Source organism: Artemia sp. Qi Xiang Cuo, chromosome 4, assembly GCF_049724085.1.
Source record: "Artemia sp. Qi Xiang Cuo chromosome 4, ASM4972408v1, whole genome shotgun sequence".
NCBI classification, from domain to species: Eukaryota; Metazoa; Arthropoda; class Branchiopoda; order Anostraca; family Artemiidae; genus Artemia; species Artemia sp. Qi Xiang Cuo.
This window is the reverse complement of record NC_142797.1, coordinates 64,734,589-64,876,576: the sequence shown is the minus strand read 5'-3', so window position 1 is coordinate 64,876,576 and position 141,988 is coordinate 64,734,589. Positions and strand designations below refer to the sequence as shown.

Here is a 141,988-nt window from a genome sequence, read left to right as displayed (position 1 = left end):
CCTCTTAATTGTTTTTGGCAGCTTGCGCATTCTTTTTGCTAGTAAGTGTTTTCAGAGCCTGTTTGATTACGATAGAACAAAGAGCTATTTTCTATTATAGTAAATACTCCTCCTCGTCCTTTTTTCAGTTTGCTGATTCTTTTTGCCATAAGGAATTTTAAGATTCTTTTCATTTTTGTTAGATGTTAGATCAATTTTCTATTCTTGTATAGTCTCCTACGCGTTATATTCGGGATATCATACATACTGTTAGATGATATTAGTTTTCTGATTCTATTTTTTTTCGCTATAAGTTATATCCATTTTGGATTCTTGAATAGTCTCCTCCTCATCCTTTTCGGCGACTGGTACATTCTATCTGCTAGGATGAGGTTTCAGCTCCTTTGTATTTTCTCTATAAGTTAGATCCATGTATGATTCTTGTAGAGGCTCCTCATTTTCGTTTACGTAAGCAGGAAATTTCTGTTTGCCAGTGGGAGTTTTCAGCTTCTTTTTAGTTTAAATTATATTTAGATCCATTTTCTATTATTGAACAGTCTCATCCCAGAAACTTCTGGACGATAGCAAAGTCATTGACCTAGTATGAGGTTTCATATCGTATTTAGTTTCTCTAGAATTTAGATCCATTTTTTATTCTTTAATAATCTCCTCCTCGTTCTTTTAAGCAGCTGTTACATTCCTTTAGCTAGGATGGGTTTTCAGCTCATATTTATTTTCACTAAAATTTGGATCCATTTTGGATTGTTGAATAGTCTCCTCTTCGATCTTTTCGGATGCAGGCACATTCTTTTTGCTATGATCAGATCTTAACTAATACTTATTTTCGCTAGAATTTAGATCAGGTTCGAGTTCTTGAATAATCTTCTCGTTACTTTGTATAGCTGGTTCATTATTTTATCGAGGATAAAATTTAAGCACCTGAGAATTTTAGATTGTAGTTAGATCCATTTTGGATTCTATAACAGTCTACTAGTCGGTGTCTTTGTCACATTTTAAATTAATTGCGTTTGATTGTATTTACTTAGTCATTTTTTGTTTGCTACATTTGATTCCAATATTGGATTCTATATTTGTCTCCTCCTCGGTCCGTATTTCCTCGGTCTCTTTACTTGCTTTCTTATATGGAAACCGATCATTTTCGGTGTTGATAGTATATCTTGCACTTATGTTTAAAAGTCTATTTTCCACCTCGTTCTTGATGTCATAAGGTCCATTCTTTTTGTCATGATTAGTTTTCATATCCTGTTTATATTCGCTAATAGTTAGATTCATTATGGATTTTCGAATGGTCTCCTCATCTTTATATAAGGCAGCAGATAAGTTATTTTATCTAGGAATAGTATTTAGCTTCTTCTTATTTGAGCTATAAGTTATATCACGTTTTGATTATTTAATATACTCCTCCTAATTCCTTTAGGAAGCTGTCAAATTCTTTTGTACAGGCTGAGTTTTCAGCTCTTGTTTGTATATTATAGTAGTTAGATCTATTTTGGATTCTTGAAGACTCTCCTCCTCATTCTTTTTTGCAGCTGTTACAGTCTTTTTGCTAGGATGAGTTTTCAGCTCATATTTATTTTCTCTAGAAGTTAGATCCATTTTGGATTCTTGAATATTCTCATCCTCGTTCTTTTTTGCAGCTGTTACAGTCTTTTATCTAGTATGAGGTTTCAGCTCCTTTTTCTTATCGCTAGGAATTAGATCCATTATGGATTCTTGAATAGTCTCCGCCTCATTCTGTTGTGTAGCTGATACATTCTTTTTGTAAGTACGAGATTTCAGGTCCTTTGTATTGTTTCAAGGGGTTAGATACATTTTTGATTGTTGAATAGTCTCCTCCTAGTTCGTTTCTAAAGATTGTATTTTATGTTCGCTTTGATTAGTTTTACGCTCCTCTTTATATTCTGGATGATTTCTATCCTTCTATTATTCTTTTAAATTATCCTCCTAGTTTTTTTTCGGCTGGTGGTACGTTCCTTGCGCTATAATGAGATTTAAGCTCCGCTATATTTTCTATAGTATTTATATCCATTTTGTATAGTTGGATAGTCTCCTACTCTGTCTTTTCTGCATCTGGTACATTCTTTTAGCTAGGATGAAATTTCAGCTCCTCTTTATTTTCGCTAGAAGTTAGATTCATTTTGGATTCTTGAAAAGTCTGCTGTTCATTCTTTTAGGCAGCTGGCACAGTCTTTTCCCTGGGATCAAATTTACGCTCCTTTTTATCTTCTCTAGAAATTAGATCCATTTTAGATTCTTGTATATTCTCCTCATCGTTTTATTTGGCACCTGGTAACGTCTGTTTGTTAGGATCAAGTATCAGCTTATCTGTACATTCCCACGTAGTTAGAAACATTTTGGATTCTTGATTAGTCTCCTCTTCGAGCTTTTTTGAAGCTGGAAAATTCTTTTCGCTGGGATGACATTTCAGCTCATGTTTAGTTTCGCTAGAAGTTAGATCAATTTTGGATTCTTGAATAGTCTTCTCTTCGTCTTTTGTGTCAGCTGGTTCATTTTTTTTTGCTATTATTATTTTTAATCTCATCTTTAAGGACGCTAGTAGTGATTTCAATTTTGTACGCTCTAATTATCTTCTACTCGTACTCTTCTGTAGCTGAGACGTTATGTTCTCTAGTAACATTTTTCAGCTCTTTTTTATATTAGCTAGAATTTAGATCCATTTTGGACTCTTTAATAGTCTCATCCTCTTCCTGTTTGTAAGCTGGTAAATTATTTTCGCTAGGATGAGATTTCCGCTCCGCTATATTTTCGCTAGGAGTGCGATCCATCTCGGATTCTTGAATTGTTTCCTCCTCGTTCTTTTCGGCAGCACATGCATTCTTTTTGCTATTTTGTTTTTTCTGCTTCAGTGTGATGTCTAGAATAGTTAGATCAAATTGTGAGGCTTTACGAGTATAATCCTAGGTCTTGTAGGCGGATGATATCTTCTTTTAGCTCTTATGAGTTATCAGATCAATTGTGATTTCGCAACAACTTAGATCAAGTATGTAGTCCCCAATAGTCTACTCTTTATCGTATTAGGCAGCTGGTACATTCCTTGTGCTAGGATGAGTTTTCTGCTACTTTGTATTTTCGCAAGTAATTAGATCCATTTTGGATTGTTGAATAGTCTCCTCCTCGTTCGTTTTGGCAGCTGGTACATTCATTTTGTTAGGTTGAGGTTTCAGCTTCTTTTTATTATCGATAATATTTAGATTCATTTTGGATTTTTGAACAGTTTCCTCTACGTCCGTGTATTCAGGTGGTGCGTTCTTTTTGCTAGTATAATTTTTCAGATCCATTTTTTTTTTTATAGAAGTTAGATTACTTTTTGAGTCTTGAATATTCTCTAGCTCGTTCTTTTTTTCAGGTGGTGCATTCTTTTTGAGAGAAAGATTTTTCAGATACTTTTTTATTTCTAGAGAATATATATTATTTATTTATTGTTGAACCGTCTCCTCCTAGTTCTTTTTGTCAGCTTACTAGTACATTTGTCTAGGTTGAGTTTTATTCTCTTTCTTATTGTAGCTAGTATTTATATCCCTATCTTTCTCTTTAATATTCGTAGTTGCATTGTTTTTTGAATCAGGCAGATTTCTTTTTGCCATGAATAATTATCATCTCCATTTCATTTTCGCTAGAATATATATTAATTTTGTATTCTTCATTAGTCTCCTCCTTGTTCTTTTTGGCAGCTGGTACATTCTTTTTGCTAGGATGAGATTTCAGCTCCTCTTGTATTTTCGCTAGTATTTAGATCCATTTTGGATTTTTTAATAGTCTCCTCTTAGTTAGTTTTGTAAGGTGATGCATTATTTTTGATAGGATTATTTTTGAGCTCCTTTTTTTTTTATTTATAAATTATATCCATTTTTGATTCTTGAACATTCTCCTGTTCGTTGCTTTTTGAACCTGGCACATTCTTTTTGCTAGTATAAGATTTCAGATCTTATATATTTTCACTAGAATTTAGATGCATTTTACATTTTTGTATAGTCTCCTCCACTTTATTTTAGTTATCTGGCGAAATTTTTGTGAGATGATGTTTTTTCATATCCTTTTTATGTTATAAAGAACTTAGATTAATTATTGTTTATTGAATAGTCTCCTCCTTCGCGCTTGTTGCATCTAGTACATTCTTTTTGCCCTGATGAGTTTTCATATCTATTTTGATGGCGCTAGTTGTTTAGATCAACTGGGGAGTCTTTACTGACCTCATCCTCTGCTTTTTATGCGGTTGATAGAGTATGTTTTATACTATGATTTTTCATATCAGTTGTAATTTAGATTGAACTTAGATCAAATTTGGAGTCCCGACATTTATACTCCTCTTCGTATTTTGCAGCATGTACCTTACTTTCTCTAGATTGATTTTTAAGATCTGATTTTTATTCGCTAGATGTTAGATCTATATTGGATTTTTGACGATACTTCTCCCTATTCTTTTATTCAGCTGGTACATTCTTTTTGTTATGGTGATGTTTCATCTTCATTTCTGTTTCGCTTGTATTTAGATCCTATTTGTACTTTTGAATAGTCTCCTATTCGTCGCATTTTTCCGGTGGTACGTAATGGATTCTAGTTTATTTTTTCATATCCTTTTTAATATCTCTAGAAGTTATATCAATATTGTAGTCTTGAATAGTCTACTCCTTGTCCCTTTTGTAAGCTGGTAAATTCTTTTTGCAATTATGAGTTTTCAGCTCCTATTTAATTAATATAGTAGTTAGATCAATTTTGGATTCTTGAAAAGTCTCATCCTCATTATTTTATGCAGCTTGTTCGTTCTTTTGGCTAGGATGAGTTTTCAGCTCTTTTTTCTTTTATCTAGCAGTTATATTCATTTTTGACTCTTTTACAGTCTCCTCCTAGGTCTTTTTGTAAGCAGGTACTGTATTAGTTATATTATGAGATTTAAGATCAGCTATATAATCACTTTTATTTATAATTATTTAGGATTCTTGATTAGTTTACTACTCTTTCTTTTAGGAAGAAGGTTAAGTATTTTCTCTCTGATGAGTTTTCAGATTCTTTTCATAGTCTATAATCGTTTTATCCTTTGGGTAGTCTTTGCTGATCTACTCAAAGTTCATTAAAGCAGCACATGTCTTCTGGTTGCGAGTCTTAGTTTTCATATCAGTTGAGAAGGAGAGTCTACTGATATCAAGTTTTGAGACCCGAAAAGTCTACACCACGTCGCGTTTTTCAGCTGGTAAAGTCTTTATTCTAGTATTAGTTTTATGCTCCTTTTTATTTTTTAAAGTAATTATATCAATTTTGGATTCTTAAATCGTCTTATCCTCGTTCGTTTTGGTTTCTGTTACATTCTTTTTGTTAGTATGAGATTTCAGCTCCTCTTTATTTTCAGTAGAAGTTAGATCCATTTTGGATTCTTGAATAGTCTCATCATCATTCTTTTGTGAAGATGGCACATTCATAGCGCGAGGATGAGTATTAATCTCATGTTTATTTTAGCTACTAATGAGATACAGTGTGGATTCTTGATTAGTCTTTTCCTAGGTTGTTTTGGTGGCTAGGACATTCTTTTTGTTAGTATAAGGTTTCAGTTTATCTTTATTGTTACTAGGAGTTAGATCCATTTTGGATTCTTTTACAGTAACCACCTCATACGTTTATGCACCTGGCTCATTATTTTAGCTAGTATGAGGTTTCAGCTCCATTTTATTTTATCGCGTAGTTAGATACATTTTGGATTGTTGAATATTCTCCTACTCTTTCTGTGAGGCAGCTGGGACTGTAATTCGGCTTGGTAGAGGTTTCAGCTCCATTGTATTTTATGTAGAAGTGAGCCCCAGATTTGAGTATAGTCGAGTCTCATCCCCGTTCTTTTTTTTAGCTTGCTCATTCTTGGTGTTTTTTGGTGTCGTTTTAATCTTCGTTTTTGTCAGAGAATATATACCAATTTTGGATTACTTACAATTCTCATCCAAATTCCGATTTTCAGCATTCTCATTTCTTTTTGCCAGTATGTGGTATCTTATCATTGTTTTTGTCGCTAGTAATTATATCCATTTTTGTTTCTTACTGAGTATTCTCCTAGTTCGTTTTGGAAGATGTTACAGTTTGTTTGTTAGTATATGGTTTAAGCGTCTTTTTATATGTAGTTGAAGTTAGATCCAAATTGTATTCTTGTATAGTATACTACTCATACTTTTAGGTAGCTGGCAAAGTATTTCAGCCAGTATGAGGTGTCTGATCCTTTGTATTTTAGAAAGTAATTAGATCCATTTTGGATTGTTGAATAGTCTCCTGCTCAATCTTTTCGGAAGCATTCACATTCTTGTCGTTATTATGAGTTTTCAGCTCCTCTTTTTTGGTGCGTGAAGTGAGTTCCATATTGGAGAGTTGTATAGTCTCCTCCTCGGCGCGTTTGTCGTCTGGCATATTCTTTTTGCCAGTATCAGGATTCTTCACCTTTTTATTTTCGCAAGGAGCTAGATCCAATTTGTATGGTTGAATAGGTTCCAGCTCGTTTGTTCTGGTAGCAGATGTATGCTTTATGTAAGTATGGTGTTAACGCTTCGTTATGTATTCGCAGGGAGCTGCATCCAATATCAAGACTCGAATAGGCTCTACCTCGTTCTTTTCGGCAGCTGGTACATTCTTTTTGCTAGGATGAGGTTTCTGCTCTTGTGTATTTTAGCTAGTATTTAGATCCATTTTGGATTCTTGTGTAGTCTTATGCGAGTTCTTTTAGGCAGCTGGTACATTATTTTCGCTAGGATGAGATTTTAACTCCTATTTATTTTCGCAAGAAGTTAGATCCATCTCGGATTTACTTAGCTTTTTAAAAGCCCACCAAACTGATAGTTCAGCACTTAAAATTGGAATCACTGCTTTTGTCTCTTTGAATATTTCACCAGACATCCCAGTAATACGGACATCGCCTCCCAGTAATACTGACAGATTCCTGGACAGATAATACGGACAGATTCCCTTAACAAATCTAAATTTAATTAAATACTTTTAGGCAGTATGCGTCATCTATAAAACGTAACAGAGACCTCTTAAAGTATCTGCAGCTGTGTTTCAAAATTGTTTGCAAAAAGACTGTATTAACAATTAAAAACTTATTAATTACTCAACTATTAAGAACGAATTGCAAAAAAAAATAGCTTTCATTCCAGCCTTAAGAACGGCAGCAATACTTTTTAAAGTTTTATTTGAAAAAACATCATATTCACTCTTAATGTCTAGCGAAAATTGAATTAGAGATGCATTCTGAAAATTTTGTTTTAAAGAAGTCTCACAAGATAATTCAATTATGTTTTCTTTCTTTTTAGTTGTTAATTCAAATTTATCATTAATCATAAAACTATTTCAAGAAATGAATTAAAAAAGTATCCAAGCGTTTAACAAATGAATTTTGTTTGCTTCTATGATCATGAACGCACAAATTTAAAGTGAGAAGATATCAATTTTTTCAAAATTTGTCTTTCATAGCTCCAAATTTTGAACCAATAGATGCATATGTGGCCCTTACATTAATTTCTTCAAAATACTTAATTTTCCTAAAATTTGCACCATACACGTCAGTTTAATAAACGAAGTACCCTCCCTAAACATATTTCCGTCCTCATTTTGATTTTCTTCGATAAAAATTACAATTTCCACTTTGACTTCATGTACACTCTGAATCACTTTGGCACAAGATAGCCATCGTACTTCAATACATCGTGCATCGTACAAAAGAGAGACGTGTAAGTAGCCCCCATACTATTTTTTTTTTTTTTTTTTTTTGGAGAAAAAAAGGTTTCATTAAAGAAAAAAAACAAAACACATTAACAACAAAACCCTGCACACACAATTACTACCAGCCATCCTTAGCTCCCCCCTTCCCCCCAAAAAGGGCAAAAAATAATAATAATAAAATAAATAAATAAAAATAAACGAAATAAATTAATTTCTAAAAATTTCACGACCTAATTGGATACCGATGACACAAAACTAAAATTCATTCTACTATTCTACCTCCTCGTCGCCTTCCCAAAAAGTTTCACAATCACTTGAGAGAAAATTCGCCCAGCAAGGATTAAAACTCATATGTAGACAAACACTGTCCTTTTAATTTATTGCGAAATTCATATAGCTCATCAATTGTTGAAATTGCCTGAGGTAATGGTTCCCACACCCGAGGGCCAACATGTCTTATGGAAAAAAGGGATCGCTTTGTAATAGCCTGAGGTCGCCGAACTAGTGTTGATGCTCTAGTCGAGTAGTTATGAAAATTAACGCCACTTGTAAACATTTCCCTAAAACACTCAGGTAATAACGCTTGTGCATATTTAAACATAAAAAGAGCATTATAAAAACGGAATAATCCAGCCATCGGTAATATATTTACTTGATTATATCTATGTCTAACAGACATATTATGATTGTCTCCAGTTAAAACACGTAGAGCATTATTTTGTAAACTTCTAAGGGGACGAAGGTGAATTAAAAACGTACTTGACCACACAAGACAACCATATAGAAGGTATGGGTGAACAAAAGAAAAATAAAGCAATCTCATAATATCTTTCGGAAAAAAGTGCCTCAGTTTCCTCATCATCCCAACATTTCTTGCAACCTTGCCACTAACACATGAAATATGCTCTTTGAACTTAAGGCACTCATCAACAACCACCCCTAGATACTTTGTCGAAACTTCCCGAGGCAGAATATTTTCACCGAACTGTATTTTGTCAATCCAAGGGTAGTAATTGCTACTTCTCCCATACATTAGAAAATGGGATTTTGCATTGTTTAGCTGAAGTCTGTTAACCCTCATCCATTTTTCAATGTTTAACATGCCAGTCTGAAGATTCTGTATAAGTATTTCCCCGGTTTTTGCAGCAACAGTTAGATGCGCGTCATCAGCAAAATAAGGCAAAATAGATTTTGATGCTCCAGTATCACTACATTTTAAATCAAAAGACAGTCCATTGATAGGATTTCGCAGGTCATCAATATATATAAGAAACAGTAGTGGTCCCAAAACAGACCCTTGAGGGACACCGAATTCAGCACTTTTAACTTGCGATTTGATTTCACCAGCACTGACAAACTGCTTTCGATCTTGGAGAAAAGATTCCAATAGACTATAAAATATACCTCGAAAACCACAATTCCTCAGCTTCACCAGAAGAATGCCATGGTCCACTGCATCAAAGGCTTTCACAATGTCCGAAAAAAACAGATGCAACTTCCCACCCTTGGTCCAGAGCATCGTTCACAAAAGTCGTGAGAAAAAGAAGAGCTTGAACTGTCGACATTGCTTTACGGAATCCAAACAGAGTTTTACTAAAATACTTTTTTATTCTCAAGAAAATCAATCATCCTGCCACTAATCAATTTATCAAAAACTCTCGATAAAACTGGCAGCAATGAAATAGGCCTATAATCATTCGGCAAATTGTTTTTCTCCGCCCTTAAAAAGCGGAACCACTCTAGCAATTTTCATAAAATCGGGGAAAAAAACGAATTTTAGGCACATATTAAATAGAACACAAACCTGGTCGCATATTTCCGAGAAAACATACTTAAATACACGCAATGAAAGGAAGTCAGCACCCGAAGCATTATTTCTCATGTTCCACAATGTGGTACGTAGTTCACTAGCAGTTACTGGTTTAAGATATGCAGATACATCACTTTCCTCGGGTAAAAATTGATGGTATGTTCCATCCTCAGAAAATTTTGTTGTGGAGTTCGCTATCCGTTTACCAACAATAGAAAAATGGTCACACATATTATGTACAATCGAAGCATCAGTGTTGAAATTTTCAGGTAAAATTAAACATTTGGAATGGCTGATAACAGACTGAATTACTCTCCACGTCTGCCTGGGATTACCTGCACTTTTTTTACACTCATTTCTATAATAATTTATTCTCGCTGTTCGTAATAGGTTACTGAGTTCACAATTATATTTCTTATATCGCATTTTCGCCTCAAAAGACTTCAGAATATTTATGTAGCAGTCTTCGATTTGATATGGCCTTCATCAGTCCTCTAGTAACCCAGGGTTTTCTAGGGGTAACATGAAAAGCCGGCTTTTGAATTACTCTAAAACTTTTTTTTTTAGTAATTTGGTTATTTCTAAATACCACAATGAAAACTTTACCTTCACTTGTAGATTACTACTTTCTAAAAAGTCAAATTGAGTGTTCTTTAATTTTCTTCTGAATATGTTAACAGCCTCAGCATCCATTTTCAATGCAGAAATTTGTGGTGGTATATTCATAGCTGTAGGAACACCAAACTCTCTAATAACAACAAGAACACCAAAATGATCAGAAACATCACTCAAAATAACATCAGCAAAATCATACTTCAGATTAACAAATATATTGTCCAAAAGTGATTCCGAGCGCAAAGTCACTCGACTACAAATATTAACTGTCGGTCTTAAACCGTAATCCAACATAACATTTAAAAAATCACGAACTCTTGGGTTTACATTTACTGAAAATAGATCAAGATTAAAGTCTCCACAAACAAAGCATGGGCGATTTGAACCTGACAATTTATCTATTTACCGATCCAGCAAATCACTAAATTCCTGCACATTTCCAGATGGAGGTCGATAAACAACCACCACGAAGAAAAATTTTCTGACTTACAAAGTTCAACCACCATTGATTCAAAACCATCTCTTTATTCACACGTAGATCATTCCGTATTTTCATTATAATATTCTTCCTGCAATATAAAGCCAATCAACCAATGTATTCGTGATTCCCTATTCTGCGTCACACAGTCATAACTATCAATTTCAAGTAGACTCATTGTATGATTACGAAGCCACGTTTCAGTATCCATTCGAGTTCAATAAATCGAATCCAGTTTATGCTCGTGGGTGGTAATTGAAAATTTAATAGGGCTACACAAAGTGCACAATATCACAGTAACCTGTCTTTCACTTGCCGAAGTTTACTTAATACTAAGCAAAAAATAAAAAATTTAAAAGAAAACATATATACAACGCCTAACTATGACATAGGTTTGACCTAATTGCTTCTATAAGACACTAAAATGTAGTTACCTTTTCTCGACTAATCTGTCAATCAAGGCGGGTGACAGCACAGAAATTCCCAAAGCGGCAAGATCAGTCAAATTATAATTCCTTTGAATTGATTTTCTTTATTTTTCGAGTAGGTAGACTAAAATATTTTTAGGGACTGACCTTTCCTATACTTAAATTAGACAGTTTTGGTCCGATTAATAGAAAAATCAGAATTCATACTTACTGATGATGTAAGTCTCATCAAAACTAAATATCTCTATATCAGGCCCAAATTGAATGAAATCAAATGGTTTTTCTAAGATATCTGGGAAATTCGGTGTGGGCTTTTAGCTTTCTCTCGTTTATTTAAATCTATTATCTATGTTTTACAAGTTATATTAAGGCCGCCAACTTAATTCTAAATAATTTGACCACACAAACTAAAACATTTATAATGGACGAGACAGGGCAAGTCTTTTTCGTACCACATCCCTTTAATGCAACAATTTTGGCATCATTGGATACCTGAGATTCATTTTAATCGTCAACCGGATTCGTTGGTTATATTTAGTCAAATTTATATTATTTTTTTTAGATTTAATACATTAAATTATTTTGGAAATCTGTAATCTAAGGAAAGAATTTTTATATTTTAAGCAAGTTTAACTTATTCTCTACGGAAAGGTTAAATAATATCATAACTCTAGCTCGATGAATCGATAGATTAAAGAGTATAGGTAACTTATAAGAACGGAAATCGGCGCCAGTGTAGAAAAAGAAAAACTCCCAACGCCATCTAGCATTTGGCTTCCCTTGGTATTTTTTCAAGCTCTGAAGTCATTTTTTTTAGTAACTAAAATCAAACACTTGCTACTACCCAAATTTTACCAATTATACTAATCAAATTAATTATTCTCATTATTACCCTGAAAAAAATGCCAAGTGTCGCCAAACGCTAGATGACATCTATAGTTTTATGATGCCTTTAGCGCCAGTTCCCACTGTAATAAGTTAACGTTAGTATTTGGGATCGATCTGAAACTAATAAATTCAATGATAACCAAATAATGCTCTTTCTGTGTAGATGTCAGAAAATCGCATAATCAAAGGGAATGTAACACTTAGTGAATGATGCAAAGAAAATGTGTAACATATAAGAGTGGAAACTGGCGCTCGTGTCTACACGAACAACAACACCATCTTTCACTTTGTGTCTCCTTCTACTTTTTTTATGCTTTGTAATCGTTTCTTATCAGAAAGTTAGATCAGACATTTATTACGACGCCAATTACATCAATTAAAAATTTTTTTTTCTTATTATTACACTGTAAAAATTGTAAAGAAACGCTAAACGCTTGATGGAGTTAATGTATTTTTGGCCGATACTATTGGCAGTTCCCACCGTTATAAGTTACCTACACTCTTTGGAATGGAGATTAAATGGAGCAATACCTTTAATGAATTGCTCCATTTGCTTCAATTGCTCCAACCAACTATAAGAATAGTTAATTCTTAGTGAATTAACTTAAAAAAGATGCAGTAAAATTTGATCCGAATAAGAGGGCTGAAGCCATGAATGCATAATACAGTTTTTAAATAATTCTAGTTTATTTACTGTGGAAAGAAATGTCAGTTACTGTGTCCTTAAAGGTAAAAATAAAAAAAACAAGTTTTTTAAACTGAAAGTAAGGAGCGACATTAAAACTTAAAACGAACAGAAATTATTCCGTATATGAAAGGGGCTGTCCCCTCCTCAACGCTTCACTCTTTACGCTAAAGTTTTTTATTGTTTTAAAAAATAAAGTTATGAGACAAAGTCAAACTTTAGCGTAGTTAGGCGTTGAGGAGGGGACAGCCCCTTTCATATACGGAATAATTTCTGTTCGTTTTAAGTTTTAATGTCGCTTCTTACTTTCAGTTTAAAAAATTTATTTTTTTTATTTTTACCTTTAAGGACACAGTAACTGACATTTCTTTCCACAGTAAATAAACTAGAATTATTTAAAAACTGTATTATGCATTCATGGCTTCAGCCCTCTTATTCGGATCAAATTTTACTGCATCTTTTTTAAGTTAATTCACTAAGAATTAACTATTCTTATAGTTGGATGGAGCAATTGAAGCAAATGAAGCAATTCTTTAAAGGTATTGCTCCATTTAATCTCCATTCCAAAGAGTGTAGGTAACTTATAACGGTGGGAACTGCCAATAGTATCGGCCAAAAATACATTAACTCCATCAAGCGTTTAGCGTTTCTTTACAATTTTTCCAGTGTAATAATAAGAAAAAAACATTTTTAATTGATGTAATTGGCGTCGTAATAAATGTCTGATCTAACTTTCTGATAAGAAACGATTACAAAGCATGAAAAATGTAGAAGGAGACACAAAGTGAAAGATGGTGTTGTTGTTCTTGTAGACACTAGCGCCAGTTTCCACTCTTATATGTTACACATTTTCTTTGCCTCATTCACTAAGTGTTACATTCCCTTTGATTATGCGATTTTGTGACATCTACACAGAAAGAGCATTATTTGGTTATCATTGAATTTATTAGTTTCAGATCTATCCCAAAGACTAACGTTAACTTATTAGAGTGGGAACTGGCGCTAATGTCAACATAAAACTATAGACGTCATCTAGCGTTTGGCGACACTTGGCATTTTTTTCAGGGTAATAATGAGAATAATTAATTTGATTAGTATAATTGGTAAAATTTGGGTAGTAGCAAGTGTTTGATTTTAGTTCCTAAAAAAATGACTTTTTTTTAAATAAAAAAAAACAAGTTTTTTAAACTGAAAGTAAGGAGCGACATTAAAACTTAAAACGAACAGAAATTATTCCTTATATGGAAGGGGCTTTCCCCTCCTCAACGCCTCGCTCTTTACGCTAAAGTTTTTTTGTTTTAAAAAATAAAGTTTTGAGACAGAGTCAAACTTTAGCGTAAAGAGTGAGGCGTTGAGGAGGGGAAAGCCCCTTCCATATACGGAATAATTTCTGTTCGTTTTAAGTTTTAATGTCGCTCCTTACTTTCAGTTTAAAAAACTTGTTTTTTTATTTAATTTTTGAACGTTTTTGAATAAATGCAGGTTTTGATCTTGGCTCACCGTACATGAATAATTAAAACAAAATTTGCATATTAATTTAATTTTATTTGGTTTAATGGCTTTCTCGAAACTTGTTTAATTTTATTTACGAACGTTTTTATTAGTAATAAATATACGTAACTTACGAAATAACTTAACGAACTATATAACGAACGAAATAAGTAACGAACTTCTATATTCATATATTTTTAATACGTATATTAAGGGGTTCGCCCCCTAATCAACACCTTGCTCTTAGTAGAAAGGGGGGCGCTACTCCGAACATGACCACGTGGTTTATGGTTTTCTCACTGAGAATGAAAAAACAGAATTTTTCTCACTTGAAAAAACAGGAATTTTCTCACATTTATGGTTGTTTCTTATCAATTTATGTCGGTTTTATGGTTTTTGTCAGTGAGAATGGAAAAACAGATCAATTTATGTCTGTTTTATGGTTTTTGTCAGTGAGAATCGAAAAATAGTATTTTTCTCACTTTGATGGATGTTTTCTGGATTATTGAGTCTAACGAGGACAGAGTCAATGACACTTCTTTCAAGATCTTGTTTTTTCGTCGTTGTTATGTTATGTTATGTTATGTTTTGTTTTGTTATGTTATGTGTCAACAGTAACTTATGTCTTTTTTATGGTTTTTGTCAGTGAGAATGGAAAAACAGGAATTTTCTCACTTTGATGGATGTTGTCTGGATTATTGAGTGTAACGGGTACAGAGTCAATGACCTCTTCATTGAATTTCTTGTTTTGTTGTTGTTGTAATGGTTTTTGTCAGTGCGAATGAAAAAACAGACATAAATTTATGTTTACATCAGTGAAAAGCATCAAAAAAAATTTCGAAGAGAATTGTTTACAGGGCAAAGTTTATTAATATCTTTGGAGTTCGACCAGTAGAATTGTTTCCGGGGCGAAGTTTTTTAATGTCTGACAGATGATGTCATGGTTGATTGATTTGTCAAGAAAGGGGAATTAATTTGTTGTTTCTAAGGGGAATTATTGATTCACAAAAGGGTTTCTTAGTAATTTGAAATGTGACAGCGCAGGGATGCCAAAAACAAAAGGAACACGCAGAAATTACGTTTAGGGATTATTTGGATGAAACCGTTTTATTCATTTTGGGGAATTACTTCGGCGAAACATTTAAAGATATTTGAAAAGATGATTTTAGAAGAGTTTTTAGAAAAGAATTTGAGGCTGAAAGTCTTTGGTTGCTATAATACACAAGTTTTATTTGAACAGTGTCGTGAGGTCCTCTACCCCAACCCCCCAGGGTTCCGCTCCCCCCACCCCACCCCCAACGAAGCCCCCCGTCCGCAAAAGTCCCCAGGCACCCCAAAGGGCCCCCGGAGCCACCAATTTTTAATACTTTTTTAAGGCTTTATTATATCTTTTCAGAACAAGTTATTTTAATAATGTCCTTCCTAAACCCATTTTACAAGTTGAAGTTCCCATCCTTGTCACCCACAACTTTACTTTACAGCTTTTTGAATGCCCCAACACCCGGCAATACTTTTCAAAAGGCATTTCAGAACAAGTTCTTTTCATAATATCCATCCTTAACCCATTTTACAAATTGAAGTACCCATCCTATTCACGCACAACTTTACTTTACAGCTTTTTGAATGCGCCAACACCAAGCAATACTTTTCAAGAGCATTTCAGAACAAGTTCTTTTCTTAATATCCATCCTAAGCCCATTTTTCAAATTGAAGTACCCATCCTTTACACCCACAACTTTACTTTGCAGCTTTTTGAATGTTCCAACACCAAGCAATACTTTTCAAAGGCATTTCAGAACAAGTTCTTTTCTAGTGACAGCCCTAAACCCATTTTACAAATTGAAGTACCCATCCTTTTCACCCACAACTTTACTATACTGCTTTTTAGAATGCTCCAACACCAAGCAATACTTTTCAAAGGCATTTCAGAACCAGTTCTTTTCTTAGTGACCGTCCTAAACCCATTTTACAAGTTGAAGTACCCATCCTTTTCACCAACAACTTTACTATACTGCTTTTTTGAATGCTCCAACATCAAGCAATACTTTTCAAAGGGTATTTCAGACCAATTTATTATCTTAATGTCACTTCTACACCAATATTACAAGTTGAAGTAACAACCCATTACACCCAAAACTTTAATTTACAGATTTTTGAATGCTCCAACATCAAGCAGTACTTTTCAAAAAGAATTTACACCAATATATTTTATTAATTTCTATCCTAAACCCATTTTACAAGTTGAAGTACCCATCCTTTTCACACACAACTTTACTTTACAGCTTTTTGAATGCCCAACACCAAGCAGTACTTTTCAAAAGACATTTCAGAACAAGTTATTTTCTTAATGTCCCTCCTACACCCATTTTAAAAATTGAAGTACCCATCCTTTTCACCCACAACTTTACTATACTGCCTTTTTTAATGCTCCAACACCAAGCAATACGTTTCAAAAGGTATTTCAGAACAAGTTCTTTTCTTAATGTCCCTCCTAAACCCATTTTACAAATTGAAGTATCCATCCATTTCACCCACCGCTTTACTTTACAGCTTGTTGAATGCACAACACTAAGAAATACTTTTCAAAGGGCATTTGAAGTAGCCATCCTTTTCACCCGCAACTTTACTCTATATCTTTTTTGAATGCTGCTCCAACACCAAGCAATACTTTTCAAAGGACATTCCAGAACCAGTTCTTTTCATAATGTCCATCCTAAACCCATTTTACAAGTTGAAGTACCCATCCTTTACACCCACAACTTTACTTTACAGCTTTTTGAATGCTACAACACCAAGCAATACTTTTCAAAGGGCATTTGAAGTAGCCATCCTTTTCACCCACAACTTCACTATACTGCTTTTCTGAATGCTCCAACACCAAGCAATACTTTTCAAAGGGCATTTCAGAACCAGTTCTTTTCATAATGTCCATCCTAAACCCATTTTACAAATTGAAGTACCCATCCTTTACACCCGAAACTTTACTTTACAGATTTTTGAATGATCAAACACCCAGAAATACTTTTCAAAGGGCATTTGAAGTAGCCATCATTTTCACCCACAACTTTACTATACTGCTTTTTTGAATGCTCCAACACCAAGCAATACTTTTCAAAGGCATTTCAGAACCAGTTCTTTGCTTAATGTCCCTCCTAAACCCATTTTACAAATTGAAGTACCCATCCTTTTTACACACAACTTTACTTTACAACTATTTAAATGCGCCAACACCAAGTAATTCTTTTCAAAAGGCATTTCAGAACAAGTTCTTTTCTTAATGTCCCTCCTAAACCCATTTTACAAATTGAAGTACCCATCTTTTACACCCACAACTTAACTTTACAGCTTTTTGAATGCTCCAACACCAAGTTATATTTTTCAAAAGGCATTTCAGAACAAGTTCTTTTCTTAATGTCCTTCCTAAACCCATTTTACAAGTTAAAGTACCCATCCTTTTCACCCACAACTTTACTATACTGCTTTTTTGAATGCTCCAACACCAAGCAATACTTTTCAAAGGGTATTTCAGAACCAGTTCTTTTCATAATGTCCATCCTAAACCCATTTTATAAGTTGAAGTACCCATCCTTTACACCCACAACTTTACTTTACAGCTTTTTGAATGCTCCAACACCAAGCAATACTTTTCAAAGGGCATTTCAGAACAAGTTCTTTTCATAATGTCCTTCCTAAACCCATTTTAAAAGTTGAAGTTCCCAACCTTTTCATCCAAAACTTTACTTTATAGCTTTTTGAATGCCTAAAACCAAGGAATACATTTCAAAAGACATTTCAGAACAAGTTATTTTCTTAATGTCCCTCCTATACCCATTTTACAAATTGAAGTACCCATCCTTTTCACCCACAACTTTACTTTACAGCTTTTTGAATGCACAACACCAAGCAATACTTTTCAAAACGTATTTCAGAACAAGTTCTTTTCTTAGTGACCGTCCTAAACCCATTTTACAAATTGAAGTACCAATCCTTTTCACCCACAACTTTACTTTACAGCTTTTTGAAAGCACAACACCAAGCAATACTTTTCAAAAGGCATTTCAGAACAATTTCTTTTCTTAATGTCCTTCCTAAACCCATTTTACAAAATTAAAGTACCCATCCTTTTCACCCACAACTTTACTATACTGCCTTTTTGAATGCTCCAAAACCAAGCAATACTTTTCAAAAGGTACTTCAAAACATGTTCTTTTCTTAATATCCTTTTTGACCCTATTTTAAAATTCTAATTGTTCGTCCTGTTTCTTCACAACTTTACTTTATAACTATCGGAGGATTATTGGAGAAATAAATTAAAATTTTGTCTTCTCTTTGAGAAAGGTTGGCACTACATTTAATAACATGTAGCATTAAAGTCAAACTTTTTATTTTCACAGAAAATAATCAAAATCATAGCTTAACGTTTCCTATCTTCTAAGGAAAAATTTTGAACTGAACTTTATATTTTTTATGTCTTGGTGAACTTAAAACTGAAGTGGAAGCTTCCTATTTTCTCAGGTGAAATTAGAATTGAATTGTGTTCTTTGGTAAAATTCAGAAGAGAACTTGAACTTTTCTATCTTCTATAAAAAATTTGGAACAGTATTTAAAAAATTTTCATCTCTTTGAGAAAAATCTGAAATGAAGTGGAAACTTTTTATATTATTTTGGGAACATAGAATTGATCAATAATTTATTTCATTTTCATTGAGAAAATTCAGAATTGAAGTTGAACTTTTCTTCTTCCGGGAAAATATTTGGAACAGAACTTTAAATTTTTTCATCTCTTTGAGAAAGGTCGGAATTGAATTTAAGAAAATTTAGAATTAAAGTGAAACTTTTTATCTCCATAAAAAATAATCGAAATCATAGTAAAACTTCTCATATCTTCTATGGAAAAACTTAGAAGTGAACTTTAAATTTTTTTATGTCTTGGTGAATTTAAAACTGATGTGGAAGCTTTTTTTTTCTCTGGAGAAATTAGAATTGAATTCTGTTCTTTTTTAAAATTTAGAAGAGAACTTGAACTTTTCTATCTTCTAACAAAAATTTGGAACAATATTTTAAAATATTTAATATCTGAGAAAAATTTGAATTGAAGTGGGAAATCTCATTTTATTTTTGGAAAATAGAATTGATCTTTTACTTAGTTCATTTTTCTTGAGAAAATTCAAAATTGAAGTTGAACGTTTCTTCTTCCGGGGAAATATTTGGAACAGAACTTTAAATTTTTTCATCTCTTTGAGAAAGGTCGGAACTGAATTTAAGAAAATTTAGAATTAAAGTTAAACTTTTTATCTTCATAGAAAATAATCGCAATCATAGTATAACTTATCTGTTTGAGAAAAATCTGAACCGAAGTGAAAATTTTTATATTATTTTGGGAAAATAGAAATGATCAATAACTTATTTCATTTTCATTGAGAAAATTCAGAATCGAAGTTGAACTTTTCTTCTTCCGGGAAAATATTTCGAACAGTACTTTAAATTTAAATCTTTCTGAAAGCCCGGAATCGAATTTAAGAAAATTTAGAATTAGGGTGAAACTTTTTATCTTCATTGAAAATAATCACAATCTGTGTATGACTTTTCTTATCTTTTATGATACAATTTAGATGTGAACTTTAGGTTTTTCATGTATTGGTGAACTTAAAACTGACTCGGAAGCTTTTTATTTTATCTGGTGAAATTAGAAATGAATCGAGTTCTTTGGTAAAATTCAGAAGAGATCTTGAACTTTTCTATCTTCTATGAAAAATTGAGCCTGCTAGTAGTATCTTTATCTCTAAAAATTCTTTTTCTTACATCTCTGACCTTTTTAATAGATATTCTGAACGTTTGACGTCTTAGCTTACCCTAAAAATAATGAACACTTAACAAAATAATGCATAAGATATTTTTAATGACATAACGACATGTAGAATATTAATATAAAAATTCGTTAAATACATTATCATACATTATTAGTACACTTGCGCTTCACTTTCCGTCAATTCATCTTTATATTCATTGATGATATTGTCTGCTATTGTCCTTTTTATTCTGCCTGCGATTTCACTGTCAATTGTCACATTATTTTTACATAGATAGCAGTTTTGGCATATTGACAAGATATGATTAATGACTTTATTGCAGGAGTAAGCTTGTCTTCTTCTTTTTCTCTTTACAATGCTAATACCGGAAATATGATGATAGGATGTATCAACAGGTAATGTGTTACCAGCAACAGTAGCAAGGAGTTGTCCCCGATCATCGACAATTATTTTTAAGTTCGCATTCTCTTTGAGCACTAATTTCTCGGGTAATATTACCCTCGCATATCCACCGTCTACAAGATTGAAATTCTTGGGTATTCCAAAGAAATCTAACTTCTCGCTGTCATGACAACGCATGCATACATTTCCAATAGTGTTACCACTTGCACTCGTTTCATAGTTCAGGTATTTCTCCTTGTCAGCATTCAACACGACGATGATTTTTTCATGTGCACATACTTTCATCGAATAATTCATCTTCACTTTTTTTACAGATATGAATTGTGTGTTTATCCTACCACTGCGTAAAAAATACTGATTTAATGCAGGCAATAAACTAGGTAGTGTCGATAACCTACCATAGTGTAACAGTAGGACAGCCGCGTCGTGTCTATGAACAAGCTCATAGTGCAATTGTTAGAACCGTAAGCATATTTCATGTCATTTTAAGATACATATAAAAGCTTAAAAAATACCATGTTAAAAAATTCAAAATTATTTTAAAAAATGGGAGAAGGGGTCCGGGTGGTCTTTGGGGGCTCGTGGGGCTTTAGGGGGACCGGGGGCCTGGGGGTTTGGGGTTGGGGACCTCACGACACTGTTCAAATGGAGCTTGTGTGTGAATATTCTTCATGAAGATATGGAGCTCCACTTTAATTCTGAGTTTTCTCGAAGAAGTGCAAAATGTACAAGTTCTCTATTGAATTTTCTTAGAGAAGAGAAAAAAAAGTTACCTCAATTTTGAAATTTACCAATGAAATAGAAAAATCTTTCATTTCAGTTCCTAATTTCTCAAAGACATAAAAAATTTAAAGTTCAATTCTAAATTTTTCCATAGAAGATAGGAATGGCTATGCTATGATTGTGTCTATTTACCATGAAGATAAAAAGTTTCACTCTATTTCTAATTTTTCTTGAATTCAGTTCATTCATCTAACAATCAAAAAAACAATAGGTTAGGTATAAATAAATATTAATAAATAATTAGAAACATTTCTCCATGTTTAAGTTAGGTTAGGTTAACTTATCATGAGCGCTCATGATAAGCTAAGCTAACCTAACATAAACATGATAAAAAGATTAAATTAGGTTAGGTTAGGCTAGATTAAATTAGGTTAGGTTAGATTAAGTCCTATTGTTTTTGGTCTTCCGCTAAGGAGAGGCTATTTTAAATATTGTAAATTCCTACTATATTTGCCAAGGTGGGACAGAAATCACAAGATTATGTCGCATTTTGGACTTATCGACCCTCTTGTGCTTCTTGACAACATCGCTAAGGATCTGAGGACCAATACTGCCAGGAAGATGTGTGCCAGTGACCCCCTCACTTATCTTTTTCCAGATTCACAAATAAACTTACTTACTTACTATATTACCGTGGAATAACTCTGCTGTCAGTTCCCTGAAAACTTTTCTCAATGGTCCTGCTTGATATATGTCGGGATGTTATTCGTAGCATTCGGCGACCGGATCAAGCCGCTTTTATTTCGGGCCGTTCAACCATCGAACAGATTTTCATGATTCGACAGATAATAGAAATAGCTACGGAGTTCCTACATAAAGCTTTACTTGCCTTCGTCGACTTCCCTCCTGCGATTTACTCAGTGAATCGAAAAGTTCTTTGGAAGATTCTAGAATCGACTGGCCTCCCTGAGAAATATCACAGACTCTTCAAAGCTCTATATCATGGTACAGAGAGCTGTGTTCAAGTCAACGGCCGGTGCAGCTCGTTCTTCCAATTCACAACGAACAGAAATTACAATAAATAACCGAGTCAAACTCAAAACAAGCGGAAATTAACATAAGTTGGGCTCAAAACCCCTATGCCTTCCCAAGGCCCGAACATAATTCGCATTTTACTGAAAACAATATAAATGTTTTTACTTTTATAACTTTAATAAATCAAATAATATTAACATCCTGATTACTAAATATCAGTATATTTTTATTAAACTGACAATTTACATTCATTTGTTTTTTTTTCAGCAAAGTGCAAATTATGTTCTGGCCTTGGGAACTGGGAAGGCATCGGGGTTTTGAGCCCAACTTATGTTAATTTCTGCTCGTTTTGAGTTTGACTCGGTTATTTATTGTAATTTCTGATCGTTTTGGGTTTTATTTATTCATCGATGCTGATTTCAGGTAGTTTCACGTTTGGTCGATTATTTGATTTTATTTTTGATCATTTTTTGTTAATGGAGCTCTTTACTTTTCTTTGAAAAACTTATTTTGTGAAAAAGTTTTTTTAATTAATCTCTGTTCGTTTTATATTGACATAGTCTGTTCAGGGAAAAACAAAATAATACATTAAATCTTTTCTTTTCTTTTTAAGACTTTATAGTTTGGCCTGCTATTTGTATGCTGGAGAAACATTTTCAGCAATTTTTAACAACATACACCCTTTTAAAAACCTGGACACAAACAGTAGTATTTAATTTAGTTTCATACCCCCTCTAGTTGACCTGAAATGGAAAACTTGATACCATTCGCAAAAAAATCTGTTTACTTTCTTTGATAGCTTGGATACACTTGCGCTATTTTGATTTGGTTAAATTTTAAGAGCGGGAGTAGCCCCGAAAGTTTGAACATAATACCCTCAGTCGTTCTTAGGATACTGCTGAGATGAATTATTGGGAATTAGCATTAACACAGTGTATTTTGATTTAATATTAAGGCAACATTTACTTTTTATACATAAAGGCAAATAGGAGGGTGGGCGTGGGAGGGAGATCAATTGCCCTCCAATCACTTTCGACTATTAAAAAGGGTACCAGCCCTTTCTATTTTCAATCGATTGAGCCCTTTTCGAAGTTCCTACAACAACTCCTTCGATACAAAGTGCCCTGGTCTAAACAACAACAACAACAACGAAAAAATAATAAATTATACCCACATTGATCTTCACTATAAAAAATGTCAAGCCTTCCAATATCTTTCGACTATTAAAAAGGGCACAATGCCTTTCGATTCCCAATCGAATGATCCCTTTTTGAGTTTCTACGAAAACGCTTTCTATAAACATCTTATATACCCCCCAGGACATAAATTACAACATTTACCCTAAGGGCTGTGAGGGTTGTTGTCATCCTCTAAGACCTAATTTCCAGAACTTTCAACTATATTAAAGAAAATGGCAATCTAAAAATTTTGATTGGATGTGTCTGGGAAAATTGTGGGCGTGAGAGGGGTATTAGTCACTCTCCCATCATTTGTAACTATTAAAAAAGGCACTAGTCCTTTCAATTTCCGATCAAATGAGTCCCCTTTGAGTTACTACGACAACACTTTCAATAAAAACCTTATATACCCCTAGGGCATAACTTAAAACCCTTGCCCTGAGGGCTGGAGGGTGTCATCCTCAAAGACCTAATTTCCAGAACTTTCTGCAACGTTGAACAAAATAGTTATCTGGAAATTTTGATTAGATTTGGTTGGGGATATGGTGGGCATGAGAGGGGGGTTAGTTACCCTCAAACAACTTTCAACTATTAAAAAGGGCACTAGCCCTCTCAATTTCCAATTGAATGAACCCCTTTTGAAGTTTTTACGACAACTCTATCTATAAAAACCTTATATGCCCCCAGGGCATAACTTACATCCTTTGCCCTGGGGGTTTCTGGGGGGTTTGTCATCTCTAAATATATAATTTCCAGAACTTTCAACTGCGTTGAACAAAGTGGCTTTCTCTAAGCCTTGATTGAACGTTTTTGGGGATATGGTGGGCGTAAGAGGGGGGTTGATTACTCTTCACTCACTCTCGAGTATTAAAAAGGGCAATTTCAATTTCCATATCAAATGAGCCCTTTTGAAATTTCTACAACAAACTTCTATATAAACCTTATATGCCCCCAAGGCATAACTTAAAACCGTTGCACTGAGGGCTCTGAGGGGGTTATCATCCTAAAAGACCTAATTTCCAGAACTTTCGACTACGTTGAAAAAAATGAATATCAAAAAACTTTGATTGGCTACATTTGGGGAAATGGTGGGCGTGAGAGGGGGGTTAGTTGCCCTTCAATCACTCTCGGCTATTAAAAGGGTACTAGCCCTTTCAATTTCCAATAGAATGAGCACTTTTTGAAGTTTCTACAACATTACTTTCTATAAAAACTTTATATACCCCAGGGCATAACTTACGACTTTTGACCTGGGGACTGTGGGGGTGGAGGTGTTGTCATCCTTAAATACCTAATTTCCAAAATTTTCAATTGGGTTGAACAAAATGGGTATCTAAAAATTTTGATTGGATGTGTTTGGGAAAAGGTGGGCGAGAGATGGGGGTTAGTGGCCCTCAAATCACTTTCGAGACTATTAAAAAGGGCACTAGCCCTTTGAATTCCTAATCTAATGAGCCCTTCTTCAAGTTTCTACGTCAAAGATTTCAATAAAATTTATATGCCTCCAGGGCATAACTTATAACCCTTGCCCTGAAGATTGTGGGGGGAGTGTTCCAATACACGATATAAGTTCCTGAACTTTAAGCTGCGTGGAAAAAGATGGCTATCTCAAAATTTCGACTGGATATTTTTGGGAAAATGGTGGGTGCGGAAGGGGTGTTAGTTGCCTTCCAATCACTTTAGAATATTAAAAAGCGCACTAGCCATTTCAATTTCCAATCGATTGAGCCCTTTTTGAAGTTCCTACGACAACGCGTTCTATAGAAACCTTATGTGCCCCAAGGGCATAACTTACTACCCTTGCTTTGAGGGCTGTGGGGGGGGGGTGTAATACTCCAAGACCTAATTTCCAGAACATTCAAATACGTGGAACAAAATGGCTATCTTCTGCAACCTGCAGAACTTACAATTCAGCTGTACAAGCAATTGGTCGGCTGTCAATTTCAAAATCCAACTGAAGGCTGAAGCTGTATAGTAGTGAATGCGTTCTATAATTCTATTTAACTTGAAAATAAAATTCTTGATTGGATGTGTTTGGGGAAAAGGTGGGCGTGAGAGGGGGGTCAGTTGCCCTGCAATCACTTTCGACTATTAAAAAGTGCACTAGCCATTTCAATTTCCAATCGATTGGGCCCTTTTTGAAGTTTCTACGACAACGCGTTCTATAGAAACCTTATATGCCCCCAGGGCATAACTTACAACCCTTGCCCTGAGGGCTGTGGGGGAGTGACCTCCTCAAAATTATATTTTCTATCTAGAAATCAACTACGCTGTCAACCACAAAGACCTACTTTTAAGAACTTTTAACTACTTTGAACAAAATGGCTATCTCAAAATTCTGATTGGATGAGTTTCGAAAAAAGGTGGGCGTGAGAGGGGGGTTAGTTGCCGTCCAATCACTTTCAACTATTGAAAAGGGCACTAGCCCTTTGAATTTCCAATCGAATGAGGTTTTTTGAAGTTTCTACGACAACGCCTTCTATAAAAACCGAATATGCCCCCAGAGCATAACTTACAACCCTTGCCCTGAGGGCTGTAGGGGAGTGCCCTCCTAAAAAAAATATTTTCTATGTGGAAATCAACTACACTGAACAAAATGGCTATTTCAAAATTTTAATTGGATGTGTTTCGGGAAATAGTGGGTGTGAAAGGGGTGTTAGTTGCCTTCCAATCACTTACAACTATTAAAAAGGGCACAAGCTACTCCTATTTTCTATTGAATGAGCCCTTTTCGAAGTTTCTACGACAACTTCTTCTATACGAAGTGCCCTGGTCTAAAGGAAAAAAAAAAAATAATATATTTTGCCAACATCGTTCTTATATGCCCCCAGGGAATAACTTACAACCCTTTCCCTGAGGGTTGTGGGGGAGTGACCTCCTCAAAAACTTATTTTCAATCTGGAAATCAACTACACCTAACAAAATGGCTATATCAAAATTTTGATTGGATGTGTTTGGGAGAGTGATGGGCGGGGGAGGGCTAGAGTGCCCGCCAATCACTTTCGACTATAAAAAAGGGTACTAGCCAGTCCATTTTCCATTCGAATGAGCCCTTTTCGAAGTTTCTACGACAACTTCTTCAATACGAAGTGACCTGGTCTAAGACCAAGAAAAAAATAAACAATACATTGTGCCAGCATCATTCTTTACTTAGGCAGCGCTATTGCGCTGCCAATGATTTACATTCATTTCAAGTTCAAATCATTATATGCCTTTATTCTGCTCTTTTTAGTCCCTCCTTGGTCCAATGAATTCCAGACATATGCGTCAAGCCAATCAAGAAGCATGTTTTTCAGCCCTTTTTTTAGGGGACCTGTGCCCTGTTCTATTTTCTTGTAGATCCTGATCCTCTTGGCCCACGAACTTACAGTATTTGGGATTTGAGTGATTCAAAAAGAAAATGTTTCGAGGCTCTTTTTTGGGAACCAAAATTAACGTTTTATACGGTTTCCTGAGCATTGGGTTTTCTTGGGACAAAGACTTAAAGATATAAGTTTTGACCTTATCGGAATTAAAAAAATTGCTCTCGTATGGGAAGAATCCTCTAAACTAATTATTTTAGACTAGGTGTCTCATGGTCTGGGGACCTGGCCCCCAAACTATTTTTTTTCTCATATGTTAGGTTTCTCTTGGTCCAGGAACTTGCAGCTGCAAATTTCGATCTGATCAGGGACTGCAAGCTTTTTGGCCCATTTCCAAGTCTCTTAATACCACCTCCCAAAAAAGATGTTGTTCATTTAGCTTCGGCTACAAAACTTAGTAGGGCTATATCGCCAAATTTCAAACTGATCAGATACACCATATTTTTAGCCCAATCTCTAGGACCTTTGCAGCCTTCTCCCTCCCAAACCAAAAATTTGCTTTCCCTGTCCGGAGAATAATTTGCTATGGGTTAAGGAGGAAACTACCCTTACCCCACATCCCAGTTATCCCCCAGTTGGAATTTAGCGTCTTCAAAAATCTAGTCAGAAATAACATAGACTTACATAATTCAAGAATCCACAGATACAGATCAGTTTTCTTAAGTATGCCTTTGCTTTTATGGTACTACATAGCTCATTTTCACTTGACTTGGGAAAATCTGCTCCAACGTTGCTCCTGCCCCCCAGGATTTTGATGAAATTGCACCCTTGTTCCCTGACCCAAGCAATAATTCTTAAAAACATTACGCCAATCGGGGAAAATAGGTTTATTGGAGCACTCGGAGTAACTAACTTTTTTTTTAATTTTTTCGCTTCAATGGGGGGGGGGGGGGAGGTATTGTTAAAAAAAAATTTTTAATAGGATTTTACCGATTTTTTTGGCGCATTTGGGTTTCTATGGGTCAGGGAATCTATTATGAAAATTTCAAACCGAACGGTATATATTTTTTTTTTTTTTTTTTTTTGGTGCCCATGCCCACAAACAGAAACTTTTTAGTACATTAGTACCCCCTTGGGCAGCCTCCTTCTCCCAACAAAATGCGGTGTTCCTCTTCATTTAAGGAGTGATTCCTGAATGACTCGAACAGATGGGACACCCAAGACCACAGACAATTTTGAAGTGTTCTCTTTCAAACGAAAAAAAAAAAAAAAACGGAGCTAAAATTAGACGTATCAAGAAATATTTCAAATGAAAACATATATTTAATTACAGTCAAGAAAAAGATACACATGAATTATATTAAAATGGACGGATAAATTCCTTATTGAGGCACTAAGAATGTATCGACAAAAACATTATATTTATGAATTAGTCAACACCAAAAGTATACACACAATATTCAAATGGACTGATCAAATTTCTTATTTTGGACACGTATCAAGAATTATTTTGTATTTATGAATTGGTCAACACTGAAAGATTGCATTGGGTATATACTCAATAGTATCAAGATAACATAAATTAAAGAACACATATTGGCTAGTTTGCCTAGTTCATCTTAACACACCTTTCAGGTTATTGTCTAATTTGTGCATAATTTAAATTAATGACAAATGAAATAATTCTATTCACTGAATTTCCCTAAAATGGCACCCCTTCCTCCCAATTCAACTCTCCCTTAGGGATGACCTTGAGAGCACAAATACAAAAGAACTGGAGGGATTAGTATATTAATCCATTCAGATGCAAGTTATTAATGGATATATTCGAATACGAAAAATGAGAAAAGAAAAGACAAGAACTAGGAAAAAAGAAGGAAATTAGACCCAGAAAAGAGAATAACAGGAAAAAAATTATTTGAGAAGAGGAATTGGTAAGTTGAAAATACATAGTTCACCAACATAGTAAATTCACTGGGTATGATCTTGTTTTGATCCAGGCTCTTCTTCAGTTTGTTCCCTTTTAGTGAAATAAAGCAGATTTGGTTAAAAAAATTAATTTTAGTGGATGCTTGCAACCTTAATAAAAAATAATTATTTAATTTTTTTAAATAGTTGCACACAGATGTTTACTGAAATAATCAATCACAATCAATAAGATCAATAACTACAATTTTGGGAATGTTACAAGGACATTACAACATGAAACATTAGTCTCAGGTACGACAATGCCAACTGATACAACGGGTAAAAAAGAAACAGAGAATCAGTATAAGAAACCAGACACACTAAAAATAGTAAAAGAAGCAAATAAAACACTATTTAGTTCCCTTTTATTTATAAAATCGTGTCCCACGGTAGTGAAAGTAAGCATTACGCAACAAGGGTACCTCCAGCTTTGATTAAATTTTATGTTTGTTTTCAGGTATAACCATTATTGGAAGAAAAAGCAGAAACGATATTGGACTCAAGCTAGGCTAAATATGACTGATTTAAAAATTTGTAAATGAACTGATACAGTTTTAAAAATGAAACAGAACCAGGTTCAAATCAAAGATGAAACTGCTACAAGGAGAAAGCCTAAATATTAAACTAATTTAATTACTTAATGCAATATGGAGTGGAGGCAGACAATCCACAAACAAAAAATATTGGATCTATTATAAGAACAGCAACTGATAGAACGAGTTAAAAAAAAGCGAAGAAGATTCAGAGTAAAATACTCAACAGACAAAAATAGTAAAAAAATTAACAGCCAAACTAAAGTTGGTACAGAAAAAGAGTACCAGGGTTTCCAACCTGAACAAAGATACCGTGTACCTGTCGTGGTACAATAATACCATGTGTCCAGGGTGTCAGTTGGATCAGAACTCGCTAAAACTGTTACACAAAAAAAAAAGAAAAAAACTTGAGAAGTAAAAATCGTTATCGGAAAAAGAATTCAAAATCGTGTTAGGAAGAAAACAGGGGACAAATCTCAGTTGACATATTACCTCCAGTAATATCCACTGACAAGAAACAAAGATACGAAGTTTTAAGAATTAGATATTTTTTGGACAAGAAATAATGGCATATTTAGGATTTTTGTTCGGGGGGATTTCCTTTCAGGAGGAAGTTTACAAAGAAAAACTTAAAAAAAAACGCATCAAAATACTGTTTATATGCATCTTCTTATGTTTTTACGAATCGGAAAAAAAATCCCAGGAAGGAGAAGAGGGCTCCAACCCTGTACCCCCCCCCCACCCCTGGATATCGCCTGGGCTATAAAGTGTCCAAGACTGCTCTACATAATATAGAGGTAATGCTATTGATATCTATCTTATTTACGGATTTTGAAAGCTTGACAGAATTAGAAGCTGCTAATTAGGACCGCCAACCCGGGTACCAGAGGCTCAAGTTTATTGATAACCAAACACCTATTTACCATTGCTCAGAATGGCTATTAAGGAAAGAAAAACACACACACATACATACTAACTCAAACAAACTGGTATTAAGAGACCGATTACAGAAAAGAAACAGGTAACATATTTATCAAATTTCATATTCTGTAGAATATAGATATGGCTTGTCACTAGTCATAATTTCCCTGAGCATATTACAGTTATTACTAATTAAACGTTTCATTTTTATCTCGGTTCCCCTTAATTAAGCTCCCTTCCCATTGCCACTTCTATTTAAAGCGCATTCACAAAGCTATATATTTTATTTTGCCGATTCATTTGTTCATTTTCTAAGTCAATACTTATGAGAATGACTGGCTAACTAATTATTCTTAATTCGATTAACTGCGTAAGCTCACAGAAAGCATGACATATAAAACATAACCATAGATTTAGTTGAGGTCCCAACGCTAAAAATACTGAAGTAGGCTAAAGGGCCCAAAACCCCTAAAAATCTGTTGAAAATGATCTGACCTTTTTGGGGGGATTTTCATACACTTTCGTTTCTTTACCTACAGTAATTTCTGTTTGAAACTAGATAATTATTCAGCAATGTAAAATTATAAGGAACGTTCGTATCTTTTCAAAAATATATATATATATATATATACTATATTACTTTCACTTATAAGTTAAAACCTCATAAAAACAAGTTTAAGAAATAAGGTGAAACAAGGACTCTTGATGAATTTTCTTCTGCACTCTACGCGATTATAGACTTAGTATTGTGCACGATTATTTATTGCAAAAAGAAAACGCCGTTTGTAAAAATTTGAGCCTTAATGAAAAGTTCTGAGTAATTTTTTTTTCATTTTTTTTTTCACACTTTCTGAACACAGAATACAGTTTTCTCTTCATGATTTCAACTTTAGCCCTGAATTTGGGTACAATTTGACTTCAAACTGGGCCTAAAAATGTACTTTTCTGATACCAAACGCATTTGGGAACAAGATATGGGCATTCTTATGGGTTCGATCCCTGGCATGGTCAGTTATTTGATTTGGGACAAAGGTCAGTGGTGTGACTCTGTAAGGTCAGCCAGAGTCGATCCAGCTCTAAATAGGTACCTGGAGAAACATAAGGAAGGTAAGCAGGAAGGGTGTGCGAGAGCATAGGATGGCTGACCCCCGACCCCCCATTGCACTTCCTGGCTTAAGGGCCACGAAACGGAGATCAGCACCACCGGTTTGGACCTTAAGGGTCTAGTGCCATCAAACTTACTTACTTATTTTTTTATTCTCTTAGTGATTTCAAGTATAGCTATGAATTTGATTAATCAGGTTTGTGACATGGCATTTCTGGGCCTGAAGATTATGGGAATAAAAAAAATTCACTTTTTTCCCTTTTTACTCTATTTGAACACAAAATATAGATTTTTCTTAGTGATTAAAACTTTCATTTAGCCTATACGTTAGAACCTCATAAAAGTAAGATAAGTCACAAAACGAATCCTGATATTCTTTTCACATTGCACATGATTATAACCAACCTCCCCCACTTATTACATGAAAAAACGTCATTTACAACGACAACTCTAACCAGCATATAATTTGTTCGAAGAATATGGGATTAATTCAAAACATAAAAAAAGAAAGGCAGATGGACAAGACAGCTAGGCTATAGGTTATTTCATTTGCACCAGCTTTGCAGTCTACAATGGCCCGGGCACGCAGAAATCGGGGCCCTAAATAATCTACGTAATTCCTTTCTTCCTCTGGAACAACTTGCAATGTGTGGGTTGCATCTTGGAAGATTACATCCGTGTGTGGAGCGTCAGAAACGAACAAGCTAGAACAAGTAATAAAGATAAAAATTGGAAGAATTTTTTCTTCAAAGAGGAAATTATGAAAGGCCCCCCCCCCCCAAAAAAAATCAGAACTGAAAAATTTTATTATTCCATGGATCCATTTTCGATAACTTTCATTTTTTTTCCAGTGTAAGATTACCGATCGATCCAAATAGCTAATATTTATGTTAAAAAATCATAAACAATAGCTCATATAATTATGAGTTAATCATAATAATCATAGTTGGAGCGTCAGAACCAACCTAGTAAATCATCATAATAAGTAACCAATATAAATAGCTAAAGAACATGAAACATACAAACACCAGTTCACAGAGAGACAGGGGGCCCGGGGGGAGGGGTCCCGAAAATATGACAACATTGGAATAAAGAAAACTTTTTATTTTGACATACTTAGTAAAATACCTCTATGCACCAGTGAAAACAGGCAAAATCAGTTTCACCTTTAAAGGGCGTGAGACATTTCAACCCCGCAAGTGTCAATTCAATATTTTTTTTTATTCCCCCCCCCCCGCCCTCCCCAAAAAGTGGAAAAAACTAGGCAAAGAATAATTTTTCTAGGACACCATAAGGGTACATAATTGAAAGCAGATATTGCTCGGCCTGCCCCCGTCCTGAAGTCAGCCAAGAAACAGCCCCCCCCTTTTTTTTACCTACGTTGATGAATAGAAATAAGCGGAATCGCGAATATGACAACTGCAACCCTGGAGGTCCTTCATTACCAAGAACAACCCTTTCAGTTTTGTATTCTCGATACCAGATCCCTTGCCAAACAAGAAAAAATGGACATACCTCCGAGAGAGATAAACCTGTACAGTTAGGACGCTATTGGTCCATCTAACCCACCTCCAGATCACTGGCGAAAAGAAATATGATGATACCAACTTTATCCTCTCTAAATATAAACTAGAAGATCTGTAATTACAGCAACTACCAAATCCGAATGGCTAGCCGGAAAGGCTCACCTGTCAATCTTACAGTTGTCCAAATTTACAATCCATGCTCCAGCAGAGACGACGAAGAGTGCGAAAATGAGTATTTCTGGCTTCAAAGTCTAGTCAATTCGACTCCAAAAAAGGACATAATCCTTGTCACTAGTGATTTTAATGCCATTGTTGACAAGGATCACCCAGGCCATGAAAATACAATGGCTAAATTTGGTCATGGACAACTAAACAAAAGAGTTGACTATCTGATAGAATGCTGTCGATACAGCAATTTAGTCACCACGAATACAATATTCATGCAGAGACCTTGACGTAAAACCACATGGAATTCCCGTGACCGAAGAACTCAGAATATCATTGACTAAATCCTCGTGTTTGGGCGTTAAAAGTAGTCTATTACTACCACGGCCAGGGTGACCAATTGTGAATTCGACAGCGACAACTCCCTTGTTATGTCTAATCTCAGAATAAAACTTAAAATAGCTTCAAAGTTGTCTAGCAAACTCCCCAAATTTAGACCGGATCTCCTGAGTGACTAAGCAACCCGGGATAGTAACTCACGTCAAGCTCCCCACTAATTCTGTCTAAGAGTGATATTGATAACCTGGTGACTAGCAGTACACGGATTGTCTGTGACGTCTCTTTCTCCACACTGGGTGACCAAAAGCCTGACCTGAAGCCATGGATCGCAGACGAAATTACTTGGCTGTGCGATGAAAAGCACAGCCTCCCCGAAACGCAAGATAAGGAAAACAGAGCCGATTCAAGCAACTCAAATGGGCTGTAGAGAAAGTCATTTACCGTTCTCACCATACCTTTATTAAGTAAAATGTGAGTAGTGCGAAAACATATAAAAAAGGTGAGTCCTATATAGAAGAGTGAGGGAATCAGAGGCAGCTACGGCGTTGCCTATAGAAAAGACAATAGAGCTTCAATGTTCTCCCCAGAGGCACTTCACATGAAAGAGGTGGTCGTATAAACTTTGGAAGAGGCTCATTCGATTGGAAACCGGAAGTTCTAGTGCCCTTTTTAAGAGGCAAAAGTTATAGGAGGGCAACTACCCCCCCCCTAATCCTTTTTCTCGAAATAAATCTGATCAAAATTTTGAGAAAGGCATTTTGTAAAAAATAGTTCAAAGGTCAGATAACAACAGGACAAGTGTTATAAGTTATTCCCCGTGGGCATATATGAATTTCATGGAAGGGGTGGTCGTATAAACATCGAAAGAGGCTCCTTTGATTAGAAATTTAAAAGTTCTACTTTCAGTTTAAGAGTCAAAATTGATCAGAGGGTAACTAGCCCCCAAACGTAATTTTTTCCCCAAATGAGTTTAATCGAAATTTTGAGATACTTATTTTGTTCAAAATAGTCGACGTATCATATAACAATGCCTCTTGGGTTGACACAACCCCGCAAAGTCAGGGGGCTGGGGTTTTAGGTTATTCCCCGTGGGCGTATAAGGTTTTATGGAAGGGGATGGTCGTATAAACTTTGAAGCAGGCTCATTTACTTGGAAATTCAAAGTTCTAGTTCCCCATTTTCAGAGCCAAAAGCAATCAGAGGGCAACAGACCCCCCCCCCGCCCTCTTTTAACCAAATGGATCCGACCTGAGTTTTGAAATAACCATTTTGTTTAAAATATTCCAAAGACCATGCAACAATGCTTCAGGGTTGCCACAATCCCCAGAGCCCAGGGAAAGGGTTGTAAGTTATGCCTCAGGGGCATATCAAGTTTTTAGGGAAATAGTGGTCGAAGAAACTTTGGAGCTTATTTGACTGAAAATTGAAAATTCTAGTTCCTTTTTAAGAGTAAAAAATGATCAAGGAACAATTAGCCCATCCTCCCACGCCCTCTTTTCAAAAAATGCATCGGATCAAAATTTTGACACAGCTATTTTATTCAAAATAGTTCAAACGTTAAATTACTTAGGTTCCGGGTTTTGAATCCTCCCCCCTCCCCCTCTATCCAGCCCTCAGGAAAAGGGTTATGAAATAATGCAAGTTACCCATCGTTAACATATCAAGTTTTTATGAAAAGGCTTGGTCGTATAAAATTTGGAGGAGGCTCATTCGATTGGAAATCGAAATTTCTTTTGCCGTTATTATAAGCCCCATCTACTCATGGATTTTTTCCTAAAATTCATCCCATTAAAATTTTGAAATAGCCTAATTTTGAATTACCTAAAAATTAATTGTAAAATTATGCGGTTTGATAAGAATAAAGTTTTAGGAAACCAGACAAAGACCATTTTATTTTTAGTATAATTAATTTGCAAGAGAAAGAAATTTATATTATAAATAATGCGCATAATCAATCTATGTTAATATATTAAAGAGTAAAAAAATAATTCTCATTAGGTTGTGAGCCGGATAATATCATGCCAGGCAAAATATTAGCATTTAAGAAAGCTTTACGCAGAATAAATTCCCATTTGAAAGTTTAATCGGTCAGTCAACATAATATTATGCAGAACTTCCAGAACAACTTGGACAATGTATTTATAGATTCTAAGGGCCCTGTCGGGCATCACAAAAAAAACTAAAAAAAAATTCCCAAATTTTCATCGCCTGAAGAATGAGAAGTGTAAATAAATCAATTAGAGCTCAATACTTAAAATGGGGTTAATTGCTAGAGAGGTATGCTTCTTAAAAAGAACCGAATAAGGCAATGAAAAGGTGTTTCGGGTAAGGAAAATTTACTACTGCTATTATCAATAACTCAACACTGCATCCCATCCCCTGAGGCTGGTGAAAAAGCTGTGCCACTCCTCCTTCGCCAGTATCTATTCAGAGTTTCACTGTTCTCCTTCCCATGAAGTTCCAACTTTCTATAAGTCTTTTCTTATAACCCCTTCCTGTTCCATTTGAGTATTCCCAGCTGTTCTTGTGGCCCTAGCTGGATTGACAACTAGAACGATTTTTGGCAACTTAAGACTCGTCTATCTTAGCCTCTCTTTTATTATAATCCTGGACAGTAATTAAACATATGACATCAAAGGGCTTCTAAGAAAGTGTAGCTTTCCTTTGAAGGCGTTGTTGTCTTTATAAATTAACATTTGGTTAATGTTTGAATTTTCTCAAACAAAAAGTGTTTTCAAACCTAGCTGATTTGCATTGCAATTTTATTTTCAGGGTTGAACGTGGCAATACTGACGAAAATGTGGTACCGCCGTAGAGAATTTCATGATTTGAAACAAAACATTTTAGAAAATTGTGTTTTTCAGGTATGAATAGACCTAAGATGGGTCTCTAGGGCAGCACCATGCATCTATACCATATTTATTACCAATACCATGGAGCAAAAACTGTTTTATTTTGATTTCCTAATTTAAGAATTACTGAGATAATTTCATGGCAAATTTCTTCAAATTCCTTCTCTCCTTTTAATTTCTGTAAATTTGCAGTTTACAATATAACAAAGCTAGGATGCAAGTGAAATTTTCACTTGATGCCTTTTTTTATGCTCATTCTTAATAGGGTAATCGCTTCTGGGTCCAATTCCATTTTGAGATCTGAAAGGACAAAGAGGGCTCAAAACAGCCCATAGCCCCCCAAAAGTTTAAAAGCATGTTTCTAAAAACTAACTTGCTTGTGAGAAATAATTGCCATATGAAAAATGATTCAAGAATGGTAATTTCTACTTTCTCAGTCTTAATAGTAAAATGTTAATAGTAAAATAACAATATAAATTTCAACTCACATTAAAATTCAATCATTAAAACTGAAAATAGTAATGTTTGCAGTTCCATGAAGTAGCCATACTAGGGCTGTTTTGAAAAAAAAAAACTTTTTTCAGCTTTAATGATTGAATTTTAATGTGAGAAAATTGATGAAGCCCAATTTTCTATGCATAAAAAACACTATGATAAACCGTTTTCATTCTAAATAATCTCAACAAGGATTTATTATAGATTGAAAACCCGATTAAGGCAACAAATAGTGGTTTGGACAAAAAAAAAATACATATTTTGATTTAGCCGCTAAGTGACAGGTTCATTTAGAAAAGCTAAATTTCAAAAAACTAAGCAAGTTCCATGTATTTGTCAAATCCATGTTATCCTACCTTGTTTGGTACCAAAAATATTCGTAAATTTCTTTTTTCTACGAATTTAAACGTAAGTCTCTGAATTTTTGCTTAATTTTTTGAATCTTTACGCACTTGAGTTCCAAGGATACCTTGTTTATTTCCAATAGTATTTAGAAGTTTTACTTTCTCTTAGAAATCTGTCATATCCTCCTTTCCATTTACGAAAATAGTTAGAAAATGTCTCGGTTTCAAATTTATCTTTTGGGATCTCGAATGGCTTAAAAAGATCTTCTTTGTTCAAAAATATAGGCACTAAATTATGGTGAAAATATCAACGAGCTTTTTAGATTATGTCTGCTCTATGAAAAATTTATGCTGGGTAACATAAAGCCTTTTGAGTTTCTGTAATCGATTTATCCGACGACTCGTTTTTCAAAGGATTTTTCTTGGTTAAAAAAAAAAATATCAATGAATCTGTAATTTTAAATTTTCTTATTATCACCTTTTCCATGTTTCTTCTATTTTACATCTTGTCTTTCATGAACGACAGACAGGAAAGAAGCAGGAAAGACAGAAACATACTTTCTTAAGACATAAGAGAGAAAAAGCTTCAATAAAGAACGAAAAAAAAAACTTTTTCATTAACATTAAGAATCTCACAAGTATTTGCGTGAAAAACCTTACATTATCCTTATAACTAAATCCCATATTTACCTAAAATCCTGTTCACTTTTTAAGCCATAGAATTGTTGAGCATACATGAACAAATTGATGTAGGCATTAATTTCTGTGTTGTTCTTTTTTCCGCCTCCACGAGTCACCAAAGCATTCGCCTTGACTTTCCCTAAGTTGCACGACCTGTAATCCGTCACAGGGGCTCTTTGACCTGAAATAACAAAAATTATGGAAAACTCATTTAATCTCAACAAAACAGCCAGGCACACAAATCAAATATCAATTCATAATATAATTTCCTATACTTAGATGACGCAATTCGGTGTTTTAAGAGTTTCTTACATTCGAAAATTTTATCGCTTCTATATCATGCTTTGATTCAGTCATACGTGTCAAATCGATGTCACTAGTGGTTTAGTAATTCCTATACGAATTTTAAATAGGTTAAGATACTTTAGAATAAAGCGATACGCATTTTTGGAAGATAAGCGAATGTGTTCATTACACTTTTGCTTGTGTCGACACTTTACAAGTGTTGAATAGAGGACTGTTGCATAATTACCAGTTATTAGTTTTTGTATATTAACTTTGGAATTGTATAAGTCCTGTGGTTTTTCAGCACAGTATAAATATAATACAGTATAGAAAATTTGATTCAAAAATGGGACAGATCACAGCATGCGGTTCGAAAAATTTCCCAAAGCGTCATAGCAATAGCTTCAACAGGTCTACTTTATTCCCGTCGCAATGCGCTAAAAATTTGCCATTGTGTATGCGCGAAGGTGGAGTTGTGACAAAAGATGTGCGACTGATGTGTCCCAAAAATCTTTAATGGAGAGTATAGGATCTTTCCATACTGTATAATATTTATGCTGTGTTTTTCAGGGTTAATTTCTTGACTGTACATTGTTCCTTAATCACAAAACTCGTCACGCTGGTAATTTTTTTGTCCCGTTTAGAACTAGAACCAAGGCTAACTTCCTTACCAAATTTTTAAGGCCTGGCGTGTTAAACTCTATTCTGGCGAGCATTCGGACGACTGCACACCTAGAGATAATTAAGGGTAAGTTAATAAGGCATTTGTTAGGCAAGAATTCAAAGATTTTTTCTATTATAGAATGGGTCGAAGAGAGATTGGTTATGTTTTGTGTATTTCTTTTGTTTACTTTGTTTTGTTTTTGATTATTAATTTGTTTAATAGTTAGGTGTATGTAGAAACCCTGTCGCAAGCAGTTAAAAAAAAAACTGACTTCTGTCATATAAATTAACCTATTTTCTTTTTGAATTAAAAAAAAAAACGTACAAAATGTTACAAAATAAAATTACTGGGTTGATTAAGCGTTAAAAACTTTACAGTCTTAAGATAAAAACGTCTCTAACAATTTTTCGCACACTATTGTTAGCAATGCATAATTGAAGTAAGCAGCAAGTGACAGTACTTCAGTCTCGGCAAAATACCGTCCTAATGTACTTGTGGCCAACCGCAAGCCCCCAAAACGAACAGAAATTAAATAAACAGTCATAGCAAACAAACATACAATAAGTACTAATATAAACGAGGAAATAAATCTTAAAACGGGTGAAACTTAAATTGAATATGCTAATCAAGCTTGAAACGAACAAAAATCTCTACAAGCCAGAGTTTGGGTTTCGCCTCCTCTCACTGTAAAAGTCTAAAACCTACTGCGTTATTGGCGCAAAAAAAAATTTTGACTCTTAAAAAAGGAGCTAGAACTTTGGACATCTAATCATTTAAGCCCCCTCCGAAGTTTAAACGACCACCTCTCCTATAAAACCTTATATACCGCCGGGGTCCAAGTTACAACTCTTTGTTCCTCCGAGCTCTGGGGGGTGTGTCGACCCCTAAGTTTTTATTATTTGATCCTTTGACTATTTCAAAGAAAATGACTATCTCAAATCCATCGGCTACACTTAAGGAAAAGAGGGTGTAAAGGGAGGGGGGGGGGAGATCTCCTACGATTACTTTTGACTCTTAAATAGGTAACTGGAACTTTCAGTTTCCAATTAAATGAGCTACCTCTGAACTTTATATGACTACCCCTTACACAAAAACATATATATAAACCCGGAGTATAACTTAAAACACTTACCACTGGGCTCTGGGGCGTTGTGTCGACCATGGAGTTTTGTTACCTGATGTTTTGACTATTTTCAATAAAATGGCCATTTCGAAATTTTTATTCGGTGTATTTGGGGAAAAATGGGGCGTGAGGTGGGGGGCTAGTTGACCTCCGATATCTTTTGACTCTTAAAAAGTGAAATAGAACTTTCAATTTCCAATCAAATGAGCCTCTTCTGAAGTTTATACGAGGAGCCCTTCTATAAGAACCATACATGCTCCCAGGGCATAAGTTACAACGCCTACCCCTGGGCCCAGGGGGGTTGTGTCCACCCCGGAGATTTCGCTATCTAATCCTTTAACTAAAATTAAAAATTTTATCGGATGCATTTGGGAAAAAAAGAGCGCTGGGGCTATTTGTCCTCCGAACTCTTTTGACTCTTAAAAAGTGAACTAGAAATTTAAATTTCCAATCAAATGAGCCTGTTATGAAGTTTATACGAGGAGCCTTTCTATAAGACCCATACATGCTCCCAGGGCATAAGTTACAACGCCTACCCCTGAGCCCTGGGGGGCTGTGTCCACTCCGGAGATTTCGTTATCTAATTTTTGAAATAAAATTAAAATTTTTATCGGATGCATTTGGGAAAAAAAGAGCGCTGGGGCTATTTGTCCTCCGATCTCTTTTGACTCCCAACAAGGGCACTATAACTTCCGATTTCCAATGCCCTTCCCCCGGGTTTCAGGGGGGCGGGGCTATGTTGACCCCAAAATTTTGTCATCTGATCGTTGGACTATTTTAAACAAAGCGGCTATGTCAAAATTTTGATCGGATTCATTTGGGCAAGAGAGGGGGGGGGGGTATATGCCCGAGAATCACTTTTGATGACTCTTAAAAAGGTAAATAAAAATTTCGATTTTCAATCAAATAAGCCACCTCTGATGTTTATACGACAGCCACTCACATGAGACCTTATCTGCCCCCGAGGCGTGACTTACAACACTTTCCCCAGGCTCTGGGGTTGTGTTGACCACTGAGTTTTTTTTTATTTGATCTATAAATTGTTTTGAACAAAATGGTTATTCCAAAATTTTGATCAGGTGCATTTAGGGAAAAAGGGGCCTTAGTGGGGGGAAGGGGGACTAGTTGCGCTCCGATCACTGTTGACTCTTAAAAAGGGCACTAGAAATTCCGATTTACAATCAAATGAAACCCCTCCGAAGTTTTTACTACCATCCCTTCCATAAAAACCTTACATACCACCTGGGCATAATTCATAACACTTGCCCCCAGGCTCTGGTGGGCTATGTTATCCCAGGGTCTTTGTTATATGATCTTTGGTCTGTTTTTGAACAAAATGACTATATAAAAAATTCGATCGGTTTCATTTGAGGAAAAGAGGGTTGACGGAGAGGGGAGGGGGCTAGTTGCCATTAGATCACTTTTGACTTTTAGAAGGGGAATTAGAACTTTCAATTTCTAATCCTTTGAGTCCCCTCCGATGTTTTACGACCACTTCTTCCATAAAAACTTTATATGCCCCAGGGCGTAAGTTACAGCGCTTCCCCTGGACTCTGGGGGGGGGGTATGTTGACCCCAATGTTTTTGTTATCTGATTGTTGAACTATTTCAAACAAACTGGCAATCACAGGGGGGGGGGGTAGATGCACTCTGATCCCTTTTTATATAAAAACCTTGTTTGCCCCTGGGGCACAGCTCAAAACACTTACCCTTTTTAATAGACAATGTATAATAAATTTCACAAAAAAATACCAGATATTTCGGTCACATATACAGTGACCGTCATCAGTAATAAAACTGATGTTTTACTACTGATGACGGTCACTGTATATGTGACCGAAATATCTGGTATTTTTTTGTGAAATTTATTATACACTGTCTATTAAAAAGGATTTTATCCCTATTTTGAACTTTTTATTTTATCGTCATGGAAAGGCAGTAGTGTGGTCTCCGAAATTATCAACACTTACCCCCGGGCTTTGGGGGGTTGCTTCGATCAGGGAGGTTTTTATTATCGAGTTTTTGAATTATTTTTAACAAAATGGCTATCTCAAAATTTTTATCGGACAGGTTTGGGGAAAAAGGGTGTGGGGGGGGGGGGGTCTAGTTGCGTGCGATCTCTTGTGACTCTTAAAAAGTGAACTAGAACTTTCAGTTTCCAATTAAATGAGCCCTCTTTGAAATTTATACGAGCAGCCCTTCTATAAGAACAATATATACCCCCAGGGCATAACTTAAAACGCCAGCCCCTGGGCCCTGGGGTGTTGTGTCGATCCCGGAGTTTTCATTATATGATCTTTGAACTGCTTTTAACAAAATGGCTATCTAAAAATTTTTATCGGATGTATTTGGGAAAAGAAGGGCGTGGGGGAGGGCTAGTTACCCTCCAATTTCTTTGACTCTTAAATAGTGAACTAGAACTTTCAACTTCCAACCAAATGAGCCCTCTGAAGTTTATACGAGCATCCCTTCTATAAGAACAATACATTCCCCCAGGGTATAACTTACAACAACTGCCCCCGGGCCCTGGGAGTTGTATTGACCCTAGAGTTTTCGTTGCATGATCTTTGAACCGTTTTGAACAAAATGGCTATCTTAAATTTTTATCGGATGTATTTGGGGAAAGAAGGGTGTGGGATAAAAGGCTAGTTGCCCTCCGATCTCTTTTGATTCATAAAAAGTTAACTAGAACCTTCAATTTCCAATCAAATTAGCCCTCTTTGAAGCTTATACGAGCATCCCTTCTAAAAAAACCATTTATGCCCCAAGGGCATAACTTACAACGCCTGCCCTCGGGTCCTAAGGGGTTGTGTTGACCCCAAAGTTTTTGTTAGATGATTTTTTAACTATTTTTAACAAAACGATTATATCAAAATTTTTATCGGATATATTTGGGGAAAAAAAGGGCGGGGGAAGGAGGCTAGTTGCCCTCTGATCACTTTTGAGTCTTAAAAAGGCACTAGAACTTCCGATTTCCAATCGAATGCGCCCCCTCTGAACTTTACGCGACGACCCCTTTCATATGAAGTGCCTCTGGGGAAAAAATAATAATAAATAATCAAACATTGGATTCGTATGGCCTTTACTATAGGCAACGATATAGAGTTGCCTCTGATTGTTTTTGTTTCAAAATTATAATATATTTAGGGCCGTACCCCATTTTCATAAATAATGCCATAACGAACCCTGAAAATAAATAGCCAAAATGAAATTGTTCAATTTGTCGGTTCTTTTCGTCCGTAAAAATTCTAAAATTAACAATTTATCCATTCCCAAAGAGAATTACACATTTAGGAAAGTTACGCTTTCTTAAGCTGTTTGGCAAAATATATTTTTAGGTGATTTTCGTTAATTTTTCGCGCATTTTTTTTAATTTCGTGCCCACCACAATCAAAACTGCATAACTGCATCTGGAGGTTTTTTCCATTAAAAACTGGATTTCTAATTTTTCCTTAATTTATAGAGGTTTATAAATTATCCAAAAAATGAAATAATTAGGTTCTAGACTGCAACCTTTGAATTTTTTGTGTCGAATACTAAATAAATCCTAAGCAAATTCCAAAACAGCTTAAATTAATGATAGAGACCATTCTGAGGTGACGTAGACACATGAAACATAAAAATACCATACCATCACGACACAGAAGCTCGTAATCCCTTGAGAGTTGATTTCTAGACCAAAATTCTCGCCTTTTGCCATCACAATTCTCAGCGACAGTAGTATGCTTCACAAAGGCCACTTGCCCCCCACCTTCAACAAGGCAGCGAAATGCACCTGGTAATAAAACAAAATCGTAGTTCCCAGAAACAGTAGTGAGGTACAAGGCCCCCAACCTTCAACAAGGTAGCAGAAGGCAGTTAATAAAATCAGATACACAAAAATTAAAATTAAAAATTAAAATTATTTTGATTAAACCTGATATGAAAATTAAATCTGAAAAATTGAAAAGACACCAAAATTGCAAGAAATATGAAAAGTTATTGGACAGCTCGTAAACATTTTGAGATTACAGGTATAATGCACATCTCTATCTATGTGTCAGCTTTAACAGAGAAAATGTGCAAATGACAATAGAAGGGGTCCATGTCCGTCCAAAAGGGGAAAAGAACAAGGGCTCAAAGGTTCCTTTGTATGCGTACTTGGTTCGAGGAAACCGTTACTTTAGATTGATTAAAAAAAAAACTCTTCCACAAAATAAGTTTTTCAAAGAAAAGTAATGTACTCCATTAAACCAAAAATGTGGAAAAATAAAATAAAATAATGTACCAAGCGTGAAACTCCCACAAATCAGCATCGATAAATAATTGAAACCCAAAACGAACAGAAATTACAATAAATAACCGAGTCAAGCTCAAAACGAGCAGAAATTATCATGTGTAGGGCTCAAAGACCCCTATGCATTCCCAAGGCCAGAACATAGTTTGCACTTAACTAAAAAGATATAACTGTTTTCTACTTTTATAACTTTAATAAATCAAATAATATTAACATTTTGATTACTAAATATCAGTATATGTATATTTAATTGACAATGCACATTCATTTGTATTTTTTAAGAATCAATTCTAACTTTCAATTCTTGTTAGAAATCAATTCTAACAAGAGAATAGGAATCAATTCTAAAATGTTTCCTCAGTAACAATCAGAACAAATACGTAGTGCTAAAACAGCTATATCGCATATCTTTCTTTACTTCTTAATTTGCTAATATGGCTTCTTTTAGGTTCAACAGAAATATAGAAAAAGTAAGCTATGAAAATAAATTGATAGGAAACGTAGAATGGTGCAAGAAGAAATAAAATAAACAGACTGCAGACAAAAAGTTTCATTTATTAGAATATGAACTTAAAAGATCCCAGAAAGAAAATTTTACGCCTAATGGGCCTATAGTTCCCAGCTAAATTTCAAATTATAACCCTAGTAAAATCTATACACTTGGATTTTAGGTGAAAAATGTAGCATATTTTTTTTTTCTAGCTATAAGAACCGACTCAAGTAAAAAATTATAAGCCATTGAGGAGTAGTATAAATGATCCTAGAATAACGCATAATTTTGGAAAGTGTGGGACAAAACAGTATAAAAGATAAGAAATAAAAAAATTACAAACATTAAATTCTAAAATATAGAAATGGAATTTACTTTGTAGGAATGTTTTCTTTTTTAAGTTATTATGACTTTTTTTTACTATTTTCCTGGCAATATATTTTTTTGGGAGGGGGGGGGGTGGATCACGCCACTAAACAATCTGAAAATCAATATTCAAACCCTATGAAATACATAACCAGAAAAAAACAATTATGTATGAACATTAATAGATGAATATCTATGTACAAGTTAAAATTTGAAAGGGAAAAAAGGGGGGGGGGAACTGTCGAGAAAAAACTTTCGTGATTTTCAAGCTTTTTTAACATTTTATTTAATATAAGAAAAATATTTGACAAATAAAAACAATAAGCTTTTCAACTTAAATATTCAACGAAGCCAAATAAAAGCTTTGCGTAAATAGTGGAGGATTGATGGGCAATAGCCCCCTCCATACTACAGAATAATTTCTGGTATTTGGAATGTTATCTCTATTTTAATTTGAACGATTTTTTTTTATTCTTTCATCATGAATAACCGATTCTTTTGATGTACATTATATATGACCAAAATTCCACTATTTAGCGCTCTGGTGACTATTAACACTATTCACTCTTTACTTTCAGTTCTTTACCACAAGATCTAAATTTAAGCAACGGAATTTTTCGAACCTGTGTGTCCAAAATAATCTTCAGAAAGATCCCGCCTACAAAACTTATAGCTTGATCCACGGCAAAGGTCACACAGATGAGTATAACTCAGGTCTGAAGTTGCATATTCTCTGCTTAATGCTCCAGGAAGACAGCTTTTTGAGAAAAACTCAGCGGCAGCCTGCATGCTGTTGCAACCATAATTTCTGATTTGCTGATTGGTCAAAAGGTGGGCCATTGGGACAATCCATCCAGATGCATGGTTGTATCCAGTGTGACATGTGTTTTTACCTGGAAATTTAAAGGTCAGTTGATTAGAAAAGATGATAGGAAAAATCTGTCTGATAGAAAAGCTCAGCTGATAGAAAGGAAATTAGTTGTGCAAGCTTTGGTTTACAAAGACAAGATTTGACACAAAATTGGAAACGGCACATAACACATTTCTAACAGATAACCCAAATTTAAGCACACATCGAGGGATGGTAGAGTGCGTTGAAATATTTTACTCCATCCAAAATAAAACAAGCAACAAAGTAAAATACCTCAGAAAAACGATTTCTTTCTCTAGCTTCGAGAAGATGGAGGGCTCAACCTTTCCTTGGGATACCCATAATTTTTAAGACTTGTACCGTAATTTTCAACAATCTTAGAATACCATCACACACTTCCACTGTCTTGACGGCTCTACAAGGCCCATCCCCTCCCCCTCACTAGCAAGATTAATTATTTCTTGCGTTTCTGATGGGTTGTTTGAACGCGCATTACAAATATTTCACACAGTATTAAAGGACGCGAAAACTGAATTTTTTTCCGACGGAGGGGGGGGGGGTATCAGAATAGCTAAAAGTAGAAGGATCATACAATTAGACATTTGCATGAACAAAGGGGAAAGCGCCAACCTAAACTCGACTTTCAGGAGTAAAATTATGATAAATATAATCTAGAAATAAATCAGTATAAGTACACGTTGCCTTTCAAAATGCAGTAGAAAATTATGGCAGCCTGGAGAGCCCAGCGTCATCGGAAAAAAAATATTGAAACAGTTTAGTTGGAAGAATGTTCTAAATATCTTCATGTCTGTTTAATTTTAGATATATATTCAAAAACTTTCATCAGAAATATTCCTCGGGGGAACATCAATCATTTGATGAAAGGACACTAGTCCTGGCAACTATTGTTTCGCATAAGACACTGCTCCATAAGACAAGTGAATGTTATCAGGGAAGTAGCCCATTAAAGTGCCCGGATCCGACACTTCCTGTTATCTAACAATTCAAAAATTTAGTTTGTTATTTTGATTTGTTGCACATGTACTTTCAAGAGTTTATTATCCCACCCCCAGAAAAAATCTGCAAGCGTTCCCTAACTATGTGCCATAAGGAGCATCTTATTTGTCGTTGATGAAACACTCTCTTCCCGCAAATATTCCGTGAGTGTCTGATTTGAGACATGGTCTGGGCTTACCTTTCAGGTAAATTAGTTCGGTACCGGCATCTCTGGCCTTAGCGACAGCAACAACATAGTATTCCGGCTCTCCTAGATTGTAAACTTCAGATAATATTGGGATGAGATTATATTTGTTACCAGCAGTGTAGACATCACCAGCATCCAACATTGTTGCATCGGCCTCGTATGATTCGATCAGCTTCATGCAATGGACATCACTGTGGCCTCTGAATGAATGAGAATTAGACAGGATCAGTTATATTTATTAAGAAGAAATCTAAGATAAAAACACCCCCCTCCCCAGAAAAGAATATTAAACTGTGGACAAACTTTAAAAAAAGTATTTCACTAAATTATCAATAAAATTAAGTTCCAGTTAATTTACCTTTTACCAAATTCTCTTAACCTTCATTCAGCTTCATCATACACAATTAAAAGTCTGTTTTGACAGACTTTCATTAGAAATCCCTTTTTGTGATGGACAACAATGGAAAGGTATTGTATCCATGGACACGATTGACTAATCAGAAACGTAAGAGTGTGCTATCTTTAAGGAGAACATACAACACATTTTTTTAAACAAATTTTGTATAAACAAAAGCGAAGAAATATATCTTGAATGTGGACATAATGAGATCAACTAAATTAACGTAAAGCAAGAAGGATAAAAAGAAAATAAAGAAAGTATATTTGACAAAAATAGTAATTGGTTACATCGAAACTAGGCAAAGGAGAATTTACGCACTCATGTCTACTCAAATCAAGGACCCAACACTGCTAGATACTGATTTACAATATTTTAAGCAGATTACATCCGTCTTTTGTTCATACAAAGCACTCAACATTTTTTTTATTGTACTCAGAGTCCGCAGGAAATCAATCTTACTTCGAGTTACCAGATACAATTTCACAAATAATGTAATTTTAAGACTAGTAATCAAAGACCTTATACGGTTTACTACTGAACTCCAAATACAGGTAAAATTAAATTGAAATGGTATAGATTTCGACAACCCGATACGGTTATTTTGTCACAAATAGTGTGGGGGATCCTTTAGTTCTTTTTAAAATAATGTCTATTATAACCCCGTATTTCAATTAATTGCACTGATTTAAGCACAATTATTGTGCTGTATTTAACGCAGTTTGGACAGAACAATTTTTTTTGTAGATCTTGCATCCCCATAGAATCTTTAAAAGTAACAATTTCTTTTTAATCTTATCCTGATAGACAAATAAAACAGGAATTGTTTATCAATATAAGAATTCATTCCAGCTTATTGAGATTTGAAACACAATAACAAAACAATGATAACGAAAATCAACTACAATAAGCTCTTTTGAAAAGGGAGAATGTACATTCTCCCCATGAGGAAAAGACCCATTCTACAGTCTTTGCTGGTAATTTAAGGTATCTGAATGAGACATAGGATGACATAAAAGCTGGAAACTTTGAAGATAATCCGAACTAGCTTTTTCAACTAGAGACTTTTGCTGCCATTTTTGCTACTTTTGAAATGAAAAGACTCCAAAAATGGTGAATTCCCTGAAAACCAAAGAGTAGTTCTCTTGGTTTCAGGACATATAGGGACACTGAAAGTGCCCGATTAGGCTTGAAGTAGACACTTCAGATGGAAAAAGGCAACCCTGAACTAAAATAAACTAAGTAAGCCAAAGAATTACAATGATTTTGTCGAAAATTCAAAATTAAGTTATAGATATTATATAACAATGACTGTAACGCATTTATAAGTATAATACAATTCAAAGAAATAGGTAGAGTAAAGAGAGAGGGAGAGAGAGAGAGACGGGGGGAGGAGAGTAAGAGAGGAATCGCCAGTAAGAGAGGAATCGACATTAAAAGATACTTCAGTGATTGCCAGTAAAGCGGATTCCCAGGTATTTTTGAAATAAAAAGTTCCAAATACGCAATAAACTCTTTTCATATAAAATACTGAGCGTCGTTTGCTATTTAGGGTAAATTATGCTTAAATTATTTTATGATAAACAAAGTTTTCTTTGATATTCACTTTAGATATTTTAGAAATAAAGTAATTCTTCAATGGCACTTGTCTACATCAAACCAGGAACTTTGTTTTCATCTTAATAACAATATAATAATGTAGTATATTTCACACACACACACAAAAACGCAATACCATGGCCATAAAAAGAGAGAAAAACATACAAACACAATTAAAAGATTCAATTTAAACTTTTGAACAAAAGAATTGAAACAATAAAAAACACCATTAAAAACACCAATACAGACAAACAAGGTCATCATATAACACCCTCACAGGGCATGCCGACACGAATAAACAGCATCAAATTTCTAGTACAAACAAAACATCCATTTCCCGGTAACTTTTCCACCCACGGATCCCCCCCACACACTCCAAAAATCTCTTCGCAAATTCCTTAGCATTCCTCATTTCCCCAGAAAATACATAAGAATTACACCCCCCTCTCCACATATTGGGCAACTGTGTGCACCACTCTTCCTTCTAAGCCTTCCCAAATATCTTTTTCTTTCCCCATATGGCATCAAATTACATCTACAAGAAATAGATAGCCTAGCCCTAAAATATACCTCCTCTCCCCATGCCTCTTTTACCCTAGAATATGTACCAGTAGTTACACCTTTTGATCTGGCAACCCCATTTCTGAATTTCTTGATCGATTAAACTTGAACATACTTGTTTAGACACCTCTCCAACTTTCTACCCCTACTATAGCCCCCAGTCCATTCACCCGACATTCCAAACGAATCCAAATTGCCTTAATCTGCCCCATCCACGAACATCTTCAGTCTAGCAGAGACTCTAATTATGCTTTCCTCATTAACCTATTCTTTTCCATACTTACCCCTCTTTCCCAATACTTCACCATTTTTACTACCCTACTACTTCTAAACGGAAAAATTTCCAAATATCATTTAATAACTAAGTGATTAAACCTCTTATCCTTCTATAACGCTTTAACTCTAATCTTTTTAATATAACACATTTATCAAGACCCCATACTTCTGCTCCATACTCCATTACTGACCTAATCTTTGATTCAAACAGCCACTTTTTCCTAATACTCTTTTCCCCTTATTTTCAACTAGTTCTACATGCTTACCCCACCTACCATCCTTTATTAACCTACACCCTAAGAAAATAAACTCTCCACAACAAGTAAATTTTCACCCCCTGTACTAAACTCCCCTTTCTCCCTCTCCTCACTTCTTCCAAAAACCAGAACCGCTGATTCACTAACATTAAGCACTTAATTTTTCCCTCATAGATATACTACTAAAATATCCAAAAGCCACTGTTGTTTTTTTCTGGGTCTACCCATCATGACAATGTTATCAGCAAACATTAAAGCAAAGAACCGCGTCAAATTAAGCTGTACCATTGGCACCTGGTTTTGCTCAAACTTTTCCACTACACCATTCAGATTCATTGAAAAGAAAAAAAAATCTCGAGGAAACCGTGCAGCCTTAAATTACTCCGAGTATACTTACCACAACTCTAGAGAGAGATTTCCCAACCCTTACTACCATCTTAACTACCAAATAAATACGTATTATGAACCAAAATATTTCTACAAAACGTGTTGGAAGACCACAATCCAATAAACTCTTTATTAATAAATCCCTTCTAACCTCATCAAACGCTCCTCTGAGATCTAAAAACGCAGACCATAATCTGCCACCCCTCCTACTAGTATAGACTATATCTTAACCAACGAATGCACTATAATAATTTTATCTACCGCAAACTAATTTTTCTTAAATCCTGCCTGTATTTCACTTAACTGTCTCCCTTTTTGCAGCCAGGCATCTAATCTTCTGCATAAAATCTTACAAAAGCCCTTACCCAGGCTGTTCCTCAAGTGAATATTTCTATAGCTCACATGTGAGGACGCATCACCTTTTTTAAAAATTGGGACTACAACTGAGGTTGGCCATTGTGAAGGTCAACCTCATAATACCAGAAAATATTACCGATATTAATGAAAGGGTCCAAGTCCAGAGACAAATGGGAATACCATCTGTTCCAGCTGCAAAAGATCTCCTCATGTTCTTCAACTCCTTCCAAATTTCCTCCTCTGGGATATTCACTACAAGCTGCAGATCATTTTGGTTAGGTGGTGTTTGAAGTGTTTCAGACACCTCTAATAAACGTCTAATTTCTAGTGTCGAATCCACACTCCCACCTAGCCTTTCTTTTTCTTTATTTTCTAAATATTTTGGGCAACTTCCCATGGGTGATATTAACTGTGCTGGCTTCTGGTTTCCTAAATTGTTCCTGATAAGTTGCCAAAATTCCTAAATATTGCTGGAATAGAAAGCTCTCTTAAGTTGATCTGCTTTCAACTCTTCAAATGCTCTCTTTCTCCTTTTAATCAATCTTTTGCACTCTCTTTTCATTCCTTTAAAATCACAATATAGCTTATCATTTTCTTCTCGGCAGCAAACTTTCAGCTTCTCCACTGCGAGTTCAAACCACTTCCTCTTAGAAGTACACTCCTTCTTCTCGAAAAACTCCTCTTTTCCTCTCCTCGTCTTTTTGCTACTTTCGGACCTCCAACATACATAATTCTAGCGATCGTCTCTAGCAAATCCTCAATTTTCCTCCCTTTGATATTTTTGTCCCCTGTTCCAATTCCTGCTGGAACTCATCTGACAAAATATATTCTTTAAATTTATTTTCTCTGTCCTAACGCCTTACTTAATACCTTCTCCCGTATTATAGGATCGACTATTCTTTTATACACCTTGTCTTCTAGCTTTTCCTGATTCCTACTAAATAACCTTAATGAATCCCCAATGGGATCGACCAGACTCGATCAAACCCGGCCACCGACCAAACCACAAAATTTCTGCACAAGGGTAAAAGAGACATATCTAATATAATATAACCAATAATACATATCAATAGCCAATAGATGTACCCAAATTATACTTGATACACAATAGTTCAGGTTGAAGCAACTGGAGGAACACAAAGCAGAGGAGCTTCTTGAAGAAGGGTTGAGTAAATAAGACATCTAGGAGATATTGGTGAACCAAAGCAAGACCCACTGACACCTACTTCAAATCACCAATTATGTTCTAATAATAATATAATATAGATAATAGATGGGCAGTTATCATACCTGATACACAATAATTCAGGCTGAAGCAACTGGGCTTTGAGAGCAATCTTCATTTTAACACATTTATTGTGAGCGATTTCAGAGGTAGTGCAAAACCTGAGTCGCGACACAGGGCATGACCTGATGTCAAAAATTGGTTGTAATGCATCCTGAAGATAGTCTCCATATGTTTGAGAACTTCCAAGAATTCTTCTGAACGCCACTGTATCATCCTAAAAATAGCAAATAAATAAATAACACAACAACTTAAATAGAATAAGAAAGCAGACACACGCACTCAAGGGAGGTGTGTATTTAGACACAACCCAGCAAACCAAACTATGACACATTATGATCAATTACTCATTGTAATTGAGTTACCAAAGCAAGCCGAAAATTTAACAATTTGCCCAATATTTTCGAATCTTTTTATGCACAATATATGCCTGTTATAAGGGCGTAATTTCGTCAAAATCTTGGCGGGGGGGGGGGGGCCAAGTTGGGGTCAATTTTACCAAATAAAGTGAAAATGACAGTAAAGACTAAAAAATAAGCCGTTTGGTACCATAAGGGTACTATTTAGGGCTTTAAAAGTACTATAAAGGTCCTTTATCAAGGAGGCACACTTGTGCCTCTATAAAGAGGCGACCCACCACAATGTTAAGCGATTTCAGGTCCTAGAGGTCGCAGAGAGACGGCGGTAATCGCATTTTGTAGCCCAAGCTCAAACTAAGAAACTTGCAAAATTTCATCCTCCTCCGACTTTATCTTCATGGGGTAAACTGGGCCGGAAGTTTCGACCCTCCCACCACAGCTCCCCGTTAACATGGTTCGATTGGGCTGAAATTAAGAGGTTAAGCTTTCCTTGGGCTCGGAAGCTTATTTTCGAAATTTCAGCTTAATCCGATAACTCATTCCCTGTTTTCAAAAAACCAAATATAGCCACTTAAAATTCATCATCATTTCTCTTTTTTTTTCTTATCCACGCCTACAGGCCACAGTTGGCAACTGATCCGGGTGAATGAGGACTCATTCGAAGCAGAATTTGACCTGTTAGGGCCTTTTGATATTTTCAGACCGAAAAAATTATCCCCCGAATTTGCATTTACGAAAAACCTCGTTTTCCTATAATAGCCCATGTTAATTTTTCCCACCACAGCCCCCCTTTAACGTTGTCTGATCGGGTTGAAATTTAGAGGATAAGCTTTCCTGGGGCCTGGGAGCTTATCCTCGAAATTCAGCTCAATCTGATCACTCCTTCCCTGTTTTCCAAAAACCAAATATCAAGTTTTGTGGGAATTTGCTTGCGTCGAAAATAGATTCCATTTACTAAAAAACAATTACAATTGTGTCTCTTTAGTCGACGTTTGATACTCCAGACTGTCGGGCGGAAAACCCGGGTTCGATTCACCGTCAGAGCAAATTTTTTATATACTGAATTTAAACTTTAAAAAAGGAACTCAGTTTCTTTTTTAAATTATTTGAAAAAAAATACGTTTTCTAAAGAGTTAAAGCGGCTGAGTTACAAGGTCGACCCTTAAAACGTACAGGGATTAGGAGGCACAGTTGGGGGGCTGTTAAAGAGGCTGAGTCACAAGTTCGAACCTTAAACGTAAGGTCAACCCTTAAAACGTACAGGGATTAAGAGGCACAGTTGGGGGGCTGTTAAAGAGGCTGAGTCACAAGTTCGAACCTTAAAACGTACAGGGATTAGGAGGCACCCTGTACGACGTGATTTGAGTATTCAGGAATTAAAAGCCTTAACACAATAATGTTGAAGAGCGGGGAGTTTGGGGGGCGGCAGCCCCCCAACTTTAACTCCTGACACGATCAGCTAACAGTTAGTCAAGCAATAATAAGTAATAAACTGTAAAAAATACGTGCAGACATTATTAGAAAAAAAAACTACGTTTTATAAAGAGTTAAAGAGGCTGATTTACAAGGTCAACCCTTAAAACGTAAAGGTATTCCGCCGCGAAGTTGGGGGCTGCCATTGACAAAGCCCCCCACTTTTACCTACTGAAAATAAAAAAAAAAAAGTTTTTTAAGATGAAAGTAAGGAACGACATTTAAAATTAAAACAAGCAGAAATTATTCTGTATATGAAAGGGGCTGTGCCTTCCTCAACGCCTCGCTCTTTACGCTAAAGTTTGACTTTCTCACAACTCTTTTTTTAAACAATAAAAACTTTAGCGTAAAGAGCGAGGCGTTGAGGAGGGCACAGCCTCTTACGATATTACGATGCATGGATAACGTAATGAAATTGTGTGTTTTCTTCAGAAGGATCGTAAGATGTGTCGGATTTTCTAGGGATAATCCGTAACTTCCTAAAAAAATTTAAAATTAAACTTAAAATATAGCAGGTCTTAACCACACTGAATTTGACTGCCTCCTTCTTTTGAAAATTCCAGCCACATCACTTTGTCATTGTTGGTCCTTTTGTACCTCAGAACAAGGCCGTACCAAGGGGGTGGTTTGGGGGTTTAACCCCCCCCCTTCCAATTTTTTTTCTGACTCGTAAAAACGTATCCCTGTGTAAAACAGTCCCTGTGTCAAAAAATCCCTGTGTAAAACAGTCCCCAGAAAAAAAATCCTGGATACGGCCTGGCCTCAAAATAACGATTTTTGTCCCAAGAGATCCAAAATGCCATAGACTTAAAATTATGGCAGCTAATTGACCCCAAACTGTCAAAGCAGCCTGTATTACTCATAGTTACTGTAGAAACCAAAACGACCAAACTATTTTCTAACCGAGGTAACCAAAACAGTTTTCTTCAAATGAAACTAACGACAGTAATCGGAACTTGCAGCTAACAGAAATTGGCTATAAATGAGGGGCCCTTACACCCCTTCGTCCCCTCGTTCTTTACACGAAAGTTTGACTAGCACTTTACTGACAACATTTTAGAGTCCAACAAAAATAGGCAGTTATTAAATACAAATGTTTTATTTTTCAAATCCCTTTCACAACATTTCAACTAAAAAGTCTATTGTTTAAAGAAATAAGAACAGGTTAAGCTCTTACATTCTTGGGATGCTGAGATTAAAAAAAAACTAAAAACTCCTGTATAAGAGCATTCGTTTTTCATGCATAGAATAAAACAAGTCAAATTTCACCGTAAAGTAAAGGGCCATCAATACTGCTCACGTAGACGATAATTTCGATCCGTTTTAAGTCACAATGCTACTCTTTATTTTCATGTAAAAAAATGCTTAGATTTTTTAATTAAACTTTGTTGATTTATGCTTGCTTTTCAAAGAAAGAAAGTGATTTTTGGTCCTAACAAACTCTTTAGGTTCAACCTTAACATTTATCACAGCATTCGTAAAAAAAAAGAAAAGAAAAAAAAAGAAAAAAAGGGAACGATAAGAGAAGAGCTTTAAACCCCTTTAAAGAACCCGTCAGATAGCATTCGAAGCTCAAGCACTTATGATGAACTATGAAAAGTTTGTATTTTACCTACCATGGCCAAAGAGACAGAAACATTTATCTACCCAGACCTTCCAAACCAAAACCGAGTCGTAGCAACCATATGCAAAGCAAGCTGTCATGCAAAGTTTTTGGCCCTTTTATTACCAGTGTTGTTAACCAGCTTCCATTTTATTAGCAAAAAAAAAAAAAAAAAAAAACAAAGGCATTTTTGGTCTGGCTTCGGCCATGACTATAATTATTATTTGTAAATAAATGACTCTGATTTTAAAAGTGTTTTTTACAGCAATTAAATGCCCAAAAAACATTGTCCATGGGGACACAAAACTCATATTTTCACAAAAGAAAAAATGAAAAAATTATACCTGAAAAATCAAGTTATGCTGATTACCATATCTAGGTACAGACTCAAATAGGTTAAACGGATCTTGAATATAATTTCTAGAAGGAGAAATCTCCTCAGGAATTGTTCTTCCAAATTGTTCTAGAAGTGTCTGAAATAAGACAAAACATATTTATACATAACGTTAGACAAAATAGACAAAACGTTAAAAACAAATACGAAAATACTGCCCTCATTAACCATAAACAACTCAAGAAACTTCTGATAGTGACGAATTTAATGAGGCTGCTTAATTTAATGAAAAGCTTCTTAATTAATTAATAATTAAGATCATTTACCAGTTATACATCAGTAGCTTCACAAAAGGAGGAGAAGAAATCGTAAGATAAATCGCAAAACATCCCTGAGATTGGTTAAAAGCCCTTCCACTTGAAAAAATATGAATATTAGCTTAAAAATCCATTTCCTTCGATTTGAACTGCCTCCACCCCTCCACACTTGAAAAGAGGACTGACGCCTCCAATGCCTTCTGAAGACCTGAACATAATTTGCACTTTACTGAAAACAAATACTTATTTCGAGCTGAATGCTTCCATTTCTCATAATATAAAGGAAAACATCGTAAGCAAGAACAAAACAACAAATGAATGTTGTGCTGACAGCTGATTTTTGAATTAAATCAAGCTGCCATCAAGCCATGGCTAATTGGAGAGAAAGCCAAGACAGGTAGTCTGAGTGAGAGGCAAAGCTGGCATAAGCCTTTTTTACGATTGTATAAAAATGATGTCAATATACACACACAAAACAAATTGATTATACAGATTCTACATAAGGGTAGATACTACATATACATATTTAAGTGTATTCGCAAATAATGGCCGTGGACCAGAGAATCCATTATATAAAATGGATAAAGCAATGAGAGTGGCAACCACTTTCAGGAGGGGATATTTGAGAAAATACCTAATTAGGGGAAAAATTAAGATAAAACAAAAGACAAAAAATAACACAAATTAGAACTAAAAATTAAATCGAACTCTCATACCTATACCCTATAACTAACTGTGAAATTAACCGGTCAGTTTAAATGTCTTTCAACCGTTAATAAAAAAAAAAGGCAGATTCGCAGAAATATATTTTAAAATCACCATTCCCGAAGCGAAGGAAACAAATTCGTCAAAACCAAACAGGGTATTGAATCATTATTATCATTGTAACGCTACTGCTACAAGTAAAAAAAATCACTGCAGCACCATGTCGCCTAAGCCCAACACAGCTACGCACGCTCCTCCTCCACCCCAATCAGTTGAAAGCTCATTCTTTACCCCTAGTCCTCCCTCCAATGCACTTTAAACTCTTCATTACCCCCTTCTAAAACATTCGAGGACGACCTGTTTTTGTTAGGCCCTAGATCAGTGGTTCCCAACCGATTTCGGGCCATACCCCACCTAGGCATTTTAAAAATCCTGATGAACCCCCCCCCCCCCCCTGTGATGTTTAAATTGTGATATTAAAATTATGCATATATTCACACGAAGGTCTTTTACCTCTTTCAAACCATAATATATAGAATACTAGCTAAACATCACTCAATTACGCTTCTGCATAGATGAAATATATAAAAAACATGTTTTTCAACCGAAAGTAAGGAGCAATATTAAACATTAAAACGAACAGAAATTATTATGTAGTTGATGGGGGTCGCCCCCTCCTCAATATCTCATTCTTTACGCTAAAGTTTGACTTTTTGTTCCAATTGTTTAAGAATGACCCCTGAATCACAAAGACCATTTAATTAGAATAATAAGCTCTTTTAAAAGTGAAAAAAAAAACTTTCTCGCAAAGAGCGAGGTATTGAGGAAGGAGCTAGCCCTGTCATATACGTAATAAATTCTGTTCGTTTGAGGTTTTAATGTTGCTTCTTACTTTCAGTTGAAAAAACTCCTTTTTTTATTTAATTTCTGATCATTTTTTTAGATAATGTTGGGAAATTCGACCCCTCCTCAATGGAAAATTCCCTTCCCCCATGAAAAATTCTTCCCACATACCCCCCCCCCCTCCACGAAAAAAAACTTACCTGAAAACGTTTGTATGTTTTCCAGTAACCAATACTATATGTAAACAATGGGCAAAGTTCATAACTTGCAGCCCTTCCCTGCGGGACTGTGGGGGGTCAAGTCTTTTTCAAAGACAAAGCTATTTGATTTTTCGACTTTGTTGAAAGAATGGCTATCTAAAAATGTTGATGGGGCGACTTTGGGGGAAAATGAGAGTGCGAGGGGGGCTAGCTGCCCTAATATATTTTTTGTTAACTGGTCTGGTACGATCACCCATGAAAAAAAATTAAATAAACACGCATCTGTGATCTTTCTTCTGGCAAAAAATGCAAAATTCCACATTGTTGTACATAAGAGCTTGGAACCATTACAGTAGGGTTCTCTGGCATGCTGAATCTGATGGTGTAAATATCATTAAGATCACTTGATATTTTCGGAGTGTTTCCCCCCTTTTTTCCAAAAATTGGACAAATTTTCTCAGGCTCATGGCTTTTGATGGGTACCAATATATTTGATGAACTTTATGAATAAGCATCAAAATTTATTATTTTGATGGATCTATTGTTATCAAGACTTTGTTTCTTTGAGTTTCTGTTACTATTGAGCCGCATCGCTCCTTACTTACAGTTTGTTACCACGAACTGTTTAATTAATAACGTAGCGTGAGAATGATCGGTGTACTGCTTGTATTCATCTAAACATAGCCATAGTACGATAAGACTAGATCCAGAAAAATAATTAGTGGAAGATCTAAAGGTGGCATATTTAGGGGAAGATCGTAAAATTTATTTTACATAGATTTCTCCACAGTCTTTTACCAACTTCACCGCAATTTTACTCCAGCTTTACTAATTCAATCACAACAACTATCGATGTATATGAGTGGAAAATTCAAGGAGGGATGTACAGGGGAAGATTATAAAATAAAATTTATTTTACCAGAGTTGTCTATGTTTTACTACAATCTTACCGACTCAATTTTACTTCAGCTTTGCCGATTTTATCACAACTGTCAGTAAATATAAGCGGAGGATCGCAAGGGTGAAAATTGTAAAATTTATTTTAAAAGAGTTTTGTAGATTTTACCACAGTCTTACCGACTTCAGCACAATCTTACCGATTTCACACTTTTACTCCAGTTTTACCGGTTTACTCACAACAACTGTCGGCACTGTTAAGCAGGCATGTATAGGGGAAGATTGTAAAATCTATTTTACCAGAGTTTAATATATTTTGCCAGAACTTACCAACTTCACACCTTTGCTCCAGTTTTACCGGTTTACTCACAACAACTGTCGGTAAATATGAGTGGATGATTTAAGCAGGTATGTATAGGGGAAAATTGTAAAATCTATTTTACCAGAGTTTAATATATTTTGCCAGAACTTACCAACTTCACACCTTTACTGCAGTTTTACCGGTTTACTCACAACAACTGTCGGTAAATATGAGTGGAAGATCTGAACGCGGCACGGGAAAGATCGTCAAATTTCTTTTACATAACTTTTACTACGGTCTTTTATCACCTTTACTGCAACTTTACTCCAACCTTATCTATTTAATACAACAACTGTCGCTAAATATGAGTGGAAGATCTGAACGCGGCACGGGGAAGATCGTCAAATTTATTTTACATAACTTTTACTACGGTCTTTTATCACCTTTACTGCAACTTTACTCCAGCCTTATCTATTTAATACAACAACTGTCGGTAAATATGAGTGGAAGATCTGAACGCGGCACGGGGAAGATCGTCAAATTTATTTTACATAACTTTTACTACGGTCTTTTATCACCTTTACTGCAACTTTACTCCAGCCTTATCTATTTAATTACAACAACTGTCGGTAAATATGAGTGGAAGATCTAAACGCGGGACGGGGAAGATCGTAAAATCTATTTTACATAAATTTTACCACGGTCTTTTACCACCTTTACTGCATCTTTACTCTACTTTTATCGATTTAATCATAACAACTGCCGATAAAATAAGTTGTAGGGGAAAATTACACGGAAAACAACCAGAAAGCCAGTAAAATCCATCGAAAACTATTCTGACTCCCCTCACCCCCCCCCCCCCAAAAAAAAATGGCAAGTGTTGCTTCTGGAAGGATTTCTTGGTGCGACAGTTCTATTTTTATCAACGAAAATAGATGTTTTTTTTTTTTACTGAAACATACGGTAGCTTTAGGAAGATGAACTTCTTTATATGAAGCCACAGCAGACCTTGTAGACGTTAGACCAAAAAAGAGGCACTAATATCCAAATACCTGGAGCCTTAAAAAGCAAAATTTCAAACCAAAATTTGCGAATTTCAACGAAAAACCAATCTGATAAATAGGGAGGGGGAGAAAAAAAAAACAACTTCACCAACTGTTTTTGATTTGTGACAAACAGGATCAGATGATTGACCAAAAATTAATTCTATTTTTTCTAATTCTTTTTGCTATTTTAACTATTTTTCTAGAATTTCCGGGAGGCATCTTTAGTTGGAGTCCCCAGTCCCTTCTGGGTACAGGTAGAATCAATGTAACACACCGTTTTAAAACTGAAAAGATAACCACACAGCCTACCTCTAACTGAGCTTGATATTTCTGCCTTTCTTCTATAGTTTTCGCAGATGACGTCATTATAGCATCATTGGGAATACGGCCCCAGTTACACTCAAGAAATTCCCTCGGCAGACGACGACTACCATCAGGACAAAGAAGCTGGAATTGGTCCTCACGAAGTTCCTCTTAAAAATACATCAAAATAATATAAGAAATATAATAAATAATATAATAAATATAATAAATAATGAAAGAAACAACAGTTAAAGTATGACTACAAAAGAAACTGTAAACAATAAACGACGCCGAAGCCTATCGGATTCGCTGACTCACTATGAAAGGGAAGCAGCAACTTAGCAACTGTTTCTTTTTTTGATCGTAACAGCAACTGGTGAAGCATCTTGCAGAACAGCAATTTAGAACTTGATAACGCTTACTTACACTTGTACTTGCCATTCGTGTACGAGGACGGAGCAAACGGTAAAATTTTGCTTTGCATGATCGTGGACTAATATAGTGACAATGTCTAGCCGACCCGAGTGCTAACAATAGCCCTGCCAGCGAAAATTTCCAATTAGCACGAAGTCTATTTTAACAATTTTCATTCTCATCTTAGTTTGTCTACATGGCGTTTCCTCCAGTCTGTGAGGGGCTTGCAGCGGAGTTGCTTTCCCGACCAAAGTTACGTCTAATTTTCGGAAGATAATTTAGTGAGTGAACTCCCAAAGAAAATTTTGACTTTGAAGTATATTAGGATGTTGGTAATTAAGAAAGTCAAAATTAAAATTGACCAGCTTTAATTCCAAGTTATCAAATATAAGAGCCATGTTCTGACAAAAGTCAAATTTCACTTGGGCGGATATATTTCACCCCTCCTGCAAAGGTAACAATTGCCACATCCCCTCAGATTTTAAAATATACCTGTTTTTGGGGGTAATTTGTACCGAAAAAACCAAAAGGGCTTCCCCAATTCTTAAAAATTACCGTTTTCAGATCTTCATAAAAGAATTAGATAATTTCGGAGACCACACTGCCTTTCCATGACTATAAAATAAAAGTTCAAAATAGGGATAAAATCCTTTTTAATAGACAGTATATAGAAATTCACAAAAATACCAGATATTTCGGTCACATATGCAGTGACCGTCATCAGTTTACTACTGATGACGGTCACTGTATATGTGACCGAAATGTCTGGTATTTTTGTGAATTTCTATACACTGTCTATTAAGAAGGATTCTATCCCTATTTTGAACTTTTATTTATCGTCATAAAAGAATTGAAAAGAATTCTTGCCCCTCCCCCACTACATTTTCATGAGTTTGCGCTCCTGCTCTTCAGGGGAAAAATGTTGCTTAATATGAGCAAGAATTCGATTTGCATTGCATCGGATTAACGACGCTTCTTGACTACTAAGGTCTTTGCGTCGGCCCGGCAGTGTGCTGCTACAGCTGGGTTCGATCTCTGGGTCCCATATTACCAAGCTGAGATCAAACCCACGGCGGAACCACAGGACAAAAAATCGAATTCTATTTTTTTCTGTTTCAGATTAGATTCAAGTTTTATTGCTTCGGCCAGCAAAATTATGTGTAAAATTTATAAAAAAAATTCCTATTTATGCGAAAATATACATAATTGGATAGAAAGCTATAATTTTATAGCTTTATAATAATTTTAGATAGAAAGCTATCCAAAGGAGTTTTTTTGAGAAATTCTCTGGAGACAAGAAATATTTGCTTTGAATCAAATCTATCTCATCAGACTTTCCTCTCAAACATTCACAAATCAGCATTACCCGGTGATTTTATTCAATAACAAAAATGTTACTTTCCTGTAATGAGACAGCAAAAAAAGAAGCAGGTGGAAGAAAGAAACCCCCAACCCCTGGACATAGCCTTGAAAGTAAATATTTACAACTATTCGAAACGTGCACAATGTACGCTAGTATTTGTTCTGTACATTTGTTCCTGTTCTGTACATTACCCGTTCATTGAAGTACCAAAAGTAACAGGAAAGCAAAAAAGGAAGCAGGTGGAAGAAAGGTGGAGATGAAAATAAGAAATAAGGAGCAGGAACTTAGTAAATTTATGGAAATATTTGTTCATATCAAAAAACTTGATCCTTCTAGTACTACCCATTTCTACTCTGGGCAGCAGTTAGTGGACTAGCTACCCCATATTGCAACGTAATTTCTAGTCTATGGTAGCAGACAGAGTAGGAGCTTATCAAAATAAAAAAGATATTTCTTAATATAAAATATATCATAGTAAGAAAAAACATCCAAACGGTGCAACAACAAAAAGCAAAAAAGAACTTTCGAGTAAACCAGAAACAACAATATACTAAAGAATATACAAAATCACGGTACATAATTAAATCCCACCCCCCTCAACTAGGGGACAATTAGTGAAGAACGTCGTGACCTCTATGTATTCTTTTTTTTCGACTAGTTCGTACGGACGTAGAAACTTGAGAAAGGGCTCATTCAATTATAATTCGATAGTTTAAGTGCCTTTTTTAAGAGTCAGTGTTTCGACTAAAGCAAGAGACAATTTATAAAAAAAAATTGGCATCTTTTAGGCCAAAAAATAATTAAACTTATTATATGACGTCAAAAAATCGTCCAAAAAAGTTCTCAGTGAATCGCCCTTTATTGGGTTTGGAGTTATGCCAGCAAATATTTTACGTATATTATTAATAAACAACTTAACTGAATTAATTAAATTCACAATGAATTAGTTAACGTGTCAATGAAGTAACGCCATAAAAGATGTGGCCAAAGACAAAAAGAGGAAATAAAAGCAATAGGGTAGAAAATAAAGACAAAGCTGGGCAAAAGGAGACAAACAAAAATAAATACGAGGTCAAGTTATAACAGGAGGTAGAGACTATACTCATTGATTTTAAAATAGCTTTATGTCCAAGTCTAAAGTGATTTAACCTTCCTTAAATGTAGTATTTCAGTTTTGGAAGGTGCTTCCTTTTTGGGTAGTGAGGGTTGAAGTGCCAAAAGTGGCTAGAACTTTATTTTTGGCACTAAAACCTTTCTAACGATTAATAACCCAAATTTAACCCACCCATAAAAAGAGACAAAAAACGACAGCTGAACATACTGAACATTGGATTGTTGACCATCCTGCGAACACTTGTATGCTTCAAGAAGGCTATTTCTCCGACCTCTACGAGACAACGGAAAGCCCCCTGATAACCAGCATAAGGATCTTGACTGCTACATCTTTCACCAGGAATAGCTCCAATGCAGAGTCGACAAAGGCCATTTGAGTTATCACCTAAAATAATATTCATATTATTGATGGCAGAAAAAGCTAAAATAATGAACAATGACCAAACCAAAATATTAGAAGCAACATAATATTCTAAGCCTTTGCGAATTATCTTTAAATTTTTTCTGCTAAAATACTATGCTTTTTAGTGAGTAAAGAGGTCTGGTCACTTTTTCGGACTTAATTATTATTTTTTTTATTAATCAGATCCGTCACAAGTTATGATTTGCCACTAGTTCTGGTAACTACCTAGATTTTTACTTTTGAGGTGTATGTTATACCTTCCCTTGAATGCCTCAAGAGAAGGATTTAACGGGATTATCTCTGCTGGTTGGGTATTCTATGCGACGACGGATTATCAGGCAAAACTCGTTTTCAAGTATCCCTGGCGGGGTGTAGTCCTGAAGAGCTGTACTTTGCTGAGTTGATCACAATGATTTTGCTCTATTTGAAACAAGCTTTAGCAACTCCTCTGATAGAGGGCAATGTATGTATTGCATTTCACGAAATAAAAAAATAAATATTGACAGAAATGAAGAAAAAAAATAGATTAAAAGCAATTTATATTTTTTTTCGTATCTTCCTCACATGGTAAGAATTAGTACAGTTGTTTTTACGCTAAAACTATATTCCTAAACTGAAAACAAGGGTTAAATGTCATCACAGAGGGTTGAGTGTGATTCTCTTCCAAGCAAGAACGCCCCCGTCCCCCTCCCGTGTGTACAGGCTGATGTGCGTAACAAGATGAGTCTAAAGTCACATAGCCAACTGATAGCCTCTCTTAAACAATACTTTTTTCTTTCTGTTTTGAAACAAAATCCAAAAGATTCAAACCTATCTATACTTTATAGCTAAAATTTAGCTAAAAAAAATTTGGCTAAATATAGCTAAATAAAATAGCTAAATAAAAATCTATATAGCTATATAGCTAAATTTTAGCTAAAAAAATATAGCGAAATAAAAATCTATATAGCTATATAGCTAAATTTTAGCTAAAAAAATATAGCTAAATAAAAATCTATATAGCTATATAGCTAAATATAGCTAAAAATTAGAAAAAAAGCAGTAATTTAGACTAGAAATAGAGACTCTCCTTTTATTTAATCTAGGTTCTGAGTGGAATGAAATTTCACCCCAGTAACCAGATTTCTGGTCACACAATTAAAACGAATATCTTCCTTTGAGCGAATATTCGGTTCAATCCTGTTTCGGATAAGAGTTGACAAATTTGTGGATTTGAACTATTTCTTTTCTTGACACGGCCTATGTTTAAGGACGTTTGGCTCTATGAGATACAAAAAGGTTTGAATTTATGAAATTGGGTAAAACGAGAAATTGAAATAATCCGCTTATCTATAATTCACTCTATATTTTTCAATTTTGGCGTAATTTCAAAACCCCTGGGAGGCCATACAATATTTCTGATACTACCTCAACTTCTTAGATTTATACACTAGTGAAGATATATTTTCAGGTCTTTTATTGGCAAACGTTGAAAAATAAGGTTATTATTTTCATTTTCTTCTTTAGGAAAACCGCAATAAATTTGCGAGCCATTGCAAGCCATGCGAGCCATGCAATATTATAGTGAGGCGCTGCTTTACCACTCTCTCCTCCCTCCCCCAACGAATTGGTCACACCGACCCAAACGGTCGTTACGAAAGCGACAACAAAAAATTTACGAATCAAAGATTCCTTCGGGGCAAATATTAGGTAATTGCTATAATGTGAATCACAACTTCAGAGGCAAATCAGTGTTGGATCCAGGGGACGAGGGGGGAGCGCTCCTCCCGCCTAGCGTAGTCTAAAGTAGTGTAATTTACTTAATTAGCCCAAGTTTGCGTTAATTAAACTTGCTCCTAACGCAAGTTTATCGGATCAACCTATTTTGCACCCTCCCCCCCCCTAAAAAAAAATTCTGAATCCGCCCCTGAGGCAAATAGGAACAAAATAACCTACCAAGAGGGTTATAAAGATCATTTAAAGAATTCGGAGCGCAACTGTCGCCAAAAAACTCCGTCGCAGACTTGACATGATTATTACAATCAACGTTCTTCAGAGCTCCAGATTTCATCAACTGAAATGAAAACATTTAAAGGTAATTAATCGTCATAAGCGAAGGAACTAAACGTGCCCTTTTAAAGCTTAAAGCAAAAATCTATACTGATAAATATAATATTAAATTATACTAAGATATTAAGCTAATAGAGATAGTAAATTTATGTGGACGGGATTTTGTTGACAAGTAAAACTAGCATTCATACAAACAATGGCGGACATCCACGAACATGTAGTAGGGGAGGGGGGGGGGGTGTATTTTCTCAAGAGCTATGGGGAACAATTTTACTGTTTTTTTTATATGTTTTCAATGAGAATACAAAAAAGGATATTTTTCAATGAAAGTATCATAAAAAGCTGTTTTCCAATATATAGTGAGAAGGAGGGGAAGGGAAAAAAAAACTGCCGTGGCAAGATTATAGTAAGGCGCTACTTTACTACTCTCTCCTCCCTCCCCCCACGAATTGGTACCCCTGCATTCAATTACACTATAAGTGGTAACCGAAAAGATACCAAAAAAAGACGGAATCGAGTCACATAAACTGCCACCCAATCGGCTCATTATCTTATTCCTGAATGCTAATATTATCTGCCTCTGTATTTTATAATTTTATGGACACTGATCTCGCAACTTTATCGGCTCATATATGTAAATTTTGAATAGTTAAGACCAGTATGCACCTGTGTAGGCCTCAGGTGGTTTGGTGCAACGATGAGTATATCCAGACGATGTTACGATGTTCTGATATTAAAATAATACAACGTCAGTAATAGTATATACAAAGGTGTGCAAGTAAAGCGCCAAACTTAAACACTAAATTACTTCTGGTCTTGAACGCGTAACTACTACTACTATTACTAACAACAACTCACCGCAGTACCAAGCCGCCTGAGGCCAAAACGGCTAGGCAAGCTCCTCCTCCATCCCAATCTATTCAAAGCCTCCCTCTTTACACCCTCCTAGGAAGTTCCCATTTCCTTTAAATCTTTCTTTATGACATCCTCCCACCCCAGACGAGGACGACCTGCTTTTCGTTTAGCCCTAGACGGTTGACTGAAAAGGACAATCTTTGGCAATCTGTCATCCTTCATCCGCAGAACGTGCCCTAGCCATCTCAATCTTTCTTTTATTATAGTCCTAGAAAGCGGGATTGAACCACATTTTCCGTACAGCCTACTGTTTGATATACGGTCAGTCAGTCATCCGTAGGCAATTTCTCTGGAAAACGTATAGTAAATTTTCATCCACTTTTCGGACCGCCCATGCTTCAGTGACATATTTGACCACTGTCATCACTGTACCTTCCAATATTCTAATCTTGCTTTGCAGACTTATCTTCCTCTTCTTCCTAACTTTTTTTTAAAAGTGAACAACACCCTGAGCCTAGGTTATTCTACTTTTAACATCTTCACTGCTCCCACCGTCTTTACTGATAATACTACCAAGGTAAGTGAAGCTGCCCACCTGATCAATCTTTCCGTTACCCAACGTCACCTTTTCATCTTCACTTATTCCAAGCCTTAGTTACTAAGTCTTCTTAACATTAATTTTCAAACTTATTCTAGCGCCTTGAACTCGCAAAACCTCTGAAAGGTCATTTTTTTTTGCTCAAGCTTTCATCTAGGATGCTTAAATAATCACCATAATATAGGTCCAGGAGAGTGCCCCCCCCCAATGTGATTCCGTGGTTTCCCATTGGATTTCCTGTGCTCTTTAAGAAAAAGTCCATCAAAATGATCAATATAAAGGGGGATAGAACAAAACCCTGCTTAACTCCTGATTTAATGCAAAACCAGCTGCTAACCTCATTTCCTACCTTAACCGCAGCATTGTAATTCTTGTATATAGCATTAATCACTTTAATGTATTTGTCTTGTATACCATACAAGGATAAAACCTTCGCTATAGCTCTTTTATCAACAGATTCGAACGCTTGCTCATAATCTATAAAACTGAGGACCAAAGGGGTTTGACAACTCAGGCACTTCTCAATTATTAACCCAAGAGTGAACATTCGGTTGACACATCCTCTACCTTTTTTAAAACCGCACTGTTCTTCTCTTAAAACTTTGTCTACAGCACCTCTCAGTCCAAAAAGTATCATACTGCTAAGTAATTTGCTACCTATAGAGACCAGACGAATGCCTCGATAATTACCACAATCACTCTATCACCTTTCTTATACAGTGGTTTCATTAAAGTTTTCCTAAAATCGTTATCTACTTCTCCTTTTTTCAAAAATCATATTCATAATCTTCAGTAACTTATTTCTAACCTCAGAGCCACCATGTTTAGGAAACTCATTTACCACACTTTCAGCACATGGAGCCTTATTTATTTTTTAATCCTTTTAGTACTTCTACTAATTCTTCCTCACAACACAAATCCTCCTTCACATCCAAGGCATCATAAACTTTTTATTTTCCTCTATATCTTTTCCTGCAACTTTATCTCGGTTTATAACAGTCTCAGAATGTTCTGCCCGTCTCTCTTTAACTCTTTCCTTGTCACTAATTATGGCCCCGTTCCTATCTTTAACTGGGACAAGTCCGGATTGACTACACCCTCTCAATTTATTAACATGCCTGTACAATATGTCTCTATTATCCCGTCTAGCTGCATCTTCCGGATACTCGGCAATCACCTCCTTAGTAAACTTTTGACAAAAGCATTTCAAGACAATATAAAAAAAAACTTTGAGACAAAACTATCTTTTTTCCCCAATAGCCTACGCTCAAAATATGCAGGATTATAAAAGGGGGAGGGGGCATTCAAAACGTAGAAGCTAACAAGTACGCTGATGTCTTTCTCAAAACAACAGACAAAAACGGCATTGGATTTTGTATTCAGAGGCTTCATTTTTATATATTGACTTGCAATTTGCAGCGGACATCCCTTTTCCCTGAAAAACCATAAGAACTTACCAAAAAGAACTTAGCGAAAAGAACTTATGAAAAACCATAAGAAACAATGCAATTTGCAGTGGGTATCCAGGATACTTTTTTCCCTGAAAAACCATAAGAACTAACCGTTTGAATAGGTAGAACCCAGGACCCATAGAGCCCAACACTTCCAAAGCAAGCCCTTTTTCCTCTCAAATCCTTCAAGCTCTTCACGTCGGGCACCGAATCTCGCTTGATTACTGCAACAGCGTAGGCTCCTTGAAAAGACCCTAAAAACGAAAACAGTCATTAACCATTCCCCAAGAAACCTCTTAAATAGCAAAGTCTCAGGCTTGTTTTACGCTGCTATGATAACAGATCGAAACGAAAAGGAATGACAGGAAAAAACTAAAATTTACTGTAAGATTAACTTGGGGGGGGGGAGATAACTTTGACAGAGTCTAGACTAAGTAGAATACTTTTTAAATATGTGGCAAAATGGTTTCCTCACGTGCCCTTTTAGTGCCAAGTTTTATAGATTATGATCAGGTATTTGATTTGTATTTGATTCAGATAATATAAAACCTTCAATGAAGGTCCTATCCTTGAATGGTATACCTCATTTATGCGGCTTTTTAAGAAGAATTTGGGCCTAAGAAACAAAGCAAAGGGAGTGGGAGGACATGGTGTCAAATGGGATTTGGTGTCAGAAGATTTCTGTTAAAAGAGATGTTTGTAGAGAAAGAAAAATCATGATTCCCGCCATCAATCTACATGAAAAGCAAGGCGTCCTAGAATGGGGGAGAAGAAGCACTAAGAAAGGATTTAAAGGAAACTGGAACTATATAAGAGGGAGTAGAAGAGAGATGTTTCGAACACATTGGGCAGAGCAAGGAGCGTGCGCAACTGTGTTGGCCTCAGGGACCTTGGTACTGCGATAGGTTGTTAGCTGTAGTAGTAGTACATTATATTTGGCTCTTAGTGTTTTATTAAGCGCAGAACAGACTATTGACCCGAAATGTGTGCTTTAGCAAATATTTTCAATTAAAAAAATGGTAAAAATTTGCAAGATCTAAAACACATCGCTTCTTTGTCATCTAAAGCCTCGATCCAGTTCTCCGGTTCCCACTTTTTTCTAGTCTTTAATAAACATAATAGCCTCCAAGTCAGGCAGCAATATCTCGCCATCATATCATATGATGACGAATATCTCGTCATCATAAATTGTCTTAGTCACAGAAACTGTATAAAGAACTTTTTAATTTATCAACTTCCACTCTAATTGATCAAAAAATTTTATAAGGAGCACTTCAAACTTCCAGTGATATTCATCAATAAAAAAATTGCCAAAAGACCGATTTTAGTCGAGAGAGTGTATATGTCGATCAATAGTACCCCTCATTTATACACTGTTGAATAGCCAAACAGTGGAGAAACGTCTTTAAGTGTTGGTACACTGCAATCTAGATTTTGTGAATTCGAAAGTGCAAAGGAAAACGTAGATAGCACTTAAGATATACGGATCGGTTCCACTGTAACTATGTCTCATTTGACTCAGCCGAATTCAACTCAAACCTGGTGAATCTCAACCCTATTTAACTCAATCTTCATTTAATTCAATTCCATTAAACTCAATTGTCCTGTATCCCAACTTAACCCTCTTAAACTTAGTCCCCCCTCTCCAAAATTTGTTGAGGAGTTGTTTTTTCTAAGAAAAGTACTAATAAGCAACATGTATCCAGAGTGGTTAATTAACCAGACTTTTTCAAGAAGAATAAAAAGCTTCCTGGAGACTTCTAAGCAAGTCTTGGAGACAACTCGGGAGAAGGATATTTTTTGTTCCTTACCATATGTAGCCAGGCTGAGTGAAAAACTTAAAAGAATTTTACAGAGTAATGGTCTAAAGATAGCTTTAAAGAGTAATAATACTTTGGGTAGTTTTCTAAATTCCGGGAAGGATCTAACATCATTGAGGCAATAAAGTGGGATCTTTCAGATCCTATATATTTGCGCAAAGTCATGTATAGAAAATACTAACCAGAGTTTGGGAATGAGTTTGTTACAAAACTAGGACTATAACTCAGTGGTTTTTGAGAAATACTCAATACCTAAAGAATGTACTACAGCCTTACCGATGAAAATTATCTGTTCTCAGTATCATTTAATTTTATTCGATAATTTCTCTTTGAGTTCTAGGGGTCGTGGTTTAAAGCGAAACTTTCGTGAAACTCTTGAAATAAAGAAAATATTATTTAAGAATATTGTTTTGAATCGGGATACAGGTTAATATGGACTCTATCTATGATAATTTATTAACATCTGACAGAGTAAAGTTCAATTCACCCAATGTAGTTGACCTTTGTCCAAATGTTATATCATTGAATGCTAATGAACCGAATCCAAGAAGGTCAAAGAGAATAGCTTCCGCCTTTGCTTTGAAAAGAATTAGAGATTTAAACAATATGTAGTTTTATTTGATTTAGTATATAAACTTTTGTTTTAAATTGTTTTAGTTTAGTTTTACTACTGATGACGGTCACTGTATATGTGATCAAAATATCTGGTATTTTTTGTGAAATTTATTATACACTGTCTATTAAAAAGGATTTTTTCCCTATTTTGAAATTTTATTTAATTATTATATATTTATATATATATACTTATATATTACTTATATACTTATATATATTTATATACTTTTTGTATTTTGTATTGGTCGAATACAAAAAGTTCTTCAGCGTTGTTTCGGACCCTTAAGAGACTCCATACCCTTGACAAATCAGTTTTAGATAGATAATTCATTATCGAGCATATCTTGAATAAAATCTTGAATTTAGCGTAATATTAAGGTGAGTGGAATGAAGTGATTTTAACGAGGGTAAGTTGAATAAGGTTTAGCTGCGGAAGATTAAATCCAATGGGGATTATTTAAATGGGCGTTGAGTTGAACGAGGTTTGAAATGAACAGGATTGAGTTAAAAGAAGGTGAGTTGAAAGGGGTGGGGTTGAGTCTGGCAGCTTCCTGCTGGTCAAAATATCAGGTGTGTCAATTTCGCTAGACCGTTTGTGAATAGAAAGCTGAATTCACAAGACCCGGGCTTGCAAAATAAAGAATGTTTCGTAAAACTCATTGCAATGAATATTATGATTAACGAATCATTAAAGTTAACAAAACCTCTACAGAATAATTTTGTAAAAAAATAAATCATCCACTAAGTTTTCGTAAGTTTCCACATTTAAGATTGGTCTAGCTTAATTGTTCTCCTGTCAGAAACTGAAAGAGCTAATAAGCTTGTAGGTTATTAAAATAAATTTGCAAATGCATAAAAATATACAAACAAAACAAATTTGTCATATATGCAAATAAAAAATACAGATAAATATAGGGAAATCATAAGCTTTTTGAGGGGTATAGGCCCATGGCATATATGCCTAACACTTACTATATGCTTATCTTTTGACTAAACTGAGAAATTATGGATTATGCCGTTCCAAATAATACTGAGGTATCACCCCTGTTAGGAGAAGATCAACCTAGACAGCTAATTATAGAGAATAGCCGGATATTAAAAAAAATAAAAAATAAATAAATACAAAAAGGTACCATTTCACACTATGTCGGCCGTTCTTACACAGCCAAAGAGAAAAGGATAGAACTTTATATTTCGGTGTTAAAAATCATGCTCTAATTCCACTGGTTTCCGTTTTCGAGTAATTTTTGTAAGCCAACTACATTGCTCCTTAATCTTAAGTCAGTGAGGGGAGCGAAATAGCCCCGTCTATTCAAAACCTGATTGGGTTTTTTTTTCATGTGTTAAATCTTAGAGCCAGTAAGAATAACTCAGGTGGAGTTAAACTCCACCCGATTGGTTCTTCTTATTGGAACTTTAAGTCAATAGAAAGAACAAAAAGTTTTTTGAGTCACAAGATTCCTTACAAATTAATTCCTCTTTTTCTCTTAATAGAACTTATTAATTGATATTCATAACTTGGTAGAAATCAATAATTATTTTTTAAACTCAAAATATTGTAAGAACCCAATGCCAAGGAAAAGTATATAAGAGCTTTGACCAAATTGACTATTTATATCCGAATGATTATGTTCTACTTACCGTATAAAAGTATAATAAAGAATTAAATCTTTCTGAGAACACTATCCCGGTAGAAGACAAACAATAGCTTGAAATTTAATATAAAACCATCTAGCTTATTAGACTCTCTCGGTAGAATGTGTAAAACAAGTTATTTTTGTAAAACCAGTGAGATGGTTCTTTGAAATGCAAAAGTCGATTAAAATAAATAAAGCGTACAAGTATTAGAGAACAAGGACGGCTGCAGGGTGGAGGGGTTAGCCCCCCCCCCATAAAAAATCTAATTTTGTAGTCTTTGTGGGTACTTCTTAACTAAATTGCTAAATGAAATAATTTTTATTATAGGCCCTCCCCCGAAAAGAATTCCTGTGAAGATGTCAGTTAGAGGTCCCGAGTTCGAGTCCCACCGAAAGAAGAAATTTCTCTAAATGCTGCCGTTATTGCTTTTAGAACTATCAAACCTTCTATTTTTCTTTAAAAATTATTTTCAATTATGCTTTGACCGTAATTTTTTTTTAATCCTTTCTACATGTCTCCGGGTCCTCTCTCAAGCGGTAATTGACATTATTAAGTCTGTTCACTTTAAAAAAGAATCCTCATTCAGCCATTTGACGCATTTGTAATATCATAAATCAATTTTCGCTATTAGATAATTACCATTCTATATTTTTTTCTCAGAGAAAATTAATAGTTACCATGGGCCGGAAATATTTTTGCCGGAAACTTAATCTTGATAGAATTCACTCCAAAGCGCTTCTCCATTGGGCATCAAATTTCGTTATTACAAGCTTTTAAATCTATTTTCATTTTACTGTATTAATATTTCGTAGGGGTCCTTCATGTTGCACCTTATCGTATAACAAAAATTTGGTCATCGTAATCATTTACATTATCAAATTATATCAGGACAAAAAAATGAAAAGGTAAAGATTTGTCCCAAAATCACACCCAGAAATGTTTTACAATGGAAAAACAAAACATGAAAAAAAATCGAGAAAAAAAATCTTTATTTCAGTAAATAAAACACAGTAGAAAAAGTATGACAAAAAAATAAAAAGGAAAAAAAACTAAAGAAAGATTCTGTTATAGGGAGTTCCAAAAAGACCGTTTGTGGCCAGGTGTGGCCGGACATTGCGACCAAGATCTTTATGTAACGAAACTAAGCACGGGACAAACAAAATGGCGAAAAGAGTAGGTTCCTTTGTTTCTTCATCCGCTTTTTAAAGATGTTTTCATTAGGCAGCGCAATAGCGCTGCTTAAGTGAAGAACGATGTTGGCACAATGTATTTTTATTTTTTAATTAAATGGAAATATTAGTGAAATTGTTTACATAACGATGAATTAATATACTTACCATTTGACATTTCTTGGGCAATGGGAAGCAGGCTGTGATACCGACCACCAATATAGATGTCACCAGGATCCATTGACGTTACATCAACAACGTTGGAATCCAAATACTGCATACATTCGGCTTTGCTGAATGCCTAAATCGAGACGAAACTAGTTACTTAAAAGTCACATATTTATAAAGGAAATTTTATTACAAATAATATATCCTACATTCACCCGCAACCAGTTCACCATTACTAGCGACGGGGGAGCAAAAGCTGCAATAATTTCAGTGAGAGCATATGTAAGCCCATAGGCAACAAAACTGACGACACAGTCTGATTTGAATAGGGTAAACAATCGCTTCTCAGAAAAATATCCTCGGCAAATTACAAAGCTGAAAAACGCACTTAAACTTTGAAAAACACAAAAACAAACTTTGAAAAAGCAACAAAATGTGAAATTTATATCTACTCCCTTATTATTTCTGGGAACATTTCAGGTCTACTCTGTTATTATGAAAGTAAAGAGTAAAATTAAACCCAAAAATGAGCAGAATTTATTCTGTATAGGAGGGGGACTGCCCCTTCCTCATCCTAACCTCCACCTCATGATCACAGAAACTTCGGAGGGTCTTCACTAGATCAAAAATTGAGAGTTCTAGTACTTTTTTTTATGAATCAAATGTAATTGGAGACCAACCAGCCGGGGAGGGGGGAGGGGAGATTACTTTCCAGGATATATTTTCCGGGGGGGGGGGTATTTCCCAAGTGGGTTTATTTTTTAGGGGGGTAAACGCCGGTCACCCCTCTTTGAGGAACTTAATCCCTATTTCTAAAACTATGCACGTTTTTATGTATTAATAGCTTTTGATGAGCAACTTTAAAGCTAATACATTTTACACATTCGGAATCAGCATTAATGATAGATTTTATTGTTGTATATATTTTAACCAGAACTTCGTTATAGATCAGTTTCCATTAACGAGGGCCGCTTTTCACTTAAAGTTTTACTACGAACTGTTCGATCCAAGGCTTTCCCAAATGTAAGGAAGGCTATTACACCTTGCTTCAACCCTCGTTTTTACACTCAAGTTTAATATTCTTGTAACAATGGCTCAAGGATGAGAATCATCCCAACAAAATTGCACCCTCCAAATACCATGGTTGCAGTAGTAGCTGCAACCTAGTGAAGAGCGAAACACAGCCCATAGAAACCAAAAACTGAAAAACGCGATTAGACAAAAACGGCTAGTGAAATAAAATTGTCATTTGACACTGATTCAGGAATGGTAACTATTGTTTCGGTTAGTCTTAAAAGTAAAATTTTATTGCGGAAACAAATTTACGGTAATATCAAAAAAGAGCCTGAAACCCCTTAAAAATGGTGTCGGATCGAAATAAAAAGCACACCATTGGAATCAGCATGGTCGAAAAACCTCATACAGAGAAATTACAGTTCCCAACCATGAACAACAAGGAAAATCACTTTTTTGTATGGGTAGCACCGATATGTCTCCCGTTTTTTTCTTTTCTTTTTGTCTTCCAGGGCTAGCGGTTTACTAGAACATCGTAGAGAGATGCTTAATGGCACATTCAAAAGCCATTTCCTTCAATCTCTACCTCATTTTTTCTATCTACGTGCTTTTTATAAATTCCGCCATTTTAAGTAACATATGGCACAAAAATGGCACTTTTTTTGTCATTTCTCAAGGGGTGGGCTAGCAGGCTACCAGAACATCGTAAACAGATTTTTAATAGCTTATATAAAAGAAAATATTAAAAGAACTAACTATTTATAAAAAAGATTTTCAAGGTTTTAAAAGCATTAACAAAATTTTCCTATCTCTAGCTTATTTCACCAACCATTTTTGGTGTTATACCTAAGGGACACTTCTGGCGCTACTTCTTAAGTAGAACAGCTTGTAAGTATAAAACGGCACCATTGTAATAATTATGGTCCAAAACCCTTAACTAGAGGTTTGCAAGAACACCTCCCGTGTGTTCCTCCTCCAAGCCTCCTTAATAAGCTACACAATTAAAGTCCTACAAACACCAATATATCAAATTTGATTATTAGAGGCGTGGTTCTGTTAGTAGCGCGTTGGACTTCATATTAGTGGCTTGCGTTCGACTCCTGCTTGTTTTTTTTTTTTTTTTTTTTTTCAATCAAGGTTTTGTCCCTTCTTTATGATTATTTTCCAGATATTTGACTGTTTTGTAAATGTGATGCACTCATTTTAAAGCATTTCCTGGGAAGGTATTTTATCAAGCATTTTAATTCGAAAGAGAATAGAAGTAATCAAGTCCATGGTTTGCAATGACATTCTTAGTAGATCACTAAATCTATTACCCAACGAATGGCGTAATTTTGACAAAATCCTGGGGGGTGCAAAGTTGGGGCCCATTTCCCATAATCAAGCGAAAATGACAGAGAAAAGTGAAAAATGAGCCATATAGTAATAAAAATGGTAAAGAAGTACTAAAGAAAACTGACCCGTTTCTGTGGATGCTTGAATTATGCAGGCTTCTCTTACTTTTGACAACATTTTTGGAGAAACTAAATTTCAGCTGAGGGGGGGGGGAAACTGGGATCTGGAGAAAAACCAGGGTATGTGGGACAAATGAGGTCTGGGAGGGGCAGTTTCCCTCTCTGACCCATGGAAAATTACGCCCCTTGCCACTTAAGGGTTGGAGAAGTGTAGGCACGTGGTTCTGGAACCACTCAAAGTTGTATATTAAAAGAAGGATTACTTATTGTTATACTTACTTATTCAAATTATATACTTATTTTAACTATTGAATTTACAGGATAAAACGCAGGAATGGTAACTATTATTTCGATTCTTCTTAAAAGTAAAAGTTTATTGCGAAAAGAAATTTATGGGGATTTCGAAAAAAAAAGTCTGAAACCCCTCAAAAATGGCGTCAGATCAAAATGATTTACGGTGATTAAAAAAAAAAAGTCTGAGACCCCTCAGAAATAGCGTCAGATCAAAACGAAGAGTCTACCATTGAAATCAGCACGGCCAAAAACCTAGTTATGGGAAACTACAGCCCCCTCCTTGAACAACAATGAAAATGACTTTTTTGCAGCAGTGATCTGTCTTTTTTTGCAGCAGTGACTTTTTTGCAGCAGTGAGCAGTGATTTGCAGCAGTGATCAGTGGGTAGCAGTGATCTGTCTCCTGTTTTTTTTTGTGTGTGTGTGTTTTTTTTTCTAGCAAGGCTAGGGGGTGACCAAAACATCATAGAGGTGTGTAATAGCTAATTCGAACGGAAATTAAATTTGCTAGCGCCCTTTTCAAGTAACCAAAAAGATTGGAGGGAGGGCAACTAGCCCCCACCTAAAGTCATCCAATCACAGCTTTGAGATCCTTTTTGTTCAACTTAGTTTAAGGTCAAATATCTTTGGTTTTGGTGATGATATGGCCCTTCATATAGTCCCTGGGGAAAGGGCTGCACGCTGTATCGGTATCGGACGCATTGATATCACGCGTATCGGTATCGGCGTATTGTTATTGGGCGCATTGGTATAGCAGGTGTCTAGACAGATTTTAATAGCTCATATAAAAGATATTGCTCATATCTACGTCCTTCCTATAAATTCAACCATCAGCAAGTTCCAAATAGCACTAAAACGGCACTTTTGGTACCATGTCTCAAGTGGAAAAGCTGGGGCTAGTGGACTACCGAAACTTTTTACAGTGGCGTTTAAAGGCTCATTCGGTTCTACCATCCGTAAGTGTGATATAGCACCAAAAACAACACTTTTGATGTCATTTCATAGTAGAAAAGCTTGGAAGTACAAAAAGATATCATCATCGTAATAATTATGGTCCAAAACCCTAAAGAACACGCCTTGTATGTTCCTCCTCCAAACCCCTTAACAAGCTACACAATTAAAGTACAAACACTAATATATCAAATTAGATTATTAGAGGCGTGGTTCTGTTAGTAAAGAGTTCGACTTCGAATTAGATCGTCTTCCGTTCGATTCCTGCTTGGGTGTTTTTTTTTTCAATCATGGTTTTCTCTCTTGCATGCGATCATTTTCAGATAATTTTACTGTTTCTGTAAATGACACTCATTTTTTAAAGCATGTCCAGGGAAGGTATTTGGTCAAGCATTTTGATTCAAAAGAGAATAGAGGTCATCCAGTTCATGGTTTGCAACGACATTCTGAGTAGAGCACTAATTCCATACCCCAACGAATGGCGTAATTTTGTCAAAATCCTGTGGGGGGGGGGGTCAAAGTTGGAGCCAATTTTCCCAAATCAAGTGAAAATGACGAAGAAAACTGAAAAACTAGCCATAGAGTAATAAAAAAGGTAAAGATGTACTAAAGAAAACTGACATGTTTCACTGGATGCTTGAATTATGCAGGCATATCTTAGTGTTGGCAATATTTTTTTAGAAACTGAATTTCAGCTGCAAGGGGGGTGCAAAATGGGGCCTGGAGGAAAACTGAGGCCTGGGAGGAGAAGTTGCCCCCTCTGCACCATAGCAAATTACGCCCTTGACCCCAACCTCTTGCCACTTATTGGTTGGAGAAGTGTAGGCATGTGGTTCTCGAACCACTCAAAGTTGTATATTAAAATAAGGATTACTTATTGTTATACTTACTTATTCAAATTATTTACTTGACAATTCCACCTTAATATTCTCTCTATACATAAGATCGTGTATCTAAAGAGGAAGAAAGACAAATGAAAACAGTTCTGTAGGAGATATCAGGTAATTTTTCCCAAAATTTTTTAAAAGAAAACTAACTTAGTTTATAATACTATTTATCGTACCTAGACAAGAAATGATCTTTTTTTTTAAATTTCCATTCATTTCTGAGTAAAAGAGTGGCTTTTTATTTAGGGGCAGGTCAAATAAATCCCTATGCCTAGCGGCACATTTCTGTTCAGTGTAGCAAAATTTTCCGCAAGTATGTCGATACACAAACCTGTCCGCTCAGTTAATCTTTTGTGTCGAAGCTACTCACCTGGAGCTAATTTCTTAAGCGTGACTAAATTTATTTTTTTTAAACAAAGAATTAAAGATCTATTTTTTTCTTTTTTATTATTTTTTTTTACAGAAAGAAACGACAGTATGTTTTGATTTTTTTTTCTTCCACTATAAAATATTTTTTCCTTCAATTCTTAGTTCAGCTCCTTAATAAGGGTTGAGATGTCTTATCACCCCTAGATTGGATGTGATTAGAATTTACATTAAAATATAAGTTGTCAACTGAAACTAAGGACCGACATTAAAACTTAAAACGAACAGAATTTATTCCGTATAAGTAAAAAAGGTCATAGCAATGTTGTTTCTAAATTAAATTTTAATAAACACGACCATAGATTAATTTTTAAAAAAAACAGTTTTTCCGAGGAAAGTAAAGAGCGAAGCTGAAACTTAAAACGAACAAAAATTATTACTTCACAGCCTATCTAACATATATCAATAAAACTAATGCAAATCAATCAACTGTTGATATTTCCCTATGTTTGTAGGATTACAGAAAACTAGCGCTTTACTGAAAACACAAAAGCCAAGCCTGAAAAATAAGAATACTGATTTAGGAGTCAAAAGTAAATATATAGCCTCAAAACAACAAACTCACAACTTCATCCAACAGTTCGTGGCAACGAACTGTAAGTAAGGAGCGACCCGGCTCAATGGTAACCGAAACTCTAAAAAATGGAATTTTAATACCAATAGATGCATCAAAAGAATCAGATTTTTATTTTGATTTCAAATATATAAGTTTCATCCACTTTAATCTTACCTATCAAAAGTTACGTGCCTGAGACAATTTGGCTGATTTTCGAAAAAAGGGGGAAAGACCCCTAAAAGTTATAAAATCTGAATGAAAATCACACCATCATATTCAGCGTATCAGAGAACCCTACTGTAGAGGTTTCAAGCTCCTATCTACAACACAGTGGAATTTTCCATTTTTTGCCAGAAGAAAGATCACGGATGCGAGTTCATTTGTTTTTTTGTTTTTTTCCCCCAGGGGTCATCGTATCGACCCAGTGGTCCTAGAATATCGTGAGAGAGCTCATTCGAATGGAAATACAAAGTTCTAGTGCCATTTTTAAGTCACCCAAAAAATTAAGGGCAACTAGACACCATCCCACGCTCATTTTTTTCCCAAAATTACCCAAAAAAGATTTCGAGATAGCCATTTTGTTCAGCATGGTCGGAACTATTATAAATATGTCTTATAGGATGACTTAATCCCTCGAATCCCCCAGGGGGGGAGGGCTGAAAGTTATGAACTTTACCCAATATTAACATATAGTATTGGTTATTGGAAAGTATACAGACGTTTTCAGGGGGATTTTTTTCTGGTAGTGGGGGGTGGGGTGGGTCGGGGGTTATATGGGAGGATCTTTTCATGAAGGAAGTTTTCATGGGGGAAGGGACATTGCTATGAAGGGGGCGCTGGATTTCCCATGATTATTTTTTTTAAAATCAGAAATTAAATATAAAAAAACAAGTTTTTTCAACTGAAAGTAAGGGGAGGTGAAAGTAAGGGTGGTATTGACTAAGGGGAGAACCCCCTCATATACGTAATAACATATACGTAAAAAAGTTAAAAAGGCGATACGGCTCAATAGTAATCGAAACTTTCAAAAACGGAATTTTTATGTCAATAAATGTATCAAAAGAATGGGCTTATAATGCTGATTCTAAATATATAAATTTTATTAAGTTTAGTATTACTCATCAAAGGCTACGAGTCTTAGAAAATTTACCTGATTTTTTAAAGAGGGGGGAAACATTTTAATGAAAACCCCACCGTCAGATTCAACGTATCAGAAAACCCTATTACATAGGTTTCAAGCTCATATCTGCAAAACTCTGCAACTATAACTGCAACGTATTTTTTGCCAGAAGAAAAATATAAGAATATAGAAGTTCGTTACGTAAGTTAATTTGTAAATTAAGTCAGAACCAAATTTAGAGACAGCCATTTAGCAAAAGAAAAGTAAAATTTTTATACAAATTTTGTTTACTTATTCAATGACGGTGAGCCAAAATAAAAGCTGCATTAACTAAAAAACGATCAGAAATTAAATAAAAAAAAACAAACAAGTTTTTAAACTGAAAGTAAGGAGGGAAATTAAAACTTAAAACGAAAAGAAATTATTCCGTATATGAAAGGGGCTGTCCTCTCCTCAACGCCTCGATCTTTACGCAAAAGTTTGACTCTGTCTCGCAACTTTGTTTTTTAAAACAATAAAAAACTTTACCGTAAAGAGCGAGGCGTTGAGGAGGGGACAGCCCCTTTCATATATGGAATAATTTCTGTGCGTTTTAAGTTATAATGTCGCTCATTACTTTCAGTTTAAAAAACTTTTGTTTTTTTTATTTTACTCCTACAGGAGCTGTGACGTCAGTAACTTTCAGTATACAATTAGAATTATCTTAAAAACTTAGTCGTAAAAAAAATAAGATTAAAGTCATTACACGGCATATAAAATAAAGGATTGATTTATCAAGTAACATCTTGGTCTCACCTAGTATTACTCGAAATGAAGAACGTATCAACCGTAATATGAACTCTGGAAGTCCAGTTATTTCTCTCTATAAAATGGAGAAATTTCGATTGTGATACAAATTCTGTAGCCCTAATACTATTAGTACAGGGCTACAGCGAGTTTGTAGTCCTAATACTAATAAGATTCCTTCGCTTCGAACTTGTCTACAAAATGATCATGAAATCTCCTTTTCAGATCCAAAACGATAGTCGATCATTGAACTGAACTCATTGTGCAAAAGTGATGCCAAATTAAACGAAAAATAAATAAATAGAGAAACAATCTAAAAATGTTTTACTTTTATACTGTTAACAGTGTCCTTCAAAGGTTTACTTTTACCGTACCAAAATTCCTATATTGTTTAGTGTCTTCAGTAAAGCACTAGTTTTCTGTAATCCTACAGACATAGGGAAATATCACCAGTTGATTTATTTGCATTAGTTTTATTGATATATCTATTAGATAGGTTGTGAAGTAATAATTTTAGTTCGTTTTAAGTTTCAACTTCGCCCTTTACTTTCCACAGAAAAACTTCTTTTTTTATTAATTTTATCAAGCCCCAAGCGAATCAACATAGTAAACTGAAGCCTTAAATAGATATTTATGTTAACCGTTTATTTTGTATTGACCAAGGTCATCCTTAGGAACGAATGCCCTACTGCACAGCCTTACTGCCTCGGAAACTGAGAAGCTCAAAGAAACTTTTCGATAATTTGAAATTGATTGGCTCTCTCAGGATTTTCATTCGATGGCCTTTTCTCTTTCTTTCGGACAAAATTCTTGATTTGTGCCACAAAGTGGCAAATGCACCAACTTGATGTGGCATAAACTTGTTTGCGACTTGAAAAGGGCGCTGCAACTTTTAATGTACGGTTGAATGAGCCTTTTGGCATAGGATAATTAGTTTGATATAATCATCCCTAGGAAAAAAACGAACAAACAAACAAATAAACGCGCAAAAAATGCTTCCCAGAAGCGATTTTTTTTCTTAAAAAACGCGAAATTCTTATATATACTCATAGGGGCGTGAAACCTATGTAGTTCTCTGATATGTTGGATTTGATGGTGTAATTTTCATCAAGATTGCTCACTATTTCGGGGTATTTTTCCCATTTTACAAAAATCAGGCATTTTTTTCTCAAGCTCGTAACCTTTGGTAGATAACTTTACATTAATGAACTTTACATATCTAGAAATACTATAAAAAAGCACAATCTTTTTTTGTGGTAACTTTTATTCTCTCTGTATTTGAGGGTGAGGAGTTTGTGTCACGAAGACTGATGCAACTACTTTCAACAATTTCAAAGTAGTTGTAAAACCCAATTCTCTGCTATCTCTCCCTAAACTCAGATGGTTCAATATGCCAAATTACAAATTAGCTTCGTCTGACAAAATAAACCCAGCCCTTCAAAGAAAGAAATTGAAAGTAAGATTAGTACAACGTGAAATAGGGGAACTTCAATTTGTGCGCTATGAGATAGGGGAATTCCCGCTAGAACTGTATGTAGCAATCTCTAGAATTGGCGAGTTGACACAGTTCTAATTTTTGAGATGAGAAATATGATTAAACTGAGAAATGTAAATTTAACTGATTTGGTCCGTTTAAATGTGACATCTGAAATGCATCAAGAATTAGGATTTACAGCTAATTAAATCGATGGCCTCAAACTCGGAATTATTTTAAGGAAATGGGTACATCGAACCACATGCTAGAAGAGAATTGTTAGCGTTAGTAGAAATGTCCATTTAATTGTTCCGGCTTTTGAAAAAAGGAAACCACTGAAAGTTTCTGAGAATAATAGACTAAACTTGGTTAACGTAGCCTAGTTATATTGATTAGCCCAGCCCGCCAACGGCATTGTTATAATTAGCCTGAATTCTTTGAATCAATTTCAACCTACTCTCCCCATTTACCTGAGTTGGCAACCTTCCTCAGAAATATGTTTTTAAACACCTTGCTAACCTAGAAGCAGACAAGGCGAATAACCAGTTCATTCGAAATGACAGTGAAGGTTCTTCAGTCAATTAGTAAATTGTAATGTTTCAATAGCCTTGACTTTACACTGAATTCAAAGGTCTGCAACTGTTTCAAAAATAAAAATAAAACTCTTTACAAAACATCAAAACAGGTTGCAAATTTAAATGGGTTAGTATACTTGCCTTGATAAGAATACTAATGTGGAAAAATTGACCCAAGCAAGGTCATTAGAATCTATGACCACTGCACAAATTAACTGCCAAATGAAAGATGGTATATGCACAGCAAATCTGGACGGCAACTATCTTGAAGGTAAAATAATTCGTTGCATTGTGTTATATGCAAGAAATTGATACTCACCCAACTGTTTTACAAGAACATGGGAAGTAGAATATGAATAAAGAGAGTTACTTTTGTCTTATAGCCACCACACTCAAGATCTTGTTTCACGAACACGAACCAATAACCGGTTTTCATGGTCTTTATTCCAGACAATATTAGCTTCAGCTCGGTGGGAAACTATATTGTAGCTATATTTTAATTCATTATTCAGTTGGTATTTTGGTTATGTTGCGTATTTAATATAATGCGGTCTCGGCGGCTTCCCTTCCATAATTCTTTGTTGTAGTTTTCATAATTTTGTTGATAAAGTATTTTATTTTATCATATTTGTTTTATTTCATTAGCCTTAATAAAACTTCATTTTTCGATAGAACCTGAGTGTGGTGGTTGTAAGACAAAAGTACCGAGAGATTTTAGAAGAATAAGAGAATTTAGAATTTAATATTGCTATTTTTCATCTTTTCTCTCATGGGAAATTCTTCGGTCCAATCTCGAGATAAAATTGCTACCATTCAGCACTTATGCGCCGAGATGCATGTAAACGTATAATTCACACAAAACGCCACACAAGGACATGGCCACAAAAAAGGAGAAAACAACATACAAAAACAACGAAAAGAATCAATTAAAAAAAAAAACATAAAATAGCAATTAAAAGAAAAAACACTAATATAAACATAACCATCATAGAACAACCTCCCAGTAGGCCATGCCTACGCGAATAAACACGCCAGACTTTTAATATTTATAAGAGACCCATTTTCCAAAATCTCTTATGGTGAAGGGTGTTTATTAGCCAGGAAGGAATAAACACATATGTAAGTATATATAACTCTGTGGTAGAATAATGGATTGAGACTCGGTTTGGCAACATAGGGCCTAGGGATTGACAACCTTTGAAGTTGGTGAGCAGGTATTGCAACTAACTCACTGCACAACCAAACCACTTGAGACCAACACAGCTGCGCACACTCCTTATTCAACCCAATCTGTTCAGAGCTAATATCTTTGTCTCCTCCCGCGAAGTTCCAATCCCCTTTAAATACTTTTTATGACCTCTTCCCACCACATTCGGGTACATCTTAACCTTCCTTTCACTTCAACCCTAGAAAATAGGATTGCAGCACATTCTTCACGGCTTATTGTTTGGTATATGGCCATTGATACGAATAGACGTAAAAATTCATTGCAATTTTCTGGGAATAAAAAAATGAGGTTAAAATCCACAGAAATGCCGGTAGATCAAAATAAAAGGGCATTATTGGAGACTTTATATTACAAAAACAATAAACTTGAAAACAAGAACAACAAGGAAATCACCTTTTTTCCACGGGTAGCACTGTGTCTCCTTTTACCCCTGGATAATCGCATCGAACCAGTGATCGTATATTATTGAAAGAGAGATCATTTGAACAGAAAGCACAATACTAGTAACAAAAGAGATTAAAACACAGCAGAATTCCGTTTTCTGCCATTTTGTGCCACCGAAACGTCAATTTTTGCTCCATGAGAGCCAACATGCCAGGGAATGCAAATTCTAAAGCTAATCGCTTTTTTATAATCTAAAACTCAAAGCCAGAACTTTCGGTCCCTCCCATCTTCAAAAAAGGGAAGATCACTTTTCTTTATGGGTGGCAGTGAAAAACCATCCTTTATTTTTCGTCAGGACTAGCAGGCTACCACAGGATCGTAGAGGAGGCTAGTCGTTTCAACCCCCGAAAAATCCCAGCTGGAAAATTTCCCCCACCCAAATTACCGTACTCCACGTACAAAATTGAACAGTCAGAGAGTACAAAATGAGTGCCTCGAAATGTCTATCAGATGTCCTAAGGGGTAACAGAAGGACGAGATCTCTGTCTTTTTAATGAAATTTAACATTCGTTTTTCAGAAACAAAATTGCAAAAAAAAAGAATGAAATCAAACAGTGTATCAAATTTCCGAGTAAAAATGCGAAAGAAACAAACAAACCAGATAAAAAGACAAAAACAGACAGCGCGTGAAATAAAAAGAAATAAAAACTCAAACCGGAAGAATTAAAAAAGCTAACAGTGTGGAAAAAAAGATAAAATAAATGACATGGAGTCAATCTATAAGTCAGAACCGAGCAAATTTAAAATGGACATAACTCCTTATTCCAAACAAGCAACGAATACATTAATTAAAAAAGAATAAAAAACCAAAGAAAAACATAACGAGAATGGGTTTTTTATAAGGCCAACGAAAAAACAAGACGAATACTTCGGGAGAACAACCGCTTTTGCATTTTGATGCCAAAACATCCTAACCCTCATTGAACCTTTAGATAAATACAGAATTAGTTCCAAGAAAGGGGTGGGGGGGGGGATTAAAAATTGATATACAATCCCACTTGATATTCGGGAACACTTTGGTCTAGGCTATCATTATGAAAGTAAAAAGTAACACTGAACCCCAATAATCAGCAGAACGTATTCCATATAGAACGGGGCTGACACCTCCTCATCCCCAACCTCCCCCTCGTGGTCGTAGAAACTTCAGAAGATCCTCATTATATCAGAGACTGAGAGTTCTAGTCTTTTATTTTTGAAGTCAAAAGGGATTGGAAACCAATCAGCCCCTATCCTAGAACCTTTTTTATATGTGGTCCTTTAGTTACCTCTTACAAAAATTTTGTTACCTCTTTTTGACATCTGAATGACAATTTGAGGTACCTATTTTGTACTTTCTCTATGGCTGCTCAATTTTGCGTGTGGGGGAATTTTTCATGAAGGGGGGAGGACTATCTGGAGAAATTTTCCATGGAGGGAGTTTTCCGGGGAGAAATTCCTCTTCCCTGTATATCCATCACAGACGCAAAATAACTTTGTTCCATTCCAGATATTTGGCGTGCACTACCATGTTAGTTTGGCGTGCGCGAGTCTGTGAAGGACTCAGGCACGCAAAAGTTTTGCTGTGCTGCGTTTTCCTTTGCAATTCAATGTAATTTTCGTTGTTTCTGATTCAATGGCTTTTCTTTAGCTTTTCAGAGTCATTTGTCATCTTGTGTAATTTTGTACGCGTCAAAAATACTAAAATTGAAAAATGCTAACTCATGCTCTTGAAATGTATACGAATATGAAGTCAGTCGTATGATTGTTTTTTCCCAAAATTAAGGCTCTCAACAAATTTTCTCAAACTCGTGGCTTATCTCGATCTTTTTTTTAGACCAGAAAATCCCAGGGTTCCATTGTGGAAAAACAAAATGTGGAACTGTTTTCAAGAAAAATTCATAAACAAATATATAAATACATACACAGTAGATCCTTCAATAAGGGTATATATATATATATATATATATATATATATATATATATATATATATATATATATATATATATATATATATATATATATATATATATATATATATATATATATATATATATATATATATATATATATATATATATATATATATATATATATATATATATATATATATATATATATATATATATATATATATATATATATATATATATATATATATATATATATATATATATATATATAATTCTGGTCATTGGCCCTCGCAAATAATCACTTCATTTTGATGGGAATTTTACAAATCTTCCACATTGTTTACAAGATGAAACAGCTGATATGTCCATGTTTATTACAATAGGAAACAAGCCCTCTCCCCCCCCCCCCACATGTGCAATTTTTCGACGCACAATAATTCAATGACCATTAATAGAATGGGTTTAAATGAAAAAAAAACATCAACCATTGAAATCAAATCGAACAGTAAGTCAAATTTCAATGTTAAATTTGACTTTAGATAATGAATCAAATCCCCTAGAAATCTTATACAGGCCCTTACACAGAGTGCAGAGGTTTCCGGGCCGTAAACACCCCTTGAGTCACAAGAAATCCTCAAAAAAATGTTTATATGTTCCATACACATCCCCTATTTTTGATACTTTCTCGACCTTATACATCTTCCCCCTCCATAGGCAGCTGATAGCAGTTTCCTTTTTTTGGAAAACGGTTTTTACAGATTGACTGACAGACAACGAAACAAAATACAAAAGGAAAACAACAACAAAAAATAAAACAAATAAGAAAGAACAACGGATACTGAGCAGTTTCACAAAGAATAATTACTATAAATGATCAGGTAAAGAGGTATTTGAGATAGCACAATTTTAGATAAAAGAGGCCACATCTATGACTAATGAAAACGTGACAGTAGAAGCCTTCCTAGTACAGCATACTACTAGATTATTTATAGTTACTTAGTCCTAAAGTTACTAAAGGCCTAACCAAACTACTAAATAGTACTAAATAGTTGCTTTGATCTAGTCCAAAAAATACACTTGGATTAAGATCTAGATAATTTAAATCAAGATTTAGCATGAAGTAAAATTCAAATTCCTCAGTCATATAAACATACCTTTTCTTCTTGTTTCTGAATAACAAGCTTACTCAGATGAAAAAAAATCAACTTTACCTGGACACAGTTAATTTTAAATCTATCCTTTTGAATTCGAGATTCAAAAAAGTAACGACTTAAGGCTTCTGACATTGAATTGCATTTTGATTGTTCTGTATCTGATATGGTGCACCATTTCAAAATATCTGATTGGGCAGCAGCTGAAAAAAGAAGAAAAATATCTCAGGTTTTATGCCTCCAAACACTTTTCTCTGCAATAAAATAGAGTATATGTAAATACATACCTGCTACGACAGCACAGAGTATGGTTGCACAAACACGTGGTCTCTAAGGAGGAAATATTTCTAGAGGAGCTTTTCTTTTTACTTTCATAAGATGCTTTCCTCAGTAAGATTCAAATGATATAGTATACAGTCACAATATAGAAAAATCACTCTGAGCAGTAAATGGATCTTGAAAAAATAAGAGGGGAGGAGGGAGAGGGAGAAAGTTTCTTTATTAATTTAATCGAGTTTATGTTTATTTCAATAATTTCTCAAAAATAAAACCTTTTTTAAGAGGGACAAACCAGTTTCCTATCCATCTCCATCCATTACTACCCCCCCCCAAATGAGATGCTTTTCAATAGCATATGGTATGTAAAAATAGCGTAGTCACTAAGAATTTACAAATAGTTACTCCTGGAACTTTCTAGAAGTCTCAGACACTTCTGATTTATTAGTGTTATAAAAATGGAAATGTTTAAAATAGATTTTGCCTTCAGTAAATCGCAAAAGACACCCTGGTCTTTAAAAGGCTTAAGGGGCATTATCACTGGTCCAGTTTGTACTAATTTCTCTTCGGCTCAAGTTTGACTGGTTCTTTTTTATAGTTTATGATTCATTATAATTTCTGTTTGTTTTGGGTCTCATCTATTCATTGACAGTAATTTTTGTTTACTTTTGAGTTCAAATATTATTATAGGATTACAAAAATTATGGTTCTATCCTCTTTTCTAGGGCTATAATGAGAGAAACGTTGAGATGGCTAGGAAACGTTATGCCAGTGAAGGAAGACAAATAATCAAAGATCGTCCTTCTCAGCCATCCATATAGGGCCAAAGAAAAGACAGGTCGTTCAGAATGTGAGGGAAAAGGTCATAAAAAAGGATTTAAAGGAAATTTGAACTTTTTGGGAGAGTGTAAAGATGGAAGCTATGAGCACATTGGGATGGAGGAGGAGCGTACGCGGCCATGTTGGCCTTGGATGACTTAGTGCTGCAGTGAGTTGGCAGTAGTAGAAGCATATTTCTGCTCGTCTTTGGTTTAATATAGCTCTTTTCTTTTCTTTGAAAAACTTCCTTTTTAGGAAAAAGTTCTTTAATTAGCTAACACAACTAGATCCCATGTCAAACTACAGGTAGATGTGAGATATATTCACATAGCCATTGACAATGACCTGATAGACAAAAGTAACAAATGTAATCTTCAACTCCCATGTAGAGTGAGGGATCACTCTACAGAGTGAGTGGAGCCATCTAGTGCAAATAGGGTGTGACTCTGCCCCCCCCCCAATGATAGAGGTGAATTACCCTTCACTACAAACAAGTGTTTACTCAATGCTAGCATATGGGATGAAAAGGCTAAATTCCTAGTAGATCAATTTGCCTCACATAACCGTATGGGGCTGTGAGCAGACATACAGACATTTATAGCAGTGATACAGGAGCCTTGGATTCTTGCAAAAAAAGTTAAGGGGATGATCAAAGGAGTTGAACTTGATATGCAGAATTAGGTAAGCACTGCTGTAAATATTTATTATTTAAATTATTCAATTACTGTTCTAAGGATATTGTACCCATTATGGTTAAAAATATAATTGGTTGTGGACATGAGTTTAGTATAAAATTAGCTTATTCATTTGGCATCTTGTCAACAAAATATCAACTGGAAACATGGCTTTATGCAAAAATTTTCACATACCTGCAAAAAAACCTTCTCATAAGTGACTAATTTTCTCCAGCATAGTCTAAACACTCGAATTTGAACCCTTTCCAAAGACTATTCATATAAAAAAACAAATGCAGACCTGTTTCCTTTGTCACAAACTTCTTTTATTGTATGAAGATGGTTCAAACAACCAACAGAGAGACAAATCTCAAAGAAAAAAAAACAACAAACAAGACTGCAGCCAGTGGAAAGAAAAGATAAAAAATGTAAAACAATGCAGATATTTCGCCTGTATCAAAACAAGGCGTCTGCAGCACAAGAGAAACACAAGAAGAACAAGATAAAAAAAAAACTAAAAATAAAAGCATATATAACCACCACCAAAAAAATATACAATTGGTGCAAACTAATCCAAGATCTTTCATAAGATGGTTCATTTGGAACAACCAATTCCCTACAATATTACCAACAATTTTTCTGCTCTACATCCTTTGTTTATGATTGAGCCTGTCTGTGATTTAGATACTTTGTTCTAACTTACAGATCCTCAGTCTAAGATTGAGCAGTCTTAAACTGGGTCTAAGATTACATGATGAGGCTCAAGCTTAATTATGTACATTGTATGTGGCTAAAATACTTACCCTAGGCCTGACCACATACTTAGGCCAATCAGGAAAATTTAGAGAAATTCAATGATGAAACAATCCCATTTCTAGGTGGTATAATATATATTTAATAGTGATATAACTATTGAGATTGTGATCCGCTGTCCGATTAATGGGCATCTTACCTGTAATGTTTCCTTGCAGTGTTTTATAACCTGAGGCAAGATCTGGGACCAGTAAGGGAGAGGGGATGGGGCCCTTAGTCACAATAGCAACCCTTATATCTGGAAACAGTGTTGACAGGGGAATCAAATAGTAGTATTCTTGTGTTATTAGCATGTAACCTAGTTCTTCATTAAGAAAAGAGCATAGACTACAAAGATACTTTAAACTAATAGCAAATGGTGCTTTTTGAAAAAAAAAATGCAACTTGGACTTATTTTTGATAATCAATAAGTCAAATTACTAAATGAAACAAAACACATCAAAAATATTAACATCATCCATGTCCATTGAAACAATTGGATATTTTGAATATCATTACTATATAAAATTTATATTATACAAAACATTATAATAACAGAATTCTTACTTTACAATATACAGAAAATTTCTTTTCATTACACTTTCTGGGTCACCTCTACTTTAATTCATAGTTTGTTCATCATATTTTCCAACTATCTTTAATAATATGACCTGCCCACTTTTCCTTTCTAAGTCTTTTTATATTTGAAATGGGTGTGGCTCTCAATCTTACAAATAGCTAGACCAGTCAAACATTCCAGAATTTTCTTGGGTTTTCTCCAAAATCCTCAATCACTTGAAATTCCCAGTTATTCATGAAATTGAGATGTGCAAACGTTTTGAATACACATACACACAACAGATAAACATATTTTTTCAAAACAACAAAGAAAACAATTTTAAAACACAGATTAAAGTAAAAGGGGCGATGGAATCTCATTTTCATAGAAATTTTCTATAATGTAAAGTAAGAATCTTACCACTTTAGTGGTTTCTTTGTTTTATAAAACAAAGTTTTATATTTAGCATATAGTTTTATATGGGCAGATTAGGGGGTGGTCTTTGCAATTGTCATTGTAACCTCCATTATATTTAGAAAGATGGTATACCTGTATGAAGATTCCCTTTGTGAAGGAAACACTATAATAACAAATGACTTGCCATACCTCCACCTGAAATGGGCTACATATAGCCCTAAGTAATACATTAATGTATTTATTGCAGAAATAATCATTGCATCCCTGATAAATAGGCAATTTATTCTTTACCTGATAAACAGGATCATGTCATTGTTAAAAAAAGAGGATAGTTAGATAAATTAATTTAAAAAACTTTCCACAAACAAGTTTTTCAAAGAAAAGTAAATTTCTCCATCAAGCCAAAAAAAAGTCAAATAATCTTCTGAGCATAAAACTACCACAAATAACCATTAATAAATAAATTAAACGTAAAACGAACAAAAATTACAATAAACAGCCAAGTCAAACTCAAATGGGCAAAAATTATCATGGATAGGGTTGACAACCCCCATACCTTCTCAAGACTGGAACAAAATCAGCCTTTGAACTATGAGGACATAAGCTGGATTATACTTTGAATTTAATTGGATTGCACAATTATTGAAACTGTTGAAAGTAAGAAATTACAAAATATTATAAATTTTCCAATTAATAAATATTATAACTTACTGATGGCATGATCAAATATGGATTATGATTTTTTTTAATAACATTTTGATTATGGGGAAGTAGGTTTTTGTGCCCTGTAAAATGGAGTTAGTGTGTATTTGTCCAATTTTGTACTTTCTAGAGAGACAAATTATTAACAAGGCAAATCAGCATGCTGTTGTTAAACTAGCAGCAAAATTTTTTGTAAAGATGCATTTAATAATACTAAGATGAAATTTGTGGTGATATTTTTAAAGTAGATATTCTTGAGAAGCGCCAAGGCTCACATCCAAGTGTGGCGTTTCATGGCTAACTTTTAGGAATTCCTATTGGACAGAATATTGAAATATGATTATGTTCCACAATTTGCAATTATGGACCTGTCATATGTTCCAGTTTTCCTGGGCAAACCAAATACTATTGTGGCATCAAGATTAAATGATTGTGCTCAAATATTAAATTCCCTGGTTGAAAAACAAGAGTATGTTAGCACAGATATGAAAGAACAAAACCATTTGTGGCAGCTCCTAAGCCAGAAAATGGTACAGTTCCTGTCACTTTTAGTAATTTATCTGCTAGTATGCAGTATTTCAACCCTGCTAAGCAGCACAAGTTTGTTTCAAATTTAGGATGCTTAGACAAAGTCAACCATGTTGAGTAGCAGAGAGAGAAACATGCAGTTGTCCTTTATATATATCAAGATCTTGATATTGCTGTAAACCATGGCATGAAAATTGATTAATAATGTAAGCTGTTCTTGAGATATTGCTTTGTCACCATTTTGAAAATCTACATAGATTCTTCACAGTTTGTTTTGATTTCGTTTAACATTTGCCTAAATATTCCTTCAAAGCTTCACCTTAATACCTATTTGCATAGCTTGCATATCTTGCTTAATACCCAGCTTGCATAGTAGCAACAGCTGTAGTACCATTAGTAGCACCCTTTAAAGCTTCACCTTAATACTCTTAGCTTGCATAGTAGCAACAGCTGTAGTAGCATTAGTAGCCCTAATGTTACCAGCCTATGAGGAATGTCTCACTTCACTTGAACTCCCTACTTTATTATCCTGTAGGAAAAGAGGAGACATAATAACAACTTTAAGCTGCTAGAAAGCAGTGGCAAATCCAGGTTGTTGTTTTTTTAGGGGGGGGGGGGGAGCAAAATAGGTTGATCCATTAAACTTGCATTAGGAGCAAGCTTAATTAACATAAACTTGCATTGATTAAGTAAATTACATTACAGTAATTAGACTAGGCCTATGTTAGGGGGTGCATGCCCCCTTGCGCCCTGGATCTGCCAATGCTGGAATGTGAACTATTAAGCCATTTATTCTCCTGATTCCTCTTAAATAACATGAAAGGACAAACCAGGAAGCTCTAGGTCCCAGATTGGACCAGTCAAGAGTGCCAGCACTTCTTCTAAGTCTGTCCTGTCCCACATTTGCACAGGCTGTCCAAAGCCATCATCCAGTCTGGAACCCTAAAAGCCTCGAAGAAAGGAGTTGATCAAAACTAGGCCAATGCTGGATGGAGGCTAAACAGGGATGTAAACCCTAGCCTTAAAATAACGCCAACAAGATTTATCTACACAAGGTTCAATTGCCCTAACTCGTACTTTGGTGCACACAAAGATAATACCACCTCATCTTTCTATATATGAGAGTAAAGATAAGGAAACTTAAAGTGATAAATTATATATAATTAAATCAAATTACCAAATGAGATGAAACACAACAAAATTAATAACATTGTCCACGCCCGTCGAAACATTTAAATATTTCGTAAATCACTATTGCCGAAAAACTAAAAGAAACATTTCATTACCAGGGCCACTCTCACACTTTTCGCACTTATCCATGAAATCGAAATCCGGCACGACTCTAACGCTAACTACATATTCTGTTTTAATTTACTTAGTTAAACAATATTAAACTTTCATGCACACCTTACCTTAGACCTTAGTTCCTCCTCTGCCACCACAGGCACCCAGGGCATCCAGGAAGAGCCACCAATCATCCCTCATATGTGCTGCTGCCCATATATCTTCCCACTGGGGCTGAACCGTCGTATTGATGCACAAAAGTTGTAATATCGACCAGCCAGAATAAAGATCTAAGTATCATTTTTCAAAAATAGAAAAGATGAAAGCCTACAGCAGCAACTTCACATTTACAAGATGATATTGCAAAACAGGCAGCAACAGGGCATTAGTAAGCAACAACTGAGAAGAAAATTAGATTGATATAGGCTATTCAAACCAATTACTTGTTATTTCAATTTGCTGCTTCTGTAGCACTAGTGTGACGTCAAAATTGAAAAAACATGCGTAAAAAAAAGTTTAAACACATTTTTTTATAATTTTTTTTATCGACACCAAAGTCTATAGAATGCTACAGACACCAAGTAATGGTGATTTCATATAGCTAAGTAAGCTAGTCAAACTGTTTTACATAAGGTATGAGAGGATGTAAATCTATTTTTAATTGGTTGATTTTTAGGGCTTTCTAGGATTATAATGAGAGAAAGGTTGAAATAGTTAGGGTACGTTCTGTGGATGAAGGATGAATAGATTGCCAAAGATTGTCCTTTTTGACCAATCATCTAGGTCTAAACGGAAAGTAGGTAGTCCACGGATGGGGTGGGAGGATATTGTACAGAAATATTTAAGGGAAACGGGAACTTTCCGGGAGGGTGCAAAGAAAGAAGTTTTGAATAGATCAGGATGGAGAAGGAGCGTACGTAGCTGTGGTCACCTCAAGCGGGTTGATTCCGCAATTAGCTGTTATTAGTAGCAGTAGTAGTTGATTATTTTAATTAACCAATCATATACCTTTTAACATTTTTACCGTCAGTGACTTATGCTGTGGAATGGCAATGTGAAGCCCCTATAGCATTGAAGAAGCAACATTTATACATGTAGATTTGATGGACAGGATACTGTTAATATTTAATTTAAGGAAATTTAATCAAGGAAAACTTTAATTCAAGGAAGTTGTATTTAATTAAGGAAAACTTTACTATCTATTCGCATATTTAAAGTGCTTCAGTGGTGTACCACCAAACATATTCATCTCAATACAAATTTTGCTGATAGCAGCCATATTTTGTCATCATTTTCTAACATTAATAAAAAAAAAAAATTTCCACAAATCAAGTTTTCAAAGAAAAGTAAAGAGCTCCGTTAAGTCAAAAATGAACATTAATAAATTCAAATAGTCTTCCAAACGTAAAACTACCACTAATCACCATCAATAAATAAATGAAATCCAAAACGAGCAGAAATTACAATAGATAACTGAGTCAAATTCAAAACGACCACACATTAACATGGGTAGGGCTTGCAATCCCCATGCATTTTTAAGACGAGAACATAATTTTCACTTTACTTAAAAAACAAAAACAAAAAAAAAAAACAAATGACTCTGGATTGTCAGTTTAATATACATATACTGATATTTATTCCTTAAAGCATGGCCGTACCCAGAATTTTTTTCGGGTGGGATATTACTCAAAGATTTTTTTCGGGGGGGGGGTATAAAAAACTAAAAAAAACGCAAAAAAAATTGCTTATATTAATTTTTTTTACCTTTTTATGAGTCGGAAGAATATTTGGGGGGGAGGGGGTTAAACCCCCAACCCCCCTCCGCCCTGGGTACGACCTTGCCTTAAAGTTTTGATGATTTTTTATTTATTGAAGTTTGAAAAGTGGAAACATTTAAAATATATGTTGTCTTCATCAACGTTCCAAATATGTCCTAGTGTTGAGAAGGCATGGGGGTTGTCAGCCCTACTCATGTTAATTTCTGCTGGTTTTGAGTTTGATCCTATTATTTATTCTACTTTCTGCTCGTTTTGGATTTCATTTATTTATTGATGGTGATTTGGGGTAGTTTTAAGCTTGGAAGATTATTTCAATTTATTTTTGTTCATTTTCGGCTTAATATAGTTCTTTACTTTTCTTTCAAAAACTCGTGTTGTGGAAAAAAGTTTTTAAATTAACTTTTGTTCCTTTTTTATTGACATAGTCTTTTTCATAGAAAAATATATTTTATATTTTTTCGGTTTTTCTTCTATAAGATGTAAATACATTCTAAGGCCACACTGGCTATACTTGACGCATGAAAACAAGAGAAGAAAGGAAATAATAAATGAAAAATAAAATAAAAAAGGTGAGGAAACGAGGATTTTATCAGCCAGTGGCAAAATATGAAGACGAAGAGCAAACAAATATTTTAAAAAAGACCTCCGCCAGGTCGTCTTCAGTGCTAAAAAAAAAAAAAAAAAAAAAAAAAAGAACAAACAATCAAACAAATTCTAATCTTCCGAAGTAAATCTAACAAGAGCAGAATAGACACCCAGTGTCCATTCTGTTCTCGTTAGATTCAATTCGGAAGGTTATATTTTGTTTGACTGTTTGTTTCTTTATTGTTTTTTTTTAACATTGAGGCCGACTTGGCGGAGGTCCTTGTCGAAGTATTTGTTTGTTCTTTGTCTTCATATTTTGCCACTGGCTGACAAAATCCTCGTTTTCTCACCTATTTGATTTTATTTTTCATTTATTATTTCCTTTCCTCTCTTGGTTTCATAAGTCTTCTATAAGAATCCAAAGTTTGGCTTGCTATTTCTACGTGAGAGAAACTTTTTCAGCAATTTTAAATCTAGACACAAATAATATTGTTTAATTTAATACTAACCTCCTCAAGTTCACCTGAAAAATAAAACTCAATATCATTCCTAAAACATTCTATCTATGCTCCTTGACAACCTGGATACACATACAATCTTTAGATTTCTTTAAATTGTAAGAGCAGAAGTAGTGATAGTAGAAGCCCAGAAAGTTTCAGCTTATTTCCCCCAGTCGTTCCAGAGATATTGCTGAAGCGTGTTATTGGCAACGATACACACAGTGCCTTTGGATTTAATTTTAAATCATAATGGGTCAATTGCATAATTGTGAAAGACTGATATACACAGTATCCCTAGAGACATAGTTACTGGACCGTTCTACTCTTCTGAACAAAATGGCTGTCTCAAAATTTTTACTGGATGTGTTTGGAAAATGAATGGGCTTGGGAGAAGCACTGCTTGCTCTCCATTCTCGTTTTACTCTTAAAACGGGCACTAGAGCTTTTAATTTTGAATTGAATTAGCTCCTTTTATAACTTTGAATGATATTTCCAGCTACAAGTTTATTCTGTATTATAGACTTTATTATAGAGCGTTATTATAGAGCGTACTTTATTATAGAGAATTCCTGCCCATTAAATTTCTTATATGCCCTTTTGAAAACCTGCATGCATATGGTTTTTTCGTTTGATTGAAACTTCCATTAAAAGTTTCACATTAATACCTTTAGCTTCATCAGTCACAGTAATTGTATTGGTAGTATTAAAATTATAAACATAGTGCCTTCTGGCTAGCTCAAAATCTGCCATAGCTTATCCTTAAAGGTCTAGCTTAATAATGTAAGCCGTTATTGAGATATTGCTTCGTCACCGTTTTGAAAATCCTTAAAAAATATTCCTTAAAAACTCCGCCTTAATACTCTTAGCTTGGGTAGTAGAAATTGTACCAGCATGCTCATAACATCTTTGGTTTCATCGACACCCCCTTAAGAACAAGCTGAAATTTTCAGCTTAATACCGTAAACTGTTCCTGAAGCATTTCTGATTATTCCTCTTTACAATTTGTATGGGCATAGCGTGTTTTGATTTAGTTACATACAGTTTCGATACATTAAGCCATCATGGCTAGATGAAGTGAATTTTAGCTATACCGTTAATAGTCTAAGTGTAAAATTTCACACTTCACAGCAATCAAATTCTTTTTCGAGATATGCTCTTTGACAGAGTGCATGCACATAGTGTCTTTTCATCTAATTAAAATCTCCCCTTGACATTTTAAATGTAGTATTGTGGTTGTATTACTTGCAGTGGAAGCAGTAGTAGTGGTGGTACTGCCGAAAGTTGCAAATTAATATACTCAGACATTCCTGAATTACACCCTTTTGACAGCCCGTAACATAACGTGTTCTGTTTAGTTCAACAATCCCCTCAACCTTCTATGAAAGGCTTACCTGAATGTCCTTTGTATTTTTGGAAAGTAAAGGTCAAACATACATACCTTTGTGAATAACATATACTGTATTTAAACATTGAACGAATTGCCTTACTTACAGCCCTTGTTCTGGGGCTACGAGGGGGCTGATGTCCCCAGAGACCTAATTAAAGGAGAGGTCTGGGATTTCGGTTCTCGAGTTGTAAAAATAGTCCAATCTTCTTCCGTTGCTCGCTTTGGGCGAATTTGATCAATATGCCGTTTCCACAGTTTCCTTGGTTGTACTTCCACTTGGTAAATTACTGTTGATAGTGTTTTTTTGGGATTTTTAAAAGAGGAGAGAAAGAAGAATGGATCGAAGGAAAAATACCCAAAAATTAAATTAAGGAGTCAAGCTTTATCGAAGCTAAATTCTAAGAGGATAATCGAAGCAATCAATGTGGTTGAACATCTTACACTCAAATCTAAAGTGAAAAAAGGGGGAAAACAGTAAAAAGAACTTGAAGACATTAAATTTGCAATGTTATTTTTCTCTTCAGTGAAGAGACTGTAAATTTTGATCCAAAGCCAGATCATAAGGAAACCCTAGACGGTCAATCGTTTTGATCAAAAGCTTCCATCAATCAATTGATTAAAGTATGAGTCACCGTCTAGGAACCTGTTTGACACTTGAGTCAAGCGTTGATGGTGATTGATACAAAGTTTGAAGGACTCAATCGGTTCCTAGACAGTCAACCATGCTTTAAACAATTGATTGACGGGAGCTTTTGATTAAAATCATTGACCGTCTAGGGTGTCCTTAAGACCAAGCTTTAGTCATACATTTTGAAGACTTAGCTCCAGTAGATAGAGATCTAATCCTATTAGGATATATATGTACATTTTATTAGCTAATTTGCATTTGGAAGAGATATTTTTAAATTCTTATATTTTGTTTGGTCTAAGCCGTAATCTATGGTGTCCATGCAGAAACATCTATAGAAATTTTCACAATGGATTTGCCTCCTTTCTTTGCATTGGAGTCGGTATAATATGCGAATCTATGATAGCGAAAATTTATTTTCGACGCTTAGTTTAGTCTTTTATTTAATGTCTGCTTTTAAATTTACACTAGAAAATATTCTTTGTGGTCATGATCGGCTTCTTAGTGATATCCATGGTATGGAGTATCATATACAACATTTATGTATTTAGGCTAACAACGACTCCTGGAGATCATTGTTGGGGAGTAAAAGCTAGGGGAGTAAAAAAGAGGAGCAAAAATAAAATGTAAATTTGATTATTATAATCAATCACTTTCTCTGACTTCCCTGATCACAAAACCCCATAGGTTAATAAATTGTTGGATTCTTTAGAAAATTCTAGACATTTTTCTTATGTTATGTCCTATATTTACCTTGCAACTGCTCAGAGACATTGGCGATTAGAAGTCGGCCATTTTGATTCTCTGACAATATCTAAAATTTTAACCGTAAAAAATTAGGAAACGGTCCACACATTTCTATCTTAGTTTTTATAAGCTATCTGAAATTATCTAATGGTAGTACCAAACAACGCGTCAACCATTTTCCTTGAATTTTCTGTGCTAAAATTTCATTGACTGCCAAAGTGTCAGAATTGCCGACTTTCAACTATCAATATATCGTAAACAGTTGAAGAAATCTGTCGGACATTAATTATGAAAAATTTCTAGAATTTTCAGTATAATCTAAAAATGCAATAATATCTGAGGTTTTCTATTAAAAAAAGTATATATATTTTGCTCTCCACCATTTCTGTCACACCCTGTATAGATAAAAAAATTATGATAATATCAGTACTACAACTTCCCTAATCACAAATTTTCTCTATATTGTGTCAAAAAAAGTTCAGTCAGGTGGCAAAATATAAAACAGGGCCCAGTACAATATTTCTTAAGCTGTAACGTGATGTCTTACAGCGGCAAATCTGTTGTAGCTGATGTTAGTAAGTGATAGGGCAGGTATCAATGGATAGCAAACCCAACATTAACAAAGTGTATTGATTTTATACACGAAATAAACAGACAGACTTCATAAGAAATGAATTTTATGTTGTTCTTTCGAGTGGAAAAAATGTCTTAGTTTACACATAGAAAATATTTTATTTTCAAATTGAAACTTTAAAAAATTTATTTTTATCGAACTTAGATCGTTTTTGTCCCGACAAGCAGGAATAATTTTGAAGAATCACTGTTTGTCTTGATTTATACCCGCGTATTTGGTTTTCAGTAAAACAGTTTATTTAAAAAAAGAGAACATATTTTACTCCTACCCGAAAAAAAATTGCACCCTTTGCCACTGGTATCAAGAGCTTCACACGATGTTTCAGTAATTATTAGGAAGCTTTTAAACCCGAGAATTTGGCTCAGACAAAAACGCCTTTAAGATATCTCTAGCATAATATTTTACAAATGAAGGATTGCTCAAACAACTAGCATTATTAGTACATACCTTGTCAAACCAAGAATTCCTTGGCATTGGTGGACCTGCATCCATAGCATCAAATATATTGAGCCCAGATAAAAAAATCTTATCTCTAATTTTTGCGAAATTGGAGTTAATATGATAGGTGTTTAACGTTTGTTAAATTTAACTTGACTTATGTCGCGGATGTCTTCATGGGTCACGTTGGGGCCATTTCCTTTATGCGTTCATAAAGTTGTCTTGTCACCTCTTCCTAAATATTCTGGGTTGGCAGCTAACATGGACCATTCCTTCAAAGGTAACTTATGGCAGGCGTGATTTTTCAATTCAATGTATGTGACCCAGCAGCCTGAGTTGCTGTAATCGCACTTTCTGGGGAATTGCAGTTCCCAGTTTTAGCTGCCTTCTAAGATCTCTGTTGGAAATTATGTCTAGATACGTTACGCCAGCTATGCAGCGGATACATTTAGTCTCTAAGGACAAAATCCTGCGTTCGTCCTCGACTTTTAGTGTCCACGTTTCACAGGTGTACATGGCAACAGGTATAATTAGCGAGTCAAAGAGTCTCAGCGTCAATTGTATTGATAGGTGCTTATTTTTGAAGAGAGGGAGCATCCTCTTGAAGCTTGCACTTCCCAGGGGGAGTCTTAGTGTTATTTAATCGGAAAAGATGTTTTCTGATGATAATAGAGCCCTAGGTACACGAACTTGACTACCGATTCACCTTCTTCACCACTTATCTCAATGTTATGGTTCTGAAAGTAATTTTTGTGTCTTGTGTGATTCGCATAACTTTTGTCTTCTTTAGGTTTATTCCCATGCGGAAGCTGTTTGATGCAGATTCAATTTCGGAGGCTTGGGCCAGTAGGTAGGACTGAGTTTTTTGCTAGCAATTTCGGGTTCGTCGGCAAAAGCTATTTTGTCGATGATGACACCGTTAATGATTACTCCTACATGGTTCTCGAGCATGGACAGTATGGCGTGTGAAATGAGGTTGAAAAGTTGTGGAGAAAGAATGCAACCTTGCAGAAGGTCTGAAGTTGTTGCAAACTGTTCTGTTTCGCCTTCTGGGATCCGGCCCAGTATATATCTTAATTCATTTCACCATATTATATCAAAGGCTTGCTTGAAATCAATAAATAGCTAGAAGATTTCTTTGCCATAATCAAGGCACTTTTCTGCGATTTGCCTTACTACAAAGATCTTGTCAGTGGTAGACCGTCCAGGGCAGAAATTAACCTGATAGTCGGTGATGGTATGATCTCTGATGGCTCTGATTTGGTTTAGCTTATCATAATTTCTGCTGGGTGACTTGCAAGGCTTAAGGGCCGATAGTTTTCGCAGTCGTTTTTAGTGCCTTTCTTGTGGAGTAATACAATAACCGCCTTCACCCGCGTTTTTGGAAAATGGCGTGTCGACCACATTGTAGATATGTTCTTAGCATGATACATATATTTGGGCAATAAAATCATCTCCTATCTCAAGCAGTAGACAAAGCCGGACCGCGATGCAGCTCTTCTGGCGAACATTTAAACCAAGAGGAAAATAAGCGACATTATATTTTTTCATGGGTAGCACGCGTGTGGTATCCATATTCACAGCCTGGAGGACAAGAAAAGAAATAAGACGAATCGAGTGTTTATGATATAAGGAAGAAATCAATACGTTGAAGAGACAAAAGAGGAAAAGGAAAATAATTGGTCTGGCTGTAATAATGCAAAAGGTGAAGATAACATTGGTTTGAGATTGACAAAGAAACCAAGGAATGAATTTATAACAATAATCAACGTAAGACTATTAATTTTTAGTATGGCATCTGTGATAGAAAAGAAGGGGGGATTAAAGAAGAAAAAAATAACATGAAGACGACAGTATACGGAGATGATTGTTTTTCGTGAATTAATAAAAAAACTTTCCGAAAAAAAAGTTTTTCAAAGGAAAGTAAAGGCCATTTTAAACTTAAGCTCAGCAGATACATATACCTGTTAAAATTCAATCTCAAAACGCCAGAAATTACTGTACAAGAATAAATGAAACCAAAACGAACATAAATTAAATAAACAATCATAGAAAAAAACATACAACAAGCAATAATATAAATGAATAAATAGATCATAAAGCGAGTAATGCTTAGTTGAATATGAAAATCAAGCTTAAAACGTAAAAAATATTTTGCTATTGAAGTATAAATGAAACTTAAAACGAATAGAAATTAAATAAACAATCAATGCAAACAAACATACAATAGATATTAATATAAATAAATAAATAAATCTTAAAACGAGTATAACTTAAATTGAATATGCAAATCAAGCTTGAAAAGAGCAAAAATCACTGTGGGGAGGGGGGGTTGTTATCCTCAAAGACCTAATTTCCGGAACTTCCAACTACGTTAAACAAAATGGCTATCTCAAAATTTTGATTGGATGTGTTTGGGGAAAAGGTGGGCGTGAGAGGGGGGTTAGTTGTTGCCCTCCAATCACTTTCGGCTATTAAAAAGCACACTACCCCATTGAATTTCCAATCGAATGAGCCCTTTATGAAGTTTACGACAAAGCTTTCTATAAAAAGCTTATATGCCCCCAGGGCATAACCTACAACCTTTGCCCTGAAGGCTGTGGGGGAGTTTCCTACTTCAAAACATAATTTCTATCGGAAAATCAACTACGTAGAACAAAATGGCTATCTCAAAATTTTGATTGGGTGTGTTTGGGAAAATGTTGGGCGTGGAAGGGGTGTTCGTTGCCTTCCAATCACTTTTTACCCTTAAAAAGGGCACTAGAGCTTTCGATTTCCAGTCGAATGAGCCCCCTTTGAAGTTTTTACGACGACCCCTTCCATATGAACTGCCTCTGAGAAAAAAAAAATAAAATAATAAGAAAATATTGGAGCCGTATGGCCTTTACTTCAGGCAACGCTATAGCGTTGGCTCTGATTTCCTTCTTGCTTTAAAAAAAATTCCATTGTTGCACAAAATCCTACTTTTCGACTGACAGAAAATCCTACTTATTGGGTTGTAAGTACGGGGGTCACCACTTATTGGTGCAAAAATGACGCAAAAAGGTTGCTATGGCACTTACTCGAGGGGGAGAACCCCTTGTCAGCCCAAATGTTAGTGGGAATCCCGCACTTACTCCAAAGGTTCCGTGTCTATCGGGTGTGTCAATGCCCGATTTACAATATACCCTGCCTTAGGGTACTATAGTGTGATCGAATGGTCCCAGGGGCCACTTTAAGGCCAAGGGTTACCGGTAATATTTCTAACTATCTCTTTGGACTCGACCTAGGCTAAAAGGTCAAAGATTATATAGTATAAAAAATCTTACTGTAATCAGTCACGCTGCAAAAGAGGGACTAACTAACTCACACTTCCAATTTTCCCCAGCCCGCTCAGCCGGCCACGTGCCTCCGAAAGGGTGATAGGGTGGTGGTAAATTTTTCAATCCAATCCGAGGGCTTACTAATTACTGGTCAAACATCCCCAACTGCGCACTTAATATCTCGTGGTCTGTGTAACCAACTACGCAATTAAAGAAGGACAGAAAATGGCGCTACCAAAATTAAAGGAAAATTAATAATTATTACTAGGGGAAGGAAAATAATTAAGAGACCAAAAGAAAAGAATCTGGGGACATTTATCTGAACAAACTGGGACCAAGGGTTCCAACACCTCCCTCCTAAGATAAATGGCTGCTACTCTGGTGGATTGGCTGGAAACTCAGACTTAAAATAAATAACATTAAACTCAAAATCACCAAACTTGTATCTTCTCTTCTTTCTTCTACCAATGACTGTATTTTCACCGCTTGGCTCCGGATTCGTTGTCATCCTCACGTCTCTACCTTAGAACCACCATGGTCTAGATCGTATAGCATCCGCATTTGGTTTTGAAAACTGAAGTTCCCAAGATTCGCCGACAATGATTGTGCACAGCACAATCAAAAACAAACAATTTTCTCGCTCTCACGAATTTACATTTGAGAGGAGCAGATAATCAGTTTCTGGCACATATGATGATGCCAGCCATCATGAAAAATTGGCTGTACTAGCCTCTAAATTTCCATATGTGGAAACAACCCCACATCTCAATGAAGAAGTAAATTGCCCCTTGGCATAATTTCAAATAATCTAAGGCCGAAAATGCAAAGGCCTGTGAAAACGATAAGGGTACTGGGAATGAAGTAAAATTTTGAGCGAAACATGAATCGCCTTTTTTCTGGGTTCCCTCCCCTGGGATAATTAAATGAAGAATATGCGTTGATGCTAACTGAAGATGAAACTTGGATACTGAATATGGTTTTCCGAAAATAATTGTCAATTCCCAGGAAGAATAACAGCTATGAATAGGGTTACTGGACAAAGGTTTGGGTCAAGTATGAAGTGACTGGGAGAGAGTATCCCCCAAGGACTCCAGATTAGAGAGGCAAAATCTCGGTTTAGGGATCACAACTTGTCCGCCAGTTGTGTATTAAGGAGAAGGGCTATCTTTCGTGACTTCCCGCAGGGGATCTTCCCCAAGGGATTCCTCCCCCTCATAAAGGATCGACATATCTTTTGAGTTGATAATACTAATCTCAGATTCCTTTCCCAGTTTTTCCAATCTGACTCGCAATACAATATCTCCCAATTTTCCCCCAACCCGTTGTAGGTCATTCATCTCTATTTTGTAACCATCTTGTTTTATTCCCCATGGGTCATTGATCTCTTTTTCGCCCCTATTATTTATGTTATCAAGGCACAGCCCATCCAATATTTTTTTATTTTTCGCCACTGCAGGCTGAATCTCCAAAGTTTGTCTCTTTTTTACATCTCTTTGTTCTTTTTCACTTTTCTCTATTTTTTCCATCGCGCAAAATAAATCATTATTAAATTTGAATTGGACTCTAGTGTCAACCATCTTTGACTGCTTTTCTTCATTGTAGCTCTATTTAATATCTCTTCTCTTTCTCTTAGATTTCTTTTCTTTTGTAGTAGCGTTAAATATCGTCATGAAATCTGAATTGGACTCCAGTGTCCATCTTTGACTGCTTTTCTTTATTGTAGTTCCGCTTAATATCTTTCTTCTCTCTTTTAGTCTCCTTTATTCTTACCGCAGAAACAAATAATTCGTCATCAAATGGGAACTGTACTCCGACATTTGGTTTTTCATATTCTACTAAAATTTCTCGAACTTTCCGAGGAAAATCGCTTACAATAAATTTTGTCTCATTTTTCTTTGGTACAACCAGTGTTTCATTTTGGCCTGTACTTGTTAGCGTCTCATATTCATTAAAAGTGTTCTCAGGTTTTCCATTTTCTGGAATGATATCTCCAGAGTCTCCTCCTACTAAAACATTCGCTGCCAGCGTAGGTACTAAGCCTACTTTTATCGTTTTTCTTTGGACCGCACCGTCCTTCTTTGCAATTTCTATTCATACCCAAGCAGACGGGCATTGGTGCTTATCTCCATAATAACACACTGTTGTAATATTATTTTTATGGTCTATTTTCGTCTTTTTAATTAGGTCCATTCGCACAAAAGTTTGCTCACTCCCTGAGGTAATTACCATTTCGGTCAATTTTCCGTTTAATTTTCCTTCTATTTTATGTGATTTCACAAACTCATCAATATTTCCTTGATTATTTGCTATAGCCCAATTCGTTCTTTTATAGGTTACTTTCTCATCTTTATTGTAGCAATTTCTAGAAAAAGGCTCCGAGGAATCAAATTTTACCAGATTATCAATATTTTGAGTATCAAGCATTTCATTTTTCCGACAGGGTGGCACAGCCTCCCAATTTGTCTTATAGGCCGGTCCACATCCCCCCCCCCCGTAGTCAGCGAAGTTGTATATTTTCTCGAAAAAGTGTTTAATGTTTGGTAATTTTCACTTTCTCGCAATTGATCCTTAGACAAATTATTATGGCTATCCGACGGCCTATAAGTAACTTGTGATAAAACGTCACTTTTCGAATTTCCCCAACGAGTTTTCATTAGTTTGTCAATTGTTTTGCAACATCCTGGTAATATTTTTTATCGAACTCCCTACGGGCCTGTCTTCCTTCCTCTTTTTCTCTTTTATCTTTCTCTCTTTGTTTCCTATCTTCCTCCTCTTTTTGCTCTCTGGCTTTTCTTTCAGCCTCTATGCGTTCTTGTCTTTCATCCTCTATTTTCTCTTTTATGTAAAGTAGAGGTATATACTTTTCGTGGTCTAGAATTTTTCTTGTTAAATTTCCTCAGTAAATTCACATGGTAAACTTCTTCCTTTTTCCTTGCTCCATCTAATTCTATCATATACTTTACATCATTCATTTTCTTTTTCACCTTAAATGGTCCTTTCCATCTTACTTCCAATTTATTATTTCCGTCCGGTAGCAATATGAGGACTTCATCCCCTTCCGTGAATTCGCGCATTCGGGTGGATTTATCGTACCATATTTTCGTTTTTTCTGCATATTCCCCTTGTTTTTGCTTTGTAATTTCATGGTATTTATGCAGTTTTTCTTGTAGTGATAGCAAGTGTGTTACCACTGTTTCTTAATTTTTATCTTCATTCTCCCATGATTCCTTTGAAATGTCTAAAACCCCCCTCGGGTTTGTCCCATATAGTAATTCAAATGGCGAGAACCCTGTAGCTTGGTGTGGAGTTTCTCTGTATGCAAAAAGGACTTAAGGAAGCATTTTGTCCCATTGGTTTACATCATCTCTTACAAAACGTCTCAACATACTAATTAGGATTCCGTTGAATCTTTCTGTCACTCCATTTGTCTGAGGATGGAATGGAGTAGTTAATACTTGTTTAATGCCGAGAATTTCATATAATTTTGGAATGTATGTCGATATAAAATTGGTTCCATTATCTGTTAAAATTTCCTTCGGGATTCCGTGACGTGAGACATATTTCGCTAATTCTTCTGCAATTTTTGGTGATTTTACTGTTCGCATTGGGGTAGCTTCTGGGTATCTCGTAGCCAAATTATTAATAACTAGAATGAATCTGTTTCCCGCGCTAGATTTCGGAAGTGGACCTACAATGTCCATGGAAATTCTGTCAAATGGTTTGCCGAAAAGGGGCATTTTTTTTATTGGAACTTTTTCATTTGGTTTTTTGTATGCGACTAATTGACAATCTTTGCATCTTTTACAAAAGTTGATAATATCCTTTCTTAATCCTTTCCACCAAAAACGCTGCAAGACTATCTCTTGTTCTTTGGGATTCCATGTGTCCCCCCGTTGGGCTTGAGTGAGCCAACTTTATTACCGCTTTTCTTAGTTCAAGTGGTACCAAAAGTTGTAATTTTATAGGGTTTCCCCCAGTCTCCATTATTTTGTAAAGTAGATTTCCATTACTGGAAAACTGTTTAGATTGCGGATTTTTGTGATTCGTTAGTGCTAGTTTTATTTTTCTGCAATCTCTATCATTTGTTTGTAATTCTGCGAATTTTTCGGAGGTTATCCCGAGTATTTCAGTTAGTTCATCTTTGGTTTCCTCTGGTTCTCTTTCTGCGGTCAATAATTTCTCTTGTTTATGGTTATATTCATTTTTTTCTGCCGTTTTTTGGCTTTTCGGTTTTCTTAGTTTTGCATTTTTTATGAACATCTCTTCGTTAAATTGAAATGGGTTTTGTATATTTTGATCATCATTTTCATTAGTGGGCAGAGCAGCCTCCCTTTTCTTTTTTTCTTGGTTTCGTGACTCCGCATTTACTTTTTAAATCATGGAGGCTGTTTTTAGTGCTAGAAAGTTTTCGATATTGCCGAAATCTCCCCCTAATAAAACGTCTTCTGCAAGAGTAGTTACAACCTCTACTTTTAATTCCTTTTTAATCGTATTTCCCTCTTTATTGGCTATTTCTATTATGACCTGAGCTGTCGGACATTTATATTCTGCTCCATAGTAGCATAGTGCTGCCACTTTATTTTTGTAATTTATGTCGGTTTTCTTTACCAAGTCTTCCCGTACATAGGTTTGGTCGCTGCAGGAATCGATAGCTATTTCTACCGATTTACCATTTAGTTCGCCACATACTTTGTGTGATTCTGCAAATGCGCAAGTTTTCATATTCTCCGGGCTTTTAACCCATGCGGTTCTCTTATACGTTTGAGACTTTTTCCCATTCTCTCGGGATCGATCGTTTCTCGGATTGTCCTGTTTTGCGTTTGCCCCATCGTCCCTTGTTCTGTAATTATTGTCGTAATTTTTTTTTGCGCTGCGGCAATCTGAGGTATAATATCCTTGTTTATTAAAGTTATAACAGGTAATGTCATACTGTTCCTGTTTTTGTACGTATTTTCTACCGTCTTTATTTGGGCAATTGGTGCTATAGTGGCTGCCGGAGTTACAATGGTAGCACGTTGATTCTGTTTGTCTTTGCCATATCTGGCTAGCATTATTTTTATTTTCTGAGTAAGGGTATTCTTTCCTACCACTACCTCTTAACCTGGTTCTTGGTGGGAATGCCTCCCTCCTAATTTCAGTGTGTCTGTCTGCTAATTTGGATATTTCTTCAATTGTTTGTGGGTTTTTCTCTTTTAAGTACATTCTCATATTTGGATGGGTATTTTCTAAGAATTGTTCCATCGCTGTACTATCTCTATCCCGCAACTCCCTTCATTTGGCACAGGCTCTGAGGGGTGAGTTCGTTTTGTTTTTTCATATATTATTTTATCCTTGTTTATTTCGTACCCCCGCATTTTACCGCGTATAATTCTTTCTGATTATATTATCTCTTAATTAATTGGTCAATCGTGGTAAACTCAAAAACTGCCACGCGAAAATGATGGTACGCAATTAATATTGTCAATTATTAGCTCCGTGTAATGAGATTAAACAATTTTTCAAACAACCGGAATATCTAAACTTCATTAGTGATTAACGACTTCTTTCACAACAAGCAGTTTTACGCGAGTGAAATATATCTCCGAAAAGCAAATTAGAAGGGTTTGGACGACAAAGTAAACTGACAAACCATGCGAATATTCCACTAGTGAATTAGCTCGACTATACTCGAAAAGGAGAACCAACCTGCGCAACCAATCACACATCCTCCCTGGATACTCGTATTCCAAATATAATCCCTCCTGGGCAGATTACTCAATAGAACAGGTGCCTCCCACTTTCCTCGTCCAATGTGCACAAAAATTGACAAATTCTCCTAATTTGTCCTCCTCAATACTCCTATAACCTTCGCCACTGAAGATTATATCTAAGTCCGCCAACTCACCCAAATAATAACCAAACTTTCGACGTTTTCTTATTTGTTCTTAAACCCTGTAATACTTTTAAATAGCGAGATTCCCCACTGTAAACTCAACTCATTAATTTCACGTTATTCTTTTTTTTATATTTGTCTAACAAGGCCCTCAGCCTATTATAGACCTTCATAATTCTATTAATTGATTGCGTATTTTTGTCTTTTTATATGTTACCTCAATAGGCTATTTTCTAGGCAAAATTAACCCGTCTCTTCGAAAACGCAAAATTCTTTTACTATCAGTGCTGTTGATAGCTCCTTTTCTTGCTGCTACCACTTATTGGGTTGTAAGTACGGGGTTCACCACTTATTGGTGCAAAAATGACGAAAAAAGGTTGCTATGCCACTTACTCGAGGAGGAGAACCCCTTGTCAGCCCCCAAAATGTTACAAAAAATGTTACAAATGTTAGTGGGATTCCCGCGCTTACTCCAACGGTTCCGTGTCTATCGGATACGTCAATGCCCGATTTACAATATACCCTACCTTAGGGTACTATAGAGTGATCGAATGGTCCCAGGGGACACTGTAAGGCTAAGGGTTACCGGTAATGTTTATAACTATCTCCTTGGACTCGACCTAGGCTAAAAAGTCAAAGATTATATAGTATAAAAAATCTTACTGTAATCAGTCACGCTACAAGAAAGGAACTAACTAAATCACACTTCCAATTTTCCCCAGTCCGCTCAGCCGGCCGCGTGCCTGCGAAGGGGTGATGGGGTGGGGGTGAATTTTTCCAGCCAATCCGAAGGCTTTCTAATTACTGGTCAAACATCCCCAACTGCGCACTTAATACCTCGTGGTCTGTGTAACCAACTACGCAATTAAAGAAGGATAGAAAACGGCACCACCAAAATTAAAGGAAAATTAATAATTATTACTAGGGGAAGGAAAATAATTAGGAGACCAAAAGAAAAGAATCTGGGAAGGACATTTATCTGAACTAACTGGGACCAAGGGTTCCAACACTACTCTTAGAAAAAATAGAAGTGGCAACACTATATTTATCAATAACTAAGAAAAAAATTACGCCAATTGCACAATTTCCTCTTGAGGTGATGAGGACAGGGCAGAATAAAGGACGATTGAAGCGATTGGGCCCATTCGGGCCCTTGCTGCTATCAAAATGAACAATTTATTTTCGAAATTATGTTCTTAACAATTCCAGTAAGCGTTACTTCTGGTAAGGGAACATTTTCCAGGCTAAAACCAATAAGATAAACTACCTGATATCAACAATAATCAGGATAGACTAAATAGTTAAGCAATTATGTTGATTAAGAGTGAATACACAAGAAAAACAGATTTTAAAACCGTTTTACAAGAATTTGCAGAACAAAAATTTGGAGGTATGTACATTCACGTGCCCCTATTAACTGATGTGAATTTCAAAAGCCATTTTCCTGATATCTAGGGAACACATAAGTAAATCAAGGTAAGCACAAAATTATCACAAAAAAGAAGAGAAGAGGACAAAACTGTAAGCTCAAAATGAACAAACTGGACCATCAAATGAGATAAGATCAAGAGAAACAACTAAGAAATGTAAATGTATGACAGGTGATAATGAACAACCTAGACCACCAAAAGTGACAAGATCAATCCAAGCAGCTAAGGGAAAAGGCACTGAAAAATGGACAAAGCAAAAATAAACAAAATAAAGATCAAAGAGAATTGTAGTTTGAATATTAGCAAAACTGACAATTACAACAAGTCAAATACGAAATTGAAGAGTATTAAAACATGCAGTTAAAAGATAAGTGGCAGCGAGAATCACAACGACACCAAAACGAAAGTGAAGAACAAACAAAATATGCTGTTACAAGAAATAGGACAATGAGGATCAGAGCAGATCAAAATGAAAATGAAGAACGGAGAAATATGTGGTTAGAAGATATGCAACCGCAAAAACAAAGAAATGTGCAGTTAGAAAATAATCAGTAGCGAGAATCACAAGCAATAGAACGTGTCAAAAATGAAAGAGAAAAACAAAGAATTGTATTGTTAGCAGACGCGCTAAAGCGAGTATCAAAAAGTGTCACAAATAACAGTGAAGAACAAAGAACTGTACTATTAAAGGACGGCGAGAATCAGAAGGAGTCGAAAATGAAAGTGCAGAAGAAAAAAATATTACGTTAGAAGAACAGCCTCATCACAATCTTCGATGCTAACTAGCTGTGGCGTAAAACCCAGTAAAAACCTATAAAGATGCCGTAAACTACGCAAGTTTTATTTAAAAGTCATTGGGGCCATTCAACTCTGTATGTATTCATTGTGGAGTCCTACATTATCCCTCAGTAAAAGTAGCCAACAAAGATCTGTTACTTGGGGACTGCTGCCTGCTTAGTCGAATTGCATTCCTGTACCAACAATTTCCAATTGAATTTGTTTGGCGTGTGATAGGACATCACTTGCTCTCTAAAGAGTTTCACAAACAAATAGGAAACTAGAACTCATATTTTGCTTTAACTTTATTCAACGCAAGCGCTGATCGAGCCAAAAATAGTCATAATGTTTTAAGCTTCAATACAGCTGGACAAATGTATCACAAAATCAATTTAGCGGCACACCCATCACAGACCCCTAAAGGTGATTTTGAACCATATTCATGTGGTCAAATGTACTTTTTAGACCCCAATGGAGTTGTTAAAGAACACTGTAAGCCGTTGTAAATTTACAAGCAAAAGCACCTTAAATCTAACGAAATATTTCCAAGTAGTTACCTTCCATTAGGGCTCATTAGAGGAATACCACCTGCCTAAATGGATTTCGACACTTTACTTTCCTTACCCGACAAGGTGGAGTGTCTACCATAAACCTCTTTTATGGTATCCCTATGTTAGGGAAAACTTGTCAAATTTATGCATACTAATAAAATTATTCAAAAAATACATACAAAATAAGATTAGTTCCTTATATAAAATTCTTATCAAATTCTGTCAAAGCAAATCTTCTTCTTCTTTTTCTTCTATTTCACAGTGGGCGGGCTTTTCAGTATTTACTATTTAGCCCTTTTCCTTTTGCTTCACTCTATGGGCTACAGAGCTACTGGCTTGATTGCCTCTTATTTATTAAATATTCTCAGATATCTTTCAGTAGATCTTTCGACTCGAGGAGTTCAAATATAAGATGATAGATCTCAATTTCTATGCTCTGTGTGGAGGTATAGTTGGCTAGGCTCTTGGCTGATAGTGAGATTTTGTGGTGTTTGAAGCATTTTAACAGTTTACAAAGCAAGGTATGTTGTGCAGACGTCAGCATATTCCATTCAAATAGGCAGTGGTCAATTTTTTCATTATTCTTATTACAATACATGCAAAGAGGGGACTGGGGAACTGAACCACTTGACTTAGGAAACTGGTACGAGAATGCAAGAAAGTTTAGTCCATTTGTTCCAGAACGAATTCTATGATAAATTTTAGAAAAATACTTATTGGGAAAGGGGGAAAGGCTAGGATTGTCCTTATTAAACGTAGTATCTGATAGTCTCCATCGGTAAATATCTCTAATGGGGATTGGTCTCCCACTTGGCTGGTCAATATTTATAGCATTTTTGCTATTTCATCAACCTGATGATTACCACTTATACCGGAGTGGCTAAAAATATACTGAAGATAAGTTCTTATGCCACTTGAAGGAAGATTATCTATAATATTAAGACAATGATAAGTGTCGATGTCCAACTTATACTGAGGAGCTGAGGCCAGCAACTCAAGGCTTGACAAAGAGTCGGAATAAACTATAGTATTATTTGAATTAGCAATCAAAGGTTGGTTTTCCATAAGGTGTTCTAATACCATGATTATGGCATTTAAATCAACAGACATTAATGATACCTTATTTTACAATCTCTCACCCATTGCAATTTTCAGGTGAGGAAGGAAAGCACCACTTGCTACCTTTTCATTCATTTTTGACCCATCAACAAAGATTTGGAAGTGGATTGTATAAGTAATTGTATTAAGTTCAGCAAATTTTTTCTGGACAAAAGCAATGGGGGTTAAATATTTAGTTCAATTATAAAAATCAGTATTTATTATGGGAATTGGCCAATTCCATGGAGGGGAATGGGGGAAAGCAGGTGCAATAGACTTTATGGGTACTGGGAACTTCTTCTGAGTATTGCTATACTCTTCTACAATGCCTCTATACATGGCTGGATTTGTTAACCAATTATGTAGGGTGGTTGAGCTATTTGATTCAATTTTTGTAAGATGTTTTGTCAAGAGAAAGCTACGTCTCTCCCTTATTGTTGTTAATCCACTCTCCATAAGTAGAAACTTGGTGCTTGTGGGTTTCCTAAGACCAAATATGAGACATATTATATCATTTTGTATTGTTTCAATTTTTTGCATCTGGTTCTTTGCACATGCACCATAGACGATGAGCCCATAGTCAATATGGGGTCTTATAAGTGATTTATAAAACTGGAGTAAGGTTTTCTCCTTACAGCCCCAGGGTGTGGAAAAAAGTCTTTTTAGTATACTTGTTTTTCTATAGCATTTTTTTATTGTGTTTGAAATGTGGAGGTGGAAATTAAGTTTTTGGTCAAACATGAGACCCAGGTAATTAATAAAATTATCTTCTGGAATAGTTGTTCCATTTAGAGTTAGCCTTGCATTAACATGATTTCGCTTTTGGTGAAATTGGATTATTTTTGACTTGGTAGATGCAATGGGTAAATATGAATGTTGAGAGAATTTTTCAAATTGGAAAAGTGACTTTTTTAGCTTTGACTGTGCTATCTCAAAGGTGTTGCCAGATGACCATAGCACCAGATCATCAGCATATTGTAGATTCGTGTGGGGGAGGTTCATGTCCCAGAGATATAGGGCAAAGAGGAGGCAGCTGAAGACTGCTCCCTGAGGAAGGCCTTTGGTTATTGTGTTTTGGGGTGAAGAGGCTGAACCTACACAAACAATGAAACTTCGCAATTCTATGAAAGATTTTATAACAGATACTAGCTGGGAGGGTGGGGGGGTGGTAGTCCAAGGTTTGCAAGTTTGTTTAAAAGGATTTGGTGGTTCACATTGTCATATGCGCCTTCAAAATCTAGGAAAACTGCAACTAGGACATTAATCATTAGTCTCTTCTCCCTTTCTGCCTTTTCTTCTTCTCAGGTTATCTGGAGACTAAAATCATACATCACTTCCACTTCTAAATATTTAAAAATACGCTACTAAGGCCAAAAAAATGAGATCATAAAAACATGTGATTTTGATTAAATAAAGTTTTGTGGTAAATTTCAAAAAGTTCCGCTACTTCACAGATCCTTCTTTTACTATATGAATTTTCGGCTATTTCCCGGTTGCAGCGTTGATCAGGAGTTAGCACTGGAATTTTTTGTATTTACTAAAATGTATTCCAATTCCCCCTTTTAGAAATATTGGATCTGCCACTCAATCAAGTCATAAGCCATACATGTGCAATGGGATAGTAGCCAACCAGTTTGCCATCTTACCCCCTTTCTTTCTGCTTTCGCAATCACAAATAAGACAGGTTCTCACCATTTTCAATGTTGCTCGAGCTACTGAGAAATATACAACAAAGCGCTTCACCAAAGGAAATGGAAGGAGCTTTTACACGCGTCGAGTCCCTTGGTGACAGATTTTTTTTAGTTTGATCCACTTTAGACTGTAGCGTATTCTTTTTCCAAACAGAAACCCATTTGATACCGCTCGTACTGACCCTGGGAATATACGTCAGAACCTTGGTTTAGTTTTTAGTGGTCGGATAAAAAAAACAGGTTTTTCTATTGGTTTCTCGTAATGTATACATCGGTATATCGCGTGCGCGAAGGCGGAATATGAATTTTGTGTGGTTTAAATATGTTTCACATTTTTTTTAACGGAGAGCACAGCCTTTGTCGATACTATATATTCTGTCAACTGAGATGGATCATACCGCCTAGATATGTGTACTGCATTTAAATTTTTTTTACAATAGTGAGCTGACTCCTATCCCTGTTTACATATGCGTTACAAAAATAAGGCTGTCAGAGTACTGAATTGTCATACAAAATCACATGTTTTTTATGTTCTCATGTTTTTTGGCCTTAGTAACGTATTTCTTAAAATTTAGAACTGAAAGTGCTGTATGATTTGCGTCTCCAGAAAACCTGAGAAGAAGCAAAGTGAGAAGAGACTAATAATTTGCTTTGAATTTTGAATACATTTTCCATGTTTTATGATCTCGGAATAACTCTAAACTAGTGCCGTATTAATTTATGTTAGTAATTTCTATTGCTGAATTGATAATTTCTTTTGGGTAAATTTTTACCAAATCATATTAGGCTATTGAGTTTCAAATAAAGTGAATGTACCATTTGATGCCTTTTTTTATGCTGATTACGAATATAACAATCATTTCTATCGGAAATCAATTTTAGCCCCCCCCTCTATATATGTCAATTCAGGATATATATTTGCTAATATGGGGTGGGGGTTTGGTTAGGGGGGAGGCTGAAATTCATTTCCAATAGAAATGATGGTAAAATTCTACTTTAGTTACTTTTGGCTATTTCAGAAAGGGGTTGGGTTAGGAAATTGAAACTTTAAGGGCTGGAATCTACATGCTAAGGTATGGGTAAATTTCTACCAAATTATATTAGGCCTAGGCCTATTGACTTACACATAAAGTGAATATAACACTCGATGCCTTTTTTTATGCTGATTATGAATATAATAATCATTTCTATCAGAAATGAATTTCAGCCCCCCCCCCTATATATGCCAATTCAGGGTATATATTTCTACATTAAGGGGTGGGGGTAAAGTTTAAACTTACCTCCCATTTACATCAGCAACAAAATTTGCCCCAACCCCCCCTAATATAGAAATATACCCTGAATTGGCATATAAAGGGGGGGGGGCTGAAATTCATTTCAAATAGAAATGATTATTATATTCGTAATCAGCATAAAAAAGGCATTGAGTGGTATATTCACTTTATGTGTAAGTCAATAATATGATTTGGTAGAAATTTACCAAGGTATGTCCTGGGAAGGTACTTTGAAGTACCTTCCCCCCTCTATATAATGGTAAATTACTGCACATTACTAGTTGTTTTAGCTCACATTTCATTCTATATTACTATCATAATTATAAATCACTGCTTACCTTACACAACTTCAGCTTTTAACCTTGTTCATTAAAATATAGGCCTATTCCAAAATCCTATTTTCATTTAACATTCATCCCTTTAAACTTATTTACTATATAGCTCACATTGCTTATTGTACCCATTTGTGATGTCACAACTTTGCTTATCATAACCCCTTTAACAGTAGCAGGCTGGTGCCATGGGGTAGAAGGCAACTCTGTGTTGATAAGCCTTTTAAACTTTTGTTAATTAGGGAAAGGATTTGACAAGAGATAGACCAGTAAAAAAAATCTAAATTGTTTTTAGAGAACAAATTATGTTATGAGAAGATGTTTTTATTTTTATAGGTCCATGTGCTCATGAAGGGAAGAGGTTTTTAAAATCCCCCTTCCCCCCAAACTCAAAATTTTCTAAAATTGTACTTTAGAGGCTTTTTTAAATATTTCTAAAGCACTAATTGATAGAGGGCTACAAACATCAGAATTGACTTTAGAAGACAAGTTATATTATGGGAAGATGTTTTTGAAATCCCCCCTCCCCAAAACTAAAAAATGTCTTAAATTCTACTTAAGAAGCTTTTTAAATATTTCTAAAGCACTAATAGATAGAGCGCTACAAACATCAGAATCAACTTCAGAGGACAAATTATGCTATGGGAAGATGTTTTTGAAATCCCCCTTCCCCCCAAACTCAAAATTATACTTTAGAAGCTTTTTTAAATATTTCTAAAGCGCTAAGACATAGAGCCCTACAAACATCAGAATCAACTTTCAGAGGACAAATTATGTTATGGGAAGATGTTTTTGAAATCCCTCCTCCCCAAAACTCAAAAATGTCTAAAATTCTACTTAAGAAACTTTTTGAATATTTCCAAAGCATTAATTGATAGAGGGCTACAAATCTCAGAATTGAAATTAGAGGACAAGTTATTTCATGGGAAGATGTTTTTGAAATCCCCCCTTCCCAAAACTTAAATGTGTCAAAATTATTCTTAAGAAGCTTTTTAAATATTTCTAAAGCACCTAAAGATAAAGAGCTACAAATTTTCCAAAATTTTACTTTAGAAGCATTCTTAAATATTTCTAAAGCACTAAGACATAGAGCGCTAAAAATATCAGAATCAGCTTTAGAGGACAATTTATATCATGGGAAGATGTTTTTGAAATCCCCCTTCCCCCAAACTCAAAATTTTACTTTCGAAGCTTTTTTAAATATTTCTAAAGCACTAAGACATAGAGCACTACAAACATCAGAATCAACTTTCAGAGGACAAATTATGTCATGGGAAGATCTTTTTGAAATCCCCCTTCCCCAAAACTAAAAAATGTCCAAAATTCTACTTAAGAAGCTTTTTAAATATTTCTAAAGCACTAATAGATACAGCGCTACAAATATCAGAATCAACTTCAGAGGACAAATTATGTCATGGGAACATGTTTTTGAAATCTCCTCTCCCCAAAACTAAAATATGTCTAAAATTCTACTGAAGAAGCTTTTTAAAAATTTATAAAGCACCAATAGATAGAGAGATACAAATATCAGGAATCAACTTCAGAAAACAAATTATGTCGTGAGAATATGTTTTTGATGTCCCCGTTCCCCCCAAACTCAAAATTTTCCAAAATTCTACTTTAGAAGCTTTTTTAAATATTTCTAAAGCGCTAAGACATATAGAGCACTACAAACATCAGAATTGACTTTAGAGGACAATTTATATCATGGGAAGATGTTTTTGAAATCCCCCTTCCCCCCAAACTCAAAATTTTCAAAAATTCTACTTTAGAAGCTTTTAAAATATTTCTAAAGCATTAATAGATAGAGTGCTAAAAGTATCAGAATCAACTTCAGAGGACACGTTATATCACGGGAAGAGGTTTTTTAAACCCACCTACCCCCCAAACTCAAAATTTTCAAAAATTCTACTTTAGTAGCTTTTTAAATATTTCTATAGCACTAATTGATAGAGGGCTAAAAACATCAGAATTGACTTTAGAAGACCCGTTATGTCATGGGAAGATGTTTTTGAAATCCCCCCTCCCCAAAACTCAAAAATGTCTAAAATTCTACAAGAAGCTTTTTAAATATTTCTAAAGCACTAATAGATGGAGCACGACAAATATCAGAATCAACTTCAGAAGACAAATTATATAATGGGAAGATGTTCTTAAAATCCCCCTTCCCCCCAAACTCAAAATTTTCAAAAATTCTACTTTATAAGCTTTTAAAATATTTCTAAAGCACTAATAGATACAGTGCTAAAAGCCTCAGAATCAACTTCAGAGGACACGTTATGTCACAGGAGGATGTTTTTAAAATACCCCTTCCCCCCAAACTAAAAATTTTATAAAATTATACTTTAGAAGCTTTTTAAATATTTCTAAATCACTAATTGATAGAGGGCTACAAACATCAGAACTGACGTTAGAAGACAAGTTATGTCATGGGAAGATGTTTTTGAAATCCCCCCTCCCAAAAACTCAAAAATGTCTAAAATTCTACTTAAGAAGCTTTTTAAATATTTCTAAAGCACTAATTGATAGAGGGCTACAAACATCAGAATTGACTTTAGAAGACAAATTATGCCATCAGAAGATGTTTTTGAAATCGCCCTTCCCCTCAAACTCAAAATTTTACTTTAGAAGTTTTTTTTAATATTTCTAAAGTGCTAAGACATAGAGCGCTACAAACATCAGAATCAACTTTCAGAGGACAAATTATATTATGGGAAGATGTTTTTGAAATCCCCCCTCCCCAAAACTCAAAAATGTCTAAAATTCTACTTAAGAAACTTTTTGAATATTTCTAAAGCACTAATTGATAGAGGGCTACAAACCTCAGAATCGACTTTAGAGGACAACTTATTTCATGGGAAGATGTTTTTGAAATCCCCCGTTCCCAAAACTTAAAAATGTCTAAAATTCTTCTTAAGAAGCTTTTTAAATATTTCTAAAGCACCAATAGATAGAGCGTTAAAATTTTCCAAAATTTTACTTTAGAAGCATTTTTAAAGATTTCCAAAGCGCTAATACATAGAGCGCTACAAACATCAGAATCAAGTGTAGAGGATAAAATATATTATGGGAAGATGTTCCTGAAATCCCCCTTCCCCCCAAACTCAAAATTTTACTTTAGAAGCTTTTTAAATATTTCTAAAGCGCTAAGACATACAGCACTACAAACATCAGAATCAACTTTCAGAGGACAAATTATGTCATGGGAAGATCTTTTTGAAATCCCCCTTACCCAAAACTAAAAAATGTCCAAAATTCTACTTAAGAAGCTTTTTAAATATTTCTAAAGCACTAATAGATACAGCGCTACAAATATCAGAATCAACTTCAGAGGACAAATTATGTTATGGGAAGATGTTTTTGAAATCCCCTCTCCCCAAAACTCAAAAATGTCTAAAATTCTACTTAAGAAGCTTTTTAAATATTTCTAAAGCACTAATAGATAGAGCGCTACAAATATCAGAATCGACTTCAGAGGACAAATTATGTTATGGGAAGATGTTTTTGATGTCCCCCTTCCCCCCAAACTCAAAATTTTCCAAAATTTTACTTTAGAAGCTTTTTTAAATATTTCTAAAGCGCTAAGACATAGAGCACTACAAACATCAGAATCGACTTTAGAGGACAATTTATATCATGGGAAGATGTTTTTGAAATCCCCCTTCCCCCCAAACTGAAAATTTTCCAAAATTCTACTTTAGAAGCTTTTAAAATATTTCTAAAGCACTAATAGATAGAGTGCTAAAAGCATCAGAATCAAATTCAGAGGACCCATTATATCACAGGAAGAGCTTTTTAAAATCCCCCTTCCCCCAAACTCAAAATTTTATAAAATTCTACTTTAGAAGCTTTTTAAATATTTCTATAGCACTAATTGATAGAGGGCTAAAAACATCAGAATTGACTTTAGAAGACCCATTATGTCATGGGAAGATGTTTTTGAAATCCCCCCTCCCCAAAACTCAAAAATGTCTAAAATTCTACAAGAAGCTTTTTAAATATTTCTAAAGCACTAATAGATGGAGCACGAAAAATATCAGAATCAACTTCAGATGACAAATTATATAATGGGAAGATGTTCTTAAAATACCCCTTCCCCCCAAACTCAAAATTTTCAAAAATTCTACTTTAAAAGCTTTTAAAATATTTCTAAAGCACTAATAGATACAGTGCTAAAAGCATCAGAATCAACTTCAGAGGACATGTTATATCACAGGAGGAGGTTTTTAAAATCCCCCCTCCCCCCAAACTCAAAATTTTCTTAAATTCTACTTTAGAAGCTTTTTAAATATTTCTAAAACACTAATTGATAGAGGGCTACAAACATCAGAACTGACGTTAGAAGACAAGTTATGTCATGGGAAGATGTTTTTGAAATCCCCCCTCCCCAAAACTCAAAAATGTCTAAAATTCTACTTAAGAAGCTTTTTAAATATTTCTAAAGCACTAATTGATAGAGGGCTACAAACATCAGAATTGACTTTAGAAGACAAATTATGCCATCAGAAGATGTTTTTGAAATCCCCCCTCCCCAAAACTCAAAAATGTCTAAAATTCTACTTAAGAAGCTTTTTAAATATTTCTAAAGCACTAATAGATAGAGCGCTAAAATTTTCCAAAATTTTACTTTAGAAGCATTCTTAAATATTTCTAAAGCTGTAAGACATAGAGTGCTACAAACATCAGAATCAACTTTAGAGGACAAATTATGTTATGGGAAGATGTTTTTGAAATCCCCCTTCCCCCCAAACTCAAAATTTTACTTTAGAAGCTTTTTTAAATATTTCTAAAGCACTAAGACATACAGCACTACAAACATCAGAATCAACTTTCAGAGGACAAATTATGTCATGGGAAGATCTTTTTGAAATCCCCCTTACCCAAAACTAAAAAATGTCCAAAATTCTACTTAAGAAGCTTTTTAAATATTTCTAAAGCACTAATAGATAGAGCGCTACAAATATCAGAATCGACTTCAGAGGACAAGTTATGTCATGGGAAGATGTTTTTGAAATCCCCCCTCCCCAAAACTTAAATATGTCTAAAATTCTACTGAAGAATCTTTTTGAATATAAATAAAGCACCTATAGATATAGAACTACAAATATCAGAATTAAATTTAGAGAACAAGTTATATCGTGTGAAGATATTTTTGATGTCCCCGTTCCCCCCAAACTCAAAATTTTCCAAAATTCTACTTTAGAAGCTTTTTTAAATATTTCTAAAGCGCTAAGACATATAGAGCACTACAAACATCAGAATTGACTTTAGAGGACAATTTATATCATGGGAAGATGTTTTTGAAATCCCCCTTCCCCCCATACTCAAAATTTTCTAAAATTTTTCTTTATAAGCTTTTAAAATATTTCTAAAGCACTAATAGATAGAGTGTTAAAAACCTCAGAATCGACTTCAGAGGACATGTTATGTCACGGGACGATGCTTTTAAAATCCCCTGTCCCCCAAAACTCAAAATTTTCTAAAATTATACTTTAGAAGCTTTTTATATATTTCTATAGCACTAATTGATAGAGGGCTAAAAACATCAGAATTGACTTTAGAAGACCCATTATGTCATGGGAAGATGTTTTTGAAATCCCCCCTCCCCAAAACTCAAAAATGTCTAAAATTCTACAAGAAGCTTTTTAAATATTTCTAAAGCACTAATAGATGGAGCACGACAAATATCAGAATCAACTTCAGAAGACAAATTATATAATGGGAAGATGTTCTTAAAATACCCCTTCCCCCAAACTCAAAATTTTCAAAAATTCTACTTTAAAAGCTTTTAAAATATTTCTAAAGCACTAATAGATCCAGTGCTAAAAGCATCAGAATCAAATTCAGAGGACACGTTATATCACAGGAGGAGCTTTTTAAAATCCCCCCTCCCCCCAAACTCACAATTTTCTTAAATTCTACTTTAGAAGCTTTTTAAATATTTCTAAAACACTAATTGATAGAGTGCTACAAACATCAGAACTGACGTTAGAAGACAAGTTATGTCATGGGAAGATGTTTTTGAAATCCCCCCTCCCAAAAACTCAAAAATGTCTAAAATTCTACTTAAGAAGCTTTTTAAATATTTCTAAAGCACTAATTGATAGAGGGCTACAAACATCAGAATTGACTTTAGAAGACAAATTATGCCATCAGAAGATGTTTTTGAAATCCCCCCTCCCCAAAACTTAAAAATGTCTAAAATTCTACTTTAGGAGCTTTTGAAATATTTCTAAAGCACTACTATATAGAGCACTACAAATATCATAATCAACTTCAGAGGGCAAATTATTTTATGGGAAGATTTTTTTGAAATCCCCCTTCCCCCCAAACTTATAATTTACAAAATTAAAATTTACAAGCTTTTTTTAAATATTTCAAAAGAGCTAAGACATAGAGCACTTCAAACATCAGAATCAACTTTAGAGGACAAATTATGTTATGGGAAGATGTTTTTGAAATCCCCCTTCCCCTAAAACTAAAAATTTTACTTTAGAAGCCTTTTTAAATATTTCCAAAGCACTAAGACATAGAGCGCTACAAACATCAGAATCAACTTTAGAGGACAAATTATGTTATGGGAAGATATTTTTGAAATCCCCCCTCCCCAAAACTCAAAAATGTCTAAAATTCTACTTAAGAAGCTTTTTAAATATTTCTAAAGCACTAATTGATAAAGGGCTACAAACAAAAAGAATTGACTTTAGAAGACAAGTTATGTCATGGGAAGATGTTTTTGAAATCCCCCCTCCCCAAAACTCAAAAATGTCTAAAATTCTACTTAAGAAGCTTTTTAATTATTTCTAAAGCACTAATAGATAGAGCAGTACAAATATCATAATCGACTTCAGAGGACAATTTATGTTATGGAAAGATGTTTTTGAAATCCCCCGTCCCCCCAAACACAAAATTTTCCAAAATTTTACTTTAGAAGCTTTTTTAAATATTTCTAAAGTGCTAAGACATAGAGCGCTACAAACATCAGAATCAACTTTAGAGGACAAATTATGTTATGGGAAGATATTTTTGAAACTCCCCTTCCCCCCAAACTCAAAATTTTCCAAAATTTTACTTTAGAAGTTTTTTTTAAATATTTCTAAAGCGCTAAGACATAGAGCGCTACAAACATCAGAATCAACTTTCAGAGGACAAATTATGTTATGGGAAGATGTTGTTGAATTCCACCTTCCCCCCAAACTCAAAATTTTCAAAAATTCTACTTTAGAAGCTTTTAAAATATTTCTAAAGCACTAATAGATAGAGTGCTAAAAGCATCAGAATCGACTTCTGAGGATACGTTATATCACGGGAAGAGGTTTTAAAAATCCCCCTTCCCCCCAAACTCAAAATTTTCTAAAATTCTACTTTAGAAGCTTTTTAAATATTTCTAAATCACTAATTGATAGAGGGCTACAAACATCAGAATTGACTTTAGAAGACAAGTTATGTCATGGGAAGATGTTTTTGAAATCCCCCCTCCCCAAAACTAAAAAATTTCTAAAATTCTACTTGAGAAGCTTTTTAAATATTTCCAAAGCAATAATAGATAGAGCGCTACAAATATCAGAATCGACTTCAGAGGACAAATTATGTTATGGGACTTTAGAAGCTTTTTTAAATATTTCTAAAGCGCTAAGACATAGAGTGCTACAAACATCAGAATCAACTTTAGAGGACAAATTGTGTTATGGAAAGATGTTCTTGAAATCCCCCTTCCCCCCAAACTCAAAATTTTCCAAAATTTTACTTTAGAAGCTTTTTTAAATATTTCTAAAGCACTAAGACATAGAGCGCTACAAACATCAGAATCAACTTTCAGAGGACAAATAATGTTATGGGAAGATGTTCTTGAAATCCCCCCTCCCCAAAACTCAAAAATCTCTAAAATTCTACTTAAGAAGCTTTTTAAATATTTCTAAAGCAATAATAGATAGAGTTCTACAAATATCAGAATCGACTTCAGAGGACAAATTATGTTATGGGAAGATATTTTTGAAATCCCCCTTCCCCCCAAACTCAAAATTTTACTTTAGAAGCGTTTTAAATATTTCTAAAGTGCTAAGACATAGAGCGCTACAAACATCAGAATCAACTTTAGAGGACAACTTATGTTATGGGAAGATGTTTTTGAAATCCCCCCTCCCCAAAACTCAAAAATGTCTAAAATTCTACTTAGGAAGCTTTTTAAATATTTCTAAAGCACTAATAGATAGAGTGCTACAAATATCAGAATCGACTTCAGAGGACAAATTATGTAATGGGAAGACAAAATCTTCAGAGGACAAATTTTGTTATGGGAAGATGCTCTTGAAATTCCTCTTCCCCCCAAACCCAAAATTTTCAAAAATTTTACTTTAGAAGCTTTTTTAAATATTTCTAAAGCGCTTAGACATAGAGCGCTGCAAACATCAGAATTAACTTTCAGAGGACAAATTATGATATGGGAAGATGTTTTTGAAATCCCGCCTCCCCAAAACTCAAAAATGTCTAAAATTCTACTTAGGTAGCTTTTTAAATATTTCTAAACCACTAATAGATAGAGTGCTACAAATACCAGAATCGACTTCAGAGGACAAATTATGTTATGGGAAGATATTTTTGAAATCCCCCTTCCCCCCAAACTCAAAATTTTCAAAAATTATACTTTAGAAGCTTTTTAAAATATTTCTAAAGCGCTAAGACATAGAGTGCTAAAAACATCAGAATCAACTTTAGAGGACAAATTATGTTATGGGAAGATGTTTTTGAAATCCCCCTTGTCCCCAAACTCAAAATTTTCCAAAATTTTACTTTAGAAGCTTTTTTAAATATTTCTAAAGCGCTAAGACATAGAGCGCTACAAACATCAGAATTAACTTTCAGAGGACAAATTATGATATGGGAAGATGTTTTTGAAATCCCCCCTCCCCAAAACTCAAAAATGTCTAAAATTTTACTGAAGAAGCTTTTTCAATATTTCTAAAGCACTAATAGATAGAGCTCTAAAAATATCAGAATCGACTTCAGAGGACAAATTATGTTATGGGAAGATATTTTTGAAATCCCCCTTCCCCCCAAAAAAAAATTTTCCAAAATTTTACTTTATAACCTTTTTTAAGTATTTATAAAGCGCTAAGACATAGAGAGCTACAACCATCAGAATCATCTTTTGAGGACAAATTATGTTAAGGAAAGATTTTCTTGATATCCCTCTTCCCCCCAAACTCAAAATTTATAAAAATTTTACTCTAGAAGTTTTAAAATATTTCTAAAGCACTAATAGATAGAGTGCTAAAAGCATCTGAATCGACTTCAGAGGACACGTTATGTCATGGGAAGAGGTTTTTAATATCCCCCTTACCCCCAAACTCAAAAGTTTCTAAAATTCTACTTTAGAAGCTTTTTTAAATATTTCTAAAGTGCTAAGACATAGAGCACGAAAAACATCAGAATCTCACTTTAGAGGACGAGTTATGTCATGGGAAGATGTTTTTGAAATCCCCCTTTGCCCTAAACTCAAAATTTTCCAAAATTTTACTTTAGAAGCTTTTTTTAATAAATTTCTAAAGCGCTAAGACATAGAGCGCTACAAATATCAGAATCAACTTTAGAGGACAAATTATGTTATGGGAAGATGTTTTTGAAATCCCCCTTCCCCCCAAACTCAAAATTTTCAAAAATTGTACTTTAGAAGTTTTAAAATATTTCTAAAGCACTAATAGATAGAGTGCTAAAAGCATCTGAATCGACTTCAGAGGACACGTTATGTCACGGGAAGAGGTTTTTAATATCCCCCTTACCCCCAAACTCAAAATTTTCTAAAATTCTACTTTAGAAGCTTTTTAAAATATTTCTAAAGTGCTAAGACATAGAGCACGAAAAACATCAGAATCGACTTTAGAGGACGAATTATGTCATGGGAAGATGTTTTTGAAATCCCCCTTTGCCCTAAACTCAAAATTTTCCAAAATTTTAATTTAGAAGCTTTTTTAAACATTTCTAAAGTACTAATAGATACCGCGCTACAAACATCAGAATCAACTTTAGAGGCCAAATTAATTCTAAAATAATTCCCCTTTCCCCCCAAACTCAAAATTTTCCAAAATTCCACTCTAGAAGCTTTTTCAAATATTTCTAAAGCGCTAAGACATAGAGCACTACAAACATCAGAATCGACTTTAGAGGACAAGTTATATCATGGGAAGATGCTTTTGAAATGCCCATTACCCATTGAAATTTTGATAAAACAACATTTTACCTTAACTGTCAGTTATCAGTTTCTTTTTCTCTGGCTTTAGTTCTGAAAACGCAATATCAGTTATTTGAGCAGAATTTTAAGCCATATCAATGTTACAAGTTATGTCATGGGAAGATGTTTTTGAAATACCCATTACCCATTGAAATTTTGAAAAAACAACATTTTACCTTAATTTTCAGTTATCAGTTTCTTTTTCTCTGGCTTTAGTTCTGAAAACCATTTGAGCAGAATTTTAAGCCATATCAATGTTTTATTTCCAAAATTTAGGAAATGTATTTGCATATATTTAAAACCTTATAAGTTAGGATTGAGCAAAGTTTTGAAGCTGAAATAATTTTGTTGTACTTCATTTAAACAGAAGATCTATTTTGGAAGGCTCCATTGCTATAACTCACAGATATTTAAAGGTCATTCAAAGTTTTTGAAATCCTCCATACCATTCATATCATTCCCCCTTCATATTCTAAAATCTGGTTGATAATTTGAAATTTGAAAAGCCTTATTTTCCCCGAGGGTATTTTTTTTTGGGGGGGGGGGGTATTTTCCGCGGGGAGGTATTTTCCGGGGGGGATTTTCCGGCGGGTATTCGCCAAGAACCACAAATTTGATGGTATGAGTTTGATTAAAATCTTTAACTTTTAGGGGTTGTTTCCCCCTTTTACGAAACTCAGACAAATTTTTTAGACAGGCAAATTATCAACAAGATTTTAGAGTATGATTCCGGTGCAACACGTTGCAACGAAATGGTCAGCTTAGATTAGTATAAGCAGGGGCACCGCGAGCAGGTTGCTGACTACCGCCCCCCCCCACCCCCTCCCCGCTATCAAATCTCCTTTCAGCTAACCTTTCCACCCTCGAAAAAAAATTTTATACAAGTTCCAGCATTTTTTACACATTTCAACTTTCGGATGTAAAAAAGAAAAGCACAATTTTTCAACATTATAGGATTAAGCTATTTGAATATGTTTTATGTGGTTACTCAAAATGTTAAGGGGTTTCCACAAAAAAATAATCAAAACGAATATAGATTATTTGGTACTTGTGCAATATAAATAACCAACCGCTATAGACTGTACAAGGAAACCAGACAAACTGGTATTTGTTAGACAAAGACATAAAACATATTCAAATAGCTTGCTCCTATAATGTTGAAAATTTTTGCTTTCCTTTTTTATATCCGCGATTTAAAATATGTAAAAAAATGCTGGAACTTATATAAAACTTTTCTTTCGAGGGTGGAAAGGTTAGCTGCAAGGGGATTTGATAGCAGGGGGAGGGGGGGGGCGGGGGCGGTGGTTAGCAACCTGCTCGCGGTGCCCCTGCTTATACTAATCTAAGCTGACCATTTCGTTGCAACATGTTGCACCGGAATCATACTCTAAAATCTGGTTGATAATTTGTCTGTCTAAAAAATTTGTTTGAGTTTCGTAAAAAGGGAAACAACCCCTAAAAGTCAAAGATTTTAATAAAACTCATACCATCAAATTTTTGGTTCTCGGCGAATACCCACCGGAAAATCCCCCCGGAAAATGCCTCCCCGCGGAAAATACCACCCCCCCCCCCCCAAAGGAATTACCCTCACGGAAAATCCCCCCCACGGGAATTAGCCTCACGGAAAATCCCCCTCACGGAAAATGATTTTCAGAACTAAAGCCAAGGAAAAATAAACTGATAACTGAAAATTAAGGTAAAATGTTGTTTTATCAAAATTTCAATTGGTAATGGGCATTTCAAAAACATCTTCCCATGACATAACTTGTAACATTGATATGGCTTAAAATTCTGCTCAAATAACTGAAATTGCGTTTTCAGAACAAAAGCTAGAGAAAAAGAAACTGATAACTGAGAATTAAGGTAAAATGTTGTTTTGTAAAAATTTCAGTGGGTAATGGGTATTTCAATAACATGTTCCCATGACATAACTTTTCCTCTAAAGTTGATTCTGATGTTTGTAGCGCTCTATGTCTTAGCGCTTTCCAAATATGTAAAAAAGATTCTAAAGTAGAATTTTTGAAAATTTTGAGTTTGGGGGGAAGGGGGAATTATTGTAGAATTAATTTGGCCTCTAAAGTTGATTCTGATGTTTGTAGCGCGCTATCTATTAGTGTTTTAGAAATATTTAAAAACTTCTAAAGTAAAATTTTGAGTTTAGGGCAAAGGGGGATTTCAAAAACATCTTCCCATGATATAAATTGTCCTCTAAAGTCGATTCTGATGTTTGTAGCGCTCTATGTCTTAGCGCTTTAAAAATATTTAAAAAAGCTCCTAAAGTAAAATTTTAAAAAATTTTGAGTTTGGGGGGAAGGGGGATTTCAAAAGCCTCTTCCTGTGATATAACGTGTCCTCTGAAGTCGATTCTGATCTTTGTAGTGCTCTATCTAGTAGTGCTTTGGAAATATTTAAAAAGCTTCTTAAGTTTAATTTTAGACATTTTTGAGTTTTGGGGAGGGGGGATTTCAAAAAGATCTTCCCATAACATAATTTGTCCTCTGAAAGTTGATTCCTGATGTTTGTAGTGCTCTATGTCTTAGCGCTTTAGAAATATTTAAAAAAGCTTCTAAAGTAAAATTTTGGAAAATTTTGAGTTTGGGGGAAGGGGGATTTCAAAACATCTTACCATAACATAAATTGTCCTCTCAAGTTGATTCTGATGTTTGTAGCGCTCTATGTCTTAGCGCTTTAGATATATTTAAAAACGCTTCTAAAGTAAAATTTTGGAAAACTTTGAGTTTGAGGGGAAGGGGGATTTCAAAAACATCTTCCCATAATATAAATTGTCCCCTGAATTCAATTCTGATATTTGTAGCGCTCTATATATTAGTACGTTAGAAATATTTAAAAAGCTTCTTAAGTAGAATTTTAGACATTTTTGAGTTTTGGGGGAGGGGGATTTCAAAAACATCTTCCCATGACATAACTTGTCTTCTAAAGTCAATTCTGATGTTTGTATCCCTCTATCAATTAGTGCTTTGGAAATATTCAAAAAGTTTCTTAAGTAGAATTTTAGACATTTTTGAGTTTTGGGGAGGGGGGATTTCAAAAACATCTTCCCATAACATTATTTGTCCTCTGAAAGTTGATTCTGATGTTTGTAGCGCTCTATGTCTTAGCGATTTGGAAATATTTAAAAAAGCTTTTAAAGTTAAATTTTGAAAAATTTTCAGTTTGGGGGAAGAGGGAGTTTAAGAACCTCTTTCCATAACATAATTTGTCCTCTAAATTCGATTCTGATATTTGTAGCGCTCTATCTATTAGTGCGTTAGAAATATTTAAAAAGCTTCTTCAGTATAATTTTAGACATTTTTGAGTTTTGGGGAGGGGGGATTTCAAAAACATCTTCCCATGAAATAACTTGTCTTTTAAAGTCAATTCTGATGTTTGTAGCGCTCTATCAACTAATGCTTTAGAAATATTTAAAAAGCTTCTAAAGTAGAATTTTAGAAAATTTTGAGTTTGGGGGGAAGGGGGATTTTAAAAACCTCTTCCGTTCATGAGCGCATGGACCTATAAAAATAAAAACATCTTCTCAGAACATAATTTGTCCTCTAAAAACAATTTGGATTTTTTTACTGGTCTATCTCTTGTCAAATTCTTTCCCTAATTAATAAAGTTTAAATGGCTTATCAACACAGAGTTGCCTTCTACCCCATGGCACCAGCATGCTACTGTTAAAGGAGTTATGATAAGCAAAGTTGTGACATCACAAACGGGTTCGATAAGCAATGTCAGCTATATAAGTTAAATGGATCGTTAAATGAAAATAGGATTTTGGAATATATTTTAATGAACAAGGTTAAAAGCTGAAGTTGTGTAAGGTAAAGCAGTGATTTATAATTATGATAGTAATATAGAATGAAATGTGAGCTAAAACAACTAGTAATGTGTAGTAATTTACCATTATATAGAGGGGGGTGGAAAGGAGTGGAGGTAGTTACTTCAAAGTACCTTCCCGGGACATACCTTAGCGTGTAGATCCATCCCTGAAAGTTTTATTTTCCTAACCCAACCCCTTTCCAAAATAGCCAAAGTAACTAAAGTAGAATTTTATCGAAATGATTATTATATTCGTAATCAGTAAAAAAAAAGGCATCGAATGGTGTATCCACTTTATTCCTAACTCAATAATATGATTTGGTAAAAATTTACCTTGTTTTGTTATTGAATTGACAATTTTTTGCATAGCCTAGGCTATTTGTTTTAGCCTATTTTTTATCCTTTAGCTAGCCTATGGCCAAACCAAGGGTTCTAAGCATTTACTCTACCAGAAAACTTCGTGGTTACTCCCGGTTACGTTCGTGGCAGTAAGGTTGCAGTCATGTTTTATAACAGGTTAGGTGGTTGATAGATTATGAGCCATTGGTGGTAAAGATGGCGATGCCCACCCAAGAGACCCATATGTAATTTTCAAACTCTGCAAAATACTTGAGTTGAATGATTGATCTCATGTCCAAAGAAGAGATTGATGAAAGGAATCTGATTTGTTGAGTTTAAGATTGAATTGATTAAAAATGGAGTGCTTGGGTGCAGGAAAATATTCAACAAAGACTATCATAAGTGGATCAAAGCCATTTTTTGCAAAAATAACAAGCCTAAATGGATTTTAGCTGCCAAGAAGGTTGTTTGCAACCTGTCACATAAGTAACCAAAAGAATCAAATTGGCCATGCATTAGTGCAGAAAAAAAAAAAAAATCTGTAGAAATCTTAGAAAGGGAAAGCATAAGCAAAAAGGTTCTTACGTTTCAAAGCTGTGATTATGCAATCAATATGTCTGGTATTCAACTGTGTGTCCAGGAATGCATATCAGCCAAACTGGGAAGACAAGGAGGCTAAATTCAATGTATGGCTCATAGAGACATAGAGAGAACCTCATTCTGAAACACACCTGCAAGAACACCCCCATAGTCTTAAAAATGTTTGAAATCTTACAGGAACTGTAGTTTGTTATGGGTGGAATGAAATGGGTTATTACTTACAAATGAGCAGCTGAGAGTGCTGAATCAGCACTGAAGCATAAGAAATAAGAATTTATCAGTGACAAAATGGATGTCCAGGTCAAAGAGTTTGACAGCATCATGAAACAGCTTTGACACCATTGTTGAAGTTCTCAAAGAGCTAATAGTCAACGACATTATGCTATAATGTCGTTGACTATAAAGTCAACGACAAGATAATGAAAAAAGCTCAGGTTCTGCATCCTGCATTACCTGCTTTGATTTTATTTGGTTGCTTATGTTCATTGGCCAACTTCTCTTCAGATAACTTAGGTTGTTTATCTTCAGAATGAACAGCTTGATCTTGTGATTACAAACACAAACCTCAGGGTGACATCTTATACATTCTCCTCAGAGACTGATCAGATTGAGATGTAAATCTGACATCAAAAGTAGTGATGGAAAAAATTAGTTCATTAGCCAAAGAGAATTCCCAACTTAAATATAATCCTAGGCATCTACCTTCTTGTGATTCATAGTCAGTTTCTAATTCTTGAACCAATTCACTGGATGACTGGAAATCATTCTATGCTATGGAACTCTGTGGCGTCCTCAGAGTCCTAATGAACAGCTTGGATGATGCAATACATAATAATTCCTCTTTTCTGGAGCCAGCACACCAAATTCTACTGGGCAAAATGGACAAGAAGTATGAAAGTCTTTTCAAATTCATGAGTTGTTTCTGAGAAATGACACATACTCTGCAGAAATCATGCTAGAGCTATTAGCCAGGACTGAAGTTGCATGCTATTAAGTCATTTATCCCACCATATCAAAGTTTCTCAACTTTTGTTTTCAAAACTGACATTACGCTAATTATTGGTAAAAAACAGTGGGTAAAAATGACCAGCCAGTCAGTAAATCCCTTGCTCCCCCCAAACATTTTGGCTAGCAACACTCCTGCCTCACCACCCCTTGCTTGTTATTGTAGTATTAGTGAAAACATTAATTACATATACTAAGCTGCCACCTAAATTGCTCATAAACAGTAGAAAAATGGCTCTCCCAGCTATAGGCCAGCTACTATAAGTCCCTTCAGTAGTCACTGGGTGTTCCTTTGATTTGATACCCTCAAGGGCAACTTAGCAAACAATGCTATGAAAGGTTGCATGTAAATTATAAAGCTGACTGTAATAATCTTTTAGCTTGAAGATCACTTTACCAGTTTGCAACAGACATTGTCGTTTTAACCCCCTCCCCCTCCATAGAGAGTTTCTTCAAGTTGCTATGACAACAATATGCTGTTTTCTATTATCCAAGTTTTTTTCTAAGATTGTAATAAAAAAATAAAACATAACTTAAACTTTTGTTATCTCCTTAAAAAAAGTTTAAATGGGCACTTATTAAAAAAAAAGAATTAGAAAGAAATTTTTATATGATTTATGAGACTACTAAGTTTGTTTATTAACTAATATTTACTATGGTATATGAGTCAATTGCCATATCTACATAGGTGTAATTTTTCTTTAATTACGCATGATTTCTTTATTTTTTCCCCCAGTTTGGAGTTTTGGTTGTTTAATCAAATTACTGGCCCTCACATTTACCAATTTAAGATGATTAGGCAATATGTCTTATTAATAACTTGGCTTTTTTTTTTATAAATCTTCTTTTAATTGCTGTTTTTTTATTGGTTGGATTACTCCCCTTCTTGTTAGTTAAACAGGAACATGATGTAATAAATAGCCCAAGAAAATTATTATTGATATACAGGCTAATGTGATGTCTAATTACATAATACAGTAAATTTAAATTTAAAGTTTTTTCTTCTTTTAGGACTTGTATGATACCCTGAAAATGCTTAGAAATATCAATTTTACTGGACTGCTGTTTATACAGTGGACTTGGATTGAGTTGCGTCTATGGGTGCGAAGGGTTGTCAAATGGAACCTGAGAAAGATAACTGGATTATGTGAACTTCAAAGAATAGCCTATGGTGAAACTCCTGGGGCAGCAAGGTCTTCAAATATTGGTAAATATAGCGTTCTCTATTTGCTTATTCATCTTGATTAAGTAGCCTATCATATATCAGGAAATTAGTTGAACTGTGCACATTACCCTGGACTCAATGTCTATTCTAAAGTTTTTTTTTCTTTCGTAATCCAGTTTGTGACTTGCTCTATGACTATAACTTGTTATTTTTTAAATAAAGGACACTTTGTGAATCTTATTGATCATGCTGTTGTCAATTGAAGACTGACAGGTCCAATACAGGGCACTAGGGTGTTTAGGAGTTATATACCTTCCAGGTAGCTATGATGTTGATAGACTTAATGGTGAGAATTTCAAAGGAACTTTCTAAGAGCAGTTGGATATAAAAGTGGAAAGAATGAATGTGATAATGTAAAAGATGGATGAAATAATTTTAAAATATAGTTTGCAAAGTAGTAGAAGATGTCTTGGGAAAGAAAGTTAGAAAAGCAGCTAGGAATGTAAGCAAAAATGCATGAAGCTGATTTAAAGAGAAAGAGGGTTTGCAGAAGAAGCTTCATTAATTGGTGTTACAAGAATAAGGAGAAAATAAGGCGAGTTGACAAGGTGTTAAACTATGAATTAAGGGACGTGAAAGGGAGGCTATAGTTATGATTTCCAACGATCTAAAAGGTGGAGCCAGACATTGTAAGATATAGTATTGGCATGCTAAAAAACTATAGCAGTTGCTTCTATCATTCAATTGGAGTGTCTCAGTGAATTGCAAATAATCTCGTGGTTTATGGCATGCAGTAGCAAGTGTTTAAATTTAGTTTGATTGTTTTCTTTTTATTCTTCTTTGATTTCGGATTTTCTTTATCTTATGTAGGCTAGTTATCTTTTAAATTCTTTGTCCTTCTATGCTGATTATGCATTGCTGGATACAAGCAAAGTATTTGTGTGGTTACCATGTTCTCTTTTTTTTCTTCCTGTTGGTCATAGACCTATTGTCGTTTTGAAGGTTTTTGTCTTTGTTTTCGCCTGCCTATGAAATCAAGCACTTCCTTCTAGATATTCCACCTTCTGGTTACATATGCGTATAGTTGCTTATTCAGAACAATCCAAGTTTGAAGTGGCTAAACCTATAGCGAATATTAGCACATCATAGGTAGCGCAATAGCACTGCCTAAGTAAACAGCAATGTGCTTTCATTCTATCTGAAAGCAAGGCATCATTGAAAAATATGGAAAAAATGACAAGAAATGTAAAAAAATTCTAGTCTATGCTTATTTCCTCAGAATTTTATGAGACTAGTGATTTAAATTTGAGCCTTTTGGTCTTGTTTCAAAAGTAATGGTTCTAGCACCATTTTGTTGAGACTAATGGTCCAAAATCACAAAACTGTTGTGTTCTATTTTAAAATGAACATGAGATTTGTATTGCCTCCCTGACTATAACATGCATAGTCTTTTCTAAAAATGAGAAATAAGGAGACTAAGGGGTTAAATTTGAATAACAGAGTTTGCAATTGGTTGTGCTAGGAAGGTATTGGACTCAGAGAGAGTTTAAGAACTGTAGGTCCCAACTTGTCTAAATTTTTATGGAGAGGGGCACGGCAGTGGCTTTCAAATCAGAAAAGAAGTGAATTTTGTTTAAAAAAACAACAGAAAACGAAGAAATCTGCCAGAAAACGAGTATTGGCCCTTTATGTTTGTTTCATTTTTATGGTTCAAATATGCAAAAATGCTAATAATTGGGCTTCGACAATAGAAATTGTAAGTATATATAGCAAGTCAATAGTACTTTTAGCTTTTAAAGCTTTAAGAGGTCCTCATTTATTTCAAAAGCCTGTACAAAACTAGAATTTGACATGTAAAACCAGACACATATCCAAGGGAGAAATCTTTGGGTTACCATTGCTCTTGACCCCCCCCCCTCCCCCTAAAAACAGCCTAAAAAATTGCATCTTATGTATCATTATTTTTGTAGGATTCTTCTCCAGATATGATCTTTTATTATAGAAAAACATGTCAAAAACACAAATCTAATATTATTACTTTAATAATAGTTAGTTACCTTCAAAATTTCCATTCTAACTCCCTCCGTCTAGGCCCCCCTCCAAAACAGTCTGTGGATCTCTACCTTTGTGAAACCTCGGCTTATGCATCTTTTAATTTTTAGAACGTTCTTTAATGATGTCCAAAAGTTCAGAAATACAGAAGTTAATATCATATCTAGATAGAGCTGCAAACGAGGGCAGATTCTCAGCAAGTAAATCATCAAATGATTTGATCATTTCCAAGGCAGTTAAAGCAGTGATGCAAATAAAATTAATTAAGCCATCTATTCATCAGCAGTAAGTTTCCTGTTGTTTTCAAAAGTTGAGAGACTTATGATTTATTCCCCAAGAAAGTTGACAGCATGAACTAACGCAAGCCAAATTAGTCAATTTTTTTTTTATAGCAAAAGTAGTCTTTCCCCTCCATTAAGTTAAATGTTTACCAATGGCGTCGATTCACGAATTGACGCCCCCTTTTTTGTTTCTTCATGCTGGCAAATTTCTTGTTTTTTTCAATGAAAATACCAAAAGAGGCATTTTTCAATAAAAATGCACCCCAAAAAGGTATTTTTCGATATTATAATTATTATTATTTATTGGAAAACCCCCCATACAAAAAAGGAAAAGACGGAGCAATAAGCAAAAAAAAAGCAATACACATAAACTTAGGAGTTATACATGTGGTATTTAGTGACGAACGCTGGAGCTAAGATCTAAATCAGCTCTTAGAACAAATTACACAAAACCAGAAAGAAGCACTCATTTATACACTGCTCTGTAGGTACGCAACATGTTTTTTTTTTTAGGCTCCTTAATACTGAACAAACATAAATAATATTAACATCATTGCATCAAGCCGCAATTGGTAAAAAAAATTACCCAATTAATCAGCAGTGAATTAAAAAAAGATATACAGTAGATAATCATATCAACTAGTGTAAATATGAAAAGAAACAGTAAAAACAATTAAACGAAACTTTCGTCGGCTGGTCTTGAACTCAGATCATTCTCAAAAAATGATTCATTTACTCCGATATACATAAATAACAGAAACAAGGAATTATTCAGTCACGGATCCTTTTACAACTTTACTTAAAGCAATATGCTTAAAAGAACCGATAATTAATAAACAATTAAATTATTAGCAATATACGCAATATATTATCAAAAAAAAAATTGACACCAAAATTGAGAATAACCAGCGTCATTTATATTGGACTCATACCAAAAGAGACTATATCATCAGTCAGTTTAAAAACTGAAACAATTACACTGGGCGCGAAAACAAACACTTAAAAACAAAACAAAAACAGACAAAACACAACAAATACATCTTAATTACTTGGCCAGTACTGACGACCAGGGATGGTTCAACTTCATTAAACGGGAATTATAAGCTCAAATTTGATTTTCACCATCTATAATGGGGTCAGCAATGCTGAATTTTCTAATTAGATAAGAATTGCGCGTCCAAAGAGGAAAAACGTAAAAAATATTTTGCGAACCGGGTGAAGACTGAACGAATTTTTGACTTGTCAGAATTTGTGAGCATTTTCAGAAACGGCGATACGTACAGATAATGTGGTAGAGCGAAAGAGTTAAACAGTTTCGAGAGAAGATGGCGGCTGAACCGTAACTTATTAGTTGCAAAAGAAGCATATGATAACCTAACTCTACGCTTAATGTGAGCAATTGATAGTTGTCGCGTGTGCATTACTGACGAACTAATGGGAAGACCAAGGTAGGTGATATGATCTACTGGCTTAATCCTACTATTTCCGAAAGAAATATCCCTAGGCGACGCTTGCTTCCAGTTGAAGAATACAACTTCGGACTTTTCAGCATTGAACTGAAGACCTATTTTTGCATACTCAGATTGTAGCGTTGCGAAAATCTCACTTATGCGCTGGATAGTGCGGCTCAAATTCGGAATGTTGTTTGCATAACATACGAGAGATAAATCAAAACCGGCAAAGATGAATGATGTGGGAACAGCTGACTGTGCATCAAGAACTCCATTATTGAAGAGTGAAGGGGAAGAAACAGCACCTTGACGGGTACCTTTTTCGACATTGACAAAAATATTAGGGGTTGGTGCGTAGACTTGAGAGCCGTCAACTTTAGCAAAAAAGGACAAATCTAAAAAGGACAAAAAAAAAGACAAAGGGGGGTCACATGCCCTTGGATTTCCTCCAAGTCATGCTACTTCTGTTTACCAGCGCTAACAGTTAGCATTGTATAATCTGTTTCTTTCCAAAGCAGCCAAAGCAATGATGCAAGTTAATTTAATTGAATCCTTTATTGTCAAAGCCAGGTTTGTCCCTCCAATTAAGGGTGCAGTGTATTTACACCGACATTTTATTCTTAAGCGATTTAACCATTTCGAAGCTAGATAAAGTAGTAATTTAAGTCATACTAATTAATTCCTCTACTCATTGCTGCACGTTTTGTCCTTTCTATTATATTGACAGCTTACTGACACTGGAACCTGATCGTCAAATTGACTCTGATCATTTCCAATTTAAATTACTCAAATCTTCTGCAAATAAACAGTAAATTTCTTTCTTCCAGTCAATTTATCATTATGCTGACACTGACAGTTTATCACCAACCGACCCAATAGTTTCCAAAGCAGTTAAAGGTGTGATGTAATTCAAAGTAGTTGAATGCTCCATTCATTAGCATTAAGTTTCTTCCCTTCTATTAAATAGACAGTTCGCTGCCATCGACATTTATCTTCAACGACAGGCAAGGGAAGTATTGTTAACTAAATCCTAAATTTGTCAACAGTAAGTTCTTTCTCCCTATTAAGTTGGCAGTTCATGGACATAGACAGCTTATCATCAAACGAACTAACTATTATCAAGAGAGTTAATGCAGCGATCTTTTTCAACTAAATGCGTTCTCTATTGATCAAAAGGAAGTTTTCTCCCTCTTATTAGGTTGATTGTTTTCTGACAATCATCAAACCATCTGTTGGTTTTTGCAGCAGTATAAGTAGTGATGTATGTCATCTTAAATTAATCCTCTTGATCTGAACTAAGCTGCTCCTTCCTGTCAAGCTGTTAGTGTACTGGCACTGATGTTTATCATCGAATGATCTATTCATTTCCATGGCAGTTAAAGCAGGGATTTAAGTCAGATTAATTAAGAACTTTGTTTATAAAGAGTAACTTTCTTCCCTTTTATAAGTTGACAGTACTGACTACCAGTCTATTTTTAATCAATATATTATTTCCAAAATAGCTAAAGCAGTGACAAGTCAAGTTAATTCAATCATCGATTGATCAACAGTAAGTTTCTTCCATCCTACCCTGGCATTAATAATCCACTGATCTACTCACTATAAAAGCAGTTAAAGCAGTGATTCAAGCCCTGCTAATTAATCCTCTATTTGTAAAAAGTAAGTTTCTTTCCTTCTATAAAATTGACAGTATTTACTCTGCCAGTTTATTATTAATCAATATAATAGTTTCCAAAGTAGCTAAAGCAGTGGAATGTCAAGTTAATTCAACTTCGATTGATTAACAGCAAGTTTTTTCCATCCTACTAAGTAGGCAGTTTACAGACACTGACAATAGTCATCAAGTGATCTATTCACTATAAAAGTAGTTAAAGCAGTGATTCAAGTCCCGATAATTACATCCTTTATTTGTGAAAAGTAAGTTTCTTCCCTGCTATTAAGCTGACAGTTTTCTAACACTGATAATTTATCATCAAACGACCTAACCATTATATAGGCTGGTAAAAAGCAGTGACGCGATTCAAATCAATTCATCAGCATCATGATTCCTCTATCCATCAGCAGCAAGTTGCTTCCTCCTCTTAAGTTGACACTTGCTAACACTGACAGCTCACCGTCACACGACCTAATCATTTATAAGCCAAATCAGATTCAAATCAAATTAGATTAGTTTTTGTTCAACAACAGTATGCTTCTTCCCTTCTGTTAAGTTAAAAGCTTAGCAACACTGGTATTTATCATCAACCAATATGTCCATCTCTGATCTGGATAGTTTGACATCCGGAGAGGTCCATCTCTGATCTGTCCATCTGAAGCAGTGATTCAAGTCTCGCTAATTAAATCCTCTACTTGTGAAAAGTAAGTTTCCTCCCTTCTATTAAGTTGACACTACTGACTCTGTGAGTTTATGCGAGATTCTTCATACAGTAGTTTCCAAAGTGGCTAAAGCAGTGGCAAGTCAAGTTAACTCAATTATCATTTTGTCAGCAATTCTTCCATCCTACTAAGTAGGAAGTTTGATGACATTAGTCACCAAGTGATCTCTTTACTATAAAAGCTATCATAGGCAGTGCAATAGCGCTGTCTAAGTAAAGAACGACGTTGGCACAATGTATTATTTATTTTTATTTTTTTTCTTTTGATCAGGGCACTTCGTATCGAATGGAGATGTCGTAGAAACTTCAAAAAGGGTTTATTCGATTAGAAATCGGTAGGGCAGTGCTCTTTTTGATAGTCAAAAGTGATTGGAGGGCAACTAACACCCCTTCCACGCCCACCATTTCCCCAAATATATTCAATCAAAATTTTTGAGATAGCTATTTTGTTCAACATAGTTGAAAAGTCTGGAAATTATGTCTTTGAGGATGATACTCCCCCCACAGCCCTCAGGGCAAGGGTTGTAAGTTTCGCCCTGGGAGCATATAAGGTTTTTTATGCAAAGCGTTGTCGTAGGAACTCCAAAAAGGGCCCATTTGATTTGAAATTGTGCCCTTTTTATTGTCGGCCTAGTGCCCTTTTTATAGTCGAAAGTGATTGGAGGGCAACTAACCCCCCTCTCCCGCCCACCATTTTCCCAAACACATCCAATAAAAATTTTGATATAACCATTTTGTTCAACGTAGTTGAAAGTTTTAGAAATTATATCTTTAAAGATGACAGCCTCCCCCCACAACCCTCTGGGCAAGGATTGTAAGTTATGCCCTGGAGGCATATATGGTTTTTATAGAAAGTGCTGTCGCAGAAACTTCAAAAAGGGCTCTGTCGATTGGAAATTGAAAGGGCTAGTGCCCTTTTTAACAGTCAAAAGGGATTGGAGGGCACCTAATCCCCCTCTCGCGCCCATCATGTCCCCAAACAAATCCAAGCAACATTTTAAGATAGCCATTTTGTTTAACGTAGTTGAAAGGTCCGGAAATTATGTCTGGGAATGAAACTCCCTCCACAGCCCCCAGGGCAAGGATGGTAAGTTATGTCCTGGGGTTATATAAGGTTTATATAGAGAGTGTTGTCATAGAAACTTCAAAAAGGGTCGTTCGATTGGGAATTGAAAGGACTGGTGCCCTTCTTAATAGTCAAAAGTAATTGAAGGGCAGCTAAACCCCCTCTCACGTCCGCTAGTTCCCCAAACACATCTAAAAAATTTTTTGAGATAGTCATTTTGTTGAACGTAGTTCAAAGTTTTAGAAATTATGTGTTTGAGGATGACAACCCCCACACCCGTTAGGGCAAGAGTTGTAAGTTATGCCCTGGGGGTGTATAAAGGTTTTTATAGAAATCGTTGTTGTAGAAGCTTCAAAAAGGA

General features: G+C 35.1%; 2 protein-coding genes across 2 annotated transcripts in view; one reads left to right on the top strand and one right to left on the bottom strand.

Moving 5' to 3' along the window:
* Nucleotides 1-27,864: 27,864 nt before the first annotated feature.
* Nucleotides 27,865-94,207, bottom strand: Tsf2 (transferrin 2). The gene is made up of 14 exons (XM_089088492.1): nucleotides 94,113-94,207; nucleotides 88,229-88,371; nucleotides 73,920-74,052; nucleotides 68,621-68,763; nucleotides 65,492-65,609; nucleotides 63,362-63,538; nucleotides 60,270-60,433; nucleotides 55,662-55,790; nucleotides 51,888-52,099; nucleotides 46,755-46,963; nucleotides 45,312-45,581; nucleotides 43,188-43,331; nucleotides 37,494-37,665; nucleotides 27,865-31,786 (listed from the first exon to the last, which is right to left on the bottom strand). Exons 1-14 carry the CDS (start codon nucleotides 94,165-94,167, stop codon nucleotides 31,573-31,575), a joined length of 2,283 nt encoding a protein of 760 aa, XP_088944618.1. The 5' UTR covers nucleotides 94,168-94,207; the 3' UTR covers nucleotides 27,865-31,572.
* Nucleotides 94,208-116,269: 22,062 nt separating this feature from the next.
* Nucleotides 116,270-141,988, top strand: part of LOC148953332 (ELMO domain-containing protein 2) — a 49,523-nt gene continuing 23,804 nt past the window's right edge. The window contains exons 1-3 of the mRNA XM_089088489.1: nucleotides 116,270-116,359; nucleotides 134,249-134,444; nucleotides 136,565-136,739. Coding sequence (XP_088944615.1) covers nucleotides 134,270-134,444; nucleotides 136,565-136,739 — 350 coding nt within the window. The 5' untranslated portion in view covers nucleotides 116,270-116,359; nucleotides 134,249-134,269. The remainder of the gene's footprint in view (nucleotides 116,360-134,248; nucleotides 134,445-136,564; nucleotides 136,740-141,988) is intronic.

Excerpts from the sequence above, each read along its gene's own strand:
- Tsf2 (XM_089088492.1), bottom strand. The coding sequence starts at position 94,167 with ATGTTTCGACGGGCGTGGACAATGTTATTAATTTTGTTGTGTTTCATC. Across the intron at positions 65,610-68,620 it reads GGGTTCTACCTATTCAAACG|TTGATGAAATCTGGAGCTCT; the intron begins GTTAGTTCTTAT and ends TTTTCATTTCAG. Across the intron at positions 45,582-46,754 it reads CGAACTAATTTACCTGAAAG|GTAAAAACACATGTCACACT; the intron begins GTAAGCCCAGAC and ends TTAAATTTCCAG.